At 34.6% G+C, this 144,179-nt stretch overlaps 5 protein-coding genes across 6 annotated transcripts; 1 reads left to right on the plus strand and 4 right to left on the minus strand.

Annotated features, from left to right (window-relative positions):
• The first annotated feature begins 3,440 nt into the window (after positions 1-3,440).
• Positions 3,441-92,986, plus strand: LOC123310232 (protein FAM135A). Of its 2 annotated transcripts, XM_044893689.1 has the most exons (14): positions 3,452-3,719; positions 7,485-7,598; positions 12,793-13,236; positions 27,500-27,529; positions 27,590-27,848; positions 42,266-42,528; positions 50,208-50,371; positions 50,428-51,282; positions 54,386-54,757; positions 63,170-63,388; positions 68,511-68,853; positions 80,816-81,027; positions 85,345-85,504; positions 92,671-92,986. In XM_044893689.1, exons 2-14 carry the CDS (start codon positions 7,522-7,524, stop codon positions 92,942-92,944), a joined length of 3,672 nt encoding a protein of 1,223 aa, XP_044749624.1. In that variant the 5' UTR covers positions 3,452-3,719; positions 7,485-7,521; the 3' UTR covers positions 92,945-92,986. The 2 variants fall into 2 exon arrangements, 1 of the variants encoding a protein (XP_044749624.1); XR_006537348.1 differs by lacking the exon at positions 80,816-81,027 and having other exon boundaries at positions 3,441-3,719; positions 92,671-92,808.
• LOC123310237 (E3 ubiquitin-protein ligase RNF25) lies at positions 92,978-94,921 on the minus strand. The gene is made up of 6 exons (XM_044893704.1): positions 94,761-94,921; positions 94,610-94,678; positions 94,321-94,561; positions 94,029-94,244; positions 93,242-93,487; positions 92,978-93,166 (listed from the first exon to the last, which is right to left on the minus strand). The coding sequence occupies exons 1-6, from the start codon at positions 94,778-94,780 to the stop codon at positions 93,077-93,079; spliced, it is 882 nt and encodes a 293-aa protein (XP_044749639.1). The 5' UTR covers positions 94,781-94,921; the 3' UTR covers positions 92,978-93,076.
• A 5,417-nt stretch (positions 94,922-100,338) lies between these two features.
• Positions 100,339-102,469, minus strand: LOC123310243 (solute carrier family 66 member 3). Its single transcript, XM_044893715.1, has 4 exons — positions 102,086-102,469; positions 101,710-101,929; positions 101,537-101,657; positions 100,339-100,954 (listed from the first exon to the last, which is right to left on the minus strand). The coding sequence occupies exons 1-4, from the start codon at positions 102,247-102,249 to the stop codon at positions 100,818-100,820; spliced, it is 642 nt and encodes a 213-aa protein (XP_044749650.1). The 5' UTR covers positions 102,250-102,469; the 3' UTR covers positions 100,339-100,817.
• Positions 102,470-116,269: 13,800 nt separating this feature from the next.
• Positions 116,270-120,152, minus strand: LOC123315275. Its single transcript, XM_044900918.1, has 5 exons — positions 119,993-120,152; positions 118,044-118,094; positions 117,931-117,987; positions 117,503-117,559; positions 116,270-116,673 (listed from the first exon to the last, which is right to left on the minus strand). Exons 1-5 carry the CDS (start codon positions 120,093-120,095, stop codon positions 116,552-116,554), a joined length of 390 nt encoding a protein of 129 aa, XP_044756853.1. The 5' UTR covers positions 120,096-120,152; the 3' UTR covers positions 116,270-116,551.
• A 40-nt stretch (positions 120,153-120,192) lies between these two features.
• On the minus strand, positions 120,193-121,515 carry LOC123306297. Its single transcript, XM_044888224.1, has 2 exons — positions 121,405-121,515; positions 120,193-121,338 (listed from the first exon to the last, which is right to left on the minus strand). The coding sequence occupies exons 1-2, from the start codon at positions 121,513-121,515 to the stop codon at positions 120,193-120,195; spliced, it is 1,257 nt and encodes a 418-aa protein (XP_044744159.1).
• Between the last annotated feature and the right edge of the window lie 22,664 nt (positions 121,516-144,179).

A 144,179-nucleotide genomic window follows, 5' to 3' on the forward strand; every position in this document is an offset into this window, starting at 1 on the left:
CACGGAGGTCTTACATACGGTTTGTTCTATAGGGCGTTCCAAAATTTCAGCTACGGAAAAATGAATCTTTAAATTTTTATGATAATTCTTCTAATTTTCAAAATTTCATCATGATGCCTTGGGTTCTGAATAACAAGATATCACAGATATCCAAACACCGCCCACCACGTTAAGTTTCGTTATACAGGCTGTTCCATGAAGCTGTATAAGTAATAGAATGTAACTTTGTTAGTGACTTTGGGACCACCCTGAGTTTTTCAAAATATGATACCATGATGTAGGGGAGACTAGGGAGCATTGATACATGGGGAGGCTTGATACAGGCTTATATCCGCGATCTGTAGCCGTTTTCAAAAGTTTTATACTAGTGAACACTATTCTTTGGCAGAGGGCATTGCGTGACGTTAATATGTAAGGCTAACAGTAGTTTGTTTGTGAAATATTCAACGAAGAGTGTTTCGAGGTGAGAAATTGTAAGTTTTTACTCAAGTTACCTAAGGGTTTTATGATCATGCATTAATTCTTCGGCATAAACAAACATTTCACTGGGAAATATGCATAAAACTACTCAATTTACAGTTTTATTCGCTTTTCGAAATATATGGGTATAAGATGAAAACATAAATCACTTTAAAAATTGCTTTCAGGGAGGTTTGAGACATTTGTCGTGGGGAGGCCTGATACATGTATAATCTTCAAAAAATATTCCGTAGCTAGTTGGATAGGCCTACATGAAGGCGTCTTCACCATCCAACATATCAAAGGGATTTTTAAAAACCGTACAATCCCCATGTATTCAAAGAGGCCGACTTTTCTTGTGTGGAAGTGACTAACTGACAATTTCCTGATTTTTCTACACCTATAGGACCAAAGCAAGCCAGTATCATTGCTGACCTACCTACTGAGCTGAATAATCCTCTCGATTACTCTCCCAGTACATCGTATCAATCCTCCCATATGTGGGGAGGCTTGAGACAGTTTGCATGTTTTTGTGTTCAACGTTCTGTACAGAATAAGATGTTTATGTTTTGCGACTTCTATATTTATTTTGTTGAACGATTAATTGAAGAATTATATAATATAAGAAAAGTCCTGCTTCTTCATATAATTCCGTTTCCAGAATAAAAATTCCAAAAAACGTATCAACCCTCCCCAGTTTCCCCTATGTCCACCTCTGTAGGAAGTTTCATTAATGTACAAAGAACAGTTGCAAAATTATTCAGGTTTAAATTCGGATTTCATACAATTTTTCTTTAAAACTTATCTGTAGTTGAGATTGCTATCAAGGAATATAGGTTTTCATTCATTATAATTATTATGATAGGTATTGACGGTCGGTCAAAAAGTGTTTTTATTCGGGAATGTACAGGGTGGACATTATTCGGTGTCACTAATCTCCTCATTTCGCTATCTCAAAATCTGTTTATATAGAAAAACAGTATTTCATTCCAGGTTGATACCATGATGTATGTACAAAGAACAGTTGTAAAATTATTCAGGTTTAAATTCGGATTTCATACAATTTTACTTCTAAACTTATCTGTAGTTGAGATTATTGTCGATTATTTGATTTTATATGAATTTTGTAGGCTGCTCTACGATCTTTCAAAGTGACGTTTGGTGTGATTGTTTAAACGGTTGGTTAGCTTTCCTTCTGTTAAGTAGTTTTCAGTTAGTTTTTTTTTTATCGTTGTGACCATTATTGGTATAGAGTTATAGAAAGTAAATGTGAAAAGACAGCAATGAATGCGCGAAATAGATATGCATGTTTCCTATGTGATCATGAGTTTCCATTAAATAACCTCAGACGAATAGATAGAGAAGATGATGTCGGTAAAAGAAATCTGGCTGTTTTGAAGCGTGAAGTATTAGAATTACATTTTTATGTAAATTGTTGATAATTATTATTTCAAGTAATGGTGTATATTGAACTAAAACCTGAATGATTTGGCAACAATCTTTTTTTTTAATTATTTATACACGAGTGAAATTTTTCACAAAGGTCGACATACTTTTATGGTATAATATTTAAAAAAATATGCATCCTTAGAGTGCTCATAGATACAAGAACCTGGAATGATAATACTGTTTTTCTATATAAACAGATTTTGAGATAGCGAAATGAGGAGATTAGTGACACCGAATAATGTCCATCCTGTAGATTCCTGAATAAAAACACCGTCAATACCTATCATAATAATTATAATGAATGGAAACCTATATTCCTTGACAGCAATCTCAACTACAGATAAGTTTTGAGGTAGAACAAACCGGATGTAAGACCTCCGTGAAAATCTAATATATTGTTCTTGAGGTTGATATAAATATAATATGTAAAAATGGGGAAAATTCACTGGACCCGCTTTTCATAAGTAAGTGTGCGGGGTCCTTTCTGCACCTTCCTCGAGTTTGAATGTACCATCTTCTATTTGGCCTCTCGTTATGTTCAGAAGTCGACATTTTTCCAGTCCAAACTTCATTTTGATATATTCCGAGAATCCTTCCACCATTTTCAGCATCCGTTGCATTTGGTTCTTAGGCTCGGTTGTTCAATTCAGGTTTAATCCGAGATTTAAGTTGATCCTGGATTAACGTGACAGATTTGAACGGGAGGGAGACCTCATATTTGCTTATAGAGCTATAGAGGGCCATTTCGGTGAAGACTTCAGGAACATATGTTCCGATTGAATTCCAACAACTTGAGGAGCCATAGTTTGAAACATTCAAAGGAACCTTAAAAGACGACACAACGCCAGAAATTTCTTCAGAATCAGATTTTCAACAATTGGAATGTTTAAATAACTGAATAAATGAATGAATATTTCGCCCGGGATTATACATAATAGACCAAGCATTATTAGTGTTTCGAGATCAGGTTGTTAAGAGACTTCAAAAAATATGGAATAAAAAGTTCCATTCGATAAAGAGGATGGACCTTGCTGAACTTGGGCCAATCACCCTGTATATTTGAAGCGCAACACTGAATTTAAAATTTGACGTGTCCGCCAGTGTTTCTTATGATTTTCTTATTTAAGGATTTGAAGTACTTTATTCCATGAGTGATTTCCTTTCTGTATGCAGATATATCAAATATGCTTTTCTTATCCGCCGGTTCTAAGGCATTTTCTTTGAGTTTTTCACTACATGTTCTATATTATCCTTATGTTATTATGTGAAATATAAAGCACTGATTCATTTGCATATTGAGGAGGTATAACTGTTTTTCCAATATTAACTGTAAGAATTTTACGCCGTCAAAATCAAAAGTTTTTTTCCTCTATTGAAAGAAGTAAACAAAAGGAGGCACCTACGTCACCCTCACGGAGCAATAGAACACTTTCCCGATAAAGGAAATTCTACTCTCATCCGTGACTTCTCCATCGTTGATTTGACAGATGCTCGAGGTAATTTCAGAAGATTTGGGATTATTTTTATCGTTCCTATCGTGAGCGCCAGTTGCAGCCATCCAAACATCCTAATGCTGAAATAGGACAGAGTGAAATATTGGTTTCCTGGCAGAGTTTCCCACCTCCATTCCTTCACTGAAATTTTATCCTTTTTATAAGAAACTAGTGCCTCAATCCATCATTCGAATTAGTATAATGAAAACATATATTTTTGTCGATGTAAAAATAAGTACGTTCATTCATGTTGTTTTGTGTATCGACGGTTGTTATTGAATTTCACTCGTTCGTTGTGAGGAAATCGAATACGAAAAGGTCAGTATATTTTTAGATTCAGTGTTAATGCTTCAGAGTCCCCCTATTCCTATTCAATCGGAGAGAAGTCATCAAATAGGTTACAGTTCAATGAAAATCGGTCCTTTTCGATAGATACGGTTGACCTACCTGTCAATTGAACTTCTCACCCTAAAAAAACCCTTTGCTTGGGGTTGCAAAATTGTAGCAATAACGGAGATATTCGGATTTGAATAATAAACGATAAAACGTTCTAGTATTTGAATGTTCTCCTCTTTATTTATTTTGTTAATTATGTCAGGATTGAGAAACTGATGATTCCCTCCTTGAATCTTAGAAGAAACTAATCGAATAATGTTTTCCCATGAAATTGATTTCATAATCCGATTTGTAACGAAAGTAGCATATTCATGTTAGCCTATTGTTTTGAGTTTTTCATTAGCATCATATTAATTTAGAATATGAAAGGATGATTCGTTGTGTGGTTTTATGATTGAGGAATGATTATTTTCCAATAGTTATTTGTCTTTCAATAAGAGAACTAAGTTGTAAGTAATTTGAGTATTTAACTTTTATTTACAAGGTCAATAGAACATTTTTTTTCTCTACCATTTCTTCCGAACCGGCTCGGTTTGAAAGATACAGGATATGTTATTTTCAGTTCTATCTCACAAACGGTTTTATCGAATGAAATGAATTTCGGAATACGGTTCTTCATTTATTTTATAAATCTTTTTGAACACAAGATATCACCCACGTCTTCCAGTTTTCTCTTTATTACGTACAGGGTGTCCGAGTTAAAGTGTCCTTATACCTTATTGTGTAAACTAAAGGAGCTAGAGGAAAAAGATAAATACAAAATCGATTGAAATTTTATAACCCACCTTAATACAGGGTACTCTGTTTTTTCACTGTTGGTATCAACTGTCTTATTTCAAATGAAACACCCTGTTTATTATTGCATTTTTGAATTCCTTGTCAAAATTTAAGGTAACTCTGATTTGACAACCATGGTCCTATAAAGCACCGATTCTGAGATATTCGACTTTTTCCTAAAATTTTGACAGCTGTAGGTGCTCACTAAAATAGCTTATACTAGTTTTCTAATGAATGTATCAAAACCAAATTTTGCCCAGCTCTTGTCAACATATTGGATCATACGTTACATCTCTATTTTTAGTAATCTGATATACAGGGTCTTCAAAAATTGTTGAAACGTTCAATCAAAACTGATTTTTTTCGAATGGCAACCTATATTTTTTCTTGTTCATCATGTAGAGCAGGTTAAAATGAACAAAAAATGTATTTACACTTTTTCTGTAATGTGAATAGTTTCAGAAATATGGAAGAGAAACTGCATTTTCCCGTAAGAACCAACGATAATTAATTAATTGAGCTGATAGAATATGGTAGCTATGGAAAAAGCACTTATCAAATGTTGTATTTTTGAGTTTTTTTTGTGTGGTCAAAAATGTATCTGTTAGTTGAGTCTCCCTTTAAAATTGAAATAATTTAATTTTATTGAGGGCGAGTACTGATTATGTTGTCTTCCATTAGTCAATCTAGTTAATTAAATTTATCGAAAAAATCAAAGCCAACTATATAGTAGAAACACTTATAAGTAATTATCGTTGGTTCTTACGGGAAAATGCACTTTTTCGTCCATATTTCTGAAACTATTATTATTATTACAGAAAGAAATTAAATGCTCATTTTAACCTGCTTTACATGACGCACGAGAAAAAAAATATAGGTTGCCATTTGAAAAAATTAAGTTCTGATTGAACTTCTATTTGAATTTTTAACTTTAATTTTTGAAGACCCTGTATATCAGATTGCTAAAGATAGAGATGTAACGTATGATCCAATATGTTGAAAAGAGCTGGGCAAAATTTGGTTTTGATACACACATTAGAAAACTAGTAACAGCTATTTTAGTGAGCACCTGCAGCTGTCAAAATTTTAGGAAAAAGTCGAATATCTCAGAATCGGTTCTATATAGGACCATGGTTGTCAAACCAAAGGTGCCTTATAATTTGACAAGGAATTTAAAAATGCAATTATATACAGGGTGTTTCATTTAAAATAAGAAAGTTGATACCAACAGGGAAAAAACGGAGCACCCTGTATTAAGGTGGGTTATAAAAACTAAAAGTTCAATCGATTACAGACCAGTTTTATATTTTTTTATAATACAAGGAATGTAGGAAGTAAAACTTCATCTTGAACGTGAATGAGGTTGGAAGAAATTTGCATTTCGTAGGATAAACAAACCATCTAAAAAAAACTAATTTTTTTTCTGTCTTTTCAAATTTGTGGATAAAATTTTTAAATATTGATATACTTACATCGTGTTGTTTCGCCTGGAAATCTAATTATTAATTTTTTTGAGGCCGTACCTGAAATACGACACTTCTCATTATGTCAAATATGACAGCACTCCGGACAAATAACGTATACTTCATTCACTTTTATTTTAGCAGTCGGTTGGCCATGGAAATTTGACACATTTCACTCTGTATAGTACGAAAATGTGGGGTTATGAAGCTTGTCAAAACATTTTTGGGTTTTAAATCAACGCTATGTTGCCCGTTCTACGTAAAAGTTTCTGTTATTACGTATTTTATCAGAATGTCGAATCTCTTCGGAAAATATGTGACGAACATAATTGAAGTTTATACAAACTGATTGAAGTCATACCAAATCTAGTTATTTGCGTGGAAAATACAAGAGATCAGTATAATATCATAATATGCACTAGCTTGAGGAGAGTTTATGTTCGTTATCTTCTTTGGCTTACATCATTTGTAGATTTCAAAAATATTAACTCGAAGATTAAATGGATATGATGCAGTGGTTTTGAATGGGTATTTCCTGGGGGAATTAACAGATAATTACAAGGAATGTTAAATTCTTCAACAAAAATCATCTTGCATCAATATTAGTAAAATGAATTGAAGGAAGTTTGAAGTTAAGATGAACTTCACCTTTGAACAAAAATTTCACATGAATAAACAACAGTGCAACTTGCGCGTATTTGTGGCTATTCATCTTTATACATTGATGTAATAATAATAATTATAGGTATTTATTAGTACCTTAAGAGATTTACATTGTATAGGACAAGTCAAATGAAAAATAGAAAAATCCATTTTAGGGAACTTATTCTCCGATGACATTTATCGAAAATCCAGTAGTAAGCTTTTCGCATTAATTCACTCAAACATAAAATTCTCAAATATCACCACTTTTTTGGGTCTCCCAATAGAAGAAAATTCTTTGTCATCCTCTTCATTCACAATCTTTCTGATTGTGACGTATTGTGGATTTTAGAATATCAGGGTATAACTATTTGAATGAGCGGACCTGAATTCTAAATAGCACTTTCTGAAACCCTGTCTCTTTTTTCAATCACTTTCGGCATTTTCGTAATAAAAATTGATGTTAGTTGTGGCAACGGCGTTATGACATTAACGACATTTCATGAGTGCCACCTAATTGAAATGATGAGAAAAACAATGAATCACCCTGTAACTTGGAGGAAAAGGACGATAGATCTATCGTCATGAATAATTGTAGTCCTTTTATGATTTATAAGCTATATCAGTGTAAAGTTTCATTGAAACTCATCCAGTAGTTTCTGCGTGAAAGACCAAACATCCACACATCACACATCCATACAAAAGTTCGCGTTTACAATATCCATTAGATTATCCCGTAGATATTACCTAATTATCATCCATTGAAACAAACAAATCTGTTACTTTATTATGGATTTTTTTCCAGAAATGTAGGCAACTACGTCCTTCATTGAAGAAATATTATGTGTGAACTTCAATCGACGATTGAATTCTCCGTGGAACTTCATAAATTTTACAATGTCGATTTATTTCAGAGAGGGTAAGTATGTTTTTCAATTAAACACATCTTTAATTAATAAATCAACCAAGGATTTGGAAAGTAGATTTGAACTGATTGCATAGAAAGTAGGTCTTTAAATTTTCAATATTTCTAATAAATGAGTGATGCTCATATATCTATTTTATTCTATATCTATAATAGTCCAGTAACTTTATACATCACAGCATGCGTGAATCAGGTAGTTCTGATTTTTTGCAGACTTGTTCATAATGTTGGCCTAATGAATGATCCAAGTTTGTGACCTCGAGCGCCGAACGCAACTTAGTCAAAAATCGAAAAAACCGCGAAAAAATTGTGTTTTTTTTTTAATTTTGGTGATTATCATCCTAAAGGACTAATTTTCGGAAAACCCCCTTTGGGACGTTTTTAAAGTTGACAAAATTTGCCACATTATGATACCAGAACTATCTTAGTAGACTCAATACTTTCCGAGATTAAGCCTTTCAAAGTTCATCATCTTTTTAGAATTTCGTTTTGAATGAATTTTGACCCTGATTATACTACTGGAGCCCTGTACTTTTATGATGGGATGTTGAAGAAAAAGAATGAGAAGTGTGAACCATGATGTTTGAGCTAAGCTACGAATAAAGAAGTGAAAAAGATAATTACAACAAAAATTGATAACTTTATTCGTTACGGAATAGATTTATGTCAAAAATCAAAAAAATTGATTAATTTAGCCCTCTCTGAGGGTCCCACTTGAGGTTCGTCCGTATCTAGATTGACGTATGATGGCATATCTCCATCAGGGGATGGTGATGAATGATCGACTTCTTGTGTCCACAAGTCATCCTACATTTCGACTTCGGACAGATCGTCGCCTTCTGGGATATCTGCTTCTGCAAAATCAGGTATATTGTCACAAGAGGCTCCGCTGCAGTGCTTGCAGACTGATAAGCATTTTAATCCTGCCTTCCTGCAGCTGCACGCGTTTCCACAACCCTTCGTGCAACCACAAGAAATCATCTGCAAGAGGTGTTGTGGGGCTGCATATCTGGTAATCATTTTGGGATTGAGACCTTGTGGCGTTCTCTTCCAGAAATGATTAAATCTCTTCCATGGTCTTATCAACAGAGGGATGTTGACGATTTCCTCTGGACCTTCCTGTTGGTGGTACCTGGTAGAGCTTTGTTTGGCAAAACCAAATATATCGGGCATCACGGGCTACCAAATCTGTGTACTCATATATACGCTCTTTTATTTCAAGAGCCCAATCATCACAACGTTGTTTCAGCTGCTTTCAAGAATGTTGCACTGAGAGAATGAGATTGTTCCGTTCTTCTGCCTTCTTCTCTTTTTCCTTTCTGCCACAAGGAACTCTTCGGTTATTTTGCCTCCACATAGACAACAGTGTTCTGAAATTGAACTGCTCAGAGACAGATCTCGTCGGCCTTGATGGCGTAATATTTGATTTTTCACTGCTAACAGCTGCTTCAATCAACTTCAGATTGTTGTTTTTTATCTGACAAACACTGTGCACATACATATAACTCATTCACACCCTTCAAGAACCGTCTATTTATTTTATATGAGAGAAACACTCAACTCAGAAAGGTTTTTACACCTCTTTCCCTCACTAGGTGCACTTCACCTTCATTCAAAGTCTCCTTACATAAAAAACATAAACCCACGCTAAGACTGGAGATTCTGGGATTAGACACATTATGTAGATTTTGAGTTCAAACGGCACTCACGCGATGGGCAGCAGACCAAATGAAATATTGACAGATCATGGAAACAGATATGAAATTTCTTCTTTTTAAATCCTCAAGTAAGTCAAATGTACTAAAAATTTAATAATTTTACAGCGTTGCCAATTGTCGGTGTCCCTAAGTTTCCATTAAGCGGTACCGCTTAAGCCCGTTTGCAACAGCCGAGAATTCTCTAGAGAATCTACTCGAATATTCATGCGCCGTGAATTCTTTACCGTTACATACGCACTTTCGGTAAAATTCTCTGTTCAGATGCATACAAAATAATCTCTGCCGTTTTCTTGCGAGAATTTTGTAGAGAATTCTCGGCTGTTGCAAACGGGCTATAAGTGTAAGTGGATCCTAGCAAAGAGGGCCTTAATCTCAAAAACTATTGCTTATGCAGAGACACTTCTGGTATCATATTCTATCAAATTTAGTCTACTTCAAAAACGTCCTGAAGAAGTTTTTTCGAAAACTAGTACTTCAGGGTGATAATCGCCAAAATTTGAGAAAAGCACGATTTTTTTCTCGGTTTCTTCGATTTTTGACAAGGTTGCGTTCGGCGTTCGAGGTCACAAACTTGGATTATTCATAAGAACAACATCATAAACAAGTCTGCAAAAAATCAGAACTACCGGATTTGACGCATACTACCCCATACTTTCAGGCGACAAAGTTACTGGACTATAATGAGGCTTCGAAAACTGAAGCCAGCCTATAGCTGGAATCGACTTCTGAGTATGTGCAGAAATATTGGGAAAAAAATGCCTGATAAGTTCTATCTCATTCTTATACATGGTTTTATGAACTGACAGGAATGAAATGATTTTTCTTTACAATCACTTTAATATTTTCAACCTTACCTAACAATATAGTGATATTGGTTTGAATCAGGTTGAAATCAGATTCACATTACGTTGATTTTTAATTATTAGAAGTCGAAATTCATGGAACTTCATCATATTGCAACACTAGGCGGTTGGATTCACAACACAAGTTGAATATTATATGTTTTCTACATAAAACCCACGGAAATGAACAGAAGCGATGTTGATTCAACCAAATTGTAGGTCTGTGAAAACAGTTGTCTTACTGTCATATATTATCCAAATAATATTCAGATAATAAGGCTGTTATTCTTTTGGAAGTCGATTGGCAGTGGAGGTTATAATGCTGTCTCAATTTGTGATTGTTTTTTCAGACCTAAATTTTCCTCGCTTATCACTTGGTGATCAGTGATCAGTTTTGATAATGGGATGAAACCCGAAACATGCATGTCAACCAAATTGCCTGAAATTTTAATTAAAACCTGTGAAACTAGTCAAGTGTTAATTTCCTTTGTTAGTATATCTATTAAATTCAACATAAACACAATGATTTTCACAATAACATAGTTTCTCGTCGAAAATCTCCTATTCTCTTTTTTGAAATTGTAGTTAGCAATATCCCAAATATAGAATGTATTTTCTATTCACGAAAGAAAATATGATCGAAACTAATTCAGATACATAATTTCCATTGATATAAAAATCACTCGGAGCATCAACAGACATTCCCTACCATTGAGGGAGAGTAGATGGTGATGATAGATGATGGTTTCCGTCTTATTTGACCAAAATCACCTCGATGAAAATTGAACGAATTTATGAACCCTTTATTTGAGCAAATGGACGATGAATTAGTAATAAACACTAGCGCCACCTGGCAAGACGGAGGTCCAACTCAAATCTCCTTCTCAACCTCCATGTGTTGCTGCTGACTTAGACCATGGTCAGCATCTATACTTCATCAATGGAATGGAGTTTCTTTTGGTGCTCCGAGAGATGGTGGTTAGATAGTTCCATTGATATCGTATTATTTGTGGAGGTTCATATTAATCGATGCTATGTAATTGAACTGATTTGGATTATTGTTGGACTTAATCTGAACGGTCCTTTATTTAATTCTCAAATCCATGCAACGGTTGTTGCGTAATAAACACGATTGGAGGGCTCCCTTTCGAGTGCAAGAAGAGTTGGAGCACATTGATGAGTGGTGCCATCTTCGCTCCGGGATTTAAGGAGGAGGATTGATTTGGACCTCTTCGATTAGAGATGTACTTGACACTAATATTCTCACTCATCCCTCATAGCTAGAGGTTGATTTTATACCACAACTTTTCACAGGCTTCTGATCTCAACATCAAAAATTATGTATTGAAAAGAGAATTTCATTCGAAAACTTAATTTCTTCCTGCGTTCTAATCGAAAAAATGTACATATTTAGGTAAAAAATAAAATATGTCCTTTGCTCTGTTTCTGAGCAACCAATCAAAAACCGCCATGATTATCTCTCGTTGCTTTAGGTATTTCGAATGTCAAGAACCATCATAGTAAACGATTAACTTGTGTGTGCTTGATTTGTTCACTTATTATGCCATTTCAATAATTTGAATTTCAAATAATAAATATACCGTTGTGTTGTTCAAAAACAGACCAAAGGATCTGATTTATTTTTTTACGAACACAGTTAAAAGGGAATAAGTTTTCAAAAAAAAATGGTCCTTCAAATACATATTTTTGGATGAACTTGGATGAAAATTTATGGTGGAAAATAAAACAGGGTGCCGATTTCATCCCATTTTAGCTTTGGGGGATCGGTGACATATTGAGTTCTAGGTGCATCTCTATTTGAAATATCACTGCAAAATTCTATTTGTTCGTCTCTGTCTATCGTTTGAAAGAATTGAATTAATCCATAATCATATCCTCATCTTTGAAACAACGAAACTCTTCAACGGAGCGTCTCCGCGCTTGAATCCATAGCAACTTTTCGTCTTATTTTGAGGTACTGACTGAATTTCTGAGCCGAAACAAAGCTTATAATATAGTATATTCAAGAGTGATTGACATCACGGGTGACTATGGAGAATCGAATTTGCGTTGGTAATAGGTCATAAGTTGAGATTTTGTTTTGCGGAAGTTGGTATTATGAATAAACAGTGATCTATAGACTTTTTATATGTGAATCAATGCACTGACCGAAGATAATTTGAATTTGGTACAGCTGTTTATATTCTCAACTTATTCGAACAAATTGGAAACATAATTGTATAAATTTTGAATGCTGATTGAAATGCTCTGAATTTCTTCGTTTGAAATACTTTCTTTGGTTATATTATATATTCCAGTTCTATGATTGAAACTAGAGAAATTTTTGAAGATCTCTTGTGACCAGATATTAAACTGTGTCTGAACTTTCAAGATCTACTGGGATGTTAATCGTTAATCATTCTTCAATGGACTATGGCTTTGTTTTTGTCTTAATTATAAAGTAATAATTAGAATGTTTTTTGTTTCTTATTATACGGCACATAACTTAGATACTATTCTTGCATTGTTCTAGGGATATGAAGTTCTATTGTGTAGTATTGTGAGGAATTTAGGCTTTAACTGATACATACTGCATTGAATTTTCTTATGTTTATTTATAATTTTCAGCATGTACCAAGTTCGATGTTCGCTACGTGTGACGTCAAAATTTACCTCAGAGATCGAGATATTAACGCCAGAAATCGCAACAAGCCTTGGTTCAGGAGTTATTATCGGAACTTATGGAGCTAGCAGACCATTTCAAATTTTATACAGGAACGAAGAAGTTACTTTGAAGGATGTTGTTATGTTTAGATGTCATATTCTCATTGACGGGAATAACTTGAAGGAATCTTTGGAGAAGGTCGAGTTTTCTCTAGCTGTAGAATTATGGTTCAGCGATTCTTCCCCAGTCACCATGGTTCTGGTGTCTTCGCGTTTACTTCAATTGAATTTTTCACCAATTGACGGCCTACATTACCACCTACCAGTGTTGTTCGACTATTTTCACTTATCTGCGATATCACTGACCATTCATGCAACATTGACGGCCTTACATCAACCATCATTGAAGTAAGTAGATATTCAATAATCAAAACTTAAAAGCTCACTTCCTCTTAACATCATGTAAGTGTACGTTAGTGGGAATTAGGAAGGTGAAAAAATCAGCAAATCTCAGCTAAAGCCAACGTTTCGCTACATATATTGTGGCTTCTTCAGGGCTAAAAAATACAGAATATCTTGAATAAAAACGAAAAACGACAACACACACAGAAGAACACAAATCAACATGAATATAATAAAATAGACAATTGCAGAGTCACGATCCGCACTGAGACACACATAGATAGTACAAGAAGAAACAGCAAACAGTGATACATTGAAAAACTTATTGTCTTGTAGGGTGTTCGACATCACTTCAACCGTCGAATGAAATTTGTCAACTGAAAGAGACAGAATTCAAATGAACATACACAGTGCCACCCACATATGTCCCACTATCAGATAACAGACCGAACCCCTTATCGTTTTCTGGTTTTGAAAACTTCCAAAACGTTCTCATATATGGAACTCAAATTCTGAGTGTCCACTCTATTATTAACTGTCCCGTTCAGCCTTATAAATATCATTTCGATAATATTGCGGTTTAACCAGTTGTCCTCAAAATCCAAAATATTGAAACTGTCGAAATCAAACTGATGCTGCTCCTGAAAATGATGATTGGCTAAAGCAGTTTTTGAGTTTTTATTTCTATTAGTCTCGTTGCAATCATCTCTGTGCTGTCTGATTCTGTTCTTTAAAAGTTGTTTAGTTTGACCAACATAACATTTAGGGCAATTCATGCATGTTATCCTGTAAACGAGATTACTACATTCAAAAACCGGCGTTCTATCCTTCAATATGTTATATGAAACTCGTTCCATACAATGTTCGTTTGTCGAGTTCTCTCTTCAGTAGGTTGAAGGATAGAACGCTGGTTTCTGAATGTAGCAATCTCTTTTACAGGATAACATGCATGAATTGCCCTAAATGTTATGTTGGTCAAACTAAACAACTTTTAAAGAACAGAATCAGACCGCACAGATATGATTGCAACGAGGCTAATAGAAATAAAGACTCAAAAACTGCTTTAGCAAGGAGAACTGGTTAAAGCGCAATATTAGCGAAATGATATTTAAGAGGCTGAACGAAACAGTTAATAATATAGTGGACACTCATAATTTGAGTTCCATACATGAGAAGGTTTTGGAAGTTTTCAAAACCAGAACCAGATGTCGAACGCGCTACACGACAATAAGTTTTTCAATGTATCACTGTTTGCTGTCTCTTCTTGTACCATCTATTTTTTGAAAGCATAATTTGGCTTTGGTAAGTGTGTCTCAGTGCGGATGGTGACTCTGCAATTGTCTATTTTATTATATTCATGTTGATTTGTGTTCTTCTGTATGTGTTGTCATTTTTATTCACGATAATCTGTATTTTTTGCCCTGAAGAAGCGACAATATATGTTGCGAAACGTTGGCATTAGCAAGATTTGCTGATTTTTTCACCTTCCTAATTCCCATTACCGTACACTTACATATTCAATAATAACCATCATACAAGTTGGTTCAAAATTATGTACGGTTTGTACAAGTCAATGTTGCCTCAAGATGAGCTTAAAATGATGTGAAAAATAAAAAAGCCGTGCATCGCGGCGCTGTCAATTTTTTTCTCAGGAGCATACCATTTTTATTATGACATTTCGTAAGCGATCACTAGATCAAATGGAAATTACTAGTCTGATGAAAATTCACAAGACATCAGGCCGATTCTGGTCATTTGATAGGGCCATAATTTTATGAAGGCTCACTAACTGGGGAAACATAGATTTCCTCCAAAACGTTTGAGATGATAGTTTAATGTCTAGAAATTACAGACATATTAATTGAAAATTAGGGGCATGCTTTTTTCAGAATTCAATAATTGTCTGCATGCCGCTAGTTTTCAATTTGTATTGTCGTTTCTTCAAATAATAAGCTTTAAACTGATTTCGATACTGATGTTGACACCTTGTGGAAAAAGTTCCAAGACACTTATAAACGAATTTTTGATGGTTCATTTCCAAATATATCAATTAGAAATAATAGCAAATTCAGAATTCTCATCTCACCCTGGGTTCAGGAGCACCGTAATAATTTAAATACCTTATTTGTTATTTCTGAACATAATCCGGATTATAGGAGTGTTTATAAAATGATGAAGTTTCGGTATGATAAGGAACTACAGAAAATGAATCGATTACTTCAGGAAACTGATTTCGGAAAGTAAAAATAAGTGCAAAACATCTTGGAATATACTCTGCAGGCTAACTGGTACAGATCGAAATAAGGGAGATGTCCTGAATCATGGTGGTGATCCAGAGGTCTTTGTAAATAACTTGAGATATTATTTCATAAGCATATATTCGGAAAATTCACAGAATTCCAATGTTTCGGAGGGTAAATATGATATTCGCAAAAATAAATATTTTTATTATTTTCCAGTAGACGAAAGAGAGTTGATGAATGTTGTCAAGAAAATGAAGAGTAAAAACTCCTGTGGTTATGATGACATACCTATAACAGTTATCAAAAAATCAATTCATATAATTGCTAAGCCTTTGTCACAAAGTATCAATAGTGCTTTTACCGAGGGTTCATTTCCATCGGCCCTCAAATTAGCCGTGATAAAACCTCTTCACAAAAAAGAAGATTCTATTGATTACCGCAATTATCGTCCTATCAGCTTGCCGACTTCATTCTCAAAAGTATTTGAAAAAATTTTGGTGAACCATTTGTTGAATTTCTTTCATAAATTCGGGGTATTTTCAAGAAATCAACATGGGTACTTGCGCGGTAAAAGCACCACCACGGCTCTCTATGAGTTGACATCAAGTATTGTTGAGACGCTTGAACAGGGTGAGGTGCCTAATGGACTTTTTCTGGATTTTGATTGCGTGAGTCACCAGAAATTGTTAAACAAATTGGAACTTTATGGCATTCGTGACAACCAACTTGAATTATTGCGTAGTTACCTGAGCAATAGAATGCAGAGAGTTTCAATTACCACTGGTGATGAGGTTCACACGTCCAAAGATGAGATTATTAATATGGGTGTTCCTCTGGAGAGTATTTGGGGCCCCTACTTTTTATTTTATAAATAAATGATTTACCTTCAGCACTTTATAGTGTTGTCCAAACATTGGTTAATATTCTTATGTTTGTGGATGACGCAAATGCACAAGGAAGACATAAAATCCTGCATTGAACAAACGCGGATAGTTTTTGATCTTATCAGTAATTGGTGTAGTCAAAACGGGCTCCTTCTCAATGTGGATAAAACTGGGTGCATTATGTTCAAGACTAATAGATCTAGGGAAAATTTTCCAGAAAATATCCATTTCAATAATACCATCGTTGAAATGGCACAATCCACCAAATTCTTGGGAGTTCATGTCGATAATAAATTGAATCGGTCCGAACATACACATCAGTTGAGTAAAAAACTAAATAGTGATAAGAGTATTATCCCGACGTGTAGACAGGCAACTTTTAAGATCCATCTATTTCTCAAGTTTCGATTCCATACTTAGATATGGAATAGTGATTTGGGGTAGTGGTTCTGATGGCTGTAAATTATTTGTTATTCAAAAATACGCTTGAAAATCTATGCTTGATCTAAAATATAGAGAAACTTGCAGAGGGAATTTCAGACAGAATGAAATCCTCACTTTTTATGGACTATACGTTCTGAAAAGCATACTTTTTTATGAAAAAAAATCCACATTATTTTGGGGATTCAAAAAATCATAATAATACAAGACGTACTGTACCCTTTTTCTTTCCAATACATTAAACACTATGTATATGTGTATAAAATTCTAAAATAGTGTACCTGAGAATATTTTGAATAAAGTTAATTGTACCAATTTTAAAAAAGAACTCACAAATTTAATTATAGATATCGAACCTTACTCGATTTCAGAATTTTTAAACTATTCCTATGTGAACACTATAGTATCATTTGTTTTGTTTTTTTTTTCTATTGTTGACGGTTTCTCATTTTTTTGTATATTTGTATTGAAAATTCTGGGAATATAATTGTTGTTGTTGTTATGTGGCCTCATATTTTGGCCAAAGTAATCTCATAATGAAATAAGGAAAATATATAGATTATGTGTGGATCTTAATGGTATAAAAATAAAGAACATATGATTCAAAATGTATCTTTGGTAATTAGAAAAATTGTTTATTTTCAAATACCAGAAGTAGGCTATGTATTATTGTTGAAGTCGGTCACATAGGTAACCTCACTTTCGGTAATGTTCAGGGGGTATTGATATTCAACTGTATTTTGATCTGAGAATTATCTATATTATGTAGAAATCCTGAAGAAGCTTCTCTTCTCATAGTTCCTATCCGTTTCAGATGTTGGCTACCATACATGCTATCTTAACCGTATTCACTGCTGCTCGGAACAACTCAGTTGTACTCATATCAAACCAGGTTCTAAGATTTTTCAGCCATGAGATTCGTCTTCTACCCACATTGCGTTTTCCTATTACTTTCCCCTACAAGATAGTCCGCAATAAGTGAGATCTGTTTTCATTCCTCATTATGTGTACCAAAGTATTGGAGCTTTCGTGCCTTCACAGTATTAATCACTTCCCTTTCCTTGTCCATTCTGCTAAGAACTTCTTCATTTGTTATGTGGTCCGTCCATGGTATTTTCAATATTCTACGGTATAACCACAACTCGAATACCTCCAATTTCTTCGTTGTGGCCTCAGTGAGCGTCCACGCTTCATATATCTATTATACCAATATTGATATCCACTTATACGCATGCGTGAATTAGAAGTTCGAAAATGACAATCAAGATATTGTTTATTTTTTTTTATATTTGACGTCGAATCATTGAATGATTTCGAATGATGATTTATTTCAAATTCTTGTACAAATTTTGAGAAGAATTTTATATGAGGCGAAAGTTAATGAATATTAATTTAATCGAGAATGTATTCGTTTTTTTCAACTTTCTCATGAATCAATGACAAGAGATGACATAATAACAAGTTCGTTTTATATTATTGTTTCATACCAGTTTGCGTGTATGTGTAAACATCACACTTATCTCACCTCCATGCTTCAATAGAAGCAATACAATAATCAATTTGGCAATAAGAATATTTAGAAGATGAGAAACTGGTAGATATTAGTAACTACAGTTGAGCTTTATTGATATAGATGTCGATTTAGATGTTTCATTATTTCAGTACTGAAAAAAACAATCATTAATTGAACTAGAATTATTACCTCAACTCTCAACTGAAATTCAAGACAATAACAGACTTATCTAGATACAATGCAGATAATATACGATAGTGAACAACCTAGAAAAATGTATTCACAGTCCTACAATTTTGTTGATTCAACATCTCTTTCATTTTATTTCGGATATCGCGCTATTTTAACAGATGGCAGACCTAACTTGCGGCCATTTTTTCACAGGCAGCCATATATCATCATATTCGAAAAAAAATTAACTTTAATTTGATATCAAAAACATCCGTGTACGTCATGAACGTAGAAATACATCGAAATGTTACCTGCTTACACCTGGCTGCGAGGTAGTTGCGGCCGAGTGTGCAACGGCAGCTATGGATTTTAGTATTCTTTACATGCATTGTTATGATGTGGATGATATTTTATTTCAAAACGGAGTGAACGAAATTTCTCTTGGAATATTTATTAACATTAATTCAATTAAAATTACTTTCGGCCACTTTTGACAGGCTGCGGTGTTATCAGTGTACTCTCCTATCCATAAACGTATGTGAAAATGTGTGTTTGTCTCTGTACGTAATGAACGTAGTAATTCTGCAGTGGGATCTTAGACTATAATGATTCTGTTTGTGCTGTTGTATGCGGTGTCATCGTCTTCATTTTTTCTTCGTTGTTCCATCAACTGCAGAATCTGGTCGATCATCCAGGGTTTCTTTTTCATTGTATTAGTCTGTAGCAAGTCATCTTTGATATTCTAGATTATCGTGCACTCAGTTAGTCATGGTTCGGGTCTGACAGGGATTTGATTTCGTTATTTAGATAAGTTTTTACTTGTTCGTTAATTCTTTAGTTTCCGCAGATCATGCTTACGTACGCTACTCTTCCTAAGTCTCTTCATCTTTATCTTGAATACACCGACAATGGGATTATGATCAGAGTGTATGTCAGCTCCTGGATAGGCTTTAACTGGCTTACAGCTATTTCGATACCTTTTGTTTACAAATATGAAGTCGATTTGATTTCTAACTACACAATCCGTTCTGTCGCGAGGTGACCTCCAGGTATACAGCCTCCGGCGGAGTGGGAGTTTGAACCATGTGTTTGTTATCATGAATTGCTTGCTCCTATGTGTGTGAAGCTGGCCCAGCACTTTTCGATTTTAGTGTTTTGAAAACTTGGCCCACACAGAAGAATTCCGAGGTCTTTCAGGCGGTGATTGAGATGGATGCCTATACTCATACTATGGTTATAAAGCGGGGAAAATTTTTGTGAATTTTGACGTTTGTGCCGTTTATGATGCAACTGAATTAATGATTTGTTACAAATATAGTGGCTTTAATCATGGTCAATCAAAATGTTCTAACACCATGACCTGCCCAAAATGTGCCGCTGTTCATTCCTTGAACAATTGTACAAGCACTGTTCTAAAATGTATAAATTTTTTTAATGCTAATTTGAGGAATTTCGATCATGCTGCCTGAGATGCCAGAAAATGTCCTGTAGTCCGAGAGCTGGCAGCGAAAACAACTACCTCATAAGTTACCAAAGGTTTGATTTGGCACTTTGGTTCAACTTTATTACCAAAACTTGAAACCGCTCGTCTGCCGGGCGTGAGTGGTCGCCTTATGGGATAAAAAAAATTGAAAAGATGAGAAAAAATCGATTGGAACTTCCTAATAGTTACCAAGATGAATGTTGTGTCAAAATGGTCTAGGATCTTAACTGAATTGAAATCGTAAGCGTCTGCCAACAGGGGTGGTCGCTATTTCGAAACAGACGCTGTCAAATACAGGGTTGTCCAGATCATAACCAAGAAATTTTAACCACGTATTCTACATCAAAAATAAGCCCTAGTTTGTCATATGAACATATGTCGAGAAATGTTTCCTCTCCGAGATACGGGGTGTTAAAATTATAGAAAAAAAAATGTTTTTTATTAATAACTTTCACACTGCTTGAAATATTTTTATGAAATTTGAGACATAGTTTTTGAGCGTCAAGGAGCACTTTTTGCATAATATCATTTCTTTTCTATTCTACCTATGGCCTCCGTATTGCAGCGAGACTGAATATTTTCAGATGAAAAAATGATACGCCACTGGTTTTTCCGACAATAAAAATTACTTCTCAAATCCTTATTCAATTTGGAGCAAATTCGGTCTCTTGACTTTTTGCTGTACGAGGCACCGTTTCCGGTTAAAAAAATAAAACACATTCTCATGCAGGAAGAAATCGCAAAAATTTGATATAGCAATAAAAAGCTTACTACGGTTTTGTAGCAATTTTCTAAGATTAGATAAATTCAACACACACCCAACTCCTATTTTTAGGTAGGATTAGAAAATTTAAATGACAGTTTTGGTTTCCAATTACTCGTTTCAATACAAGCATAACCATAAAAGACTGTAATTTCTTTATTGTGGAAAGCAAAGTGTGCCATGGAGGATACTTCGTGAATTTGATAGGAATCCAACAACAAGCAGTCGAATAGCAGCTCGCACAATTCGATTTTCTAAGTCAAAAATTCTTGCAACCCGTCCAAGGTTTACGAGAAGGTTATGAACAGCGAAGGTTATTTTTTTGCCAATGGATTCTTCGTTCAATTGAGCAGAATAGAGACTTTTTAAATACCATATTATGGACTGATGAATCGTGTTTCAGTCGTCGGGGCGTGGTAAACTTTCATAACCAGCATGTATGGGCCACGAAAATCCACATCCCATTCGACCAAGAATTTAGTGTTAATGTTTGACTTGGAGTTTATAATAATCACCTATTTGCACCCTATTTCTTACCAGAACGAGTTAGTGGTGAAAATTTTTTACAATTTCTAATGGCAGAGCTTGCGAATATGTGGGAAAATATTCCAGTAGAATCAAGATTAGCGGCTTGGTTTCAACTTGACGGTTGTCCAGCCCACTTTCATAGAAATGTGAGGAACTGGTTGGATAATAATTTTCCAGAAAGATGGATCGGACGTAATGGGCCAGTCAGTTGGCCTCAACGAAGCCCTGATATTACCCCTTTGGACTACTTCGTATGGGGGTTTTTGAAAGAAATCGTATATATGACTCCTGTGAACTCAAGGGAAAAACTTATTGGCCGTATTCAAAATGCTTGCGACGAATTGAGAAATTGAAATTTAGCTGCTGCTGTCGGATCTATTAGACGTCGATGTGAATTATGTGTTCAGCAAAATGGGTCATACTTCGAACATCTTCTTTAAGTTCGTTTCGACTGTGGTTGTTAATGCTAATTTTTTTTTAGTTACACGTTTCGTTCACAAAAATAGTCTTATTATTATAATATACCTACCATATCAAATTTTGGCGATTTCTTTATGCATGATAATGTGTTTTATTTTTTTAACCGGAAACGGTGCCTCGTACAGCAAAAAGTCAAGAGACCGAATTTGCTCCAAATTGAATAAGGATTTGAAAAGTAATTTTTATTGTCGGAAAAACCAGTGGCGTATCATTTTTTTATCTGAAAATATTCAGTCTCGCTGCAGTACGGACGCCACTGGTAGAATAGAAAAGAAATGATAATATGCAAAAAGTGCTCCTTGACGCTCAAAACCTATGTCTCAAATTTCATAAAAATATTCCAAGCAGTGTGAAAGTTATTAATAAAAAACTTTTTTTTTTCTATAATTTTAACACCCCGTATCTCGGAGAGGAAACATTTCTCGACATATGTTTATATGACAAACTAGGGCTTATTTTTGATGTAGAATACGTGGTTTAAATTTCTTGGTTACGATCTGGACCACCCTGTATTTGACAGCGTCTGTTTCAAAAGAGCGACCACCCCTGTTGGCAGACGCTTACGATTTCAATTCAGTTAAGATCCTAGACCATTTTAACACAACATTCATTATGGTAACTATTAGGAAGTTCCAATCGATTTTTTCTCATCTTTTCAATTTTTTTTATCCCATAAGGCGACCACTCACGCCCGGCAGACGAGCGGTTTCAAGTTTTGGTAATAAAAATGAACCAAAGTGCCAAACCAAACCTTTGGTAATTTATGAGGTAGTTGTTTTTGCTGCCAGCTCTCGGACTACTGTAATACTTGAAAAAGTTCAACAGTCTGAAATCCTCTTCTTCTTATAAATAACAATCAATGTCCGATGAGGTTTCTGATGATTTTTCAGCGTCTCAGTCAGGTGACATATATTTTTATCATCAAAATGTTAGAGGCTTAAGGTCGAAATTGCATTCTATTTATGATGGCATATCTCAATATGACTATCATATTATTTGTTTAACTGAGACTTGGCTCTCTTCGGATATTTCAGACCCAGAAGTCTGTAGTGATCATTATATTTTGTATAGAAAGGATCGTAACTTTGGCCTCACGTCCGCTGCGAGGGGTGGCGGTGTTGCTGTGCGCTCAGATTTATTGGTCACCTTTCTTGATCTCAGCTGTATTACCGATGTCTTCTATAACATTGATATTGTTGGTTCAAAGGTGGCAGGGCGAGGTTCTTGTTCTTGTTTTTATATTTTCACCATTTACATTTCTCCCTGTTCGGAACTTGTACAATATGATGGACTTTTCGAGGCTATTTCGGATTTGCCATATCCGCTTCTAGGCGATTGCGATGTCATTATCCTTGGGGATTTCAATATTCCAGAATATGTGGATTTTCAGTTACCATCTTCCCATGTTGTTGGCAGGATGGTGGCACTCCAAGTACTATTGGACTACATGGACTTAAGTCAAGTCAATAATGTTGTTAACGAAAACGGTAGGGTTTTGGATCTTATCTGTAGTCGACGTCATATGATCGTGACGAGGTCTGATTTCTATCTCCTACCGGTTAATTTACATCATCCTCCTCTGGAGTTTTGCATGACCTGGTCAACGGCTCATCCTAAGAATAATTCAATGAAGGAGGTTTCCAAGAGTTTCAATTTTAGGAGAGCTGACCTCTCATTGCTCTATGATTGCCTGCTGAGCACTAACTGGGATTTCTTGAGTGAGTATGTTGATGTTGAATTGGCATGTGCTGAGTTTCATGAGCATCTTAATGGTATTCTTGAGTCTTGTGTTCCTAAAACATCTGGTAGGAGGTCCCGATACCTACCTTGGTTTACTGGGGATATTATTATTGAGCTAAGGTTCAATGATGGTTATCGTCGTGCCTATAGGGAAACTGGTGATGTGTCATTTCTGGTCATTTTTGAGGAGCTTCGCAGAGAACTAAAGAGTGCGATCTCAATTGCTCGAGTCAGTTTCTGTCGGGAGGTTGAGAGAGAATTATCGAGGGATCCATCAAAATTTTGGGGTTATTTGAATAAAATTCGTGGGGGTTCCTCTGTTCCGGGGTCAATGAATTTTAATGGTTCCGTTTTATCGGCTCCTCAGGACATCGCCAATGCCTTTGCAACTTCCTTTGAGGCTGCATTCGTGAGCTCTTCGGGATTACAACAAAACCATGGAAGCCAGGACTGTCTTGAACAGGTTTTTCCTATTCCTTATATAAGCGAGGATTGTGTGTTGGGTTGTTTGAGGGATTGCAAGGGTCGCATGACTGCTGGCCCATATGATCCATCTTTTTTGTTGAGGAACTGCGCCATCATTTTCGCTAAGCCTCTGACTGCGCTTTTTAGTCACTTTCTAAGTTGTGCTTTCCAAGCATTTGGAAGGAGGGCAAGGTTTGCCCTGTTTTCAAGAAGGGCTTCAGAGAAAACATTGAAAATTATAGGCCTATCGTTATTCTGTGCAATTTCAGTAAAGTTTTCGAAAGAGTTTTATATGATATAATAATATATGAATATGATATAATATCATATAATTAATGATAGTCATCAGCACAGTTTCATTAAAGGTCGGTCTACTGTAACGAACTTGGCTTGTTTTAGCCAGTATGTCTCTGCTGCATTAGATGAGTCATCTCAGGTCGATGTTATATACACCGATTTTTCCAAGTCGTTTGACAGACTGGGCCATGGAGTTATTTTGAAAAAGTTGTCTTCGTTTGGCTTAACAATGGATTTTATCTTTTTTCTAAAGTCATATCTTGCAAATAGAAAACTTTTCGTTCAATGTCTTGGAGCCAGGTCATTCAAGGTTCTCCGCGTCTTCTGGTGTTCCACAGGGTTCCATTTTAGGTCCTTTGTTGTTTATGTTAATCATGAATGATTTGAATTTATTTCTGCTCTGTATGTTTCCTTTATATGTTGATGATTGTAAGTTGTTTCGCCGTATTGTTTCTGTCCAGGATTGCTGGAATCTTCAGGATGACATAGATAGACTGATTGATTGGTGTAGAGAAACCGGCTTCCATTGAATATAAAAAAGTGCAACGTGCCGCGAAAGATCTAAGGTTCAATTTCTGTATAACATTGAAGGTAGTGTATTGGATTTCCACGTCCCGAGGTTGCCTGTCCGAAATACATGTATAACAACGTTATATCTTCCGTTATATATTATCTTCCGTTTCCACGAACTAACGTGCTTCGGTTTTCGCCAATGTTCAGAGTATGCCATGATTTTTGCAATTTTCAACATACTCTAGATATTTTTAACAGTTCTCAATTAGATGTTAGAAGAGCTGTGTTAGGATCATAATTTCTTGTGAGAAACTGTCTTGACATTTATCTATTGTATATCTTATTTTCTTGATTTATTATGAAATTTTTTGGGTTATTTGTAATTTTGTTCTTTCCCAATCTGTAATTGGCTTAGGCTGTAGATTGGTGTAGTATTTAAATAGAAAAATAAAATAAATAAATGAGTCATTAAAAAATTATTATAAATATTGAAGACTCTGATAGCGCTTAAATTAAATATTTTCAAAAATATATTATTTAATGAATATAATAATAAAATAGTTTGTTAAAGTTTCCTTGATTTTAAGAAACAAAATTATGTATTTGTTTCCAAATTAAGGCATACTGTCACAATACAAATAATAGATACAAATAGAGATAACACTTAACTAGCTGCAGATTGCAGTTCAAATAGAAAAAAGGTATTTGGAATAGAACTTCAGAGTGAACTTACTTTTCCAATTTCATAAGACAAAAGGTATGTTCCTGGGGAAGAAATTTGACGGAGCCGCAACGCCTGCCGTCTTAATTTTTTTCACCGACTTTTACGTGCATCTCAAGTCAGCATTGGCTTGTACAAAACTCCGTTAACAAAATAAAAGAATATTCATCTCCGAGGAAAATTAGGTTACCAAGAAAAATGAATCTGAATCACCTTGTACATTGAGTTCTAGGACTGTTAGTGAGTCTAAGAATAATGATTTTTATTACAATCTTCATTATGAAATGTCGATTGAATTTGGAGGTATACAATGTGTTTCAAATTCAATGCCCCGTCCCAGAAGAGGATCCCAGAAACTGAAACAGGTGAAGCACGTTCCGAGTTCTTTTTCCGAGCCTTACGGGTTTGCTCACTTCAGAAAGCTCTTCCAAAAGGCTCATGAAATATCAATATTTTCAGGGCAGTACTCAGAATATCGTGATTTTTCATTCAAGCCCCAAAATCTATATTTTTACATCTCTTACAGAAATTTCGTCATTGCCATAAAAAACTGCATAATTTATTTTATGAAATGTTCATTTTGCATAGCACACTTGTCACAAGGGAATAGGAACCGGACGAATTCATATTTTATGTCATTTTTTCGGAATGCGATCCTGTTTTTACTCCTTCGATGACAGTTTTTATTGTCCTTTGCCGCGATTCTGAATAATTTCAAATTCTGTTCAACTCCTCTTCATTTTGAACCTCCATCACATACTGAGTGTTCGAAAAAAAAGTGTTTAAAAGTATGCAAAGTCGAGCTGTGAATTTTTTCGAAATAACATATTGAATTTAGATACAAATGCTGTGAACCACCGTGGAAAATATAATCCGTAATTGTATTCATAACAGACTTAAGTATCAAAATTTATTCTTCAACAATGAAAATGTACTATCATAAGAGATGTTCGAAATGGAGTTTTTCTATCTCGACACATTTCCTAGCGCTTGAAATCAGATTATTTTTTGCCCTCCTTATCATATCGGAATTTTGTTCAACTTCTGCACAGACTTCTTCTATTTTCTGCCGCAAATGCTCCCGTGAAGTCAGAAGTCTCTTGTCACTTTTTCAGGCACACTCAGTGAAAACTGAGTGTTTAAAATGAAAAAGAGTTGAACAGAATTTAAAAAAAAAAATTAAATTCTCGACCAAAGACAATGAATAATATCACAGAAGGAATGACATAAAACATGAATTCCTTGGGTTCCTTCATTGATATAAAAAAATACAATCGGGAAACATTTCAACAATTTCGGATGAAATTTTTTTTTCGCTGTAGATATATTGAAAAAAATTGTGTTCGATCTATGAAAAAATTTCTTCAAAGAAATTCTTCGAAAATTGTATTCATTCAGAAAATGAAATTCAATTTGGCAACCGGAAAAAAAATTACGAACACTGCAGGTTTTCCGCCATTTTGTAAAAAATTATTCGGAGTTCTTCATCTCTTCTGAATTGAGCACACAAAAATACTCAGATGTGACCAGAAACCGTTACTTTGAGGTTTATACATAACTCACCACACTCATTAGAATATTGCTCAAATACGACGTTGAACGGGGTATATGTCATAAGGCAAAAATGATTCTCCCGGTGTCACCTACCGACCATACATGTTTGTCCAGTTTATGATTAAACACCCTGTACAATAGTTATGGATATTGGCAGCCTCCAGTTTCGCTAACAACTCGAAAACGAAGGATTCTAAGAAGCTTCATATTCCACCAAAGTTTCTGAGATCCCCTCATGTGACATCGAATTTGGTACATCACATTCGTCCATAGAGGCCCTTAAAGAAGGCTGTGGGTACATCTTGTATATTAAAATTACTCTTATTTCGAGGCCGACAGAAAAAACGATTGAACACAAGTTCTACATGAAGTTTTTTGAAATTAATTAAGGTTTCCGGTTCTTTTGAAAAAAAATCTATCAGATATGATTCACCTATCCATGTCATATGTCTTACCGATTTTAATTTTTGCAGAAAAGGCATTCTGAGATATATGAAGAGCTGGTGAGTTTAAAAAAATCCATTCCTTTAAATTATTTTATACCCAAAGTTACTAATTTCAAGCGCACCTAAATCGACTAAGTCATGGGCAAGACCTCGTCCTATGCAATGCTCTTTACTAACTGATCCCGTCCTTCCTTTGAGTAGTAATAAGGTTAATACGAGAGTAAATGATTATTCACAAATACAGTTGGAGGCATATAACCTTTTGATAGATGCAAGCAATAATTTGAAAACCACTATTAAGGAGTATAGGATATTGTTGGTCCAGAGGGAAGAAGCAACAACGGAAATACCGAATTATATGTACAATTTGAAGAAAGTAAGTATTCACGTCGAATATCAATTTATGCGCACCTAATAATGTTGAATAAGCTTATACTATATTCACTTTTTTAAAAGCAGTCGGCTAGTCATGGCAATCTTGTATATTCCACACTGTATGGGACGAAAATGTGAGGTTATGATGGCTTGTCAAAACGTTTTTGAGATTTAAGACAACCCTATGTTTTCCTTTCTACATGAAGGTTTTATACATAGACCTATTAAACACATGGACGCGCCCTTCCAGTAAGTTTCAATAGCCACAAGTGCGGCCAACATAAGTAAAGAGAGAGATGGAGCTATTATGGGCAAGAAGACGTCCCTTAGAACGCTTTCGCGCTATGCGCATACGGTTTATTCCGATTTCTTCTGAATTAAGGGACTATTAGATGAAAGAATTACTTGAAAATACTCCAATAATTGATTATGGACTCAATTCTGAAAATTTTGATAATAATTCTCTACCTATGCAAAAGAATTTCTTATTGATTCACTCCGTGCTAAAAGCCCGTTGTTTGGTTGATTATAATACTATAACTGAAACAAAAAATGTGAGCGTATGAGATTAAGGAGAGTGAATTCCCCAATAAGTATTAATAAATGACACTTTTGTTGCCAATAACCATTTTCAATTCAACTTTGGATTCTTGAATCTTTTGGCTTTCACCCAATGGTTGAAATAATAATAAAAAATCGTAAGTATGAAATTCTTTTGCGTTATTGCTCTACTTGTCAGAATTAGTTTATTTATCTTTCTCGTGTTCTAAATATTGGGAGAGCAAAGCCATGAAACCTGACAACGTTCAACTCTAAAAAAAATTCTTTTAGAGTTCACTGCTTGAAATTGACACCTCAAAATTATCCTTCAATCAATATTACTTTTGATGATCAAAAGTCATTCAGCAGAAGAAATGTTTTCACTATAGAATATTCGTCACTTAAAATGATAAAACCAAAATCTATTGATTGCTTTACATTATACTAAAACTAGCTGACCCGGCAAACGTCGTTTTGCCATATAAATAATCTCCTAGTAATTTCTAGTAAAAAAATAGAAATTAAAAACTTTGTCTAAAAAATAAAAAAAAAATTTAGGGGTGGACTACCCCTAACATTTAGTTAGGTTTCTGGGTGAAAGTTCCATTGTCTGAAGTTGTGGTTGTTCTCTTCATCCCAATAATGACTGTTATGCCTATTGAAAGAACCATTCTTTGTGAATTTAGATTCATCTGTCCAAATTATACAGTCCAAAAAGTTTTCATTCTCTTGAAATCGAATCATCATAGCTTCGCAAAACTCTGTTCCCCTGACGAAATCAGTTTCCTTCAAATGCTGTACCCTATTGAATTCATATGGGTGCATTTTATGTTTTTTTAATATTCTCCAAACACTCGATTGAGATAATCCCAGATCAATCTCGGCATCTTTGAGAGAATTTTGAGGATTCACACGAAAATATGCAAGAACTGTAATTTCGTTGTTCTCATCTTCTACTACACTTTTTTCTCTGTGTATAGTTTTCTTAACGAAAGATCCGACATTTCTCAAGTTTGTCATGGTTCTGTTAATGGTATCTCTCGTTGGTCTGGGTCACTCAGGAAACCTCTCAATGAACAGTCGAATCGTTCTATCTACAACTTTATTACATTCTCCATGAAGTAGAATGAGATTTAAATGATCTTCATTGGTAAAATTAGGCATAGTGATCGATTTTATAACTTAATACGAATTATCACCAAATTAATAGTAAACACAAAATGCTACTGAATAAAGAGGAATTTGGCAGATATTATTAATGATATCTATCATTAAAAAAAAAGAATGTAAAACATGGTAAGTTTTTGCATATGGTTCATAAGGAATTATTTATTTATCACTGGAGAGAAAACCGATGGCCGATTAGTTGAAATAAAGAGGTTTCCGATACAAATTCGAATCAAAATTCGCCATCTATTTAGGAACAACCTGTAACTTTTTTCTCTTGCATATTAGGGTAGTAAAATCTAAAACATGGTTTAAGTAACAGTTCCTGAAAATTTTATCTTTTTGGCGTGAAGGGAAAAGAAATAGCTGAAAATACAAGACGAAAAACAGTTTTTTGTGAATAACTCAGAAAATATCCACTTTAGGGCAAGGGTGTGATGCATACACTCACATTATTTTTTAACGTAGATTCAATATCTGCCATAAAAAAATGGGGTTCCAATTTGAAAAAATTGATTTTTCACGATTTTGTCATCCCTAACTTTGAAAGCGATTTTTTCACCCCCTGTATCATGAATCGCGATTTCGATTTTTAAAGTGGATACATCAATCTTACATCTTGAAAAATACCAAAAATGAAAATTTTCCATCCAAAAACCTCGAAGTTATTCTTGTTTCAGCGGAGCTCTATTTTCGATTTTTTTTCGAATTTTCCCGCTCAGAGAGAATTTTCCAACCAAAACTGAAAAATGTTACATCAAAATTACTTGAAATTTTCTAAGGAATCTATTTCTGCAATAAAAAAATGGTGTTCTAATTTGAAAAACGGAAGTTGACGTCATTTCCGGAAAAACCGGAGGTGCTCATGCCTTGAAAATATTTTAGATTTCATCAGAATCGTGAAATACTTATAAGTGCTGAATTTCATGAAAATACGTTCAGTAGTTTCCCGTATAAATATGGGTGAGGTTCCTCGTGAAAGACCCTGTATAGTTTTCTTGATGACGCTGTTTGATATTTCATCTATTTCATAACTATGTTTATTCTTCATATGTTTTACAATCTTTTTAAGTTGTTCTTCATTTATTAATTGTATGTTGAATGATCTATCTAATTTTTTTTTCTGATTTAAAATTTTGGTTATCCCTTATGTTTGTTTTCGTCAAATTATATGCAGTTTTAGAGAAATAATTGTTAAAATCATGCGCCATTTTTTTTGTATTTGTTGTAGATGGATATGTGTTTCTTACAGGTTTTTGTTTCAATGAATTCACTACTGTCCATAAAGCTCTGTTCTTGTTGTCGGAGGTTTCTATTATTTTACAATATTTCTCTTTTTTCTGTTTTGTTAATTCCCTATCATATTTCATCTTAGTCTCTATATATTCATTTTTATATCTTGAATCTCTTTCACTCAGTATAAATAGTAAATCCAAACGGGTTTTTAATTGTTTCACAGTGTCATTATTCATTTCATTATTTCTGGGACGTGCATTCAAATTTACTTTTATGGAAATACATGCATAATTTAGATGTTTCAAAAAGATTTGTTGGAATGTGTTGAACTGTTCATCCACCTTATTTTCATCTATGGTGTAAACAGGAGACCAGTCTTGAGACTCTTAGTACTCTTTGAGCTTTTCAATATTTTTTTCAGAAAATATTCTTCTGTATGCAAAGTGTTGTGTCTTTTCCAATTCAAAAGTTATTTTCTGAGCGGAGTGATCTGAAATGTGTGTTTCGATGATGTTAGTTAAATATAAGTGATCCACTCTGGTGTATATTTCATCTAGGGATGTTGCTGAAGTTGCTGTTTTTCTAGTTGGCCCAAATATTGTTTGTTTAATGTTGTATTCTTACAGGAAACCCAGCCACTCTGATTTTTTCTTAAATTCCTTCAACATATCTATGTTGAAATTTCCCAAAATTACTACTTGGTGGTTTTCATCAGTTAGTTTATCCAATATTGGTGTAAGTGCTGATGTGATAACATCTGTGTTTCCACTGTTGTAAACCACTATACATATCCAATTTTTCTTTTCTTTCTTGAACTGAATCGCAGCACATTCAAATTCCCCTTTCCTTGAGATCTCACTATTTCCTTTAATTCCGTTGCCTGGAAACCGTCCCGAACATATATTGCCACTCCACCGTGCTGTTTACTGAGTCTATAAAACTTTGCTACAAGTTTGAAGTTTTTTATTGAATGGCATATAAGCTCCGACTCAGACTTCCAATGCTCTGATACACATAAAATTTGCGTATCTTTTTCGTCTGTTAGTAATTGTTCTATTTGTTCTGTGCTGTTACCAATAGATCTCAGGTTTTGGTGTAAAATGCTAAATGGTTCTTTTATTTTTTTTTATTTTTGTTGGGTAGAATTCGGTTGTTTTGTGTCTCTCAAAATTTTGGTAATTTCATTTATATTCTTTGAGTTCTTCAGTTTTTTGAAGCAGTATTGTCTAAAAACGTTTTTCCTCTGATAAAATTGAATCTAGCGTAAGAAACCCCACTTGGCCAGAATTCACTTGTATATACAGCTTCTTTTAGGTTTATTAGGACTCCTATCATGTAACTGCTATATTGTACTTCTGAGGTAATATTCAATCTTCTTACGGAAAGTTGTTCTTCTGGTGTGTTTGATTTTTCGCTAATATATTTGGTTATTTCGTCTTCTTTTACTGTTTGTTTTACTTTTGAGATAAAAAGCCATAGTTTCTTCTCGCTGGCTGGTTTAATAGATTGAAATCCTCCAATTTCATGAGATTCACCTCCAGTGCCCACGTTATGTTTTATTGATTTGATTTCACGCCCATATTCCTTACTTAAAGTGTTCGTGTCATTGTTTATGTTTATATATTTTCCTAAAAGTTGACGTTGTTTACGTCTTTCTACTAAAATGAAATCATTTTCATTTTGCTCAGTAGATTGTTCTGTCATATTTTTCATTCTATGCGCACCAACTTTCTCTTCTTCGGATTTTTGTCCTTTTGAAATATTTTCTGTGGTTTGTAATTTTTTGATCTTGTTTCTGTTAGGATTATTTCTTTCGCTTTGTTGGTGGACGTTGTCTTGATTGATGTTGGGAACACTGATTCTTTCTTGTTGATTTAGGTTTTTGTTTACTTCTCGGTTTCCACATGTATTTTCACCTAACATAACCTAACCTAACCTCCTTGAAGCTTTTTTTATCTCTTGATTGTAATGTTTGTATTCTTTCACTAAGCAGATCATTGATTTGTTGCAGAATTTTATTTTTGTCCTGAATTTCACGAATAAGTGCTTTCAGGTATTCATTCTCGATTTTTAGTACCTTAATTTCTTGATTGGATTCCACGGCTCTTGATCCGCCGTCAATATCCTTGGTTGGTTCCAGTTGATGTTTGCATATAGGCGATTTCTGGTTTGCTGATTGGTCAAAACATGAGGGATGAAAATTCCCCATACACTTCACGCATTTAACATATTCCACCACTTTTCTACCGCAGTGAAAACATTTTTTCTCGCTCAATTTCGCATCTTTTGTTGCTCGATCCGCCGGCACGTCTTTATCCGACGCCATCTTGAATGAATGCTTTCGGCTACCTGACAAATTTTAATAACATCTTTAGATGCCTTTGTGAGGCCACCCCTGTTTTTTTATACAGTAACCCGGAAGAACAAGAGTTAGATCTTATGCTATTCAAGCATACATCACAATTTATGTATTTGTTCAAGTTTTTACAACAAATCCTACGATATATTCAATAATATCACTTTAATAAAGGGAATTTTGAATGAATTTCAATTTTTTTAAGCTATCAAATTAAATTTCGGGAACATCATCAAAAAGTCAATCTATTATATTTACAGATTTGCTGTAAGTAGACGAGACATTCAAAATACTGTTTTCATCTTTGTCTATACAATTAGCAGTATCTAGTGATTTGATTTCCGTATGAATTAACAACCTTGTATAAGCTGTATAATCCTGTTTTTCTATTAGAATTAATTAGTAATAAACCTGTTTTGTCCCTCAAACTGGATAGATAATGAATTGATTCGGAAATGAATTTTTTTAAGAATTCTTTGTTATTTTTAGTAAGAGCTTTTTTATGAGGCACTTTTTCCAGTTCCTAATATTCGGGATGTCGAAGATATTATTTATATTCCTGCAAAACATTGATGTAGCACCACTGTTTCGAAATTCAGGAATATCCATATCTTCCAAATATTCCAGCGCATCTGCAACACTTGCACTCAAAGTTTGCACTTCGAGTTTAACTCTCATCTTCTCCTTGTGAAAATCCAAGTGTCTCTGAAGAATTTTGGTTGCAGGATGTAAACCAGATTCACTCTGGCAAATGACAAGTTCTTTGAGGTAATTTCACATCTCATCCCCATCCTTATTGTTGTATATACATTCCCAATCACCTATTGTGCTTCGGCAGAGTTTTATCATATGACAAGGATCAAGAATAATATGCACGTTATCATTAGGGGAAGGGTGAATAAAATATGGTTCGATATCTGGAAACTGCAATTTAGCTCCTAGAATATTGGCCATTGCCATATTAGATGCACAACCATCGAAAGTTAAACTTTTAAGTTTAATCCCTGTGTCAAATAAGAGATTAAAACAAATTTTCACCAAATTTGCTTTTTCTTCTGCATTTAAAGTTTCTATGAAGTAGCCAACAGGAATCTTCCATCTGGAATTTAGAGCCACCAACATGAAAAATAATACATTTTTAGATTTTGGCAAGCTGTCATTATTTCTCATTCCTGTTCCATAATTTACGTGGCCTATTTGAGAAGTGCCATTCCATTCAATAAATTCCCTAATGGCCATTTCATCCATTAGGAGACCACATACAAGGGATTTTCCTTTCTGCTTTTCCACTTACTTTTATCAGACACAGCACAAATAGCTTCACCTGTAAATCCTGGAGAGCCATCCACTGATTGATACCACTTTGTTAATGTTCGAGGATGTGGCAAGCAAACTTTCCCAAAAGTAGATCTAATATAATTGTAAGCAGAAGCAGAATAGAAGTGCACTGTTAAAGCAAATGTTCTCAATTCTCTCAACTCTCAATCAAAATGTTTTACCCATACTACCTAACTTCAATTGCCTCAAAATCAATTGCTTCTCAGGTTCAGGAATACTTTCCTATAAAAAAACCTATTGAAAGCATAGTTCAAAGAAACAAAATTGCCCCAACAACCCTAAAAAAAAAAGATTCATATTTTCCAATGCGATAAGGCATAAAAAGCAGTTACTTGTTAAATGAAATCTATGCACCGAAGACGAGCATTAGTGGATATTGTTAATCTATAACTTTGTATGCTTATTTTTCCACATATTGACACAGCAGATTGTTTTGTGAAAATTAAATTAAATTATATGAATGTCAAATGATAACTAATTTTTGAATATTGAACATACGTTTGATATTTGACTCCAGTAAATTTTAATAAAAAGCATATTTAATATCCACTCTATCCAGAATTAAAAACAGAATCATATAAGCTGAAAATTCATTTTACCTTTTCCCACCTGAAGATGCTACGTGATTTATATTGAACATTCATAATATTATTCGCACATCTAACGATAATTTATGAAGGTCCGTTCAATGATTCTCAATTGCTACTTCTTCTATATATTCAAAAACGAAAAGTATTCAGCAATTTCATTTTGAAAATCGAGTGACTGTCAAATCGTTGATCAGACAATCAAAGTTTTGTGATACTCGCTCTAACAAGCTATAGAGCTATGTCTTGATCATAACAACAAATATATCCACAAACAAATATATGTTTGTCCTTTTACGGAAAGAGAAATCTACATTACTGGTCCTGCAAGAAAATTTCTCATTTTGAACCATTCCAAGGAAAAAGCATGAGTTAGGGTGCTTCTCCACAATTCTTCAGTTCATTGAAAGAAGGATGTCTAGTAAACACAAAGTTCTCAGAGTTCTTAACTGAACATCATAGATGTCACTAAACGGGTATTACAAATATATGAGGACTTCTTGTACTTACACAACGTCAATAGTTTGATGGGATGGAAAATCCTTTTTCCCCTCCTTTGGAATAGGCTATATTCTTATGTGCTCTTTTAAGAGCTTGGAAAACTTTTTGCTTTTGATGTATGTAGCTTAAATACCTACCTGAAAAAATTCAGAATATTACCTTTTTCTTGACATTTCTATGCTGTTTGAAGTAGAAGCTATTATATCAGATTCAGCAGAATGTTCAGAGACAGCTTTGACTTGAGGCTCCTGGGGTACTTCAATTGTTCTTTGTATTGCAGAGTATGTTACATCTGGAATAATATAAATTGCTATAATAGGAATAAATTATAATTCCATATCTAGCTACCTGTAGTTTGATTTTTCCTCTGCAATGTTCTCCTTGTTGATTTCTTGACCATCAAATGCAGAGGAAAATTGAAAAGTGATAGTAGAGAATCTTTTTTCAGCACTAAATTCCCGTGAACATTGGTCTCATAATCTGTGCTAAGAAAATGTTTACCACATATCACTGCTGTTTCACTTGGAATGTGTCCTTTCTTCTTAAAGCGATAATCCACTTTTTCCGCGTGATCTCGTTTTTCGGAAATCTATATGAAATCAGAATTGAAATACATTAATTGAAATAACGTGAATATAATTTAAATCTGATAGGTCAAAGGATATATTCGTTGCTTTACCGGTGGAATTTGATTTTCTCTCCTTTCTTAACTGTTGTCGTACACCCTTCTCTCTCTCTACGCCGTGTCCATGGGTTTATAGGTCTATGGTCTTATGCCCGTGATACCATAGTGTATGAAACTAGATTTAGCTTTGATCAAGTTAAAGTTGCACATATGTTATGCACTGCTATATTTGGCAGATTTAAACTGGTTTGAAATTAACCTGGCAATATTGGTTTAAACTAGGCATGGGCAAACTACGGCCCGCGGGCCAAGTCCGGCGCACGTGATAGTCTTATCCGGCCCGCGTCATGATTTTTAATGAATGGCCCAATGTCCCGGAAGGGACATTGGGCCATAAATGTTTATTTTCATCTCAAAACGTTGTTCAGAGCGTGATCAGTGAAAAAATAACTTTTGATAAATAGGAATCCAGGAATATGTTATTTGAATTGCATGGAGTTATGGAAGAGGCGCAGCCAGTACTGCGTACGCATCTAGCAGCGGGTGATATTATTTCTTGTAACTGCGCGGTACATCCGGTACATCTACCTTGATAGTATTTACAGAACAAGTCGCCAAATCTTCATGAAATCAAGAAGTTGCAACGAATGCCTGGGTGCATATAATAACATAATAGCAGAATGGAAGTCTGAACGGAATAACACATAAAAACGTATTCATTTCTACGTAGCTAGAATCAATTGAAGGTTTCCTTTTTATTGAGTGTTAAGTACGGCATTAATTATAGCATCTTATATTAATTTGGTTTCCCAACGTCCATTTTCATAATCATATTTAAAGTCACTGCTTCCTTTAGTGTTAGTTTTAGTAGGGTTGAAAACGGAGGGACTTTGATTATGAAACTAGCCGTAAGTTTGCGTGCAACTTAACGGACCATCCGTACGCGTCCACAAACCAAGTGTTATATTTCCATTGAGGTTACGCGATGCGCCAAAGACCGACACCTTTCGGAGCGTGCAGGTGTCCGTTTCGCAATACATCCACATTGACAAACCAATGACGAATGTCGTAAAATTTTCTAGGAATTTATTGGCGTTGCTGGTTTTGCTCGCCAGTACGCGCCTTCATTCTTTCTGTTCGCGTTGATTAATAACGAATCAAGTACTACAATTTTGGTTTCGTCTGTTCTCAACGTTAGTGGAATTCAGTATTTTTGGCCTTTTGGTCGATCGTTACAATGGCAAGTAAAAAGCGTAAAATTGATTTAGAATGCCGTGTTTTTAAAGATGAGTGGACTTGGACATACTTTTTCATTCCTATTGAGGATAAGCCGGTGTGCCTCATTTGCAATGAAACTCTGGCCGTATTCAAAGAATTCAACCTCTCGCGATACTTCATGACAAAACATAACAACGCTACTTATGAAACTATGACTGAAGAGAAACTGAAGGAAAAACTTGGAGCTCTGAGTAAAACATTGTCAGGTCAGCAAAATTTTTTTACAAAACAAAGCAGTTCTCAAAAACTTGCAACACATGCAAGTTATATTGTAGCATACAATATTGCAGAAAGTAACAATGCAATTCAAGTGAATTCATGAAAACTTGCATGCTCCAAGTATGTGACCTTTTGTGTCCTGAAAAAACAAAGCTGTCAGTTTGTCTCGAAAAACGATCACTGCTAGAAAAGTGCTTTATAAACATTTTGTGTCGAAACTGGATTCGAAAATAAGCAAATTTAAATTCTGTTCTTTTGCGATGGATGAAAGTACAGATATAAGTGACACATCTCAGTTACTGATATTTATAAGAGGTATAAATGACAATTTTTCGGTTACTGAAGAATTGGCTGGTATGCGTTCACTGAGGGGAATAACAAAAGGAACTGACATTTTCCAAGAATTTAAAGAAACGATCACGTCTTTGAAAGTACCTTCAAACTATATTTGCAACATAACAACTGATGGAGCACCGAATATGACAGGGACAAAATCTGGTTTTGTAGGCATATTTAATGAAACATATCCAGGAAACGACGTTACATTACTTCATTGTGTCATACACCAAGAGGCTCTGTGTAAATCTGCTCTCAACATGAAACATGTGCTCGATATTGTTATAAAGATTGTTAATAGCATTCGTTCACGAGCAATCAATCATAGACAATTTCGAGAGTTTCTTGACTCCTTGGAGTCTGAATATTCTGATGTACTTTACTACTCTAAAGTAAGGTGGCTGAGCGCAGGACGGGTTTTTGAAAGAGTTTGGTATCTAAAAGACGAAATAATCTCTTTCATGGAAGGAAGAGGAATGGTGGAGTGTGAACCTTTAAAAGATATTGCATGGCTTTCGGACTTTGCATTTTTCACAGATCTTTTCAGTCACATCAATAAATTGAATCTTAAACTCCAGGGAAAAAATCAATTAATCGATGATATATGGGGTTATATCAAGGGTTTTAAAATGCAATTGGATTTATTTTCCAAGCAACTCATCAAAACAGAATTAACTCATTTTCCAAGACTTCAAACAATTGAAGTTAGAGAAGATCAATTGAGGAGCTATGAGAAGAGATTGAAATGTCTTCATGAAAAATTCGAACGAAGATTTCAAGACTTCAAAGTTATTGAACAGGACCTAGAAATGCCATTTAATGTGGATTATGAATCAGCCGAACCGGAATTGCAGCTTGAACTGATAGAGTTGCAATGTAGTTCGGAACTGAAGCAATTATTTCTCAGCGTTTCTGAAATTAAGTTCTATAAGTCTCTGCCAAAATCAAATTTCCCAAACCTGAGAACACATGCTCAGAAGATAATTGCGATGTTTGCATCTTCCTACATATGTGAACAGGTGTTTTCCACTATGAATCTTCGTAAAAGCAGCGTTTGAAACCGACTTAGTGACCAGCATTTAACATCACTGCTGCGAATCAGTTCATCCCAGTTTCTACCAGAGTATGAACAACTTTTAGAAAGTCATTCAGTTTCATTCTTCACATAATCCTTCATATCCGCTTGAAGAATGATTAATTCTTGTAACATTTTTTTTGCAGGATGTAGGTCGTTGTTAAAAATCAAAATAAAGTTAATCACTTTTAAAAATATATTTTTTTTGGCCCGCCCAGATAATTTTTCAGTTTATCTGGCCCTCCAATTAAAAAGTTTGCCCATGCCTGGTTTAAACGAAAATTTCTTACGTAATAGTATATAACATTACTAGCAAGGTAGGAGGGTTTTTACTGGGGAATGGAGGATATAACTGACGAGCCGCAGGCGAGTCAGTTACCTCCTTGAGCCAGTAAAACCCGTTACCTTGCGTGTATTGTTTTATATTTTATTTGTTTCTCATTTGTAAAAAGGTTAGATAAATTCCAAAAAAATCTCAATAATTTGTCGCAAATGTCGTAAGCTATGGAAGCGTTGCCATGAACATGTCTGTTTATTTTTCTTTACATTTGTTTTGGCGAAAGCGAAAATGAATGTACCAAAAGAAATTATTGAGACAGCCTGCAGTGTAGCTTCAAGTTTATTACCTGCAAAATCAGCTTCAAGGTACGAGCGAGAATACGACGACTTCAAAAAGTGGCAAAACAAAAATAGTGTGATTGGGGTAACTGAAGATGTTGGTCTACTTGAATCAACTATCAGCTAGATTCAGCCCTAATACTTTATGGGCAAAATGGTCTATGCTGAAAAGCTGCTTGGAAATGAAAGAAAATGCCTGGAGGATTGAGATCAAGTGGACTGTATTTATTTTTCAAGTTTTTAAAAATACCTTCAAATCCTTCCTTTTTTTCGGACTTAACCTTGGGTGTTGGATGAATCTTCGTAATTAGATGAAAACTCGTTCCACTCACGCTCTGGCCAGAGTTTCACTATATCTGGTTTGAATGCCGGAAAATCTTCCAGTTTGAAGTCATCGAACTTTGAAAATTTTGAAGAATGTAGAATATCGAAAATATATTGCACTGGAGCACAGGTGCTTCGCAGTTGACAATTTGAATTGAATTGTTTTTAACATGTGTCTTTAGAATTCCTCTCACACCGATGAAGGAGAAATTTGAAGGCATATACGGGGGAGGATTGAAAGATACTTAATATTAGGTGATTTTGACTTAAAAGAATTGAGAAGCTTTTGAAAATATTATAAGAGAATTGAATTTGAAAATGGAAAATATTTGAAAACAAAATTTATATAGAAAAAAAAACAAATCAATAATTGGAAGAATGAATCTTGCGTGGTCGCAACAATGCCCCTGTTCGCAGGTTTGTTTTCCTTAAAAAATGTATTGAAAAATATGACGTTTAGTTGTCATTTGCAGATTTCAAAAGGTAATAGCGTTTCTGAAACGAAAAAATGAGCGTTATACGCCAAAAAAGGCCAAGGTATTAAGTAAAGAAGAGGCTGAACAATTTCTTCTACATGCTCCTGATGTAAATAAATAAAATATTTATTCGCTTCATAATCGAGCAAATACTCGGAAGCCACCTCGTAGTATGTTGTTTTTTTGTTGTTTCTATAGGTGCGATTTGTTATATTTTCCACATTTGTTCTCGGTTTTTCGGAGTTGCTTCCTTCACCGTCATTTTCAGTAGGGTTAAAGGAAGCTTTAAAATTAAAGGGACTTTAGGTTTGATTATAAAACCCGCCGTTAAAATTCTATTTCTTTTAGATCTGATAGTGAGTTTACGCAGAGCCCCTAAGATCTGAAACCTAAGAAGTTGACCACTCACATTGTTATAAATACAGATCTCAGCCATTCTTCTGGTATTTCACCCGTGTTGTATACATCATTCAAAAGTTCAACTAAGATATCAATGTTTTTCTCGTTGATAACTTGAAGGAGTTCTACTCGGATGTCATCAGGTCCTCTTGCTTTTTTGTTTTTGCAGATTTTAAATTAAATAGGACTTTTAAGATTTCAGGTCCTTCGTTGTCGTCTACAACAGTCATCGTGGTCGGTCTATTGTCCCCGAATAGATCATCTATGTATTATCTCCATGCATTAAGAACTTCTTCCTCATCTATAATGGACCTGCTACCTCTCTGACCTTTTTGTATATATTAAAGGTATCATGTCTTCTCTCCAGATCCTCCATTTTCTTGCATTTGTCCGTCATCCACTTTTCCTTTGCATTCTTGATTTTGTTCTTTATTTCCTTTTGTTTGCTCTTATATTCCTCCGTGTTGTATTTGCATTTTCGTCTTTCTTCCAAGAGTTTTAGTATGTATCTCTTCAGTCATCCATCGTTGTTTTCTTGGTTTGATGTTGTTTGCTGTGTGCTTCCATTGTTTTAATGATGTGTTCTCGAAATATCTTCCACGTTTCGTTTACCGTATTGCTATTAATCCCTGTCATTGTGTCGAGGCTGTCGTTAAGTTCATTCCTCAGTTTATTGATGTCCACATCGCTTATGGAAAACTTTAGATTTTTGTTGTTTTTGTTCACTTTTTTAAGGTTAAATTTTATTTTGGCGACTAGTGGGTTATGGTCCGATCCTAGGTCTGCGCCCGGTTAATCCGCTTAATCTTGAAACAACCTGTGTTGTTGATTTTAAAGTACATACCATACTCTTAGGTAGGTACTATTGTAATGAACGGATCTCAATTCTAAATATCACTTCCTGAAACACTTGCCTCTTTAGCAAGCATTTTTTGCGGAGGTAACAACTAAGATCAATTTACTCATCACTGATTAGTTATGACACCACCGTTTTGACATTTAGGACATTTGAATGCCAACCTTACTCCGGTCTAGTTACAAAAACTCAAGAAAATTATTTCATGGCCAACCTACTGCTTTTATGAAAGTACAGAGGGTATAGAATTATCCCAAAAAATAAACTTAAAAGGTTCACTATAAATTTCTCAAAAAAATAAAGTCTATCTCAATCTATTCCATACCAAAAAAGCCAAAGGAAATTTCGTATCCTTTTTTTACTCATGACTGCTTGTACCGCGATCTTAGTGTCATTACTTCATCACAAACTAACAACATTATTATGGTTTGGTAATTGGGAAATTTATTATAGTAATAATTTTTAATCGATATTCTCTGATTTTCAGACCCCAAAAAGAAATGTTCCTTTCAGAGATAGTTCTCCACTAACCGAATTATGTGCCGAAAATATAAAATTATGGAATTATTTTTTACTGCATTATTCTTGTAAAACAGCTATTCAACAGAAGTTGAGCAAAAAACATCACAGCATGAGAGTGAGGAGATTTTCTGAATTTTTTTTCTTGGTTTACAATCCCCGAGGATCTGCCATAGGAAGCTTCGACACAAATTATCAGAAGTACCTAGTTATCGCAGAAATAGGAAGAAGGTGAGTGACATTAGATTCGGGATGTGTATGTCTGGATTTTCCAATGAGTGAAGTGAATTTTGAAGACTCGAACAGATTAAAGTATTTCTGTTTCTTAGTACATGCTCACAATTCACATTACGTATTTTCAATACAGTTCCTTTATTGCTTAAATATTGATGAAGTTGCCATAAAACTGTTAGCTCTATCCGTCCCGAATGTTCATCTGATTTGGCTCTGCCTCAATTTCCAAAAACAAAGAGTGATAGTCCAACAACACCGAATTCTTAGCTGTAGTTCTTGATTGTCCATACAGAAAACTGAATCACATATTCATTAAATTAATGTTGTACGACCTTTCTCGAAAGTAATACATTTTCACACACCAATAATCGCTTATAAATACAGCACATTCGCAAGTCATAGGAATGCATTCAAATTATTTTCAAATATCAATTGACAACTGTCAATTCCTAAACGCAGCGCTACCTACAGTGGGAAAAACGAAACTTATCTCTTATTTTCGAAGCGGGCAAAACAAAATCTAATCAGTGCATAAACCATGTTTTTAGACATCTTAGGTCCAACCAATCAAAAAGCGGACGCCTATTGTCGCCACTGTGGTATATGAAGTCACTGTACTGTCAATTCCTAAACGGCGCTACCTACAGTGGAAAAACGAAACTTATCTCTTATTTTCGAAGCGGGAAAAACAAAATCTAATCAGTGCATACACCATGTTTTTAGACATTTTTGGGAACTCTAACGATTTGTCAAAATCAGCTGACCGTTCGTTGCCGTGGGACACAGAAAGCTTTTTTTTGCGTTCGCGGTCGTTGCCATGGGGCATACAAGCTTTTCTCTACATTGATTCTTATGCTGTTTTGGTCGAGTTTTGTGTTTTGTGCATGTTTTTGGAAAAAATGTTTTTCCCGAAGATAGATTAGAGTGATTAGACTATAACTTTCTTAGAAATGCCTCTTTACAGTGATAATAAAAAGCTTTCTGTGTCCCACGGCAACGACAGTCAGCTGATTTTTGCAAATCGTTTGGGTACCCTATATTTTACGAGGATTTTGACAATTTTGACAATTGCGAGAAATAATTCTCGAACACATATTTGTCCAGGTTTCGCGGCATGAATAAAGAAAAAAAAAAGATTCCGTGAAGGAGATATCGAGGATGGGTAGTCCAATTTTTTTCATTAGTTACGCCACCCCTGCGTAACCAGGAAAGAAAAGCTAGTAAGAAATAAAATTACTAACCCAAATTCCGATGTCAATCATCAAGATATAATATTATTCTATGTCGATGATCTCAACGAATAATTCATAAGTATTTTTCAGAGAGACTCTTGGTTTTCACCGAAAACTCCGATTTATCATAACTTCTTCTGTACATTTTGTACCTATTCAATAACCACGGTGTAGGGTTTTTGTGGAACTCTTCTTTGATTGGGTTGAATGCAGCGAGAGAAGTTAAAGTGAACTTTTTACTCTCATTCACTTACACACCTTACACAGGGTGTAAATAAATAGTCGCGGAAAATTTTAGGTGTAATTCCTCCTCAAAAAATTGTGTGGTTCTCACTTTTTTTTAGCAGTCCCTGCTTAGATATGGCTTTATAAGGATAATACTCGAACAAATATTTTGTACGATGTACTCTCTCCAGTGAAAATTGCGAAAAAAAACAAACAAAAATGCAAAAATTCACAGGATTCTTGGTCCCCAAAGTTGAGCCCTGGCAGAAAATTGTCGCAAATTTCACTTTTTCCATATTTTAGATGTACTTCGTCTTTTGAAACCATTTCCAGCTTATCAGCTGGAAGCAGGTCTCTATCTCAACCTAATTTGCCTAAACAGAAAAAACGAAGCCACTTCTTAACACATTGACTGCGATATCGGTCCCCGGGGACCGACACGAATCTCTTTTCTGGTGCGATTAAGATGTCTAAAACTCTGGTGTATTCACTGATTCGATTTTGTTTTAATTTCGTGGGGATATCGGATCAGTTTCGTTTTTCCCACTGTAGGTAGCGCTGTTTAGAATTTGACAGAGCATTGTCAATTGATATTTGAAAATAATTTGAATTCTTTCCTACGACTAACGAATGTGTTGTATTTATAAGCGATTATTGGTGTGTGAAAATGTATTATATTAGTTTCGAGAAAGGGGTGTAGAACATTCATTTATTCAACATGTCATTCAGTAATTGATATAGTGAAAATTACCTTTCTATCAACTGAATATATTGGATATTTGACCAATCAATTGTGTTTTATTAAAATCATATTGAATTACCCCCCTCACGAATTCAAGTTGTAAAACGGAAATTATCTTGAAGAAGAACAGTAAATACTCCTTTGAACCCTAATTCGGTATTGTTGAAATGAAGCAACGACAAAATCGAAGGATTTCATATCCTATCCCAGTTTCCAAAAATCTATCGTGTCTGTCTTGGAAAATCGTTATGTAATAGTTATTCGCGGAAAGTGATACTTGCCTGCACGAAACTGCCGGGCAAGACACTGTCCGCCAGAGTTAGAAACAATATTTTTTCTACAAGCACTTGAAATATATAAATTTATCAATTTCACGAAACAGATCAAATTTGATTTGATCAATTCGTATATAATGACAGACGTAATTCTGCATGCCTTTACCATGGTAACGGTGGTTCGGTGCATAGAGACATACGACAGAATTTGATTTACTGTATACAGCCCGTTTGCAACAACCGAGAATTCTCTAGAGAATTTACTCGAAAATTCATGCGCCGTGAATTATTTACCGTTGCATACGATGTGTGTGAAGTTGGCCCAGCACTTTTCGATTTTCGAAAAAAAAATTTTTGTGCTGAATTGTGCTAGGTTTGTGCTGATTTGTGCCGTTAAAATTTTTGTTTCATTCCACACGGTTCTCAAAATATTTCACAAAATGTATAGAATGGGCTAGCCCAGCACTTATCGAAAAAATGAGTTTTTACGACTGAAACAGGTTGTGCTATGCATGTTCAGTACTGTGCCGTTCGAATTTTTACGAAAGTCCCTCTTATCTCCCGGAAAATCGAAAATGAAGAAAAAAGTTAGCCCAGCACTTTTGATTTTTCTTTCCAAAAATTGGTGGAAAAATTTGTGCTACATTTGTGCTGACTTGTGCCGTAAATATTTTCTCGAAAATTCGTCGGATTTTCCGGGAAATCGCGAAATTAAGAAAAAGGTCAGCCCAGCACTTTCTTGTTTTTGCAGTTTGATTTTTTTTATTAAGTTGTGCTACATTTGTGCTGATTTGTGCCGTTGAGATTTTCAGAAAAAACTTTCAACTTTTCCTTCAAATGGTGGATATCAGAAAAATCAGTAGATTGCCTGAAAATCAGTATAAATGGCAACAGGCCGAATACCGTTGAGGTTGGCAACCCTGCGAGCACAACCTACGACTTATCAAGTTTTGCATAGCGTCATAAATCATCAGAAGTGTATCACGATAACAATGTTGCCAGAATTCAGTTTTCAGGAGAGAAATCTCGTAAATTGAGCTTAATAAACACCAGCGTGGATAGCTAATGACTAAAGAAGATTACTATTGTTTATAACTTGTAGATAAAACTCTTGAAAAAATAATGTTAATGGTTGTTTACATGCTGTTAATTTTTCAGCTTAATTTCATACACGGACTGAAACGTATCTTCCATATACCTATATAAGATTTTGAGATTAACGGTAAACTATTTTCAGAGTCACGCATCTGCATCTGTATCAAGAAAATTGAGTTATAAACAATAGTAATCTTTTACAGTCATTGGCTATCCACGCTGGAGTTCATTAAGCTCAATTTACGAGTATTAGGCCTGTTGCCATTTATACTGATTTCAGGCAATCTACTGATTTTGTTGATATCCACCATTTGAAGGAAAAGTTGAAAGTTTTTTTTGGAAATCTCAACGGCACAAATCAGCACAAATGTAGCACAATTTAATAAAAAAAATTAAACTGCAAAAACACGAAAGTGCTGGGCTGACATTTTTCCAAAATCTAAATTTTTTGGAAAACTAGAAGGATTTTCGTGAAAATTTCAACGGCACAAGTTAGCACACGACTAGCACAATTTTTCACATAGTTTTCATTGAGAAAAAACGAAAGTGCTGGGCTAACTTTTTTTTCAATTTTGCGATTTCCCGGAAAATCCGACTAATTTTCGAGAAAATATTTACGGCACAAGTCAGCACAAATGTAGCACAAATTTTTCCACTAATTTTTGAGAAGAAAAATCGAAAGTGCTGGGCTAACTTTTTTCTTCATTTTCGATTTTCCGGGAGATAAGAGGGAATTTCGCAAAAATTCGAACGGCACAACACTGTACATGCATAGCACAACCTGTTTCAGTCGTCAAAACTCATTTTTTCGATAAGTGCTGGGCTAGCCCATTCTATACATTTTGTGAAATATTTTGAGAACCGTGTGGAATAAAACAAAAATTTCAACGGCACAAATCAGCACAAACCTAGCACAATTCAGCACAAAATTTTTTTTTTCGAAAATCAAAAAGTGCTGGGCCAACTTCACACACATTTGCATACGCACTTTCGGTAGAATTCTCTGATCAGTTGCATACAAAATAATCTCTGCCTTTTTCTTGCGAGAATTTTGTAGAGAATTCTCGGCTGTTGCAAACGGGCTTACCGGCTTACTACTTTGCGTGCCGGAAGAACCCCTGCTATGGTAGGCGTTTTTCCCGCACCTTTTGGGAAAGTTACTCATTGCAACTTGAGATGCGTGAGAGAAAAAGGTTGAACGCGCACGCTTGTAGATAATATAATATTTCAAATTAATTCAGCATCTGCTTTTCCTCTATGAAATAATGCTTCTGTTGATACTCCCTGGTGGTTGACTAGTTCGATATACATATAGTCCATTCAAGAATGATTGACATCTCGGATGGCTATGGAAAATCGAATTTAAGATGGTAATAGCCCGTAAGTTCAGATTTTGTGTTGCGGAATTCAGGTTGGTATTGTGAATAAACAGCGATCCACAGACCAATTATTGTGAATCTATGCACTGACCGAAGGTAATTTGAGTTTTGTAGAGCTGTTTACATTCTTAATTCAATCCAACAAATTGGAAAGATAATTATATCAATTTCGATTGCTGATTAATATGTTCTGAATTCGAATATTTCTTCTTTTCAAATACTCTTCTAGGTTATATTTAAATATTCCACTCTATGATTGAAACTACAGAAATCATTGAAGATCTTTTATGACGAGATTTAAACTGCGCCTGGACTTTCAAGTCCTACTGGGATTGATCATTCTTGAATGGACTATACAGGGTGATTTTTTTAAGTGTTTCATTAGAAGTTTTCGAGGAAGGAATTGTAATACAGATTCAAGATTTTGGATTTTCGTTTTAGAGAACATGAACTTTAATTGCAAAATATTTTCAAGCGGAATCTACTTCCGGTTTCACCGGAAACGAATGTAACTTCGTTATTTCAAATGCAACACCCTGTATATTTTTACATATTCGAATTCTTCGTTTAATTTTAAACTGATCTGATGTATGATATGTGCAACCACTCAAGCGGTTTTTGAATTATAACCTGATTATCAAATTTTTTGAAAAAAAGGTTGTCACAGATTAGTGTCCATATCTTCAAAATCCCTCATTATAAGAATTTCTTTTTGCGAAAGTAGAACAAAAGAAAGTACGCTGATACTGTTTCTTGTATAACTTATGAGGAAATATTATACAGGGTGTCTGAAAAAGGGCCCCAAACTGAGCCTCGATAAAACTATGAAATCTCACTTTTTTCAAATGGCAACCCTATAATTTTGTAATTCCGATCGATTGCCCGTCAAAAACTACTTAGAGTGTCCCCAACATTCAATGCCTCTAAAATCAGTAATTTCGCCGTAATTGAATAAAATTCGAATTTCGGGAATAAATCAAGGTTTCTTAGTCTAACCATAGATTTATTAGGATAGAAATTTTCAAGAAGGCTATGTCTGTTCATTTATAATGCATTTTTGAGAACTGTCATTTATACTTGTTTGATTAATCGGGCACTATGCGAAATCAGAATTACAGTAACAGTGATGTATTAAATATGTTCTTCATTTACGGTGAATGTAACAAAATATTAGAAAGGGCAGTCAGAACTTTCAACGAAAGAAACCCACATTTACCACCTTTAACAAAATCAAAGTTCTTCATTACCTGTTACTGTTTTTACACGATTCCGTTTTGGGTTAATGCTTCCACTACGGAGAAAATTGTTTTGATACCTCCTGAACTTTGATTTTGTTAAAGGTGGTAAATGTGGGTTTCTTTCGTTGAAAGTTCTGACTGCCCTTTCTAATATTTTGTTACATTCACCGTAAATGAAGAACATATTTAATACATCACTGTTACTGTAATTCTGATTTAGCATAGTGCCCGATTAATCAAACAAGTATAAATGACAGTTCTCAAAAATGCATTATAAATGAACAGACATAGCCTTCTTGAAAATTTCTATCCTAATAAATCTATGGTTAGACTAAGAAACCTTGATTTATTCCCGAAATTCGAATTTTATTCAATTACGGCGAAATTACTGATTTTAGAGGCATGGAATGTTGGGGACACTCTAAGTAGTTTTTGACGGGCAATCGATCGGAATTACAAAATTATAGAGTTGCCATTTGAAAAAAGTGAGATTTCATAGTTTTATCGAGGCTCAGTTTGGGGCCCTTTTTCAGACACCCTGTATAATATTTCCTCATAAGTTATACAAGAAACAGTATCAGCGTACTTTCTTTTGTTCTACTTTCGAAAAAAGAAATTCTTATAATGAGGGTTTTTTTTTAAAGTTCATGTTCTCTAAAACGAAAATCCAAAATCTTGAATCTGTATTACAATTCCTTCCTCGAAAACTTCTAATGAAACACTTAAAAAAATCACCCTGTATAGTTCATTCAAGAATGATTGACATCCCAATAGAACTTGAAAGTCCAGACGCAGCTTAAATCTGGTCATAAAAAATCTTCAATAATTTCCACGTCTGTGATTGAAACTACAGAAATCATTGAAGATCTTTTATGACCAGATTTAAACTGCGCCTGGACTTTCAAGTCGTACTGGGATTGATCATTCTTGAATGGACTATATAGCTCATTCAAGAATGATTGACATCCCAGTAGGACTTGAAAGTCCAGACGCAGCTTAAATCTGGTCATAAAAGAGCTTCAATAATTTCTGTAGTTTCAATCACAGACGTGGAATATTCAAATATAACCTAGAAGAGTATTTGAAAACAAGAAATATTCAAATTCAGAGCATATCAATCAGCAATCAAAATTGATATAATTATGTTTTCAATTTATTGGATTAAATTAAGAATGTAAACAGCTCCACAAAACTCAAATTACCTTCGGGGAGCGCATAGAATAATTGGTCTGTGGATCGCCGTTTATTCACAATACCAACCTGAATTCCGCAACACAAAATCTGAACTTACGGGCTATTACCAACTTAAATTCGATTTTCCATAGCCACCCGAGATGTCAATCATTCTTGAATGGACTATAGATATTAACATTGGTGGAGTTTCATATAAATAGATGTTGTGTGTCTAAATTACGATTTTTTATTTCGCCCTCTTCCTCTTTAAATTAACGTCCCAAAAGTGGAAAATTTTCACAAGCAATTTTTTTCAGATCTAAATATATGCAGACCTTGCCCTCCCTCCCTGTTCAGTGCACTGCCTTAGACGGAGAAAGTTCCACGATGCCAATAATCTTTGAGGATCAATATCAAGATTTCACAGAAGGTCTACAAGAGTCTGCACGGCATCTTCATCTGCAAACAGGAAACGAAAGAGGTTCGGAGCGAAAATTCTCGATAGGAATCCAATAACAAAGGTATTTTATGTTGCAGTTCCTACAACCAGAATTTGTTCACATGAAATATCATCTAAAAGAGATAAAAAATGTTCGAAAAAAAGACTGATTATCACAGATTCTTGTGATTTCGCCGTGAACACACAAAGAGCAAAAATTCCCACCATACATAGCAAATCTCTTGATCATTTACGGATAGAGAAAAGAAACTGGTTTCACCATTCCTGGAATGATTCATTACCTCCCCAAACCCATAACCGAGAAAACGATATTACCTTCCACCGAAACACTCACGAAAAAGTGTGTAAAAAAAGATGTAACATTGATGCAACGAACGGAAGGGTATATTCGGTTGAAAATTTGAATAGGGAAAAGAGATGCATATGTTCATCATCGATGAATCAGGATGCGAAATCAACAAAAGTGGGTTACAGTTCTTCTCTACAGAATTATGTGCACATGTTAGAAAAGGAAACCTGGATAACAAATGGAAAGGAACAAAATGGAATTACCGAGATTTCGACCGAGAAAAAGGATAAGAAATCTGGCCAAAAACTCATCAAATCGCTCAGCGAAACATCAAATGCTAATATAAAAAGTCTACCTTGCTCCAACTCAGTACCACATTTTACATCCAATAAATTTCTCGTGGACGGCGTGAATCACAGGGTGGATAAAACTAACAAAAACGCTATTATCAGAAGTTCTTCCACTAAAGGAATATCATCAATTAGACTGACAAATAAACATCATAGACAACGAGAAATCAAATATTCGAAGCACAAAACTAAATCAAAAAATGGAGCAAATATTAGTTCTAGCAGTTCGGTAGAAAGCTTGCCTTGTTTCAAAAAGATTAGTGGTTGGAATTTAGGTTTAGCGGATGATGCGAGTAAGTTATCAAAGTTCACATTCTGAATGTAGGATATAAAGGCGCTAAGTAACAAGCAAGGTGTTTTTGAAGATGAGCCTGCTTTTCAAGAGGTGGTTGATCTGATCCAGTCAGTCAAATTACCCATAAATTTTCAAGATGACGAAGTTTCGATACTTTTGAAATAAACAGCTCGAAAATTGAAGTGTATATTTGAGGAAAAACTTACTTTCAGCACCTGAATCAAATTTTCAGCATCTCTGTACATACCTACAGCTACAAAATATGGTCCTCATGATACTTAGTCCTAGTAGTACAGTTCAAGTTCAAGCTAATATTAACTTTGAGCCCAGATAAACTTTGACAATTCCGTAGAATTTTGACAGGTTCAATGTTGAACTCGGCTTAAATTTTAACTCTGAAACAGGACCTCAGCGCTAAAAAGTTACAAGAAACTCATCTGGATGCATGCATCTTTTAACAGAATTACGAAGTTAACAAAATAACAACGCCCAGAAGCCCCATACGCTCGATCCATAGGGAAATGAAAAAACATCATTTAACTGGTTTCTGCATCAGGTTTTATGGGGCCGTGTATTGGTCTCCTAGCTGTCGAGACTCGACGCCACTATACCTTTTCAAGTTCAAATTGGCGCATATCAGGATCAAAATTACATTTATTAGTCAAAATGAAGTTGGCAACATCAATTTTAAACTGACATCAATCAGAAGCAAATTGGCAATAATCAATTACAAATTGACGATAAACAAAATAAAAGTGCAACTGTAAAAATCGAATATCAAAGTTCGAATCGAACTGAATCAGTTGATTACACAGATCAACACACCTTACCAGCACTTCTTGTCTTTTTTTCGTTCAAAAGTAATGAGTTTCTCTGATTGCAACACTTCGAAAGTATAACTAATGAATGATTTCGGAGTCTCTCAAATCTTCGAATAGTTTGCGAAATGAAATAATTAATATCCAAATTATAGAGAAAAGTATACCTAATGAGCGTTGATTCTGAAACACAATAAGGGTGTGATATCGTCTCTTTTTATGATAATTCGTTGAAAAAACGCAGGATCCATTGTGACTATCTTCCGTCTCTGTTTTATAAATTAAACGAAATGGTAGAATCAAGAATTTCCAGAGATTAGAAAATATCCTTCATACAAATATTGGCAAGGTAACGGTTGTATTTTGTGCAAAGTTCGTCCCTCATTTCCAAAGATTCCTACCTTCTGCATTGGATATGCAAGATGAAATTTTTCGAGAAAATTCGTTATTCTCAAATGCTTTCAATTGATTCCCACGATATTTACTATGTATATATATCATTCAATAATTTTTTTTCATTAAAAACATTTTATTTCAATGGAGGATTCAAATTCATAATTCCCAATTGGATTATGTTTATTGCCAATTTGCTTCTGATTAATGCCAGTGTGAAATTGATGTTGTCAGTTTGATTTTGACCTATGTCATTTTGATTCTGATTAGTGCCAATTTGAACTTGAAAAGGTATATAATTTTATGTTGGGGGTAGATCGCTTATTTATGATGTATCTCTACGAAGAAGAAAGGTATTGATAAACTTCAGACTCAAACTTTAAGAAAACTAGAAATATTAACGAATAGGTTTCACTAAATTACGTGCCCTTCGGAAATACACTATTTGATTTGGTTTGAAAAACACGAATTTACTACTACCAATTTTTTTTTCTCTCCAATCCATAAAAATTTAGTGTGAATAATAACGTGAAAGTAGATACGAATCCCTTTAAGTTGGTAGAGCTTGAAATAGACTCAAAAATTTTAATCCAGTAACTTTGTAGCCTGAAAGTATGGGGTAGTATGCGTCAAATCCGGTAGTTCTGATTTTTTGCAGACTTGTTTATGATGTTGGTCTTATGAATAATCCAAGTTTGTCACCTCGAGCGCCGAACGCAACTCTTTCAAAAATCGAAAAATTCGTTATTTTTTCACATTTTGGCCATTATAATCCTGAAGGACAAGTTTTCGAAAAGACAATTGCTCAGACGTTTTTGAATTATACTTAATTCACTACAATATAATATTAGAATAGTTTTTGTAGACCCAATAGTTTCCGAGATTGACGCCAGATTGCACCGCATACCCTTAAATGTCCCTCTTTGCTAGGTTCCACTTATATACTAAGCCCGTTTGAAACAGCCGAGAATTCTCTGGAGAATCCTTTACAAAATTTTGGCAAAAGAACAGCAGAGGATATTTTGTATGTAACTGCAGAGAATTCACGGCGATGAATTTACGAGTAAAATCTCTAGAGAATTCTCGGCTGTTGCAAACGGGCTTCAGACTTAAGTTCGACTCAAAAATCTTCTCATTTGCACCGGTAGATACCGCTTCGGAAACGCTGTAAGATTATTAAATTGTTGGTTCACTCGACCTACAAGTCCATTTCTATGATTTATCAATATTTCAATTGGCCTGCTGTCCATCATGTGAGTGCCGTTTAACTGAAAATCTACATAATGTGTGATCCCAGTCCCAGCGTGGGCTTGTGTTTTATATGTAAGGAGACTTCAAGTGAATTTGAAGTGCGCCTAGTGAAGGAAAGAGTTGTAAAACCCTTCTTGCGTCGAGTATTTCCCTTAAGAACATAAAGATTTTTGACAGAGTTGCGTTCGGCGCTCGAGGTCACAAACTTGGATTATTCATTAGGCCAACATCATAAAAAAAATCGGAACTACCGTATTTGACGCATGCTGTGACGTATTTACTGGACTTTTTTGAGTCTCTGCAAACGCCTTGAATATAATAAGGTATATTCAGGGTATGGCAGATAAACTTGCTGATTTGCATTATGAATGGGATGGGATTCATTCGAAAAAGGTGATACTGAATTTTGTCACTCATCATTATCAAGTCAGTTGTCGTCACCTTCAAAAACACTCTGTTTGAAGTTTGAATATGATAATTGTCTAAAGTTATCTGGAAACTTAGGAAAACTGTCAAAATTTTGGTCAGTTTTTGATTATTATAAGCGGTAATAAATAAAAATTTTATTATTGGATTATTATTGCATTGTTGAGAAAAATAATTCCACGCTAATATTATTACAATTATTTCAAATTTCAGAAACCATCAGGAAATCAAAGAGTACCTCAGATTTAGATAAAGAGACAGTTCCTCCATTCGTGTTACATTCAGAATCACTGCCTTATTTATTCCCGAAATTGAATAGTAGATTATCATACTCAAACGTAAAATATCTGAGTTCCTCATCAAGTGAGCAGAGTGGCTGGTTAAGTTCCAGAAGTAGCTCATCAAGTTTGGACATACGTATCAGAAATGACGTTGGCGATTATCGAGAGGAAGAACATAATAATATATGCCAACCGACAAGTTCAAGAGACGGGTCATCCTCGGCTGGGGTTGCCGAAGATAGAAGGTTTAATAATGTACCTAATAATCATGTGGAACTTTTTTCCGAGGTTCTCCCAAATAAAGGTGAGTGATTTTCTGACTCAATCGGAAAAACAACTGAAATATTCCATTATTCTGAATCATATTCATATGCATAATACTCGTCTACATGAAAAAATCAATATTTTATTCTTCTCAATGCAATTTAGTACATTACACAATAACTTAGACGGATGTTACCTGAGCAGGAAGAATAGATTATAAATCAACACCAATATCAACAAATAAACTGCTCCTCAATGTTTTTCGAAAGGCGCGTATACATCTGAGCAAAATTGCCGAATGAGCACGCCGCACCGAATGAGCGTTTATGCGGACAATTTTTCTTTCCGACGCACGGAACAGCATGAGCATGTGTTCGGAGCCGCTCCAACGGATGTGTCAGTTCAGTGCTTACGAACTGAAAACTTAGAAAAAAGGAATCATTCTATGTTCTAAGGATGAAAAACTTGTGCACTTGTGTTGATGCACACTTGTGTGTGTTGTGCTAGTGCCTCTTTCATAATTCTGTACGAGTTGCTAAAGAAGAAGAGGCGACGGCGTACTAGATGGTCTTCACAATTATATCTATAAAGAAGTCGAGACCGTAGCCTCAACAGCACATTTTTTTTGCACGACATTCAGAGTAAGGCGACAAAATGGGGCGGTTTTCATACTATTTTATTAAATTCAAACACGTTTCTTGCGAGAAATTCATATTTAAATGTGCTCGTTCGGTTCGAGGAAACATGTCAACTAAACCCGTCCACACCGAGCACGAATTTTCTTTGATGGACCGACAAATTGCGGATCGGCACCGCGCAACATGAGCGCGTTCGGTGCGGTGTGTTTGGTCCGTCCACATCTGAATGCTCATTCGGCGCGATGTGCTCATTCGGCTGTTTTGCTCAGATGTGTACGCGGCTGAAGACGCATATTTTCCATATCATCCTAATATTCTTTTCAAATCTCAAAAACTTTTTGATATTATAGAAATGCCATGGTTCAGCATGATGTTTTCTTCATGTTTTATTATTTTTCGTCCATGTGTGCCTGAAACGCTAATTTTAATGATTTTAAGATCCAATGATCTACGCAATTAAAAATCGGATTTTCATTATGCGACGACAAGGTTTATTCCAGAGCGATGCCCAGGCAACTTTGGGTTTTGGTTCCTAAAAACTGCTAATAATATGAAAATGGATTCAAACGACGGAGGTCATCTCAAATATCAGTTTGCGACAATTTTCTCTCAAGGCTTAACTTTTTGGGACCAAGAAACCTCGGAATTTCTGCACTGTGTTTTTTTCACTGAGGAGAGTGCATCGGTCAAAAAATTTGTTCCTACTTCTTTTGTAGATGAGAAAACAAAGTTATCAATGATATCAAAATTATTCAAATCTTCGAAGTGGATCAACCACAATCGATCGCCAAAATTAGGTTATTTTTCCTAACTCAGCTTGAAGAATGAAAAATTGACTTGCGACTTCTATATCATGTGTATTCAACGATATATACTTTTTTACAATAAACGATTTTAGGAGCATGTCTGCTTTTAGGTGCCCCAGTTGAATAAAGCAAAAATTACCCATTCTCTCTAATCGGTGTTAGGTTGAAGGTTATGCCTCAGTGCCTCATATGAAAATAAAGAAACCGTTAACTCATTCAAATCAAAAAGTAGGCACAATAATACAAATAGAGGTGCATGCTTGCACGTTTCGTAGCAGTGGACTCAGATGTGCATGGACAAGAAAAAGATCTTTATTGTCCTCGCGCTCCTCGTCAGATTGGTATATCAAATTTTTTCTAGAATATCGAATTCTTCGTAATCTGAAACCTCTTGGTCTTCGAGAATAGAATTGGGGCATGTATGAACCTTACAATATGAACATATCGCTGAATATTTTAAGGCAGCTCTTTTGAGACCAGTTTTTATTGTATACCAGCCCCAGTTTTTTTAGATCTGATATTTTCGACTTATACATCAGCACAAAGAGATATAGCATCATAGTTGGGGAGCCCTAGAGAGAAATTCGGGAGTTACTCGAGCGTGTCAGATCAATATTATAAGGGGATATACCTTGAACCCTGTCGAGTAGTGTAGAGTATCTCTACCAAAAATGAGACCTGTAAATAGGGGAAATTGTCTAGGACAGCCTGTCAGAATAGTAAAAAAAAACGATCATTGTATATACTCGAGCGTGTCATTAGACTGGTATTCTACTTTGACCTCGGCCTTTCACATGTGTAGCTAAGCTCCTCGCCCTTATCGTCCTCTAACTCTAACTAGAAAATTGTTAAGAGTATGTAAAATTGCATCAGACAAAAGTTGTATAGAATTTTATAATCTACAACTTTCATAATAAAAACAGAAACGATTAGAGGTAAAGGAAAGGAGATATTTCCAAAAAAGCCTTTTCATCTTCAAACTGTGAGATTAAGAAAACCCCCCCTTATTAGTGTCAGATTAATGGGTCAATACGTCTGCAACATCTATATCACAGAACATAAACATCAAGAGAATGGTAACTCCCGTGCTAATCTTCTTGACCGTGTTTTTTGTCTGCGACACTAGCGCTGAAACAGCGTACTGTGGAACTACGTTCTTTTTGCCCGTGCGGCTTCCGCTTCCTCCCGTCCGGACCTTACTAGCAGGAGGCGAGAGATTCAAATCGACGAGGACGCATTGAAAGAGCGCCGAATCAGAGAAATAATGAAAAATTCGAGAAAAATTTTGAGTTTTATAGGAAAATAAAGGATGAAAATAAACTTTTATGATTTCTTGTATTTCTTTTCCTGATGGTACTCAGAAAAAGTAATGAAATTAGGAACAGGAAGGTTTTTCTTCTTTTATTCTCCCTTTTCAACTTAAAATTTCTCTCGAATTTTTCATTATTTCTCTAATTCGGCCATCCTTCAATGCGTGCCCGTAATTTGAAACAGCACCTCGAGTTATTTTGCAGGGGTGAAAAAATGGCTAATGCTAGTACATATTGCAAGTCAAAACAAGTTTTGTTTCTTATGTTTTCTCTTATCTCACGTTGTCCAACAAAGTATTATAATTATTATTTGGAGAAGTTTTATTGGGATTATTGTCTGGGTTTCTGAATAGAAATATTGATTCCGAAAAAACTATTTTTCTTCGCGAGAGTTTTCTGCTAAGTTCAATTGACGATTTAGAATTACAACTTCATAATTTTTATACTTCCAAATGAATGCTTTTTTTTCATCTGCAGAACTTGTTCCATGAGCTGAAACATATTTATGTCTCTTGAGATTTCAGTATGAGGAATACCTATATCATAACATGGAATTGAAATATTTTAAATAGAAACTTTGAAACACTTAAACGCTTTACTTATCAAGATGTTTAGCTTCTACCTCCTTCACAAAGTTACTATTTGCTACCTCAACATTATAACCCAGGTTTACTTCAAGAAAGAATCTGTGAAAAAATAGGATTTTGTGTCTAGGTACAATGGATCACCAATATCATCGCTCGATTTTATTCCACAATTCATCCCTTTTAAATGAAGTATTTCCAAAGAATGCTTATCTTTCTTTACGAAACTAAATCAGTCAATTCACTTCCGATAAATTCGATAAATATCTTGATTTACTAGAAAAACTCTGTTAGGCCGTATAATCTCGAAAAGAGTACTGACAAACGTCAAAGTTTGTTTACATTTCGAATTTTATGGTTAAGGATTTGCCGATTGCGTATTTCTGTGTTGCCAAGGAAAGCGACACTAGCGCTCTAACAGCGTACGCTTGCAACTCGTGGTCCAAAATTATCTGAATGAGTTGCCACCGCCTGATCTATATTAACCATCTGCACAGCCCTCTATAGAGAAAGCCTGGAACACAATCTGACAACGCAGCAGATTGGCCAAGTTGGTGGGCCGACTTTAGATTTGTACGTAGCGCTGTATGCTTGAGTTTCCGAATCCTATAAACGTTATTGAATGGTTATTGAAATGTTTTTTGATGGAATACTTGAAAGAATATAGAATGATGCCCTACTTAGTCAATAAATTGAATACATAGTGGGAATAATAGTTTGCAAAAGAATTGAATCCTTAAAACATTCTTAAAATAATTTGCAAATCAAATGAAAGAATTTTCATTTCATTATAAGCAAATGATATTTGTTCTTCAATTTATTGTTCAGCAAGAACCACGTGAAGGTGTAGGGGTTTCTCTTGCCATAAAATTGTGTAAATGAAGATATAAAACCGATCATGAAATAGGAAATAGGTACTTGAAGGAGCGAGTGAAAGGGACATGTATATAAGAATATGAACATATTGCAGAAAGGAATCGGATATTCGGTTTAACAAGTTCAGTTACACATTTTTCACAATCAACTCAATACTCTATCTACTTTGAATGAACAAAATATACAAACATAACATAATTTTTAAATATAATATACAACATACTCAAACAAACATATTCTATTCTTAATTAAACATAACATTATATTCTCATAACATAACATGAAATAATTCTCAATGATAACAAAAATAAAACCAACTAATGAAAATTTTGACATTATCCTTCATATCAAAGTTTCTAATTTTCTGTTTCTACTGAAGGACGGTCCGCAATTCTGTACCCGATTTTTCCGTTTCTTCTCACGTTGCTCACAAATGATTTCATTATTACGATTCTTAACATAATTATTGATTAATAAATTCGCGAAAATTGAGCAAAGTGAATCCAAGATGAATTTTGAATTGCGACCACAAGGACAAGTTTCTAAAAATTCTGAATAATAAAAGTCCAATTCAATGCTACAAACTGTCAGTTTACATAAAGTAGATTTTTGATTCGCGCTTTTTAAAAATTTCGATAAAACTAATTCATCATTTAGAATATACTCTATCGATAAACCGTTTCTCTGAAGATTATCAAAATATACGTCATTATTAACCTTAGTACCTTTTTCGGCCCGAATTGAAGTCGTTGCATGAAAGTTTTTTAGCAATTGAATGCGCGGCATAACCAGACACATAAATTTTGGCAGAATTATCTATATCACATTTCTGAAGATAATCGGTCTCTAAAATGGACATGAAGTCTCTGATGTTTTGGTCGTTTTCTAAACAATTTTCTTCTGAAGTTAAGTCATCCGCAACAAAATTCTCTTTAATTTCTTTCAAGTATACCTTAAAAAATTTTGTCCGCACGTTTGAAAATTTTTTTGAATTCTAATTTTTTTTCGGCTCCTAAAATATCGTTAAAAGATACGTTATAATTACATCCCGAGAGAGATCGATACAATCCGAATCTTTTCTCTAATTTGTCCGTACTGAATTTTTCAGCTAATATATATTTTAAATCATCATAAATTTTGAAAGAATAATTGATTATTTCGATGACGTATAGCCTGATAAGCTTCAGTAGAAAGTTCTCCATTAAATCCCGATAATTGATGCCATCTATCCAGCCAAATAATAAATTTATTCAAGAATTGCAATTTAACATCATTTTCCAAATTATTTCTTTCGAACGGAGCGGAGAACTCATTCCTTTTTATTATCCCTTCAATTGAAGAATTGGTATTGAAAATATCCCACCATTTTCTAATAATTTCGATAAACTGAGCAGTATCGTTCATTGAATTGGACTTTAGCGCGGATATCGCTGATACATGGAAAATATTACCTGCCAAAATTACTTTTTGCCTATCGAATACAGAAGGATAAAGAATAATTGATTTTGAACGCTTCTTTCACCGAAGAATTTTGTTCTTTTTCATAAATATCTATCGAATTTGGAAATTTAGCATATCAAACGGTGTGTAAATCGTCCCAATCGTCGGAATTTAACCAATTTTTCCATATATTTTTGAAAATATGAACCGAATCGAATGTAAGAAATATGCACTTTTGCTCATCTTTCGGATTAGGAATTTTGAAAGAATTCGAAATTTTTTTAAACATCACTCTATCGATCGAATGATTATCTGTTATTATAGCCAGTACTTCAAAGCCACAATTCTGAATGAAGAAAATTATTTGGTTGGTAATGTCTATCATTTCTGAGCCCTTTATATTCTGAACCGGTAATAATTTTACAATTTCTTTTAAATTTCCGAATGCCGAACAAATCATATAGGAAAGTACTGTTTTTGCCAAATCATTAGACGAATTGATAGCGGAACCGATTATATTGTTTGATCTATAATCAAGACGAGAATTGATATAAATTTCATCAATTAATAAAACTACAATTCATTTTAAAGCGGGTAAAGCATGGGATATATTTGAAAGGTAGATCTTATTCCGATTGTCAGAATTCGCGAAAACTTGTAGGGAAGATGAAATTGATCGCAAATATCTTTTAGTCGGCAATACGAAATAATTCCTTAATAATTCATAACACGACGCCGATTGGGAATACAGCATAAAAGACATAATGATTGTGCATGTCGAGTATTTGATTTTTTTGTTGACGATTTGCCGTAATTGATCAGTCACGATTTTCAACTGTCGGAATTTCTCAAAATTTTCATTCGTTGCATCTGATAAATAGGTCCCTACTGAAGTCAAAGATTCATTCAGGAGATTTCCAGAATGTGTGCCTTCAATATCTACATTCTTATAGCGAGAAAGTAAATTTGAAAATTGAGACCATCTGCTAAGGGTGAGATCAAAAGGAAGAATCCATTTCAAATCATTGTACGACAATTGAAAATTTTTTTAAAAAAATTTCACTTGAAGATTTTTCCCGATTCTTATCGAAACATTCACGGACAATAATTTTTCGAAATTGAGTATATAAAAATAAATAGTGTCCTCAAGCTTTTTAATTTTCCATCCTGATGAATCAATTTCACTTGAAAAGTTATTAATTAGATCATCGAAGTCTTTAATGATATCGGAATTTAAAAAAGCCTCGATTTCATCATTGTTCCTACTTAAAATTGTATTCCTTCTAGACTGTGGATCTGTTCTTTTTTTATTAACTGGTTTTGAAAGATAAGCTGGACAATTTGGAAAAATTTTTGGAACCGCGTTTTCTGTTAATTTTGGATATCTTAATGATATGAGTTTAAATGAACCATCCGGCTGTAAATGTTTATCATGTCTGATTATATCGGACTCTTCAAAATGTTTTTCACTAACCCCACTATGAACGGTGGGAACGAAATTTTTTCTAGGAATATATTTAAGCCATAAAAGCTTCCTTTCTTCATTTTTGGGGAAACCAAAACAACTCACATATCCGCCTTTCCGGGTTGAGAAATAATTACTCTTACAAGAAGGTACACAACATTTCTTGACCATGATTGAAAATGGCTTCTTCACGGAAGTTCAAAAGGCTATGTACTTACGTTTAACAAAGTAATCCAACACAAAATGCACTATAACACTGTTTACACTCTTCACTATAATGTATCACAAAACGAAAAAACTAAAAAGCCACAAGATTTCACAAGTTTTACACTACTTGTTTTAAAAACTTCACGCCGACGCGGTAATTCACCAACTAAACTTACGAATTACAAGCGCAGAGACAAACCTCTCTAGTCTATGGTTAGCGTATCAAGGACATGATAGCATCGGCCCTACTGCGACGTTGCATTTTAATCGTGAACCAGGCTCTCCTTAAAGACGGCTGTGGTAAGAGTAACGATGTTTTTGCATTATCAAAGGCCCGCTATGACCTTGCGTCACGTCCGAATTGTCAGCTCCTTGAACAATAGCTTCCTTCGGGCCCAATTAACATATCCTCTAAAAATCTGACACACTCGAAAAACATTTTTTTCAACTCTTCCGTACGGCCGGCCCCACCACGAAAACTGTCAGATTAACAAGAATTTATGCATTATATTCATTATTATCAGGGACACGTAGGGCCAGGGCTGTCTCTGCGTAGGGCATATACAGTATCCTGAACTGACATGCTCGAGCATGTACACCCGATGATTTTTTTTACATATTTGAGAACCTGCAGACGCTTTCCCCACAGCTGAAAAAGCATACATCATAAAACCATTTTTTCTTTCTACCATCTAATTTTCAAAACCCACTAAGTCGCCACGGCGCTCGAGGAAATCCCGATTTAGCATCGTCGGCTCCCCAACTATCAATAATGGTTATTAAATTACAATTTGAATCTAGAAAGGATTGAAGATAACAAGTGATCAACCTGCCCGTGTGTGTGTCCGTAGGGAATACTTTTCCGCGGCTGCTTTTGTGGCATACTTGTCAGGTTGAAGTTGGCTTTCGGAAGTTGCAGCCGAATGTCGTTCAGTCTTTTGTTGCTGACTTCTGGTGGTCACCAGAGTTCGAAGCATCAGGGTACTTGCCACCCGAGAAAAATAAACTTTCGCCATTACAAATGTTCTTTCTTTATTTCTCTATTGAAGAATCCCATTGATTCATTAAGATATGTATAAAATATGTTTACCTGCAATTCCTCTAATTATGTAACTACGCTTTTCAGGCTGTGATATATATAATCAAAGTAATATATACGATGGTATTGCTTTGCTACCTCCAAAACAATTCAGGGACCTAGAATCTATCAGTAGTCCTATCGCAAACGGCACTAACAATGGGGATGAACTGACTGGATTCGATAACCCTGTATATCATTTAATTCCTTCTCTTTTTGAGAGAAAACCAAATCCCTATACTTATAAGAAGAGCTTACAGACTGAAGGTGAGTTGTTTTTTTTTTCGTCAATATTATTGGATATTGTGAACAGAAAGCATAGTTGGTAGCTGAGAATACTTGAATTATTGAAAATCGATCGGCCGAAACTGCTATATGCATGGAATGTAAGATGCAGGGTCATTATTTATGATTTCAGCATCCTTATGGGCGACAATTCAAGATTTCTATATTATTTACTTCAAAACTCTGAAAAAAATTTCTAAAATATCGCCATAGAAATTTACAAAATTTCATGATTTCAGAGAAAATAAAGATACCTATTCGGGAAAAATATCCTATTTAGACATGAGACACACTCACTGATTCGTTTCGGTCTCATTAAACCTCATCAGTGTAAGAGGGTGTCTCAAAACACAGAACCTTTTCGCCGGGATTATGTGCACATAGTGGAACTCTGTTTAGCGTGTCTGAGCCTTTAAGCCTGCATAGCTCAACGAAGGAACATTTCCTCATATAGGAATCTACAGTGTCCTCTAGTAGAGTACACCTATTTATAAAAGAGGTCATAATCAATCATAATGAATAAGTTCTTGTCCACGCTTGGTGATATTGCACTTTACTATGTGGTCATGAATATGTCATGATGTTATAGTGAAACTATCGTATTTTTAATGCCGCTCGGAAACGATCTCACGAAGACGTAGAAGGGCCACATAATATTGAAATAGTTATTTAATCAACTAGGTTATTAATGAAAACGATTAATGATTGAGATATTTTAACGTGCGAGCGAAACGAAAAGCGAAGCGAAGCGTAGCGAAGCGTAGCGAAAAGTTTATAAAAGAACTCGAAAACGGCTGGATCGATACAGACCAAAATCAATAAGTATACTTATTCCAGATCACAGAACACACATAATATGATGCTTACCAATGTGCGAAATTCCATATCGAAAGATTCAAAATTGCTAACTATATAGATTTTTTTTTATAACTCAAAAACTGTTTTTCCGTTTTCCACCAAAATCGATATGCTTCTTAACACCCGGCATACTAGTTATCCTGCCGAAATTGAGCTCGATAGCTTCAAAATTGTAACTTGTAACATATTCACAACAAAGCATTACACAAACACACACAAAAGAGAGAACATTTTTCACAGTTTTCCAATCTACGTCCTCCGAAACTAATTCAGTGATAATTTTTTTCAAACCAAAAACTTTTCTAAATATATGAAGGCGTAAAACAAACGGCAGTAGGCTTCCCAGGAGCTGGTGCTTGTTTACAAGATCCTACGAAATATGCAGGGTGTCCCATTCAAATTAAAAGAAGTTGTAACAAAAATTATCGCGTAATGGTAAGTATCCACCTGAGATAACATAACATAACATAACATACTTACATGTCAATTACATATTCATTAGTTTCCTTTGACTAGTTATTCAGATCAGGAGTTCGGAAAAATATTCATTGACTGAATAGAAACATTTCGACGTTAGAATAATCTTAACCTCCCTCTCGAACTGAGCTACGTTCAAGGATTTTATAGACGATGGCAAATGGTTATATAATCTAATGCTTTGATACATTGGAGAACATTCGAATTTATGTGTTCTGTGTTTTGGAATAAGAAGAAGATCAGAGTTTCTTGTTTCATACTCGTGACAACTTCAAACAGATTTCCAATTTGCCACATGTTCTTTATAGCTGGAGAGCTAGTGAACCCTGGGAGTAACGGTCTCCCTGTAAGGTTAGAAATTTGTATACTTACGATTTATGACATGCTAAGAGCAATAGCCATGACCTGGCAGGCGTCAGCCCTGCACGTCATCAGCCCCTTTATTTTTTGGACTGTTAAGTAAATTGAGTTTCAAAACTTGTTTCTGTAAATTTGAAAATTTAATAGGATAAAGTTTATTTATTGTACATCTTAAAAAAAAATTGACAGGCGATTACAATAAGCAGAAGTATATGACAGATCAATTAGAAAACGTACAGTTGATGAGGTAAAATAAACTTTATCCTGTATACTTAAAATTTTTATATGTTTTCAAGTAAACGTCTCAGAGTAAATATGTACAATGCCAGGCGGTTTTGAACAACATAAGACCTTGACAGGCGAGGGGACAGCTGCTAAGGGCGTGCAAATAAGAAATGTTACATGAACGCATACAGTAAATGCAATGTATTTTATTGGGTTTTATGTAATCTACATTATTTTTAACATTCATTTTCTTCAGCATCATACGAAATTTCGCTATCACTGTTTTCATCATCATCTAATTCTTCAACAATGTTTTCCTCATCTGAAAATATTAAAAAAACTGCGTATTAAATGTTACGGAATAAAATAGTTGTATGTTACCTGAAATGCATTCCTCAGTTTCAGTCGATTGTGCTGTGGCAGTATCAGCAGGTCCTTGTAAAAGTATGTCGTATATAGAAGATGGAACCGTATTCCCCTCAAACCAGTTAAATTCGTAACGACTATCAATTAAGTTCCAACCGTTATTTTCAGGTGTAAGAATTGTTGGTTCTTTTAAATTACAATTTCGCCATATATTTGTAATGTAGGCAGTTCTCAATAATTGTTGACGTAGTTCACGTTTGCAGGGTGGTAAATTCGATGAATCATAGCTTACTACTTTTTTCATAAACACTATAGGATTATTTGTGTTGTACGTAGCAAGGAACTTTTCATAACGTGCATTATTTAACTTTGAACATTTCAAACCATACATTTGGCATACAAATTTCTCTAGTATCGGGAAAATTTTTTCTTTCTTCTGTACTATTTCTGCGTTTCCTAATTCTTTGAATGCCTTCTGATATACACTCGATTTCTGCAATATTTGCACGTTATGCACGTTATGAGAAGTTCCTTGCTACGTACAACACAAATAATCCTAAAGTGTTTATGAAAAAAGTAGTAAGCTATGATTCATCTAATTTACCACCCTGCAAACGTGAACTACATCAACAATTATTGAGAACTGCCTACATTACAAATATATGTTGAAATTGTAATTTAAAAGGACCAACAATTCTTACACCTGAAAATAACGGTTGGAACTTAATTGATAGTTGTTACGAATTTAATTGGTTTGAGGGGAATACGGTTCCATCTTCTATATACGACATACTTTTACAAGGACCTGCTGATACTGCCACAGCACAATCGTCTGAAACTGAGGAATGCATTTCAGATAACATACAACTATTTTATTCCGTAACATTTAATACGCAGTCCTATGTAATTGAGCTTGATATTTAATTCTTAACAACCTTATTGATTCATTAAAATAATTTTTTTTAATTATTTCAGATGAGGAAAACATTGTTGAAGAATCAGATGATGATGAAAACAGTGATAGCGAAATTTCGTATGATGCTGAAGAAAATGAATGTTAAAAATAATGTAGATTACATAAAACCCAATAAAATACATTGCATTTACTGTATGCGTTCATGTAACATTTCTTATTTGCACGCCCTTAGCAGCTGTCCCCTCGCCTGTCAAGGTCTTATGTTGTTCAAAACCGCCTGGCATTGTATATATTTACTCTGAGACGTTTACTTGAAAACATATAAAAATTTTAAGTATACAGGATAAAGTTTATTTTACCTATACGTCTACTGTACGTTTTCTAATTGATCTGTCATATACTTCTGCTTATTGTAATCGCCTGTCAATTTTTTTTAAGATGTACAATAAATAAACTTTATCCTATTAAATTTTCAAATTTACAGTAACAAGTTTTGAAACTAAATTTACTTAACAGTCCAAAAAATAAAGGGGCTGATGACGTGCAGGGCTGACGCCTGCCAGGTCATGGCTATTGCTCTTAGCATGTCATAAATCGTAAGTATACAAATTTCTAACCTTACAGGGAGACCGTTACTCCCAGGGTTCACTAGCTCTTGGACTATTAGCATAAATGAGGCATTTCAAAATATAGATAGATGGCAGTGGTAAAATTTTGTTTGCTACAAATACTGGTCTGCATGAGGAACGTGGTGTTAAGTTGAAAATCAACCTTATAATTATTTTCTGAGCGACGAACACTCTGGAAACCGAAGTGCTGTTTCCCCAGAGCAAGATATATAAGATGTCTATAGACCAGACTATAATATACATCAATGAGTGAACTACGAGGCAGAATGGTTTTGAGCCTATTTAAAGCAAAGAAGGATGAGTTGATTTTCTTGCATACATATATTGTCAACATTAGATGACCAACCAAGATTTCTGTCGATATGCACGCCAAGAAATTTGGTGCAATCAGCTGATAAAATCTCGAGAGAAGGTTTCGAGATTAATCTCAGGGCGTTGTTCATCTAAGCACTTGAGACACGTTCAGTCTCGGAGACTAGTATTGACTTGTGTCGGAGAGTGCTTGAGACTGCCCTCGATACTATTTTGTCGCAGGTGGACAGGTACCATAAGATGCGTTACAGTCCGAGAGCTGGCGACGAAAATCGGCAAGAGTTCTGTAATAGCTCATATTTAAATATTAGTTAGGTTTGGTGGTATACATGAGTCAGCACCCATTTTCAAGATCAGGTACTGGAACAACTGGCAGCGACGCTCTTTGATTTATGTAAAATTATAATATCCGTACTTTGAGTGACTGCTGACTGCTCTGCTCTATTGATATGTGGTCTGACTATTTTATTCTCAAATAATATATGATATTCGAGCAATAAATGAATTTTCGGCCATTACAAATCCCTTGAAACGACATCGTTAAGGCAGTAATACTGTGGGGTACTGGGCCACCGCGTTTCACTAAAATAAGGTCTGACCACTTTCTCAAGTTTTCTGTTCTATAAACAAGCTGAGTGAGTATTTTCAATCATTACAAAATACTTGTAGAGTATGTTGTAATTTTATATACTTACATCAAAGCACGTCGCCGCTAGATGTTCCACTACCTGACCTTGAGAGTGGGTGCTGACTAATGTACACCCTCAATACTAAATCATATTTAATTATGAGCCATTACAAAACTCTTGCCGATATTCGTTGCCAGCTCTCGGGTTATTATGTATCAGTGTTCCTAGGAGCCTGTTTTGAAAACATCGTCAAATTGGTTTTGATATTTACTCGATTCCATAAATTATATCAACCCTGTATGTAATAATTAATTTTCTTTTTATTTTCACAGAAATCAGTTTCTATAAGGGCACTAATGTGGAAAATGAAAATGCGTTCAGAAAGGCCAAATCGGAATTCAGAAATCAACTGAATTTTCCTGGAATATTGTATTCTGATTTGAACATGTTCGCCTCGACCGTTCCTTATTTCCATGTCAGTGACGAGTTCAGAATATTCTCACCAGAAGGGATGCATCTGATTGTATGTGTTCATGGCTTGGATGGAAATTCAGCCGACCTTAGATTAGTGAAGACTTACCTAGAGTTAGGTTTACCAGGTGCATATCTAGATTTCCTTATGTCTGAAAGAAATCAAGGTGACACTTTCAGCGATTTTGATACCATGACTGATCGGTAAGTTCAGTGTTTTTTCACTACTATTGTAAACAGGGTGGTGGCAAATTCAGAGCTCACTACTACTATCTTCCAAACCGAATAGAAATTGAGTTATGTAAATCCATATATTTTGCAAACATATGTGAACAATTGATCGAGGTTAAAATTGGGAATTTGTACGTTGGAGAATTTCAAACAATTTTCTTTTCCTTTGCGGTATAATTAGGGGAAAGTCAGGTAGTACCGGACATAATACGAAAAAAATAGTAAAACATAAATTTATTCTCGAATTTTTCCAAAAAAGTTAGTTTGAAATGATTATTCCGCATAATATAGTTCACATGTCCTGAAAAGATACAAACATACACTTTATAAAATGAACATACATCGTTCAAAGAAAATAAAGTGAACATTTTGACGTTTCATCAGGTCGCGTCGCGTGTTAATAATGTGTTTCCGCCTTTATTCTGTCCATGTGTCAATCACAAAAAATCACAATTTAACGTTTATTTCCTAAACGGCTAAAAATATCTAGGTCAACTGAAGATATGTTTGTGCTTGCATAGAATCAATTCGTTTGGCCATTCAAAGGAGGGAGTAAAATGATAAATCCAAGAAAACGATTGATGTCCGGTGATACCCGCTGTCCGGTGCTATCCGAATTTCCCCTAATGCTGAGTTGAAACCGCATCCATTAAAGACTTGAAATCCTGGCAATGAAGAGAACAAATTTGGACCAAATGATGGAAACAATTTGGTGACATCAATGAATCACATCACATTCTTGTCCAAAGAGAGGCAAGACTAGCAACTCACATGCTCCACCACCTTAGCGTAAATAAGCCTGACAAACTCATTTTCGTGCCCAGTCGACTTGTAGCCCATTTGGAGGCAGACGAGGTGATGGGCATGAGAACTGATCAGATAATCACAAGAACCAGCACGGTTGGAACCTTCAGTTCTCTGATTCCAAGCAGAGACGAATGGCTCCGTCACAAGGAATTCTATCTACACGGACCTTGTTGGTTTACTGATGGCTCCAGAACCAGTCAGGGATCTGGAGCCGGAGTCTACAGTCGTAGATCGCTGACTGAACTTAGTACTAGTCTGGGCAAGTCGGCCACAGCATTTCAAGCGAAAATCTTCTCCATTGATTTATGCGCCAACCATTTGCTTGACATGGGTTGGACGGGTAGGTCAATAAAAATCCTAACGGGTAGAGAAGCTGCCATTAAATTTCTCGCAGCAGACAAATGCAATTCGGCACAGGTATTTGAATGCAGATCTAAAATTTTCAAATTGGAAAGTTTGAACAGAATGCAAATGATTTGGGAAACTGGACACTCGGGCTTCAGAGGCAACAAAGTATCGGATGCTCTAGCCACAGAAAGCACAATATCAGAGCTTATTGGCCCTGAACCAAGTTTAGGAATTTCCAATTCGTTAATCAGGGAACGGAGCATCAGCTGGATGAGGCAAAATGTCCTGGAATACTTGCGCAACCGCCCTGAACTGCGTCACTCACACAGGGCTATCTCAGTGCCTCCCAGCCCATGCACCAGTTGTTGGCTAGGATTTTCTAGAATCAATCTGAAATCTATAATGGCGGTTTTCACAGGACATTGTAGACTCAGAACCCATCTAAAAAAACTCGGCATCGTCAATGACTTGCTCTGCAGATTCTGCTTAGAGGAGGACGAAACGATTGAGCACATCCTTTGTGACTGCCGGGCGGCAGACAGGGTCAGACTTAGAGTCTTTAGTTCTCCGAAGATAAGCCTAGAGGAACTCAAGAATTACTCCCCCTTCGATATCATCTCCTTTTTGAGAAGGATGGAACTGGAGGGAGAGGTCTAGCTCTATGAGCTTGCCTGTGTGCTACAATAGACCGCTTGGTCGCAGTGGCAAGTTTGGTTTGTCCGTTGAACACAACCAGCAATCAGTATTCGGTAGGTTTACCAGGTGTATATCTGGATTTCGTTATGTCTGAAAGAAATCAAGGTGACAGTTTCAGCGATTTTGATGCCATGACTGATCGGTAAGTTCAATGTTTTTTCACAACTATTGTAAACAGGGTAGTGGCAAATACGGTACCCACTACTACTATCTTCCAAACTATACCGGATAGAAATACAGTTATGTATATCCATATATTTTGCAAACATATGTGAACAATTGATCGAGGTTAAAATTAGGAATTTGTACGTTGGAGACTACCGGAGAATTTAAAACGGTTTTTTTTTTCCTTTGCGGTAAAATGCTGAGTTGAAACCGCATCCACAGAAGGCATGAAATTCTGGCAATGAAGAGAACAAATTTGGACCCAATTGTGGAAACAATTTGGTGGCATCAATGAATGTTTGATTATTGCCGGTCCCAATATGCAACGAGATTTGGACGTTCTTCTTGATGAAATTATTTTTTCTTCTCGATGAAATTATTTTTTCTATTTTTCTGTACAGATACTTCTCAGACACCCAACAAATACAACCTTTAGTCTTTTTCTAGAAAGTATCTGTTTTGAAAAATAGACCATCCTTTCTTCGGATCCTTTTTTTGGTCACTGTATATACAGGGTGAGTCGGAAGGAGCGGATCAAGCTCCAGGTGTATATTATACAATTAAAAATAATTTCAAGAAACCCATATGTTCTTGAACGATTCTCATTTGTCCTTTTTCGTCTATTTCGCCAGCTGCATATGCGCACCAACGATACAAATAAGCACTTCGATATAACCAATACAACGAAGTTGGTGCACGCATGTGTATCTGTCGAAATAGGGGATATTTTATCTACGGACGGGCAAAAGAATTACTGTGTGCGTGTATTTCTCAGTTCACGAGTCCTTGTCATCGTAGCTGCTCAGACTAAAAATTTAATATTATATACAATAAGTTTAATGTTAGCATGAATTATAGTGTTTATAAAAAGATAAATTGATTAGCCATGAAAGAATTCCAAATCACCGAAAATCACTTACGGCTTAGAAAGAAACAAAACGTAGATTACTAAGTAGAACGGGAAATGATGTAGCATTAGAAGCGAATATTCAGCTCGAAAAAGAACGGGGGCGAAATATATTGCAAAGAATATTATCTTGCATGAGGTACCTATTTAATTATGCAAAATCTTCCCCTACGTGGCCATGTTGAAAAACTAGCACTTCAAAAAGGTACAAAAACTGTCTCATATTTGTCAACGTAGATTCAAAATGAATTCATTCATCTTCTGGCATCTACAGTTCGAAATCAACTAATAAACGATATCAAAAGAAATGAATATTATGGACTTTTGTTCTGTTTATCTCCTGATATCTCTCATCGAGAACAAATGTCCCAAGTCGTTCGGTATGTAGATGTTGATTCTATCCATAAAAAAGTTTCCATCAGAGAATCATTTTTGGGTTTTATTGAAATACATTCTAAAGATGCAGCCTCGATTGAAAATACCATTTTAGAGAAATTAAATTCCGATGGAATTTCATTAAACAACTGCAGATCACAATGTTACGATCATGTTTCCGTGATGGCAGGTCACACATCTTGCGTTCAACAAAGAATAATGGAAAAAATATATAAATCATTATTTGTAAATTGTGTTAACCATTCATTGAATTCAGTAGGAGTTACTGCCGCTAAACAAGATCGTTATCACATGTTTTGGAATAATTGATAACATATATCTGTTTTTCTCACGTTCAACGTTACGATGGGAATTATTAAAAAATGCTTTAACAAAAACTGTCAAACGTGAATCTGAAACACGATGGAGCTCCAGAATATAAGCGGTTAGGATTATCGTCGATGAGCTGGAGAATATAGTAGAACTATTAGAAAAACTAACAGAAGATACTACCCCTACAAGTTACACCAGAAGTGGAGCTATTACAAAATAAACTTAGTTTTAATTTCATAACTTCAGTTCATTTCTGGTATGAAATCTTAAGGAGAATTGATCGTGTGCAGCTCAGATTACAAGATCCTAGAACGAATTTCAGAGAAGCATTGCATGATCCTGAATCATTAGCGACTGAACTAGCCGAAATTCGGGACAAGCTCTGTGGAGTAATTGAAGAAGCAAAAAGTCACTCTGTGGATAATGGAATATTGATAGAACAATACGTGTGAGAAGACGCCGCAAAATGCCCGGAGAATCGGCTAGAGATGTTGGTCTTTCGCTAGAAAGTGTTCCTGATCGTCTCCAACGAGAAATATGTTCACGATTAAGTGACCTTAATTTCAGGATTTTTACTAGATATTGAAAATTTATTAAACAAGAATAATGAAAAAAACTGTAAAATTTGGGTGAATTTTATAATACTGATTTCAATGGAATAGAACTCTTCAACGAATTATGTGACTGCAAAATGTTACTCCGCAGTAGAAAAGAAATTGAACCTAAAACTCCATTGCAATTTCCCAATTTTGTAATATCGTATGGAGATGGAAAATACTTCTGACTATCTCAGTTTCGATTGCTAGCTGCGAACGATCATTCATCAAATTAAAATTAATTGTGACATATCATATCATCATATTGACAAAACCATTAACGCATATAATTAATTTAATATTTAAAACTGGGAAATATCCTTAAAGAAGCTTGGAACAAACCAATACATAAGAAGGGAGATATTAACAATTATGATAATTACCGACCAATATCTATTGTCTCTAATGTGGATAAAATTTCTGAGAAAATAATTTTTGATAAAATAATAAACTTTCTTTAGGCAGAAAATATTTTGGTAGAACAACAATGTTTTTACAGACGGGGAAGATCAACAATATATGCATTGTATCAAGCTTTAAATTCAACCATAAAATCTCTCAACAAAAATCAAAAAACAGCGGAACTCTGTTTGGACCTATCAAAAGCCTTCGATACAGTAAATCATGTTATATTGCTGAAAAAGATGGAAAAATATGGAATAAGAGGCACTACGTTAGAGCTATTTAAATCATACTTGAAAAATAGAATACAAAGGACAGTAGAGAGAGGAAAAGATGGAAAACGAATAATCTCTGACGCCATTCAAATAGAGAGAGGTGTCCCTCAGGGCTTGATACTAGGCCCACTACTATATATAATCTACACCACCGCTTTAATACAAGTCACAACAAATAATACTATAATGTTTGTTGATTATGATTTATTCAGGTGTCACTACTATTGTATAATGAATGTAAAGCTCGTTTGGAGGAGGACTTAAAAAACGTGGATGAATGGTTTAGAAACAATGACCTTAAAATGAACATCAACAAAACAAAGTTGATTTTATTCAGAGATGGGAGGCAACAGGATGTTTTGAATGTCACTTATAACAATGAATGTTTTGCAGCTGAAGAGTCCATATCATTCCTAGGAGTGCACATTGATCAGAATCTAAATTGGAGATCACAAATTGAACACTTGGCAACAGGCCTGGCCAGATATTGCTATGCTTTGAGAGGTCTGTCGAGAAGTATTGGTATTGATGCGGCACTGACAGAATACCATGCCCATGTGCAGTCCAGGCAGGTATGGAATTATATTCTGGGCGAATTCGGTTGAAGCTGACAGAATCTTCATTCTTCAAAAAAGAAGTGTTTTTGGATTGAGACCTGATGAGTCATGTGAAGGTGTTTTTTTACGTATAAAACACTATCTTTATACAGTTTATACATACATATATGAATGTGTAATGTATATAATCAATAATTACGATGATTTTGAATGTTTTCTATCAAGACATGAATATAATACTAGAGGCAAGACCTATTTGAGTGCTGAAAAAACAAATCTCACATATATACAGAAAAATGTTACTCATTTCATTCTAACAATGTGGAATAAACTACCTCAGAGTTTTAAAAGTAGGCATATTGTGAGACAAAATAAATCGTTGAAAAGTTATTATAGTGTAGAAGAGTTCATAAATGATGGAGATTTAAACGAAATTTAAAGTAATTGATAGATAAATATAATTTTATATAATTTATTCACTCTATTTCAGTACATTCACTATAAATTTTTACATTCTTTACAATTAGACAATAATAACAACAACTTTTTCCCTTTGATCACCTAGGTGTGTTACACCTGTATGTGCTGTATAAATCGATCATAGACACATTTATCTGTATCATACACAAACAGAACAAAGCTTTTTTCGTGCGAAATCAGCGAAATCCCTTTACCATCGATCCTGCCCATCAGAAAAATGTCATATATTTGGAGTTATTTATATATATATATTTCTTTCTTAATTAAAACTCTAAAACGCTTCAAATTAGTGCAGTTTCGGATATCAATTGGTAATAAGTTGTACAGTTTTGGACCAAAATAATTTATATACCTTAAGTTGAGGTTTGTTTCATTAATTGGAAGTTATTTTTAGTTCTTGTTTCATACGAATGATCCACAAAAGGTCTCAGATCATCTCGAGAGTGCACAAAAGAGCATACCGCCAGAACATACAGCGTTCGTACATTATGTACATATTCATCAAATAGCAAATGTGAGGGATATAATCTGTTCTTCCTATAAATTATTTTTATTATGTTTTTTTGAACAGTATTAAGCCTATATAAGTGGTTGTTATAAAGACCACCCCACACCAATATTCCATATCTTAGGATTGACTCAACAAGAGCTTTATAAACCAGTACAAGCGTTTTTTTATCTAAAATTTTTCTTAACAAATAGAATTTATGAATCAGTTTTCGGATTCTATGTGATAAACACTCAACGTGAGGTTACCACCTCAGAAATTGGTCGATCACAATACCGAGATATTTTATTGAGGATGTTTCTTCTATATCTTGATTGTCTACTCTCATTGAACTGTACCTTGGTCGATTTGCCTTATTGAGAGAGAAAGTCATATACGTCGTCTTCGATACGTTCAATGTTAGTTTATGAAATTGAAGCCACAATTTAATACTCCTCAAACACTCAATCGTTCGCTCCCTCACACTATCCCATGTGTCCCCAGAAATCACTAAAACGGTGTTATCCGCATATGATACCGTCAAACCACCAATATTCAACCTCAGTAGTGAATTCACATACAACACGAATAGTATCGGCCCCAGAACCGTTCCCTGAGGTATTTTTAAGTGTGAAAAGACAAAAATTTGAAATGATAAACTTTGATGATATTATCGATAAAATTGATTCATCAAAAGCAAGGAAAATTTATACATAGTAATGAGTTATATTAATGTACCATGTTCTATTCATATTATTACTAAATTTTTCCTTGAAGATAACAAATATTAACTTCTTTATCGTTTAAAAACTGCATTTCTTTCGATATTTATGTATTTATCACCGAATAAACACAAGTTACAATGTTATAAAATGTGTAGCTCACAGAGGTAATCAAGTTACCTGTTCGTGAGGTCGGCGCAGAAAATCAAACTCATCCACAAACAAAACTAACAAAGTGTGGAGACCCCAAAAGCAACAAAATATGAATAAACTCAGACCCCATCATAACAATCTACAACCATGATTTGACAGTAACAATGTGAACAGTAATAATTACGACAATAATAAGAAATCTAATTTGAACAATAATAGCAATAATATGAATAGCAACAATAACAATTCTATAAAAATCCGAATAAATATCACAAATTTGATGTCACCCATTTTCTCAATTTATTCTTCCTGGAATTCTGACTGTTCAAAATCTTCAGTTCATTAGGGAGTAAGTTAAAGACACTAATTGCCCTCACCCAACTACTCTTACCACTGATTGTCTTGAATCTTAAAGGCAATTGAATCTTTGATTTCATAAATTCATTTTTTTGTTCTTCATATTGGTATGAACTGTGACTCAAGTGAAAAGAGTAAAGAGTTGTTCCATTGTCAAAACATTGCCACAAACAACTTCATTTTTATCAACTATTTTTAAAATCCTCCTTTGATGACTTTTCAACAGATTCAGACAGTTAGAGTAAACTCCACCCTACGCAACAATTCCATAACTGATAACACCATGAAACAGTACATAATAAAGAATCCGAAGAACAACACCAGGCATTATCTTGGCTAGTTTGTGGAAAATATATATAACCATGAATTTAGTTTTTTTCAGTAAATATTCGATATGCTTTTCCCATCTCATATTACTATCAAAGATTATTCCCAAGTACCGGATTGTGTCCTCCCTTGTTATTAGTTTATCATTTATACTAATATTTAAAAACTCCGGAACGCTATTGCAGTAATTCCCAAATGCTATATAGGCCGATAAGACGGCCTATATATAGCAGAGTTTGTTCGATGACAACCAAGCACCTATTTCTTTAAGATATTTATTCATATTGTCTTCAACCTCCCTTCAGCTATTACCAGTCGACACAACAGCGGTGTCGTCAGCAAAAGAAATTACCGAATCATCAGGTACAGTGTCAAGCAAATCATTTAAATATAAAAGAAACAATAATGGCCCTAAAACGGTGCCCTGGGGAATGCATGTACTTACCTCGCAATAATCGCCTACAACGTTGTCAAACTCGACCCGATGGCATCTTTTTTCCAAATATGAGCTGAGAAGCTGATGAGCTTTACCTCTAATTCCATGTTTGTTCAGTTTTTCTAACAAAATTTTGTGATTGACCGTATCAAAGTCCTTTGCCAAATCTAAAAAAGTTACGGCTACTGGCGCACTTCTATCAAGTCTTTGATATTTTCATAAATGAATAAAATGAATGATAAGTACTTGATTCAATTGATTCTAGTTGATAATATACGAGGATGTATTGATATCTAGTTAGCCTAGACCAGTTCCATGCATAAAAAAATTTTTCGTTACCATAGCAACGAACAATAACTCATTAGAAGTTTCAGTTTGAAGTTTGAGGTCAAAAAAGGTAAAGCAGAGTTACGCAATAAATTAAAAGAAAGAAGATGTTCACCGAAATTTTGAAAATAGAAAAATTGGACTAATTGGAGTATCGAGCCATCATTATGTTACTGTATTTAAAGGGTTAAGAGGTATGCAGATTTACGAAGATATACTTGATATCCTTGGTGATCAATGTCCTTCGTATGCGACCGTGAAAAATTGGACTGCAAGCTTCAAAAGAGGTAAATTTTCCATTGAAGATGATGACCGATCGGGAAGGCCAGTTTCTGTGTCAGTCCCCGAAAATATCGATACAGTTCATGACATGATTTTATCAGACCGTCAAATTGGGCTAAAACGTATATCTGAAGCACTAAATATTTCATACGAACTCGTTCATCACATGGTTCACGTCAATTTGGACATGAGAAAAATTGCTGCAAAATGGACCCCCAAATGTTTGAATGTTGACCAAAAGCGTGCAAGGGTAGAAGCATCGTGTTCGATCTGTGCTCGATTTGAAAACGATGTAGACTTCTTACCAAATTGCTGCTAGGGATGAGACATGGGTACATTTCTACGGCCCAGAAACAAAGCAACAATCGATGGAATGGCGACACTCTGGTTCTTCAAGACCAAAGAAGTTTCGTGTCCAAAAATCTGCTGGAAAAGTTCTTGCTTCAGTTTTTTGTGATTGCCATGGAGTAATCATGATTTATTTTTTTGGATAAGGGTAGAACAATAACAGGAGATTACTATTCGACATTACTGACCACTCCACGGGAAAAAATTAAAGAGAAAAGACGCGGCAAGCTATCCAAAGGTGTTTTCTTTTTTCAGGACAACGCCCCTTCACACAAATCTCATGTTGCCATGCAGAAAATTCGTGATTTAGGGTTTGAATTACTAGAACACCCCCCTCATTCACCAGCTAAAAAGGTTTTGTGCTCCGTGAGCGAGTTGAGCTCGCTACGCCACTGAGCAAATCGTCCCAGGTGACACAAAACTAGTGGGACTGGGACATGCTAAAACTTTATCGATATTTAGAGTTTGTTTCAAGGAAAGTGAAAATAGTTGGCCAAATAAATCACATTGCATTTGAATTGCGTGGAATATTCCAGCTACTAACATTTTTTCCTTCAGTACTGCGGAAATTCAGGATCTTATTTCTCTTGATAACTTTCTCAAATCTTTCCTGATCTGATATAAATTATTTCCGTTGTTCATTCCCAAGTGTATCTACATTCAGGAAAAAAATTTCGATGTCCTTTGTGACTGCTTGCCCTGTTGAAATATTATGTAATGAATTCATTATATTCATATTTTTTGTTTTATATGATTAATAGAGATGTCCAACTGCAAGGAATGTCTCTTTATTCTGCTTTCCTCAAGTTCAACCATTATGTCTTGGTCAGGTCGGGCGTCGGTTTCTTCCATAACTTGGGCAATAATTTTTGAACGTATGCTGTGGCTTTTACACCATCGCGCATCGCTGACGAGCCTTTATCGAATTGGTAGAGTGACTGATTCCTGTTAATTTATTCACAGAATCCAGAATCTGCATTAATGGTTTGTTCCAGTGTCTAGTCTATGGGCTCTAGAGAGAGAATGGTTTATCACTGAATCCTAAGATGTCTAAAATACTGGTGTGTGCACTTGTCACTATTTGCAAGCATCAACATCCAGAAAATCGGGGATATGGGATCAGTTTCGTGGCGGCGCCACCATGTCATTTGCTTCGTTCTATCCTTGTTCTACCAGAGGAAGTAGAATGATACTCTCTCGTTTTATTTTGTTTTGCGTTGATATCAAACATCGATCAACGAGTTCAAAATATGAACTGGCCCATTTTGACAGCTGTTAAGGAATATTTGTGATTTACAGTTTAATTTTCGTTGTAAAAACAAATCTGTCAATATTTCAACACTATCGAATAAGGGTTCGAAGGAGTATTTACTATTCTTCTTCAAGTTAATTACTGTTTGACAAATTGTATTCATGAGGAGGGTAATTCAATTTGATTTTAATAAAACACAGTTGATTGGTCAAATATCCAATATATTCAGTTGACGGAAATAGAATTTTCACTACATCTACTCAGGAAGAATATTTAAAGAACAGACTCGAATAGAGATATGTATTTCTGATTCTCAATACATGCTCACAATTTGCATTACGTATTTCCAATACAGTTTCTTTGAAATATTGCTGAAGTTGCCATAAAACTTAGCTATATCCTTCTCGAATGTTCGTTCATCTGATTTGGTTCTGCCTCAAATTCCAACAACACCGAATTCTTAGCTATAATAGTTCTTGATTGTCCATACAGTAAACTGAACTTACTGAACGACATGTTGAATAAATGAATGTTCTACACCCTTTCTCGAAACTAATACATTTTCATACACCAATAATCGCTTATAAATACAATACAATACAAGTGCACTTCGGCACGAAATTAACCATTCGCAATAATCTTGGAACCAAATACTCAAATGAATCAAAAATGTAACTGATCAAAACATAAGCATCAGCATCATCTATAGCCGGCACGAAATTCCTTGCCGAAGTGATAGTTTGCAACTTGCAAGAAATTTTGTCTTGAATTTCATTGTGAATGGTAACGGAGAACGCCATCTGCTAAGCTTCCGTGCCGAAGTGCACTTCGGCCCGTGAATTGATTGTGAATGCAGCTTTAGTCGTAGGAAAGTATTCAAATTATTTTCGAATATCAATTGACAATGCTCTGTCAAATTCGAAACAGCGCTACCTACAGTGAAAAAAACGAAACTGATCCCATATCCCCACGAAATTAAAAACAAAATCGAATCAGTGAATACACCAGAGTTTTAGACATCTTAGTGAATCCCTTATACACGCTTGAGCCAGTTGCTCAAACTGATAGTATTTGCAAGCCGAATTGAACGTGTGAACGCATGCTTGGAGACGATAATTTGGCTATATGAGTAAAAACTGTCGCGAACGTAAAATCGGAAATATGTTTGCATGATCGCCTGAAAGATATTGAAGCCTCAGCTCAAGTTTTGGGCATGCGCATCGATAAAGTAAAAAAAAATTGTGATTAAAGTATAGCATCTCCTATAAGATATCCATAAAAATCTATATTAATGTTGTTTCAGTTTGGTCAACGAGATTATAACCTATATAGATTCTAATAGTATTCGTCCAACAAGGGTGAGTTTTGTGGGCCACTCTCTCGGAAATATCATCATCAGATCAGCACTAACAAGACCAAAATTGAGGTTCCTATTACCAAGACTGCACACTTTCTTATCACTTTCTGGTCCACATCTGGGAACCTTGTACAATTCGAGTGGATTAGTGAATATGGGTAAGTGAAAATTGGTCGAAAATTACCACACAAAAATTAAAATAAAACCACACCAAGGAAATCATGGAATTCATTCAGGGATTAATTCAGTAGGAATTTATAAATACTTTTGATGAAACTCTATGCTTCTCTCGATAAAAGGTTGTACAGGGTGGGCAAATGTCGATGTTTTAGCACTACAGCTTTTAAACCAGAGACAAAATATGATACCCCATTCTCTTTCTCTCTTTCTGAGAAACTAACAATAGTGGTAGTCATTTTTTGGACACCTTCTTTTGTTTTCGAGTTATAAACGAAAATTGGAAAAATGGAGATATCGAAATAAATTTATATCTCCGCTAATACGGAAGGGCTCCGAAATTAAAACTTTTTTACGTATAATCCAGTGGCGTGCTCGCCTTTTTAGCAGGAGTTGAGTTTTTTTAAATGGGAACATACAGATTTCCGTGCAATATTTTAAAAGCTTAATTTTTACTGATTTAAAAATATACAACATCATATGGTTTGTATCAATATAAATACTTAGTCAAAAACCTTTTTTCTCAATATTTCTATGGTTTGAATTTTTATGAGCACAGAAAAATAGGGCTTCCTATACCAAAAGCAGTCTCCTTTCTATATGCTTTTTACCAATTTTCACAAATTTTGAATCTTGGAGAAATTGAGTAAGAAGTACAGAAATGAAAGGAATAATAGAAGGAGACTGTGGTAATAATACGATGCTACATTTTTCCATGCTCATCAAAAGTTGAAACCATAGAAATATTGAGAAAGAAGGTTTTTGACCATTTTCTATTATTTATATTGAACAGAAATCTAGTGTTCTCAGTTAGAAAACATAACTTTGGGTCATAGCTTCGTAATTAAAAATCCTGCTAAGAAGGCGAGCACGCCACTGGTTTCTACGTAAAAAAGTGCCTGTAATGTTTTAATTTCGGAGCTTTATCATCAGTATTAGCGGAGATATAAATTTATTTCGATATCGCCATTTTTCCAATTTTCGCTTATATCTCGAAAACAAAAGAAAGTGGCCAAGAATGACTACTAATCTTGTAAGTCTCTCAGAAAAAGAGAACAAGAATGTGTATCAGATTTGATCTATACCCTCGCCTGGTTTAAAAGCTGTAGTGCTAAAACATCGAAATTTGCCCACCCTGTACAATATATTCATCAACACAAAGCGATCAAAACGGCAATTAACAAGCCTGGCGATGTTGCAGCCCAAAAGAGTCTTACAAACATAAAACGCGAGGTCCGTCAAGAAATAAGAAAAATCAAGGATAGCTGGTGGAAAGAAAAAGCTAGGGAAATACAAGCATACGCCGATAACCATGATTACAGGCGTTTTTTCGAAGCTATTAAAACTGCTTATGGTCCAAGCAGAAAAGCTAACTTTCCTATAAGAGATGCTCATGGAGCTATACTAACTGATGATAGAAAAATTCTCGAAAGATGGAAGGTGCATTACTCGCAAGTCTTGAATCAAAATAACGACTCGGATTTATCCATTTTAGACCTGCTCCCCGCGTAGTCCGATGACATCGCTTGATGACGAAATCATAAGTGCGGTAAAAATTATGAAAAATGATAAGTCACCAGGTCTAGACGGCATTCCAGCGGAGGTATTCAAAACCCTGTCAATATAACCTTGTCAATAATCTCCTATCACTATTCCGCAAGATCTGGGAACAAGGAGATGTGCCTCAAGACTTCAGAGACGCTTTAGTTATCAACCTTTATAAGAACAAAGGCGATACGTCAAATTGCAACAATTACAGGGGCATATCGTTGCTTAGCGTGGCCGGCAAAATTCTCTCGAAGATTATGGCTAATCGTCTGATTCCACTCTTAGAAAAGATTTTACCTGAATCCCAGTGCGGCTTTCGACCAAATCGAGGTACGGTGGACCTAATTTTCACACTGCGACAGCTGCAAGAGAAGGCCCGTGAACAACAATCAAGGATCTATAGAGCCTACATCGATTTAAGTAAGGCCTTCGACTCGGTGAATCGGAGAGCGCTATGGAAAATCATGGCCCGCCTTGGAGTACCCGAAAAATTCTTAGCAGTGTGTAAAAGCCTTCATACCAACAACACCGCTAGAATACAGCATAATGGCTCTACAACCGACCATTTCTTAACCAACTCTGGAATAAAACAAGGCTGCGTGTTAGCGCATTTACTGTTCAATATTTTCGCCATAGCTGTCTCGATAATTGCTGACATGAGTATGCCTGTAAGAGGTGTTGGAATAACTTTCAGATTTGATGGAGGCCTATTTAACCTGAAGCGCCTCAGAGCAAAAACCCGTTCAAAGGTTATCACGGAACTTCAATATGCAGACGACTGCGCACTTATCGCCAGCAGCCCAGAGGATCTACAGATAATGCTGGACACCTATAAACATATATACGAAGCTTTAGGCCTTAGACTCAATATCGACAAAACCAAAATCCTGGTAAGTCCCCCAGAAAGCCTTCAAACACATATCAGCCTGGAGAATGAAACCCTAGAACAGGTCGAGCAGTTCAAGTACTTGGGAAGCTTCATAAATACTAGGGCTAACCTAGACACGGAAATACACAACCGTATCAATTCGGCATCACGGGCATTCTGGAAGCTAAAGGTCAGAGTGTTTTAAAATCACGACCTCAATCTGAAGACCAAGACAGCTGTTTACAAAGCAGTCGTCCTTCCAACGCTCCTTTACGGAAGCGAAAGCTGTACGCCCTACAGGCGACATATTAAACAACTTGAACAAACGCAACAACGTCATCTAAGACAGATAATGCACATGGTTCCACAAAGTTTCGAATGCAGAAGTCTTGCAACGCGCGAGTTGTACAACAATTGAGACTCGAGTAACGAGGTCCCGACTCAGATGGAGCGGCCACATTCTGAGACACAAGACTCCCCAAAATAGCTCTGTATGGCGAATTGGCAGAGGGAGCCCGGAAACCAGGAGGCCAGTATAAGCGGTTTAAGGATATACTATATCAATCCCTAAAATCAATTAATGCCAATCATAACTGGGAACAACTAGCGTTAGAAAGGTCACAGTGGAGATCTATGGTTATAACGGACACTCGAGAAGAATTCAGCGGCGGCCAGATCTGGTTGGTGACTACCCATGCCCGGAGTGTGGAAGGATCTGTAGGTCACGGTTGGGTCTCTTCAGTCACAGGAGGGCACACAGTCGCAATTAGCCCCAAGAAACCATAGGTCTGTTCTTTCTTTATGTTTTTTTGTAAATTAATTCCCGGTAACGGGATGCAGCAATGAATGAATAAATTCATCAATGTTTAAAGAGACGATCGTACCTCTCCTTCCATATAAACCAGAAAACAAAGTACCCAAAGATTATAGAGTTTATACTAATTCTATAATATTTGCAAAGTACCTATATTTTATAGGCTGTCCGTGCTAAAATGCACCCCACGGATGCTAGGGCCACTTCAACATGGCCTGCAAAATCCAGTGTGATAGCTTTGTCACAGTTTGGCGGCGATGAAAAAATTGACTGATTGGCGGAAATAATAGGGGAGCTTCCATAAAATTAATTCTAATTTTCGAATGAGTGATCAAATTGAAATTTCAATAAAAGAATTAGACTCCTAAATTCTTCGTACAGAAAAAGTATACTTAGTTGAAAGCGCTACGAAGCGTCATTCTCGAGAAAAAACTGATTGTGTACAGATATGCATTATAATGGAGCTTATCTTGACGAACATAATGAGCGTTGGTTACTTTGACATTCGTCAGCAATAACGTCATATTTTACCATATAGTCCATTCATTTTTATGAAAGCAGTCGGTTCGCCATGGACACATTCCACACTATACAGAGAAAAAATGAATTGTGAGGTTATGACGATTGTCAAAATATTTTTGGGATTTGAATCATATTGTCCGTTCTACGTAAAAGTCTCAGTAATAACCTATTTTATCACACTGTGAATTTGTACATTATATGTATATGTAACTATGAAACATACGGCCACAATTATTTTGTTATCACCATTGATTATTAAACTTAATACTCAATGTTATCATCTAATGCCACCCACAGACTTCGTTCTTTTCCATCCGTTCGAATCGCCGCGATTCGAACCGTCGTTCCAAAAACGCCAAAAACCGATGTGTATGGTGAAAAACCGTCGTTCCGAATCGTCAGTTTTTCACCACACACATCGGTTTTTGGCGTTTTTGGAACGACGGTTCGAATCGCGGCGATTCGAACGGATGGAAAAGAACGAAGTCTGTGGGAGGCATAATATTCAAGTCTATTGGCGCTACTAAATCATATTCATATTTCCAGGTATGTGGTTCATGCAAAAATGGAAAAAATCAGGTTCACTCCTACAATTATGCCTCAAGGATACTACTGATTGGAGAAGATCTTTTTTGTATACGTTGAGTCAAAAAAGTACAATACACCATTTCAAGAACATTCTGCTCTGTGGATCAGGACAAGATAGGTAAATCATTTCCTAAGTTCCAAACATTACCCATCCCACAATAAAACTCGAAAGTTTCAAACAGAGATGCAGTAAATTAAATTTTTAGTACCTACATCGTAATCCTGCAACAGTGACGTGGTGTTCCGTATCTTGTTTTTTCGTTCGTCTTCTTCAACTATCAGTATTCTGACGTTATATTATGTTGAATTATTGCAAGAAATCGATAAAATATAGGTACTTGGCAATTACCAACATTGGTTCCACAAATGAGGGCCGATATTTTCATAACTTTTTTCGATTCTACCTCTGAATGGAATATTTCTTTCGAATATTTACTGATTTTCGAGATATTTCGCATAGGGAAAAGGCACCTAATATGGGATACGTACCTAATTTGGAATACAATCGATTTCCAGTAACGACATGCATCTACATATACAGGGTCTTTCACGAGGAACCTCACCCATATTTATACGGGAAACTACTGAACGTATTTTCATGAAATTCAGCACTTATAAGTATTTCACGATGCTGATGAAATCTAAAATATTTTCAAGGCATGAGCACCTCCGGTTTTTCCGGAAATGACGTCAACTTCCGTTTTTAAAATTAGAACACCATTTTTTTATTGCAGAAATAGATTCCTTAGAAAATTTCAAGTTATTTTGATGTAACATTTTTCAGTTTTGGTTGGAAAATTCTCTGAGTGGGAAAATTCGAAAAAAAAATCGAAAATAGAGCTCCGCTGAAACAAGAATAACTTCGAGGTTTTTGGATGGAAAATTTTCATTTTTGGGATTTTTCAAGATGTAAGATTGATGTATCCACTTTAAAAATCGAAATCGCGATTCATGATACAGGGGGTGAAAAAATCGCTTTCAAAGTTAGGGATGACAAAATCGTGAAAAATCAATTTTTTCAAATTAGAACCCCATTTTTTTATGGCAGATATTGAATCTACGTTAAAAAATAATGTGAGTGTATGCATCACACCCTTGCCCTAAAATGGATATATTCTGAGTTATTCACAGAAAACTGTTTTTCGTCTTGAATTTTCAGCTATTTCTTTTCCCTTCACGCCAAAAAGATGAAATTTTCAGGAACTGTTATTTGAACCATGCTGTAGATTTTTCACCCCTTCTTGAAACCGACTTCAAGTTACTATTAGGAGAACCATGGCAAACTCTCGCAGTTATAACTAGAGAAGATGCTCAAAGTTTTGACCGTTAATTTCTAGACATTTATTTATACGTCTCATGAATACTTCGTGCGTTGCTCTTCTTATTTCATCGGGAGGAAGAGATCTGCAAAAGTGTTTAAAAACCAAATTGAGTTTCAAAACTATGAATCTAAAAATCTAAACAAACCTGAACGCATTTCTGACTCGTTCTATGCAGTCCTCTTTAATCAGTCAGGGGAGTTGAGTAGACAAAATTTTTTATCCTACCCCAAACATAATAGTCTAAAGGAGTTAAATCGGGAGAACGTGGTGGCCAAAGATGTGGACCATTGTTCGCCAACCATCGATCTTCAAATAGCCTGTAGAGGATATTTGACACATTGAAATCGAATCATCTGAATCATCATAGCTTCGCAAAACTCTGTTCTCCTGACGAAATCAGTTTCCTTCAAATGCTGTACCCTATTGAATTTATATGGGTGCATTTTATGTTTTTTTAATATTCTCCAAACACTCGATTGAGATAATCCCAGATCAATCTCGGCATCTTTGAGAGAATTTTGAGGATTCACACGAAAATATGCAAGAACTGTAATTTCGTTGTTCTCACCTTCTACTACACTTTTTTCTCTGTGTATAGTTTTCTTAACGAAAGATCCGACATTTCTCAAGTTTGTCATGGTTCTGTTAATGGTATCTCTCATTGGTCTGGGTCGGTCAGGAAACCTCTCAATGAACAGTCGAATCGTTCTATCTACAACTTTATTACATTCTCCATGAAGTAGAATGAGATTTAAATGATCTTCATTGGTAAAATTAGGCATAGTGATCGATTTTATAACTTAATACGAATTATCACCAAATTAATAGTAAACACAAAATGCTACTGAATAAAGAGGAATTTGGCAGATGTAATTAATGATATCTATCATTAAATAAAAAAGAATGTAAAACATGGTAAGTTTTTGCATATGGTTCATAAGGAATTATTTATTTATCACTGGAGAGAAAACCGATGACCGATTAGTTGAAATAAAGAGGTTTCCGATACAAATTCGAATCAAAATTCGCCATCTATTTAGGAACAACCTGTAACTTTTTTCTCTTGCATATGGTTTGAGTAACAGTTCCTGAAAATTTCATCTTTTTGGCGTGAATAGAAAAGAAATAGCTGAAAATTCAAGACGAAAAACAGTTTTTTGTGAATAACTCAGAATATATCCATTTTAGGGCAAGGGTGTGATGCATACACTCACATTATTTTTTAACGTAGATTCAATATCTGCCATAAAAAATGGGGTTCTAATTTGAAAAAATTGATTTTTCACGATTTTGTCATCACTAACTTTGAAAGCGATTTTTTCACCCCCTGTATCATGAATCGCGATTTCGATTTTTAAAGTGGATACATCAATCTTACATCTTGAAAAACCCCAAAAATGAAAATTTTCCATCCAAAAACCTCAAAGTTATTCTTGTTTCAGCGGAGCTCTATTTTCGATTTTTTTTTCGAATTTTCCCGCTCAGAGAGAATTTTCCAACCAAAACTGAAAAATGTTACATCAAAATAACTTGAAATTTTCTAAGGAATCTATTTCTGCAATAAAAAAATGGTGTTCTAATTTGAAAAACGGAAGTTGACGTCATTTCCGGAAAAACCGGAGGTGCCTTGAAAATATTTTAGATTTCATCAGCATCGTGAAATACTTATAAGTGCTGAATTTCATGAAAATACGTTCAGTAGTTTCCCGTATAAATATGGGTGAGGTTCCTCGTGAAAGACCCTGTATAGTTCGCACTGCGAAACATACCTACAACAGATCACTTTTCACTTCATACTGTTACCGCCGTGTCGGCCTTCAGTGTTCTTGTTTAAGGGTCAAAATGGAATAGATTAGAATAGAATAAAATTGTGATACCGTCCGATTCACTCCGTGAATTCACTTGCAAGTATTATTTGGATTTAATGCCTAGGAGAACTTCCTTAGTTGTGTAAAGTAGACTGTTTTTATTCCACCCATTGTGTTGCGCTTTTCACTCGACAGATTTTACAATAGTCCTGTTGTGTTCCTTATTGCAATGTATAAAGTTTGTAAACTTTTATTTTGACTTTTACTAGTTGTCGCTAACACCCCAGATAACACGGAAGCTCGTCTTCGACTCAGAGCCACAAAGGTAGTTTTGGTATTTTCCCCTTCAAAGAATAGCTGACTCTCGAGATAATCGAGGAAACGTCCTTATAATTTTCACTCGTTAGTCGCTCACTACTATGTTGCAAGTTGCAAGTAGGTATCTTCCACTGTATCTAATGATTAACTTGGATTCTCCTCGTCGCGAATTTATATCCATAGAGGCCCTCTTTCCGAGTATTGCAGATCACGTTTCCATAATCAGAGACAAGGCAGTTTGTCTCTGCCATAATATTCTGGAATTCGGCCCGCGCATCACATTTTACGCTCGACAGATCCGGCCTAGGTTCGTTACAGTATAGAGGGTGTTCTCAAAATTGAGGCTTATTGTTTTTAACAGAAAGTAGAAGTCATTAAAATAAATCATTTCACCAAAAACTGCCCGAATAAAATATTCAACGTGGCGAAGTTATAACCCCCGGAATTTCAACAAACTTTCTTTAAATTTCAAGCCGACTCCAGTATCGGAAATATGAAATAAAACATAAATATATGGCTGGACTAACATTCTTTACAATGAGATAAATTCGGCAATCCATTTTCATCCCTACGTAAAAAACGACTAGGTCAATATCCTTATCGAAACCTTATGGTTGATTCAGCCTACACTTTCCGTTGCTTTCCGATGATTCAGATCACAAATGATCTATACTAGAGTCATACTATAATAGAATTTATTTCTGTAATTATTTCAAGTTTTTTCTTCAACATCATCATTTTGAATGTTTTGTATAGGTGATTTTTGGTGAGACGCTGTATTATGAACACCTTTGCATACACTCTGTATATGCCGCAGTCTACAAATATACGATTTTGCACTCCATCGTTTAAAAAACTGAAAATCTGTCTGTTGTAGGCGGTTTACAAACTGACTAAAAAGTCCGATTGTAAAACTATCTGTATCTTGAAAGCATTATAGAAAACATTCGTCGTTTACAAACTGACTATAGTTATTCCACAAACAGACGGATTCAAGTATCCGACTGCAACATATACAAATTAAGCACAATTATTTGGGAAAGACATATTTAAATCACCAGTACGAATAAAAATCATTTTGACAACTTATCACACCTTTATATGTTCATACATATTTTTGGAACAAAAAAAAATAAAGAATTATAATGGAAATGGACTAGTAGAAAATCTAAATTGTGAGATGTGAACTGCATGGAACGTGCCGCCATCAATTGAAAGAGTAGCAAGTAGACCGGTTACTGGCTTATTTGCCGTCATCGATGATGACGACCAAAATCAAATGTAGAACTTATATTCAATGTCAGAAATAACATCTGAGATATAACGAAACAGATGTGACATCTGGCGCAGAAATGTCTACACTTTTTACCAACAGTTCCTTCAAAAAATAGATCTCTACGTACATTACTTTTTTCCTCGATGTTTCGCAACGACTCGGTTTTGAGTCTATTTTTTGAAGGAACAGTTGGTAAGAAGTGTACACATTTCTCCGCCAGATGTCACATCTGTTTTTTGATATCTCAGATCAAGGAGATATATCTCCTTGTCTCAGATGTTATTTCTGGCATTGAATATAAGTTTTTCATTTCATTTTGGTCGTCATCATCGAATTGAGTTATGGGGTACTGATGACGGCAAATAAGCCAGAAACCGGTCTACCTACTACTCTTTCGATTGATGGCGGCACGTTCCATATAGTTCACTTCTCAATTTAGATTTCCTACTAGTCCATTTCCATTATTATAGTAGTACCTACTTTTGTCCTTCTCTCATCAGGACGCTAGACTTCCATTAATAAAGAATTATTAATCACAGTAGGGACAATGAAAAGCAATAATACAGAATATCAAAGTGAAAAATATATCATTATGAAGCTCAAGGAAAGGTTATATATTGCACGTTCATATCACTTTTTTTGATTATTCAGTTCAATTAGTTCACTCGGAGTCCGCATCAGTTTCTCCTTGTCAATATAGATATACGTACAGGATGTATAAAGCTGATGCTTTGTTTAACAGAAGATAGAGCTGTTCAAATGTTCAAAATAAAGCATTCTTTCAAAAATCAGGGGTGTTTCCAAATAAGACGTGAACCTTGGAGGAGGTGTTAGTATAACTCCTTTGCTGTCGTTTGAGCCATATTTATTGATAACCAAAAATCAACAGTTTCTGAGATATTTGAGTTATTCTGTTTCTCGAAAAATTTCTCACATTACTTCATTTTTCGTCAATTTTTTCCACGTTGACCAAGTTTAATTATAATTTTGGATTATTTTTATCAGAAAAAGATATGATTCGTATGAAAAAAGCAAAACGATCCTGTATTATTAGATGTTGCAGGCAAATTGATATTAGAAATTGTTTTCTCTTTTTTTCACATATCAAATTTCAAATCATACTAATTCTTTTTCAACATCTAATAAAGGATAGTGATAGTTTTTTGCTTTTTTCATACGTATCATATCTTTTTCTGATGAAAATAATCCAAAATTATAATTGATCTTGGTCAACGTAGAAAAAATTGACGAAAAATGAAGTAAGATGAGAAGTTTTTTGAAAAACACAAGAACTCAAATATCTCGGAAACTGTTAATTTTTGGTTATTAATAAATATGGCTCAAACGACAGCAAATGAGTGATACTAACAGTACTAACACCTCCTCCAAGGTTCACGTCTAATTTGGACACACCCTGTATATAAATTTAAAATGACGAAGTTGAAATAAAAAAATTTTTTTCTGAAATAGATCCTAAAACGACCCTAAAATCATTTGTAAATTATGGCAAAGCATCGGAAAAATCGGTATGTCGCCGTGACAGAATCAACCATATATATGGTTTCGTTTAGGATATTTTCCAGTTCGATTTTAAGTGGGAAAGAAAATGGAACCTTTATTATTGCCAAATTTGTCTCACTGTAAAGAACGTTGGTCCAGCCATGTTTCGTTTCGTGAAGGTAAGGTAATTTACCTTATTCACCTCTATTTTTGTCAAATCATATAATCCATTTTCAGTGGCTCGAAACTATATTTTGAAGAAATTCACAACGAAAGTTTGAAAAAGGTTTTAATAATTTTGAGTGGGGAGGAGCTACGCAATTCTGCAATTATAAAAATTTTCTGAGTCATAAAGAAAACTTTTCAGATAAAAATAAAAGAAGAACTGTCAGCGTTTGGTATAAATTCGTCTTGGGAATCAGACAGCACAATTAAAAATTCACTAAAATAAAGGATACAACTTACAGATATAATTCACGACATTCCGTAATTCCTTGGAGTACCGCCTTCTGAATTAAGAATGTGTTTAAAGAAAGGAAAATTAATCAAATGACATTAACCTCATAGTTTGTCAGGCTGTCAGGGGGTTGGAGGATCATGGGAAATAATTTGATAACTTTTCTGAATGAACCAGTATTGCATTATGCTTTTAGAATATGTATGGAGGAAAATTGAATCGAACGACGATTGGTTTCTCCTATAAGAATACAAGTGTAACAGATAAATAAACAAAATCCACAAATAAGGAGAAATTTATATGTAATCCCTAAGAATTGTTTAGCACTGTATTAGTAAAGTTACCATTAACTTCAATAATTGTAACCCACACACAAATGAAACATACATGGATGCCAATAACCTATCCATTAAGTTAATTTATTAGAAATATTCGAATATGATATATTGTTTGTTTATGAATAAACATTATTAGTCTTTTCTATACACAGAAAATAAAGATTGATAGTATCCTACTCCAATTCTATAATCATCAAGTATGGTTAAAATGGTATAAATGATGCCCATTAAGCTCCATTATTAGTATCGTATAATTTCATTACAGGTATGTACCTCTTCATTCTGCAAGAATAGAACTGTGCAAGGAAGCCATAAAAGACACGTCTCAACAAGGAGCTATTTTCCGAGAAATGGTACACAACATAATGTCGCCAATAATTTCAAAAAAAGATGTTAATCTCCTCAGATATGATATCCATCATGCCTTACCAAATACGGCGAACGCATTAATTGGTAGAGCAGCGCATATTGCTGTTCTAGACTCAGAACTCTTCATTGAAAAATTTATGGCAGTTGTAGGAATTAAATATTTTCGTTGACTTTACTTACTATTTGTGGAATAAAATTCATGGTAAACCTAATTTTGTTTTATTCATACAGAACATCTAGTAACTATTATGTTACAAATAAATATCTAAAAACATAATCAAAAATTTAGTTAATGGTCTGGGTCACCTGGAAGATGTATTTCTTTTAGTTTTTCGATCAACTGGATTCGTCTTTACAGTATTATCAACTTGTCCAAAACTAGGTCCAGGATCCTGAAAATATCAGCTTGTGATAGTCGAATTGAAATGAACCTACTTTGAATAGGTATACCCATAATATCAACTTACGTCACATTGTGAGGAATCTTCGGAAGAATTAGTTATGAGAAGTAGTTTATTTTCTTCTTCCTGTATATTGATTATACCGCCTCTGCTCTTTTGGTAGGAGAATAGTTCTCGCATTTTTGCTTGAAGTATTCTCAATTCATTGCTAACAGAAAAATTTTGAGCGTCTTCCAACTGCTTTGGGGCAGCAGCTTTTTTGAGATCATCAACATCACAGTTTATTGCTTCACGGCATACAGGACAAACAGCCTTGAATGAAAACGAAATAAGAACTCGTTGAAGGTACATTAGACATTAGGGTTTTTGAAAACTATAACAATGAAAAATTAAATTGTGGCACCCTGGTAAAGGCAACATACCCAGGGTCATTTTTATGTTAACCTCACCCAAAATTATAGAGAAATACAAAAGATATATTTGTGACATTTATTTTCAATTGAAAATGATAACCTATTGGTTATCTGGGATGATGAAGGTATTGGTCACTTCGGGTTATGCTGTCAGTAGTTTTATTTTTCGAATGACATGCCCATACTCATTTGGATTCCACATTGAATTTTAATTTGATTTTAATCATGACAACACTGATATTCCGAAGAAAAATTAATTTGAAAGCTATTTCTGTTACAACTAGAAGTGATATAAATCTGAAATATTTGAGATTTTTTAATTGTCTGGATGGTATACTGAAAATGAATTCTACTTTTTATAATTTTTAATAAGGTTAAGAAAGAATATCCCTGTATAATTCTCAAACTGATTGAAAATTCAAAGTTATATATATGCATACCTGAAATCCCTTATCAGTTCTCTGCCAAGATGGTAGTTTATCTTGTTCCTCTTTAAAATGCTTCTCTGTTATTGATAAATGTTCAGCAAGACAAAAAGAGTGGAAGTAATGAAAGCATTGAGTTTTTGTGAAATCATCACCATCACAAAATCCATACAAGCAAACAGCACATTGGCATGTAGGTACGTTACTTTCAGTTAAATTCTCCCTAACCAGCTAAAAAATAAACATATTCTTGTCAGCAACTGTCATGATATAATATTACACGAAATTTCTAGATCCACTAACTCACCTCAATTAGTTCATAAATAACTGGTTGACCAGAGTATTCCAAGCATTTTGCCTTCAAAGCACTATGTATATTATCAAAAACTGAGTCATCAAGTCCCCTGGGGTTTTTAAGCATAATTTTAGGTTCACAGTCAGGATATGATTCTGGTAGTGAAACCTCTAGAGTTACACAAACATATTGTTTTTCGGTGTCATTAGCTGTCGAAGGAAATATTGTCATTTTGATTCCATCTGGTACTCCCCTAAAATGAGTGAAATTAGTGAATGCAGGTCCTTCTTTTCAATCATACTTTTCATCATAATTTATGGAAATATCATCCATAAAAATTGCTTCTAATGCTTCAATTTCTTCTCTAACCCTGTAAAAAGAAGTACAAATGAGAAATTAATAACACCATCAGAATAAAAACTATGGAATGATAAACTCAAATACAATAATACCTTTCAATGTTTGCTGCCATTTTTGAACAGAACAATTTTTGACTTAGTAAATGTTGGTGAATAGGAAAACCAAAGATTCCTCTTTGGCAAGACCCTCTTTAATTTTAATCATAACATAGGGAGTAACTTCAAAACAACTTTACCCAAGAACCCAACCTTCTTTCCCAATCAAATCAATAACAGAGAGAAACAGAGACAAGTTTGTCACTACATAGAGCCGCAGGTTTTTCTTCTTTGTTGTTTCTTTGGTGTAGAATTTAAAAAAATATTATTTTATAATTATAAATCATTACTTTATTTTTTCCGTCTACTGCTCTAGAATATCTTTACCATCGCTCAGGAGAAAGTAAATTTGGAATTTTCGATATTTCACTAATCGCGAATCCAAAAATCTAAACGCTGCCTAGCGGCCAAATCACTAACCTAGTATGTGAGTAATAAATATCGTTTCACTTGTTAGATATTTTCAATACATATATATGCGGTTAACAGTAAACTATATTCAGAAATTTTTTTGGAGGTCTGACTAGAAAAATAGGTATTAAAAAAATTGAGTGAGTATTGATATCAGTGTCATTCAATTTTACTAATTTTACAGTGTCATTCAGTTGAGAAACTATTTACCTATTTCACTATAATTTTTAATATCTTTGTTCAAGATGAATTTTCTGGTGTTGGACGATTAAGAAAGGCAATGCGAATATTCATTTCCACGATTTTGATAGTGCCGGGAAACCTGAGCAAAAGAAAGTATTAAATTAAATTTGTGACATAACTGAAGTCTGAAGTTATACATGCATCACTGGACTCGCAATCTTCAAGAAATGATATGGTGGGAGCATTTTAAATAAAAAGTGGTGATTTGACTTGGAATTTTGACACTCATTAGGTTTGTTCGTAGAGTGGTTTGCAACGGTTGTGAACTGTACAGAGCAAGCGCAATTCCATTTTAGGGTAGCGAAAATCCATTTGCGCTTGTTGTGTACAGTTCACAACCGTTGTGAACCACTCTACGAACAAGCCTAATTAATTCAATAATTAAACTGTTTGACAAGAATTTCATCATTTCGCTATTGTTAATGAAATTAAAACTGTAAAACCAATTTTCAGGCGGTCTTGTTGGGTTGGTTGTAATTTCTGGAAAATAATTTCTGTTGGCATTTTGAAATAATATGTTTTCATCAAAATAAATTATCTCAAATATCTACATTCATTTATTTCCACAAATCATATTAATCATATAAGTGAATTGATAAAATAATGAAATTTTCTGGATATAAGCATAGAACTATAAAGATAGGCAAAGAACTATGTGGATATAAGTTCTTGAAAAATCTTCATCAAACGACACTAACATGTTCAGGAAAGTTTAAGAGGAACTTGAGCACAATCAAAAATCACATAATTATTCACTACCTTCACAAATATCGCGATAATCGAAGATAATCTACGATAACATTGCTATCACAATGAATTACTCATTTGACGCCATGCTTGTTTACAGGTCGCGGCGCCCTCATCGGTAGTTGGATTCTCCAAATGCCAAGACAAATTATTTCTCCGAGATATGACAAGGAATATGAACAGGTTCATTACCTTTGGAGGTATGGAAGGTACCCTCCCAGGAATTATATACCGGGTGGCCCACCCCAGACGCGGCGCTGATTTTGAGGGAGTAAATGAAGATATTTTGAAAATCTTTTCTTGTGGTGTGTGTAGGATGTCCCAAAGCACAATTTATAAAATTATTTTCATATATATAGGGTGTTTGAAAACAAAGATATAGACCAAAGTTGCACTTTTTTTAAATGTAACACACCCTATATTTGACCTCAAAAATGGAATGGCAAGCTCAAGTTATGATGAGTTTCGTCAGATTACTTTATAGCTCAGAAGCACCCTTTACGAGGTAATGGCGAAAAATCGGAAATATGGAGTTTTTTAAATAAATATTAATGAAGAAACTAGTTACGCCAGCGATACAGACAGAATTTTTTCGAGTAGACAAGTTAGCTACTTCAACATATAAAAGAAAATTTCAACTCTGGAATATACAGAGTGATCATAATTAATTCACAAATATCAACTACAAATAATCGTCGAAAACTTTCTTATTTCAAATGGTACACCCGGTATTTCTATATTTCGTTGAACGTAAAAATTAATTTCGAAACTATCTTCAAAAAATTTTTCTACATTTAAATCTGATATCAGATTTAAAAGTTTTGGTAATGAAAGGAGTCTTCAGTTATTGCAATATCAAGTGAAATTGAGAATTTCTTATTTGCAGAATCGATATTCAGTTTATCTAGGGAAACTTCTGTACACAGAATATTGTTTCGCAATAGTTACTGCACAATGACTGCTGCACACAAAGTGCAGCTTGCCGTACATCTACTGCTACATTTAAAGTGCAGCTTGCTGTACAGTTTGAGCACAGTGACTACTGGATATAAAATACGGCTTGCTGTACAGTTTTTGCACAGTGACTACTGCATTTAAAGTGTAGCTTACTGTACAGTTTTTGCATAGTGACTACTGAATTTAAAGTACAGCTTGCTGTACATTTTAAGCACGTAACTGCTGCATTTGAAGTGCAGCTTGCTGTACAGTAATTGCAATACCATCGCTGTTTTTGAAGTGCAGCTGTGGGTGTATGTCAAATGCAGTTTGTACTGTACACTAACTGCACAGTCCACCGGGACATATACGATCCTTTTTGGCGCAGTTACTGCATTACAATCACTGCAGTCAAGTGAAGCAACGATTTACAGTTTTTGTACAGTGACTGAATTTCAGTGTTTGCTGGGATAGTTTCTGCGCAATTTTCGATTTTTAATTCAAAACTAATAAACCATTTTCGCCATTATCTCGTAAATAGTCCTTCTAAGGTATAAAGTGATCTGAAGAAAATCATTATAATTTGAGCTTGCCATTCCATTTTTGAGTTCAAATACAGAGTGTTACATTTGAAAAAGTTTAACTTTGGTCTATTTCTTTGTTTTCGAAGACCCTGTATGTATGTACCCCTGTATATGACAATAATTTTAAATTGTGCTTTTGAACACCCTACACACACCACAAGAAAAGATTTTCTAAATATCTTTATTTACTCCCTCAAAATGAGCGCCGCGTCTGGAGTGGGCCACCCGGTATAATCTATATATATACAAACCTTAGAAGATTACTACAGGCTTGTTCCAGAGACTCTGGTTTGTTCCTTGTTAGTAGAGTGGTTCACAACGGTTGTGAATTGTATAGACAAAGAGAGAGACCTCTTTGGTATAGAGCAAGGTACTGTACACTGTACAGTACACAACTCTCTATAACCCAGAGTATCAACTTGATACTCTTGGCATTATACTAACAAACCTTAAATTATGGAGAGTAGAGAGAAGGAGAACGATCGCTGCTTTGAGACCACAGATTTTTTGTCCCCTAAAATATGTACCAATATGGTAGTTCATGCTTTTGCCAACAGGCGCGCTGGCCATCACGAGAGTGCGAAATTTTGATTCAAATAAATTGTAGTTAGCTGAGTGAACTGTTTCCCTGGTGACGGATGATAGGAATATTATTATTTTCGATTTTTGATAAGAGAACAACATATGACCATGGTGAAATGTTGAAACGTGCTCTAGTATAAGAGTGTTTTGGCATCGGAAAGAAAAGGAGAAGAGATAAAATTTCCGAGAGCATTTTTGAGAGAAAATTGAAAAAAACCTTATCTCAAGAATCGACTCCGAATCAATTTGTGTGTCAAGAGCACTTTTGCGATGAAGATATCAAAAAGATGATGGATTCATTATAAACGAATTCGAAATTGTCATCCCTCGTGAGAAGTTGACTCTTCTGAATAAGAATATCTAACCAATAAAACTACATGGTTCAGAAGAGAATATTCTTGAAGAATTTTGTTGGCATAACATAATATATGGTTTATATCGTTCTCAGCTGAGTATTGGCAACAGAATCTACTCCAATACCTAAGTGATAAATCTGAGACTGTTACCTTTTGTTGTCTTGATGTGTACTACGCCTCACTTCGGATTTATATAATTTTGACGATTACGGTAAACCAACTAACATAGCTGCTTTCAATAAACAATGATAAACAAAAGTAGGTACAATTTTTTTGATCAGTGATTTCTTTTGAATTTCATTGATTTCGACTTTCATTTTATTGCATATAATTCAGAGAACTCATATTAAATATAGATTTGAAGAAAGGTATTTGAAAAATCATCAGAAAAACCACGATGACACATAACCTAAAATAAAATGAAGTCTGTTCATTTCGAAATTTCGAATTGACGCTTGAATCCCCAACCTTTATCGACACCCGTTGTAATCGCAGCGACACCTATCCTACGTTTCCTGTTTTCGGGGACACATTTTTAGTACGTCGATCGTTCTCCTTCTCTCTACTCCTTAAATATTCTTGCTCATTAGCACAGAACACATATAATAAGCTCATTAGCGGCGATTAGATCAGGCCAAGGGGGGCGAATGCCTCCTCAATTTCTGAGGAATGTCATTGAGTATTGAATACTCAAAGGGAATATGAAATTTATTCACGAACGTTGAACTCGGCTCGAATTTGAACATACAGCCGGGCCTATAACTGCTTAACAAAATTGCAATGTAACTAGAACTTCGCAAACCGACATCTGACGACAGTTCGCAAACCCAGTGACAACTTGCGAAAAAATTTAAGGTCAAAAATGAGTGTGGGTCTTTCTTTTTGAGCAACGTTTGCTTAAATACAGCTCCCTAAAGATGAAAAAATCAACCTGAGAAGCAATTTCTTCCCTAGAAACCAGAAAACTAACAAAAAGGAAATTTAGCAGACATTCTAATGGAAGCGAAAAGGCAATCAGGAAAATGTTGGTGGTGTAACTAGTGTTTCCCTTTTGTAGAAAAAACTACCCCTACAATTTGTTTCAGAAGAATTCTTATTCATACTATACCGTTCAATATTTTTTCTTGCTTCTGAGAAAAAATTCATCAACAGGTATTTAGCGTGAGTAGTAAAGGTTGGAATTATCTTCGAACATAAACTTACCTGGTAGGCGGATATCATGCTGCCATTCTAGGAGAACAGCTCAACAGACTTTTTTTTGCATTTTCGCTCCCAAAGAATTTCCCCTCAGGTGTCATCTCAAGGGTCAGTATCAAAGCAGGGTCTGCTCAAAAAACTATTATATGGAAGAGCAACATTGCTTATAGACTAGGAATTATCCGTTTAATTTTTTACAACTATTCAATCATTTAATTTTCATCAAGGAAATTTCTATGAAGTGAATACAAATCGGGATAAAGCAACAACACCTTAATTCCTGTTGACGGAGTCAAACATACGAATTTGTTTAGAACCTTGTGTTCTCCAAATAATTTTATCGTCATATTATAACAAATTTACATTAATATTAACACAATATACATTCAAAGCATCATCATGAATCATTCTGTCTGAAAACTGCCTGGAAATCTGTTAAGATAGATTCACGCTGAGGTGGACTTTGGTTTTATGTGTACACGACAAATAACTGATAATTTTGAAATCAAAAAGCTGAAGCAATATTGTAAAAATATTTTATTCTTCAATTATAATAAAAGTATTTGTAAAAAATCCGACAAAACATTCCTTGGCAATTAAAATATAACTCTATTGAGCAGTCTAAAAAAGCACGGTGTCATGAAGCAGAAAAATCAAGAAATAAAATGTTTTCTTGAATTTGAAACTTATATCTTTTCACAATGAGATCGACTGAATTCTTCAGTTCATATGCTTAAAATTCCAGGGAAATATTCCCATATACATGCACTAGTTGAACTGAGATTATTATATTTACAATATTCACTTATTAATTTGGAAAACACAAATTATAGCATAGCTCAAAAATTTGGACAGAAAGTTCTCACGAATCAAAGTTTGGACAGTGATTATTAGAGATTCTACTATCTTAGAAAATTTAATATGTGACGAATTGAAAACACTGTCTTCATAAAAACAATTTGAACAGGTATTAATTTCTGCAGTTTTAAAAATTAAAATTATTTTTCCTTCTTAATCTTGGATGGCTTGAAGATATATGCTGCTAAAAATACTGACGTGCTGAGAAAAACATTGATGGAGAAATTTAATAGAAGAGCTGCATCAGCAGAATCTACAAAAATTGTGAATATCCTTGCTGAAAAAAAAATCTATGGTTACAAGCACAAAATGTAGAAATCCTGATATTAAATTTACTTTCACACTGTGGACTGTTCAAAAAATATTGATCAAACAATGATCACCTAAATGAGTTAATCATGTCGACCAAATGATTTCATTTTTAGGCCTGTTCGTAGAGTGGTTCACAACGGTTGTGAACTGTACAGAGCAAGCGCAAATGGATTTTCGCTACCCTAAAATGGAATTGCGCTTGCTCTGTACAGTTCACAACCGTTTCAAACCACTCTACGAACAAACCTATTGAGACACTTCCTATCTCCCCAACAGTGAAATCATTTGGGTTGATTTAAATGACGCTTCATTTGATCCATTCAATTATTTTTATGCAAATTTGTCTGAGCCCTAAACAAAATATTAAAAATTTTTGATTTAATTTTTTTTGCAGAATCTGACCATCAACATGATCACAAATATTGAACATGTCGCTACCTGTTCACACAATTTCTGAATAATTAAAAAGATGCATAAAAATGTGTGAAAAAGTGAATGAATATTATGTTTAGACTCAGTAGTTATAAACCAAACAAACAGTACTTACTGAAGTTGGTGAATGCTGAAATAAACCAAGTGAGGAGACTGACTGATTCTGAATTTTTTGTTCTGATTATTTCAATTAACTGGATGACTTTGGATGATGCTCCAACTGGTGTACATAGTGGCTGAAATATTCATTTTCAGTGCATTCAAATAAGTCACTATGAATATTCTTACCACAAGGTAAGTGAGAACTCCTTTAGGAACAATTGATAATAAACCTATAGTGCAAGTGAAATAACACATGGAGCCAATTAAGCCATATATATTGTAACATTTCTTATAATGCATTACACAGATAATGAGTATCAGCTCTTGTATAAGAATTATTGGATATTCCATATAGGATAATATGGCATAACCATTTCGGAAGTTATACGACATCATAACTGTATAGCTAGAAATAATATCAATTATGTATGAGGAAATCTAAAATAACCTTCACAATTCATAGATCTGAAGGACAGGGGAAAGTAGTCCTTGATTTTGAAACTTGTGATAATCTCAGCAATATGGAAAAAATATTCACATAACAGTAGTTTGAAGTATTTACCTTGAAAGTTCCATCAATAGACCTATGAGGCTTACGCCAATTGCATTCTTCATTTTTAGGATGCGTAATATTTGGGGAATTTTCAGAATAAAACATGTTAAAATTGTTATAACACTTAAGGTATCAGATATCAGTTGTAAGTACGATACTTCATTCCTGACCATGGTGATTTATAATATTAATACAGAACCCCTTCACTTGGTAGTTTTACCTTTTCACAGCCCAATTTTTCTATCAATGAGCCTCCAAAGTATTGTACAATTGACTTATTTTTGTGCTAGAGACAAAGTTCAGTAATTTAAATAATCTTATACCTATCCATTATCCTTATCCTGCATATATATCACCTGTTATTGGTTGTGTACACAGAAAACTAATTAGCAGGTTAGGTAAGGTTAGGTCATAGACTAACCAAAGTAGAGGTGTGTAGTTCGTGAACGAACTAGTTCAATTGAACTATTCCGTGTAAGGAACGAAAGGAACTAGTTCACGAATAGTTCGAAGTATAGTTCACTCGTTCCCTGAATGACAGAAACGATCGATGAGTTCGCAACGTTTTCGTATCTCCCTCACCCAGAGATATATATCTCTGCCCTCACCCTAAAAAGTACATCGAATCTCACTGTATTTTTTATTTTATAACTATTGACCTCAATATATTTCGTTTTATTGATCTTTTCTTTTTATTCTCGAAACAAATCCCAGAACTCAGCAAAAAGCATAAGGCTTGAAATAATGTACACTTCCACTTGTTTTCTCGTGAAACCCGTTAACCCGTATCAGAGTTCAGTTTCAATTCAACGTTAGTCCAGTTCCAGACATGAAAGAACGACTGCATATCACTAATTCATAGCATTCCAATAACCGTCAATCGTTCCATGATTCATAATGGAAGTGAACGATTGTGAACTAGTGAACGATTCATGTGAACTATTCACCATCGTGAACGAGAACTAGTGAACTATATCCTCTGAGTGAACTAGAACTCCCACCTCTAAACCAAAGATATTACAAAGATATAATTTACGCTTTCTTTTTGACCGTTTGAGCAGCTCCTGGGCAGCTCCGGTGCATCTCACTCGAGCACCGACGCGTTCTTTTTGATTGGGGCGTGAAGCACCGGAGCAGCTCGCGTTCTTCTATCTATCTATCTTTGAGACTAACCGTCTGTTCCTGAACAGTACTGTCAGTATTTCAGAGACGATGCCTATTGGCCCACATTGAACTATAGTTCAATGTTGGCCCAGTCGTTCGAGTTCTATTGTTATTCATAGCTAAGATGTCTAAAACACTGGTGTGAGCACTTGTCACTTTTTGCAAGCATCAACATTTCAGAAAATCGGGGATATGGGATCAGTTTCGTGGCGGCGCCACCATGTCATTTGCTTCGTTCTATCCTTGTTCTATCAAAGGAAGTCCAAGATACTCTCTCGTTTTATTTTGTTTAGCGTTGATATCGAATATCGATCAACGAGTGCAAAATATGAACTGGCCCATTTTGTCAGCTGTTAAGGAATATTTGTTATTTACAGTTCAATTTTCGTTGTAAAAACAAATTTGTCAACATTTCAACACTACCGAATAAGGGTTCAAAGGAGTATTTACTGTTCTTCTTCAAGATAATTTCCGTTTGACAACTTGAATTCGTGAGGGGGGTAATTCAATATGATTTTAATAAAACACAATTGATTGGTCAAATATCCAATATATTCAGTTGATAGAAAGGTAATTTTCACTATATCTATTCAGGAAGAATATTTGAAGAACAAACTCGAATTGATTTATCAATTTCTGATTCTCAATACATGCTCACAATTCACATTACGTATTTCCAATACAGTTTCTTTGAAATATTTCTGAAGTTGCCATAAAACTTAGCTATATCCTTCCCGAATGTTTGTTCATCTGATTTTTTCTGCTTCAAATTCCAACAACACCGAATTATTAGCTGTAGTTCTTCATTGTCCATACAGAAACCTGAACTTACTGAACGACATGTTGAATAAATGAATGTTCTACACCCCTTTCTCGAAACTAATACATTTTCACACACAAATAATCGCTTATGAATACAACATATTCGTTAGTCGTAGGAAAGTATTCAAATTATTTTCAAATATCAATTGACAATGCTCTATCAAATTCTAAACAGCGCTACCTACAGTGGGAAAAACGAAACTGGTCCGATATCCCCACGAAATTAAAAACAATATCGAATCAGTGAATACACCAGAGTTTTAGACATCTTATTCATAGCCTACTACTAACTCTAGTAGGCTATGTGTTATTCGATTGCGGGCCAGTAAAACCAGCAATATCGGAACAGGCCCCTAATAATACATGGACAGGCATTGAACTCTATGGGAACCCCCGTTCACCGCATCGAGGAATACCCACGAGAGAGAGGGGGGTGGTAGAAAAGAGAGATAACAGCAGTCCCTGGCATTGAACTAAAGAAAGAAGTTTTTTTTAGTTTTTAGTTCAATGCACAGAACACGAATATACAAGAAATGCAATGTCCCTACTAATCCACAGAAACACGGATGACACTTGTTTGGCCGCCATTTGCGTGGGCACGAAGAGTGGGGAGGAAGAAAATTTAGGCGGGATTTATGAATTCGGAATATGAAGTATTAAGTTCGAAAAATACACTCCGTCGCCTTTCTCTGCTACTATTTTTCTTTTTATCGAGTTTAGTGGAAAAGATTCGATTAAAAGAACGATAGGAGTAGAGAGAGGCGATGGAGTGTATTTTTCGAACTTAGGTAAGATAGCCTCTATAGAGCTCAGGTTTGAAAAATGTTGGGAATATTAGAAGGAAAAAACAAATTTCAATTAATAAATTAATATATTGAACTTTTTTCAAATTAACAAAGAATCCATTCATGACAATGAAAACTAATGATGTTAAAAATGAGTATCCCAGAAAAATACTTCTATATATGACTAATGTTTAGAATTATCTTGGCAGAAATGACTACATAATACATAGATATTTATTAAAATAGAATTATTGTCTTACACATATTACTATGAATGTGTAAATTTGCTGTTGGTTGTTAATTCAAAGAATAAACTTATTGTCATTTACTTCAATGAATTTGAACCCCTAGAGGAAAAAAAGTAGAGACAATTGTGGAACCTGACTAGCAATGATGCAAATCTTACTCATAATGTGCTTAGCAATCACAAAATATAACTGGAATGGAGAAATCTTAATTTATTAATATTTAAAATATGTAGTCAAATTCCACACCTACGAAATAGTCACCATTATTTACATTGGGCCATATTACATTTTCAAAGAATATTTACAATTTATATAATCATGACAAGGAAACAACAAATCAAAATATACCCATAGAGAAAACAAAACAGTCAAAAGTTAAACCTAATAAACATATCTATTTAGCAGTAAAATAAAAATATCAAACTCAAAATAAATAAATATCCAAAGTAACAAAAAAAGAAACAAAAACTTTATAACTAATCACATTTGTGATGATGAAATAAACAAATATCTCAGAACAAATTAAAGGGGGGTGGGGCAATAAACTAATATCACAAATGTTCATTTGTACCAAGCTTGAAAAAAGTCTTTGGTAATGGTATCACATTTCGGTATCAGTATCACAGGCCAGAATCAGTTAAATCTTCAAATTGTCAAAAATCAGTCTTCTTCAAGCAGTCAAAATCAGTCTTTTTCAAGTAGTTGAAATCAGGTTTCATCCAGCTGAGACAATCATGAGGATTTTGTGAACATGAAACAAACAAAAAATAAGGCAGTATCATCTCAATCATGAAAAGTGAATTGTTTAATTCAGTCTTAGAATGTGAGAACTAATCCATTTGTTGATAGTTAGGTAGTTAATTTCAACTTCTTTGATATATATATATATATATATATATATATATATATATATATATATATATATATATATATATATATATATATATATATGTATGTAAATCGTCAAGTTTGGGGACATTTTTAAGGTGGCATTTTTTTTGTATACATTACTATACATTCGTATATATGACCTATTGGACCGGAGAAAACCAGAAAAAAACATTTTTTCAAGTTTGGGGTCATCCTTATATTTGATTTTTTTTCTGATATTCTGATATACATATGTGTTATTCCGTGAATGGAGTCAGAAAAATCACAAACAATGAAAAATCAATCGTTATTTTACACGTTTGTTTTCAATATTTGCTTAAATTCGGTTGATTCATTATTTCAGGATCTTCACGTTCCGTTTGCACAAAGTGTTCAATTCACTCGTGTAATGATATGTGTTCACTTTATTGAAATGGAAATTTCATAGATTTTTTTGTATCTGAAAACACTCAGGTGAGTAATAAACAGACTCTATTGAGTCTGATTGTATGGGCTATTGCATATATACAGGTTGAATGTATGTTATGAATTTTCATTGAACTGATTTGAACCGAGAATGATATGGAATAGTCATTTCAATTATTACTGAAAAAAAAAATAACTGAACATATTTTTTTGGGAATTTTCTAATGGAATCAATGAATCTGTGGAAATTATATAAAGCATCAAAAAGTTTAGACGCAGAATATTCAAAATATCACATGATATTTCATTTCGCCGAATTACTCAAAATACAAGATGATAGTTGGTCAGTGGGCGTGCCTTATCTACTGAGTAAAGAACAGTAAATCCGGGATAGCATGCTTACCAACGGATTACTGCACTTCAACTTATCTATCTACTATGACTGAAATCTATGGCAGAAATATTGATTAAGATCATTTCAATTCGTGACAATTTGAATATTCGAACCGACAAACTGGTTATTATATGCAGCAAGTTGAATTAATATTTCAGTAGTTCATTGCTGAAAAAAGTCCATAGTACAAATGCTGCATCTATAAAAAATGATTGAAAGGGAAAGAAACCAACATCTGTAATATCAACACACAATGAGTCCACAATAATCTATTCAAGTTAAGAAGTTATATGGTTTCCTCGAATTACAATATAACTCATACTTACAAACTGACCTGTCAAGTATATTGAAAAACATGAATTGAACAATGAAATCACAGTATCAATATGTCAAATCATAAACACTAATAATAGAAAACTTCTAATGATAATATCAATTGAGGCTGATTGATTAATATTTTTCATCCTTCAGTAGTAATAGAAGACTGCAGCAAAACGAAAGCAAAAGAACCGGGTTCTCGATAGAGCTTCTCGCTGCGATACCTAATAATTTCTGAAAAGTTCCTGTCGAAAAACCTCCCCTCGGGCTAATTATGAGAAACCGAAGTATCAAATTATTCAATAAAATTTACTGCAGCCAATCGTTCTGTTGTTGAAATACTGTATTTTTACAAGTGACAATATTTTTATTGTTACCATAACCAAAAGTTTTCAAAACATTACGATTCTCATAAGTAGGTATGAATATGTTATTAATATAGGAAGATTGAAGTGCCGCCACTGCCGTCCGATATAAATTAATTCATGTTGGACGGAATATATCAAATGAGTCGATAAAATTCGTTGTAACCTTTTTTTCCATCGTTCAGGAACACTTGGAATATAACTGACTCCAAACTTACCATACCATAACAAAAAGGTTCCAAACTTTACGATTTTTATGAGTATAAATAATGCATGTTATGAATTTTCATTGAACTGATTCAAACCAAGAACGATATGGAATAGTCATTTCAATTATTACTGAAAAAAAATAACTGAAGATATTTTTTTAGAGAATTTTCTAATGGAATCAATGAATCTGTGAAAATTATATAAAGCATCAAAAAGTTTGGACGCAGAATATTCAAAATATCACATGATATTACATTTCGCCGAATTACTCAAAATAAAAGATGATAGTTGGTTAGTGGGCGTACCTTATCTACTGAGTAAAGAACAGTAAATCCGGGATAGCATGCTCGCCACCAGATTACAGCACTTCAACTTATCTATCTACTATGACTGAAATCCATGGCAGAAATATTGATTGAGATCTTTTCAATTCGTGAGAATTTGAATATTCGAATCGACAAACTGGTTATTATATGCAGCAAGTTAAATGAATATTTCAGTATTTCATTGCTGAAAAAAGTCCATGGTACAAATGCTGCATCTATAAAAAAAGATTGAAAGGGAAAGAAACCAACATCTGTAATATCAACACACAATGAGTCCACAATAATCTATTCAAGTTAGGAAGTTATATCGTTTCTTCAAATTACAATATAACTCATACTCACAAACTGACCTGTCAAGTGTCAAGTATTTTGGAAAACATGAATTGAACAATGAAATCACGGTATCAATATGTCAAATCATAAACACTAATAATAGAGAACTTCTAATAATAATATCAATTCGATTCTGATTTTTAATTTTTCATTCTTCAGTAGTTATAGAAGACTGTCGGAAAACCTCCCGTCGGGCTAATTGAGGGAAACTGAAATATCAAATTATTCAATAAAATTTACTGCAGCCAATCGTTCTGTTGTTGAAATACTGTATTTTGACAGGTGACAATATTTTTATTGTTACCATAACAAAAAGTTTTCAAAACATTACGATTCTCATAAGTAGGTAGGAATATGTTATAAATATAGGAAGATTGAAGGGCCTCCACTGCCGCCCGATATAAATTAATTCATGTTGGACGAAATATATCAAATGAGTCGATAAAATTCGTTGTAACCGTTTTTTCCATCGTTGAGGAACACTTGGAATATTACTGACCCCAAACTTACCATACCATAACAAAAAGGTTCCAAACTTCATGATTTTCATGAGTATAAATATCTAATGTGAAGATCATGGACGTTAGATATAAATTTTTTATATTCAACTGCTTATAGGCAGGAAGTCCAAATTGAACCTTCAAAATAAGTAACTTATTTACAAGGCAATCATCAAGCCAATATGGACGTACGGCATCCAATTCGGGGGTTGAGTTAAAACCATCAAATGTTCAAATCATCCAAAGACTCCAATCTAAAATACTACGTTCAGTGGTTAATGCCCCTTGGTATGTCTCCAACCACACCATCCATGAGGATTTAACAGTTCCATATGTCGCCACAGAAATAGGAAATTACTCGAGAAAATATCATCAGAAGCTGGAAAGACATGCTAACCAACTGATCGACCAACTGACAGAAGATCCGTTCAACTCACGGAGGTTGAAAAGAACCTGGCCGAACGGCCTAACTGGATAATCTTAACTATGAATTGATGTTCAATACTTTTTCTTGGTCTCTACATACAACACATTTACTTAATACTTTTGAAAGTAGATTGTAAATCTTTCTAAATTCAATAAAAAAAATTATATGGACATAATTCAATAAAACTCATTGAATCCACCCGTTCTATTATTGAGATACCTACTCTGAAGATAATATTGTCCTCATGATCATCATACTATAACATAAAGCATAAAGGTTCCAAACTTTACGAGGTGCATACGTAAATAACATTAACAACGATATATTTAACTGGCAGAATCATCGAAATATTCTACTTCTCCTCCACCGGTTGGAAAAGTGTTGCTACGTAAAAGATCTCAACCGTAATTAGCCATTTTTTTTCATTAATTACGTGTTTCAAACGATTGAATATAAATCCAATCCATGCGGTGCGATATCCATCCATCTAAAGCGATCAGGAATTTTTGATGACAATTATTGACTCAATAGGTATTACCAGATTGCGGAAAGGATGTAGAATATTTGTGAGAGAAAACTTCTGAAATCAGAATTTCCGTACATAACTGAATACAGACAAAGTATTCCCCCGTTTTCATGAATTGACCCCGAACTGAACAAATTTCGGATATACAAGCTCATCAACTCCTGAAAATTCTAGAATATTCTTCCCCGTTCGCTGGTGTCTATGAAATTAACGAATGAAATATATCCACATAGCAACAGCCGTAGGAATTCCCTGATGACGAAATTCGCTAACTTTTACCTATTAAAAATATCCTAATATTGAGCAGGAAATCTTCTATAACAATGATATGAAACTCAAATGAGACTTTCAAACTCAATAGCAAGAAAGGAATATTTCTTACTTTTGATATTCTTATAGACGCAAAACTTCGGTGGATATATGCAGGGTGATTTCTGACCAATGACCCATTGAAAGGGGATAATAGAGGACAATATGAGGAGTCAGAAATGGACACTCAATCATATTTTATGCCTACTAGTTTCTGAGATACTGGGTGTTTCCTGAAAATCATTATATTGAAATCCCGACAGTTTCGAAACTGCGAAACAATAAAAAAACAGGACCGTACAAGATTATAAACTTTTTACGTTCTAGTAGTAAAACATCCCTCAGTATATGAGTCAAAAAATTTTAATTATCAATTTCGTAGACATGAAAAAATGCTATGGAAATCAATGATCAATCTGAATAGCACAAATTTTTTGTTTATGGTAGAACCATCTGAAAAACAAAATATCTGGATTTTTTTTTACAAATCTCGAAATAATCGACTGATTTCAATAATATTTAAAGCTATGTTTGAGAGAGAAGCAGGTGTTAAAAATGTATTTCGATATTAAAGACTGATTTAGTGCCCTAGTTTTGATGATCAGATATCAAAAACACCACTCCGTATGATTCACATTTTAATCATCCACATATTCGGAAAAGGGGAAAAAATATTTCTGAAAGAATTATTTCTCATCATTCAGAGTATCCAAATCGCAGGATAAGTGGGAGAAGTCTTAGAAGAAGGCCAGCTCCATCTCCTGATTTTATCCCTTTGGATGATTTTTATAGGGTCATTAGAAAAAATTAGTCTATCCGGAAAATTTCAATACTAGAGCTGAATTATTTCAGAGATTTGATGAAGTATGTGTTGATCTTCGGTATAACCCTCGAATGTTACGAAAATCAGTTTTATATGTATAGAAAAAAGCTGAAAAATGCATAGTCATTCAAAGCAGCTTACTGATGAAATTTCATAAATAAGTTATCATATTTCCTATGTGTTCGTTAGAAGTTCAATTCAAATATGAATTGTTCGTCTATGAATGAATTTTCCGAAACCTGTGTCTAATCAATTAAAAAAAATGTGCTAATTGAATACATTGTTGCCGAATCATTTCTTCTCGTCTTCATGAATATGTTAGTTTTGAATTCATCATTGATTTCTATAGCATTTTTTCTTGTCTTCACGAAACTGACAGAAAAAAATTCTTCGCGTACAGATTTATGTTTTGATACATTGGCGTAAAATGTTTATAATAGAGTACGGTCCTTCTTTAAAGAATTTTGGCAAGAAAATTGCAGAAAGTATGCAACTGAACAGTGAATTCTACTGAAAGTACGTATGTAACTGCAGAGAATTCACGGTGCATGAATTCACTAGTAATTATCTAGAGAATTTTCGACTGTTGTAAACGGGCTTTAAAGACAGAAATATTCAATAGTTTGGAAATTATAGAGGTTTGAATATACTGTGATGTTCGGAAAACACCAAGTATCTCAGAAATTGGATGTTTGAGTGCCCATATCTGACTTCTCATATGATCCCCTATTACCACCTGCCCGATGGGTCATTGGTCAGAAATTACCCTGTATACTTAGATACATTGGATCGTTTCACATTTTATACAGAAAGGTTAAAAAGATTCAACTTCTTTTCCGAAATATTTGTGTCGACTTGAGTCTTTCGATCGTACAGGAAATGTATATCAAATGAAGTCTGAAAAAAACTGTTTTTAATTCTTTTCATAACTGATCCATGAAAAGTGATTGAAAACATAAATCGTTCAGATTTTTCGGAAATAAATTTGGAAATTCAATGACTGGTAATACAGCAGGGAAGTGATTGCTCTATATTTTTGGGGACACCTTCGGCGAATGAAAAATCTTGTCAAAGGTCTACAACAGAAGGAAAATTTTAGACTCAAGTATTTACTATAAATGAACCATTTTCGGGTAGAATACATTTATTGTTGATAACTGACGAATCAGCAAAATGTTAAGAAAAAAGTGAATTTTTGTTATGGTAATATCAAGTTAACCATGTAAACCATCATAATATGAATTTCTTGAAGTGGATATAGGATAAATCTCTTCACGAACCCTATCAATCTGATTTCGTACATTATTATTGATCATTAAATCATTATTGGTCATTGAACTTTACTGAACTTCATAACTTTTTCTGTTGTGAAAATTGTGAGGTTTGAGCTTGTTTGTAGTTATCTTATGAACAGTTTGGGAATAAAAATATTTCGAAGACTCTTTCAGTTTGGTCGTTAAAAAAAGTCATTTAACCGTACAAAATTGTTCAACAGATTCACTTTGTCAGGTCTCCAAACTAACCAAATCCCAGGAGAAAAGTTTGAGGGCCGACCCCAAAGTTGACAAATGACTCCAAACTGACCATTTAGCGACTGAAAAGTACCCCAGACTTGACGATTTACATACATATATATATATATATATATATATATATATATATATATATATATATATATATATATATATATATATATATATATATATATATTGATAACTAGTACGAAGTGACCTCAAAATCGGAAACAAAAGTAACGCTTTGACTTCATATATAACGTTGTTACCTCCGATTCCGGAGGTCATAACGTATCGCCTTGTTTTTTAGCTTAACAGACTGAGGCGACTTCAGGGATCAACATATCAAAAAAAAATTTTTGCGTCACAAAGATCGTATATATCCGTAAATTTGTCTTTTAGTTCGACCGTCTCCCGTTGGCGTTAGCGTCGCACCTATATACAGTTTAATTTTCGACGTAACCAGGCAGTACAACATCAGGTACCGTGTGACCTCCAAAAATGGCAACATTGCATTCGAAAGGTCGGCTTCTATCAGAGGAAAGTGAAGTGGCTAACGAACAATAAAAACGTCCTTCTTTTGAATAAATTATCTTTTGTATCCAACTCTTTTTCACGTGACGCCAACAGTATATTTCCGATGGAATTCTCCACGGAGAACAGGGAAAGCATTTTCCCAATTTTTGTTTTCTTTCTTTCTATACAGGTAGTATTGCAACCAATGCAATGCAAATACTTTCTAAATCATGTAATTAATTCTCAATCCAATTTCTTTCCGAAAAACGATTTTTCAGCCACAACTCCCTCGTCAATATTCGATAGTTTTTCCGTTAGCATATTTGGATCGCCCGCAAAAATTTGTATCATATATTGATGCTTCACTCATTAATTCCGCCCAATGTATAGTATGTTTCAAAATCCAGTTACCTACCCGCTTACGTGAAACACACTAGGTACCAAGTATGGCAGCTTTTCTCGGAGACATTCTACATGCTTTATATACTTCTCATAATTTTCAGGTCATAGTTTTCGGAATATTCTCGATTCAGATAGGAAGCTTACAATAGCACTAGCTTAGTAGGTAGCTTTAAATAATTTATGTCGATTGAAAGAAGAAACTTCAAAATACCTATCATTATCATTATTAAATGAAACACTTCCGCTTTGCAAGGTATACAAGGTGTACACAAAAAGGCTGCTAACTTGACGAACTTAAAGTCAAGGCATATATTTTTTTCCATTGTTTCAATCATTAATCAATACACAATGTTTATAAAAGATGCATATTCCTAACTGAAAAAATGCATTTCAGTCCCGAATACGCATAATATTAATTTGCGAAAAAAGAAGTGAATTCATTAGTGATTGAAATGATAAACAAAAATATAGGCATTGCATTCGAAAAAACGAATTTAAATCCATTTAAAGTTGGCCATTTTGTAGACACCTTATATAGCGCCAGTGTTTCATTTCAACTGATACTTTGAAGAAAGTAAAGGTTTGGATTTTTCTTTCAATCGAAATAAAATATTTACCGCTAACAAAATTTTACTTGAGAAATCATCTTATAATAGGAATTGAATTGATGTGGTCGGTACTTGATGAAAATCAAATCCATAATTGAACTCAAAACAGATTTCAAGCGGGTGGAGCTGTACATAAGTTTAACTTCGCCAACCTGAAGATGCTATTATGATAGCGAAAATCGTATAAACTGTTTTAATATTATCCAATAACAAAGCCACTGCTAGTATAAATTTCGATTCGAAAACTGTTGAACGAAAAAGTATCTAGAAGTATACGAAAACAACCGAGATAGAGAGAATTAAAATTAGAAAAAATGCCAATTTTTGTACTGCTTCAATTATTACATCAATACAAATAAAAGAGAATCGATGTATATTATTTGAATGCATCACGTTTGAACGACTGCACCAAATTGGATAATTCTTTTTTTTTGTTGTATTCGTTATTGTCACAACAAGGTTCAGAATGTTCAGAAAAAGTCGAAGGAAAAGAAAAAAGGGCTTTCCTCTCTTCCTTCGACAGATCGAGCTATCATAGAATATATCCTAATTGTCAAATAACAATTTTTGACAATTTCGAGAACTAATTCTCGAACACAATATGTCTGTCCCGAAGTAATATCTTTGGTCTGTCCAGCGGTGGTACCACGGTCGATCGACAACTTATCAATGTTGGATGCGATAAGGCGTTATCGTCAATCTAATTGCACCCGATAGTTTTCGTGTTAACAAGATGTTCATGCAGCGGAAAACGATCATCTGCGGTACAAATTTCCACCTACTCAACTTGACGATTGGGGTTTCAAATGTAGATTGCAGCGACATGTTGATGACAGTTCGAACTGAAATGTTAATGGAGTCATTGTCAGTTTTGAACGGGATTTTGAGATTTTCGTCGAATAAATCCTTTTTTCTCAGTTTATAGTTATTTTTTCTCAATTTAAAAGAATGGTTTTCCAAACTGGATTCGTGTGTTAATTATTATCAATTATAGGTCAATGAATGTATTAGTATTAATATTTATAGCCCGTTTGCCACAGCCGAGAATTCTCTAGAAAATTTACTAGAGAATTCTTTACCGTTACATACGCACTTTCTGTAGAATTCTCTGTTCAGTTGCATACAAAATAATCTCTGCCGTTTCCTTACCAAAATTTGGTAGAGAATTCTCCATAGAATTCTCGGCTGCTACAAACGAGATTATGAAGAAAATTCCGACCATGTTCTGAATCTAATAAAACAGAGTAATATTTTTTGTGTCCGAATTTCTAGGCTTTTTACACGATAATAATTGAAGGAAATTGATTATATGGAGTGCCACAACTACGCCTTCTTCATTATATACGATACCTAAAATTGCAACATTGATGTTAAGAAAACCTGTCCGAGTTAAACTGGAAATCAGAAATAATTTTCTTAATGAATTTTGTGTGAATTTTATCGAAATTTATATGTATATCAACTTCATAGATGGAGAAAGTCGTCTCTGGGGAAAACAGATCGGGTATGGGTTGTCAAATTTTTTTTCATTAGTTCCGCCACCCGTGAGAATCCAGGAAGGGAAGCTAGTATCTTATAAATGTGATGTATTGAAGATGAAACATAATGCTCAATTCCGATATTTGATTTACTTATATGTGTACTTAAGAACTTATCGTGTACATGTTTATTTTCGTGATTGTAAACTTCATTTCAGTAAACTCATGAATTAATTACCTATGAGGAAGGATAGCTTTCAATCACACATCAAGAGCATCAATCACTCTCGAAGTAACCCCTAAATTCATACAAAAAAAACAATATGAATTTAATTAGTAGAAATATTCCATTCCTATTTGAGGAAAGTTATTCAAAACTCTTATCAATAATCAAATCACCCCCAGCATCAAAAGGTCTATCCATATGTGGCACCAAAAGTTGAGTTTATTTTGAAAAAAAATCTACTACCTTATGCACCCCTCTGAGACTATGCGTGACAAATTCCCCAATTATTAGGCTTGAAAATTTTGCTCAATCAAAATTGAATTTGACCTTGTCCAAGAATTTTCCCACAAAATAGTTAATTCTTTTTTAGATATTAATTTTGGGTGTTATTTGTAACACATTATATTAACCTGGAAAATATTCTATTCTATGTTTTTTGAACCAGTCAAATTTCACTTCCCCCTTGACCGTATTCCCTCTAAACAGATATCAATTATCTGAAGATAAATTACATGAATAGACCTTTGGCAAATTTGATTTTGTGGGTAGTGTTTGTTAATTTCGTTGAGGATTTTGAGGATTAATACATTATTCATGAAAAAAATTGTTTCAAATATTTATTGCAGAAATAACATAAATCCTGTCATATTCTTGACCTATGGATACAAGGAGTAATTAATAAACTTTGTTGCTCAATTTAATTAGATGTTGAATTTTGGATTTGATTATTTTTACGCTTCTGTTCAGTCGCCATTTTTCCATAAATTCTTTTATTTCTGCCCCTGATGGATATATATTTTTCTTGATATAGTCACCAAATTCTCGTTTGAGTACTTCAATTTCCTCATCTGTCCAAGCTGAAATATTCGAACGAATGTCAAAACCTTAAATTTTATGAATTTCAAAAAGACGAAACTGATAATTGAAATAATTAGAAGTCAAGAAATGAGCACCTTTCCTGCAAGCCGTACTCCTTAACTCTCCATCATGACTCTTCTCTACATCTCCTATAAATAAAAATAATAAGAATAATAGAATTTTACATTCAATTCAATGTTTCGAAATGAGTATGAATCAAACAGGCTGACATCTCTAAGTCCATAAATATAAATAAAACAAACGAAATTGGACTGGCAGAAATCTTCATTTCAAAGTAAACCACAGAGAACGTGTCACCATCGAAGAAGGAAGAAGAGTAGCGATAGCTCTTATTATAGCTCCTCAGTACCACATACATTGGTCGATGACGACCAAATGAAGCAAGAGACCTTTTGTGAGAGGTCCAATTTTGTTTGTAGACTAGATACTTTCCAACCTGCTTTATGTAATCTGGTATTCATTGAAATCAAATGAAGTAAAGGGCAATTTTGTTCTGAATTAAATACTCCAATAATGCATAATTTTGAAAACATTTTTTGATTATTAAAAAAAGGTATTAGCAAGTCAACTTTGCGAGGTAGTTATATGCTGTCGCGGACTTTTTTGTACAGCTAGCAAAGAGCTACATTTCGGTCATACATTGTATCAGGTTTCTGCAGCGCACGTGAGAAAATATCCAATTATGGCTAATTTTTGTACTTTAATGAAGTTCGAGTAGGTATCTTCAATTGTTTCTAGTGAGAACTATATCCTAAGTCACTCGGGGATAATATAGAATCGTGAGGGTGAAAGAATTTCTCAAATCGGTCCAGTAGTTTCTGAGTTGATTCGTTTCGAACTTACAAATCTGTCCTTTTTATATTATATTAGTATGGATTAACCATCACATTATCCTGAATAATATTTCAGTGATACGTCGAATGATGTCTCCAAGAGTATATTTCAAATAATTCATACCTTTCTTATGTTCACTTCGTTTCAATATTATACCGTCTTCCTCCATCTTATCAACTCCTGAAAATGGGAAGCATGAATAAAAAATAGGTGAATTTTGTGGACAGCAATAAAATCAAATGTCATGATTTGAATGCTTTGCTTTAATGGTGAAAATGTACCTATACTTAGAAAGTGCCCAAGAAATAATGAATCTACAGTTTTTCAACTCATTCTTATACGATCTGTATGCAATATTTTCTATTAATTTGTTATCGACTTATTGGCGCTGATACTTGATGCAAATCCATAACTGAAAGTAACTGAATTATAGGATTTTTATGAATACGAGTCTTCTACCACTAGTGTTTCACATAAAATTGCTTCAGTGGGAATTATATAAATCAGTTTTTTCAGTTCTATATTTCTGATTTGTTTATTATCATACTCACCATCATCACTGTGATTTTTGTTCGTCTTCATTGTTTCTTGTGATTGATTTTTGAAACCTTAAAGAAAAAGGATTAAAGTGGAACACTTTTGATTGAACAAATGAACAACTTACCTCCGCGAAAAGCTGAAGATACCGAAGCATATTTCGTGGTTGAATCAAGCTCTGTGGGTTGACAATTCATTAGAAAATTAATTTTTGGACCTTACATATCGCAGGCTTAAATGACAAAATGCTCAACTCCGGTTCCAAGGCATAGAAGGACTGTTAAAGGTATTTTTTAATACAGGATGATTAACCGCGATGTCCTATTGACTTTTAAAAAAAACTAATCACAATTTTTCACTGAAATTTGTACGTTGGGGTTTTCGACGAAGAACTTTCTCCCCTAAATGTTTTTAGACCTCTCCAGCTTCCAGTTATATCAGAAACATCCTGCTATTTTCTTATACATGGTGTCTGTAAACAAATACGAAGGACTTAGGAAGATGGTTCCTCGATGAAAATAAGCAGGATAGTTCCTATAAATTTTTTTCGAAATCGAACTCCCTTCCAAGATACAGCCTTTGGAAGGCGATCCCGAGTTGACAGTTTTAATTTACGGGTTCTAAAAAACACTTGGTCCTAAAACTATACATAATATGAAGCACTAAGTAGATGTTAGTCACACAATTTTTTTATATCATTATTGGGGGTTGAAAATTGAAACCCCTTATGATTTTCTTCAAAAATTTTCGTGAGATAGATTTTCGAAAAATAAAATTTCCTTATGGTTTCCCATTCAAAAAAAGTCTGCTGCAAATTTTCGATAATGTCGATACTTTTCTCGGAATAAATAAAAACTTACAAGCAGTTTTGATCACTGTTCATTTCATTTCATCGTATAAGTGTTCCATAGCATAGAATGACTACCTAACGCTAAAATACATCTTGTTATTTTAAACCCCTAATAATAAAGTTATGAGATCTAAAAAAATTGTGTAAGTAACATCTATTTAGCCCTTCATATTATATATATATATATATATATATATATATTTTTTTTTAGAACCCTTTAAAAAAATTAAAAACTCTCAATTCGCCATCGCCTTCCAAAGGCTGTATCTTGAAAGGGAGGTCGACTTCGAAAAAACTTATTGGAACTACCCCTCCTTATTTTCATCAAGGAATTATCTCCCTTCGCATTTGTTTACAGACACCCTGTATACCCAGTATATTATTAAATCATATGATAAGACGATTTGATCTAGACATTGCCATACAAGTTATTGGGATTCTCACTGAAGAAACAATCAAGATAATGGACACGCACTTTTTCGAATATTTCTGTCTATGAGGTTTTTGTCAAAAAAATCTCCAACATTTTCGAGTTGCGAATAAGTTGTATCATAATATTGTTTGCTCTTTAAACCGAAAATGTACAGAGTGTTCATAATGAGATCATCAAGTTGGAGGAATCAAATGGATCAAAATTGCATTCGAAATGCAACCTTTTTTATTTTTCATTCCTTCAGACGATTCTACTTAAAAAAATGGAAGTTACCCAAGAGAACCCTATCATTAAAATGAAAACTTCAAAGTTATCAAGGAATAACTTGAAATAAGGCAATTTCAAACTGCTGGACTTCTGGAAACCACAGAAAGAATTTTTAGATAGAGGTTTTTCTCAGCCTCGCTCTCTAAGGTGTTAATTATGATTAACATATGCCTGTTTTCACCGACAAACTTAAGGCAGACTCAACGTTAAGAAATACTTATTTCTCAATTTCACTTCGAAGTTGCCATATAGAAATCACTTAAATAAGAATAAATTCACATATAGCCTGCCTTATATTAGCCGATGCAAACAGGAAATAAACGTCAGATAGGGCATCGCATCGGGGTAAATTACCCTGAATGATATAATTAATGTCATTTTTATGTAAACTGAGTATCTAGTGAGAAAATGCTGATTGAATCTGCATGATATTTATGATTTTTAGAGGAACTAAAATATTGTGAAGAATTCATCGATTAGTATATAGAAAAAATGCATTTCGTCAACTGCAACAATCATATCAGACCTTCAACCTCGTTCTCCTCAACTAGTTCTGCATCAACATTCAAGTTTATTTCAGACAGGGACTTTCCTTTATACTCTGCTGGAAGAGTACCCTTATCCATCATTAACAGTATTTTAGATACTTTTGCTGTTTGATATATATCCACAGGTAGTCTGGAAAAATTTTGTTTATAGGTTTGGCCTTCAATTAAGCGAATATACTCACTCATAAAATTCTTCGTGGGTTTTCTCGGTGTGTCCCATGAAATTTGAAAATTGTTTTTTCTCGTGTTTGGATAGGTTGAGGATCTGCATCACAGTAGCAATATGTTTTCTCAATCGGTTGCTACCAATAGCCTCTGGATGCTTCAAATTCATTTTTTTGGTCAAAGTCCTAAAAGCGACATCTCCTTTGCCCCATTTCACTGTACTGCCAGGTAAAGCAAACACATAATCATTATCAGGAGAAATGTATTTGACCCGACGTTCGAGTAGGAGGTTGATGAATGTTTGAATAATTTGAGGTACTAGTATCACAACTGCTCTTGAACCTTTTCCGCAATTCACTACCCTTTTATATTCTTTGGTCAAGAGTTTTTCTGATTCTGTTAAGAGATTCTTAAAATCAATTGATTCAGTTTTTCGATCGATCCTGTAATCATTTATCTTTAGAAATTGAACATCGCCTATTCTTCTCCTGTTGAATAAAATGAGCAGAGCCAAAGTACAGTGTACTAACGTCTTATAGGTTTGTGCATTATCAGTGTTTTGGTTGAAAGTTAACACACATTCCTCGGCAAGTTTTAAAGTCTCATCCTTGAATATCATAATATCGTCTACCAAGGGGATTAACAATGGCTTATTCCATTTTTTTTCCTGCAAGTCCTTGTTGGCTAACGAGGCTAATTCGATAGTCCAACGAGTCTCAATCAATTTGGTGAAATTCCTTATATCTTCTATCCACTCTTTAGTGGAAATACCCGATGGACATCTGAAACCCTCAGACTCTTGCAGTACTAATTGCCGTAATTCATTGCACACGTGTTTTAAAGATGTCCCCAAGTGCATGGCAAGGCTAGGAGTTTTAAATGTTTTTTTAACGGGATCGTATCCTGCGATCTCTCGAACAACACTGAGAGCTGTACCGAATTTCCTCGGCGTCAGTATTTCTTTCAGTGATACATCTTTGTCCCCGGAAATTCTTCGGAAAACGATGAGAAAACGTGATAGTTCTCTCATTCGGCTGCTGCATGCGTATACCATTCGTTCTCTTCTATGTTTTTTCAGATATGATTCCCCAAAATGCACTATAAGGAGGTCCTTCTTTGCGACGAGAGAAATATCATCAGCCCTCATGAGATCGAATACCTGAAAATATGGTAGGAATAAGCTTTGATTTTCACGAATATGTTAATCATAATGATCTCCGTTTACCTGATGTTTAACATTCAATTTTGAAATGACATTAGTTACATCGACAGCACAAGCAGTTAGTGTTTGGGATGCAGAAGCGTGATGAACTTTTTTGTTCCCTCTTTCAACCATGCAAATCTTCGCATGTCGTCTCAAATATTGTTTAACGAATAAGCCTTTACAATAAGCACAAGGGTAATATGTTTCACTCAAAGCCGGTAGGTTACCTCTCTGCCGCTTCGGTCTTGTAGTACCACTTATATAAAGATTGAAGTTGGTTTCATTTCTGAGTAGCATAAAAGCTTGTCTCCTTTTCTTACTACCTTTCGGGAGGGTCAATATTTTGACTACCTCGGATTCAGAATTATGTTTTCTTACAACATGCCGGGAAAAATTTTTTGTTTGCATATCCTCTTCACAAAACTTGCATCGTATATATTTTGTTGTTCTAGTTTTTTTATCCTGAAATGACAAATTGGTAATGCAAATGTAGCAAATAATATTTAATGAATTACGATGCTCTAATTAATTTATTGATAAACTCCATATTTCTGAAACTTTTGGACAAAATTCGTGGAAAGTAATCGATTAATTCATTTCAGCAAATTATCCTGATGTTTCTATCAAACATACGAACTTGTTTCCATGAAGATAAAGAAGAAATAATTTATTCAATATAGCAACATCATTTTGGTTCAGGATTAACTCAGTCACATAAAACCTGTGAATGTTAATCTTGACCAATTGCTATCTGTTTCGAACTAACCACCCATCATCATTAGGGTACCTATAGAAAAACCGTTCCAACGAAAGTAGAGTAGATGCTATAACCATAGTTCTTATTTGACCTCATCATAGCAATATAACTCTCACTTCCTTGAAAAAGTCATAAAACTAATGAAACATATTACTGCTAGCACGCGATAGTTAGATTCAATAATCCTTCCAGCGCCTAGGCAAGCAACGAGCTATCTAATTTCCCCTACCAAAATCCCTAGAACAAACATTTGGCCAAAGATTATAGAGTTTAGGTTAGGTCTATGATCTCTGCATGTAGCTGTATCCAAGCATTCAATAATAGAGTCCTTCAGTTATTTTATTGGGATGAAAGTTGTATTGTTGTGCTGAGGTCTAATAAGGCGGAAATCATGGGCAGTACCTACTGTTTTACGATGGAATTGCCTTTCCGTAGTTACTTTTCACGCGATAGTTTTTGGTGAGTTTTATTCAGATCCTCATATTTGTGTACAGGGTGGGCAAAATTCGTTGTCCACTGAGGGGATCTCGAGAACTATAGCAGCTAGAAGAAAACGGACGACACATTCTCGAGCTCTTTTTTCTTGACTAATCCAAAACTGAAAACAGATCCAGCCTAACGTTCATAGATTTTGAGTTATGAACGAAAATTGAGAAATTGTCATTTTCAATGAAGCTGAATAACTCGTTTATTTGAACTCGTATTCGAAATCCGCTGTTACATTCTACAGGCACTTTTTTATGAAGAATTCAAATATGATATCATCAAATTTTTTCATCCAGTTATTTTCGAGATACAACAGGGATTTCCGATTTTTCAAATGTAAACTATAGTTGAAAGTTCTCTCATTCTTCTGCAATTTTTTTGCTGATTTCAAAAATGTATCATATGTTGCTATTCACATTAATATAACATAAGAAAAAAATTCAATACTTTTTCCTGCTTTTCGATTCACTGTTGAATTTTTAGTAGGCTGGCGTAACCATAGCAACCGTTGAATATGCATTATATTTTGTGAACCTGAGCCTCTATGATTGAAATCACCGATTGCTGAATAAATATTTCGATGATTAATTTGCCATCGTTTGTTCTCGCGATGTTTGGCATGCTTATCTTACGATGGTTTACAATTCGAATACTACCGTGGACAGACGTACCTATTTTTCATCATCTTACTTCTGTAAAAATCATAATTATAGACAGCTTTCGTATTTTATTTATATTACTGACTCTTTAAGTTTCCTTCATGAATTGAAAAACGATAATTGAATAAATTTTCTTCTTTAATAATCAGACGAAAGTCTTTTACTCTCTTTTAAAGGATATCGATCTCGATATATAAAAGAAATAATTATTCGACAGTCTTTGATTCCTATCACACAAGGTTGAGTTCACATAGGATTATGTGGAGTTCACAAACCATAATGCCTACTAAAAATTCAACAGTGAATCGAAAAGCAGGATAAAGTATTGAATTTTTTTGTTATATTCATGTGAATAGCGACATATGATACATTTTTGAAATCAGCAAAAAAATTGCAGCATAATGAAAGGACTTTCAACTATAGTTTACATTTGAAAAATCAGAAATCCCTGTCGTATTTCGAAAATGACTGGATCAAAAAATTTGACAATATCATATTCGAATTCCTCATAAAAAAGTGCCTGTAGAATGTAACAACGGATTTCGAATACGAGTTCAAATAAGCGCGTTATTCAGCTTCATTGAAAATGACAATTTCTCAATTTTCGTTCATAACTCAAAATCTATGAACTGGATCTCTTTTCAGTTTTGGATTTATCAAGAAAAAAGAGCTCGAGAATGTGTCGTCCGTTTTCTTCTAGCTGCTATAGTTCTCGAGATCCCTTCAGTAGACAACGAATTTTGCCCACCCTGTACAGGGTGTCCGGGGAATAACTGTACATGCTCTCACCAGAGATAGAGTTGGACTAGCTGGTTACAGATTGACCATTAAAAATAAATTTCTGGATTTCCATAGAAAGCTACAGGGTGATTTTCCAACTTCATGGAAATACTTAGACCATCATAAAATCCAAACTTATTGACGGATATTATTGAAACTCGGGAGGTTATTGACACATGCTAAGGTCAAGTCAGAAATATATCAATTATTTCATTATTCCAGGGCCGGACTCATTAATCTTCATTTAAAGTGTTCAGGGTAAAAAAAAAACACTTTGTATTCCGAATTACAAATGATTGACTCGCTTTTTAGGAAGAAGCTAAATTATGCTTCAATTTTTGGTATCACTCAAAGTTGTCACATCAACAATTATTTTTTTATGAATTTTTGAATTTGAATAAAGTTCGAAAAATTGAATTTTTCACCATGAAGAGAACTGAAAATCTCATGTTTGAATATAAAATGCGAAAGTATTAGTAGAAAATTTACAAAAAAGTTCAGAGCTTTAATAAGCACTGCATTTCTCTGCATTTTTGAGCTTGATCTTTGAATCTAGTTAGATATTTTGTAACATTCTCCCAAACTGAAAATCCTGAAACTCATGATTATTTGAACTTGTCATACCAATTTTGAATTCATATAGAGGTTTTAACATTGGAAGAAGTGTAACTTTGGTCTATATCATTGTTGTCGAACACCCGGTATACATAAGAATAATTTTGAAATATGCTTCTGTATACCCTATACACATCACCAATTGTTTTTCTTCAAAATACCTTCATTTACTCCCTAAAAGTGAAATCCGCGTCTGGGGTGGCCACCAGGCCAGTATATCAACAAATTTTTATAATCTTCTTCACCTTCAGTGACTTTTTTAAGAAAATTAATTATTTATTTTCGACCTGCACAAGATGACTATGTCCTGTTCAGGTAAATAAATTGCAATTTTCGAACTTTATCCAAATTAAGAAATTCATAAAAAAATAATTGTTGATGTGACAACTTTGAGCGATACCAAAAATTGAAGCATAATTTAGCTTCTTTCTAAAAAGCGAATCAATCATTTGTAATTCGAAATACAAAGTGTTTTTTTCACCCTGAATACTTTAAATGAAGATTAATGAGTCCGGAACTGGAATAATGGAATAATTGATATCTTTCTAACTCCACCTTAGCATGTGTCAATAACCTCCTAAGTTTCAATAATATCCGTCAATAAGTTTGGATTTTATGATGGTCTAAATATTTCCATGAAGTTGGAAAATCACCCTGTAACTTTCTAGGTAAATCCAGAAATTAATTTTTTATAGTCAATCCGTAATCAGCTAGTCCAACTCTATCTCTGGTATGAGTATGTACAGTTACTCCCCGGACACCCTGTATAGTTATATCGAGAGGTCACTAAATTCATTCATTTTTAAATTATTTATTGCTAACCTGAGATGTTATTTCATGTATTATTATCGCTTATTTACTGATACGGCTAAAACTTACTTTCAACTTTGCAGCTAATGAAGGGAGAATTTCATCATCGTCAATTTCGGATTGAACGGAATCGTTTAATTCACTCGAAGAATTAATAACAAAATCTGGATCCTGAACATTTTCTTCATCGAGGTTGTCGTGAAATGATGGAACTTCTTGAAATAATTTTTTTCGGACGGTTATGATTTCAGGTGCAATTGTTGGTTTCTGAAATATGGATGTATTTTTATTTATTTGTTGTGGATCTCTCTAAAATCTCAGAATTTTCGATAATTTGACTAAGTCCAAACATGGAAAACGAAAAAGTTGAAAAATAGAGTTGGGAACTATCGATCAAAGTGCCAATGAAATTGATGAAACAACTCACTCGATTTTCTCTCGGTGAAGTTTTGCTGATATCATGAACAATAGGGAATTCTTCATCTGTTATTTCATCTTGTGTTATTTCCATATCTACTTCATTATATGAGCAATAGGAATCTGGTTCAGATATCACTGGGGACACTTCGGTATAATTTTTTTTTTCTTCCGAATTCAGGAACTGCTTGTCATTTTCGTCTAAGGTATAATGAGGTTCAACACATTTAATTTTATTGAAATTGTTCAGAGGCACTTCACTTCCAGTGTCAGTTTTTGAGTAGAAGACGTTAGCCGGAGAAATGTCTTCCGACTTACTATTGAAATACTCATTATCATCGACCCAATCCTGAAACAAATTCTCTTTCTTCAAAAATTCAAACACATACCTATATCCTAAATCCTTTACATATATAGCAAGTCGGTGGTCATCAATTTTTCTTTTACGGTTTTCCGTAACTTCATCATTTTCAGTTCGCTCCTCAGCTGCAAAAAATAAAATATTCCCAATAACTCTGATATCTTACACCTTCTAATAATTCATCTTTTACATTATTATTGCAATTTATTTTAGGGAGTTTCTATACTCCCGGAAATTTTCAGTTAAAAAAAATTTTGATCCATGTCATGTAACTATCGCTTCTGGAAATTTGGAGGACTTTTACTGAACTACTGTTTCCTCACCTTCTTGCAGTTTTCTTTGAATTAGGACTTTACCGTTAAAAAAATGTTTCTAATATTTTGCGCCATGATAGAAGTGCTGAAGGACGTTGAAAATTTGTAGAAATATAGGTAAGGGGTTATCCATTTGCAATATCAGCTATTTGTTGAATAATACTTATTCAGAAAATAATGTCCTGGGGAATGATAGTACAAGGGCCTGATATCTCATGAAATTTATAAAATATTTGGTTCGGCAGAACTAATTTTTCAACGATTTTGAATTATTTCTACGCCAAATTGTAGATAAATTTTTTGGTATTGAAACAAACTCCAGAAAAGTTTTTCAAAAATGTTGATAGGTTAATTATACAGGGGGAAAAAATTTCGGGAGATTTGTAGAGTTTAAGCTGTGTTAATTACAAAAAACATCCTTTTTGCCATCTTTCAGTTTTTATTTCACCTTGATATCTTGATTTGCTTTGATGATACACGTATTCAAATAAAAGCCTGGAATTTTTCCAAGGAAAGAATTTAATTTCCAGTATTATAATATTGAACAGGATTTTCAAATAAAAAAAAAACATAATTGGCATTGTTCAATATTTCGTATGCCCACCTCTAGCGGAAATAACGGCGCGGAATCGCAGAGCCATCGAGTTGATATCGAGCTGCGTTTTGCATTCAAGTGTTTCGGGTAGTATAGGACGAAATCGAATGTTTTTTTTCTATCATCCCAGTGATGTTCAATCGGATTCAGATCCGGACTATATGCATACCATTCTAACCGTTAGATATCAACCTCATCCAAATATTGGTTAACAATATTTTTCACATGCGCACATAGCTTCTCTTGCAGCACAGAGTACACCGTGGTCAACGGTTGCGTTTTAAGGGTAACACCGGGTTTACTTTAGCTGTATTCGGGTTCGAATTTCGGCAGTCCGAGAATTGTTCTAGAACTGCGCAGAACTGTTGCGCCCTAGTATCGAATCCTCTGCGCAGTTCTAGAACCATTCTCGTACTGTCCGAAATTCGAACCCGAATACAGCCTTTGAAGAACAAGAGATTTCAGGTACCAGCTATAACCTTGAGGGTTTCAATGATGAAAGCACTAAACAGCTCTATCGATCCAGATTGGACAGCAAACTCACAAAGAAACACTTTGACACCACCGAACAACTTTATAGCCATATAAAAGAAAGCCTGAAGGAAGCAGCGTTAGAAGCTTTGGGGGAGCGAGAGAAGTGCCGAAGAAGAACACCATACTGGTGGGATGGGGAAATTGAAGAAATAATTAAATGGAAAAAAGAAAAATATACCAAGTATCTAAATACACAAACGGATCAGAGTAAAAGAGAATATAAACAAGCCCAAAAAAGAGTTCATAAGGCAATCAAAGAAAAGAAAAATGAAAGCTGGGAAAGGACATGTACTCGAATAAATACATACATTGGAGGGACAAGGAGCACTGAAAGCTGGAAAACCATAAAATCCCTACGGCACCAAAATAAGAAAGATATCATTTCACCGATATCTCTCAAGAAGTGGGATAACTATTTCAGCGAACTCCTGACAGAAAAAAGGCCAGAATACGAACAACGAAATACCAACGATCAAATTTCAATTGTGGCATCACCTATCAAAGTAACCAAAGAACAGGTCAGAAAATTATGCCATGAACTCAAAAACAGGAAATCACCAGGACCGGGACACATTCCTCCCGAACTGCTAAAATACGGAACTGAAAAACTGTTCCAACTTCTGGCTGATCTGTTTCAACGGTGTCTTAGTGGACAGGGCATACCCCAAGAATGGAGGACCTCTTACATAACCACTATTCATAAGAAGGGAAGTAGAGAATGTTGTGACAATTTTCGAGGCATAGCAGTACTCAGCACAATTTCTAGAGTCTATGGAAAACTATTGAAAGAGAAGATTGAATACGAATATCGGGATATGGAAGCCGAAGAACAGGCGGGCTTCAGAGCGGGTAGATCAACCATTGATCACCTGTTCACTCTGACACAGGTGATTGAGAAGAAAAGAGCTGTCAATCAGGAAACACATCTTCTCTTCGTAGATCTGAAGAAGGCTTATGATAGTGTACCCCAACAAAAACTGTGGGACGCCCTAGAGAAAACTAATATAAGCGTAAATCTTATCAGGGCCATACAAGATGTATATGGAGAAAATTGGTGTCAAGTGAAGGAGGGACGAAGGTTGTCGAGAGGGTTCAGAGTGAACAAAGGTCTGAAACAGGGCTGTTGCCTGTCACCCACCTTGTTTAAAATATATCTGGAGCAAGCTCTTAAAACATGGAAGAAGAAATGCCGAGGTATGGGCATACCATTAAACGAAACCATCCTGTACACATGTTTCGCCGACGATCAGGTGGTTCTGGCGCAGGATTACGAAGACCTGGTATACATGACACGCAAACTCATAGAGGAATACAGGAATTGGGGCCTAGAGGTTAATATTAGCAAAACAGAGTATATGTGCATCAGAGGACAGCAACAAGATCTGGTACTAGAACAACAGGTCGTGAAAATATGCATTAAATACAAGTATCCTGGAGTACACATCACAAATGACGGAAATATGGACGAGGAAATAAAACACCGAAATAACCTGGGAAGAATGGCAATAAGACAACTGAACGGTATTCTATGGGATAAGACGATCACGAAGGAAAATAAACACAGAGTCTTTGATTCCATAATAAAGAGCATCACAACCTACGGCAGTGAAATATGGCCTCTAAAACAAAAGTCGTTAAGATTGCTTGACGCCACAGAGTTGGATTTCTGGCGACGAGCTGCAGGAAAACCAAGATTAGACAGAGTGAGAAATGAGAACATCCTAGACATAATGAGAGTAAGTCATCGAATGACCGAAGATATAAGAGAAAAGCAGCTCCGTTGGTACGGACATGTCCAAAGGATGGAGGATGATAGGCTACCGCAACAGATATTCCAGTGGACACCGCATGGAAGAAGAAGAAGGGGGAGACCCAGACTAAGCTGGAGAGAAGGAGTAATGAATGATATGCGATCAAAGGGCATTGAAAGTGACCTCTGGAAGGACAGAGAAAAATGGAGGCTGGAAATCAGAAGACGTCGGAGAACGTTGTAGACTGATTCGTATATATATATATACAGCCTTTGTTTCGTTATTTTTGACATCGAGCGTCAAATCAATGAACTACACTACATGCCGTCCTGACACACGAGCGATGTATACAGTGGCGGATTTACCATAGAGGCTAAGTAGGCTGCAGCCTAGGGCGGCAGATTTCAGGGGGCGGCAAATTTTGGGACAATTTTGCTTGCACTAATTATAGAAACTGAAATAGTTTCATTTCATAGATATTTTAATATCTATCTACATCTGATTTTTCCTAATTATAAAAAAAACTGACCAAGTAGTGCATCATTACTATTTTCCTGTTCCACTCTTATTTCGGCCGCTTTGGACTCTATACTGAAATTTCGTGAGGTTGAAAAATTTTGGTGTAACCAGATTCTGAATCGTTGGGATGTATTTTTTCGGTTCCTACGAAAACACAATTCAAGAAATGTTTGTCCAGAAGTTCGTATCTATGGCTATTGCCTCTATTTACAAGGTGAGCAAAATTCGTTGTCTACTGAGGGGATCTCGAGAACTATTAGGGCAAGAAGAAAACGGATGACACATTATTGAGCTCTTTTCTCATGACCAATCCAATTCTGAAAAGAGAATCGGCCTATCATTTCTAGATTTTGAGTTATAATCAAAAATTGGGATTTTGACGAATTCGAAAAGTTCTCATAGCTTTTTTGTGTTTGAAGTTACATATCTGAAACTTACTTTCTTAGTCACTTTTATACGTAGATTCTACTGATAGAATCTTCTTTCACAATTCAAAAATTACAAATTCAATTAAAAAAAACGAAAGTTCGCCTAATGTTTCGAAATGAAAAAATATTTGGTGCTCGTCAGTGGATTCTACGTAAAAGAGGGTTCAAGTTTCAGATCTGTAACTTCAAAGACAAAAAAAGTTATGAGAACTTTTCGAAATCGTCAAAATTTCATTTTTTGCTAATAACTCAAAATCGGTTTTCACCATTCTTTGTTTTTCTGAGCTCGAAAATGTGTCATCCGTTTTCTTTCAGCTGCCATAGTTCTCGAGTTTCCCTCGGTAGATAAAGAATTTTGCCCACCATCGACTTATTGTTCGGGTGAGAGAAGCATTTTTTGCTTGAAAAAGGTGAAAAGTTAGGTACCTAAGAACCACATTGAGCCAAGAAAAGCTGAACGCTTTGGCTCTTTCGTGTATAAAGTCATAACTAAACAAAATTTCGTATGACGACATCGCAGAAAGATATTTTAACAGCGGGTTTCATAAAACTTTGATTGTGCGATCAACGCTTGATTTCTAAAACGAAATCACTGAAACTTTTTCATTGCTGAATATATTGAACAAGTAGCAATTGAGAATAATTTAATGGACGTATGAACATATTTTGATACGAGAATGATATTATAAATGATCATGACTGAATTATCGATTGACAAATTGACGTCTTCTGTTGATCAATCAAGCGTTGATTCCCTGATCAAGCTTTATGAAACCCGAAGTCAGACTTTTATGACTCACGTTCCTATTTTATTGTCATCGTCAGTTAGATTGTGGCGATATAATACATATAATAATATGAATAGTAGGGAAGGTCTTTTCTTTTTTGTGTCCCTGCTTAGTAACAGCCCCCTGAAGATGGCGTCCGAAAAGCAGTTTTTATTTTTTTTTTATTGAAACTCAATGAACTTTCCTGTATTAAATCAAGCAGATATTTTATACGGACCTGAAGGCATCAAAAAAAATTTGGTTCTGTTCGTCTATGATAGAAAGGGGTAGAAAAATCCAATTCTGATCCTTGCTTCGCAAGAAACTTTTTCGATATTCATATCTTATAATAAAAAATTAATTTTGGATAACTTAATCCATTCTAAAAAAATCATCTCGAGATTTTTGTCACATATACTCATCAAGATGATTGTGTGCACAAACGCAGAAATATTCGATATGCACTTTGTTCACGGTCTTTTTTTTCCGTGAATTTTCCCAAGAAACTACAAGAGACCTTATTTATTAGGAATGGATCAAGCTATCCAAAATCAATCTTTTATTTTGAAATACGGATATGGAAAAAAGTTTCTTGCGGAACAATGTTTAGGGGTAGCTTTTTCTAGCACTTTCAATCATAGAGGAACAGCACCGAGATTTTCTACCCCGCATAAAATATCTGCTTGATTTCGTTATTGTCAGTTTTTCGATTCGCAAGAAAAAAATTCAAAACTGCTTTTCGGGCTGTAACTAAGCAGGAGGACTCAGAAAAGAAAATTGCGTATTAAAGGTCCACCCTATTTTCTGACGAAGAATCACCCCCTTAATTTTTTTGCAACTATTCCTATGGACCATGTAACCATGTATATATGCTGTGCCATACTTAATGATAATAAATTTCTTCTTTTCGTTTGATATAGAATTTATCTATTCTATTTTGAACTGTGTGACTAACATCAATGAATATATCCATTACTTCACCTTATTAGAAGTCTATGACTAAATTTTCTTTCATTCAGAAATAAACGTTCTATTTCTTGTGAAATCTCAACTTAATCGTTGCGTTGTAAAAATGATCTGGAAACTCGGACACATCGATTCCCTAGCTCACAATAATTATGAGTTTTTATTAGGACCAACGTGTACAAATCCCAAAGTTACATTTTCACTGACACAAAAATTGTCATTAATATTTTGAACTAAATAATTATGGTAAGGGCGGCAAAATTTGAATAGCCTACTGGCGGCAAATATGTAAATCCGCCACTGGATGTATAGGTCTTGCATTGAGATGAAATCATCTCCAACAAATAGGGAATAAAAGCTTCCTGAAAACTACCTCTTGATATAGGTACAGGCCCATACCGTAACAGAACCCCCTTGATATTGTTGTTCCTTGAGCTTGACGTGTATACAGGGTGGCCATTTGAAAACGAAACAGACGAGATTACAGACGAAATAAAATTTTTCGATAGAAATGCTCGGACAGGTCGATTTCTGTTTCGAGGGGGACAACTTAAGATGTAGGTTACGGACGCATAGCGCTTCAACCCTTGCTACTACAACCCTCACCCCCAATTTTTGAATAGGGAAGATGGGGTGAGTGATACCTCATTTGAAAGGTATTTTTATACTGATTTCAGCATAGTAATTGTTTTTCATTTTATGCATTAGTTCTCGAAATATTCTTAACTGAGTATTTGAAAATGAAGTGGTGTTTTCATGGCACTTGTAGTGTTTTTTTGTGGAAAATAGACATTTTGAGCTTCAAAACAACCCTGACTGTGGCTTCCTTCCTAGAATCCACTGACATAGAAATCTTTAATCAAGATGTCGAACAAACAAAGCGTATTACGAAGGAGCTCAATCTTGCTGAAACTCAATCTGAATTATTTTCGATATAATTTGCAGTATTTCCAATAACATGCGGTAACACTTGATCGATAGAAATCTCCAAAAAGTCCAAATACGTACATATCTCTAATCAGATCACCAGGTAAGAAAATCAAATCATTAATGATGCCACAGAAATATTCCAGTCCCAATTCGTGAAACGATTTCCGACTTAATCAACAAAATGAAAACATTATTGAAGCCAACTGAGAAAACACTTCATAATTAAGTCGGAAATCGTTTCACGAATTGGGACTGGAATATTTCTATGGCATCATTAATGATTTGATTTTCTTATGGTAATCTGATTAGAGATATATACGTATTTGGACTTTTGGAGATTTTTATCGATCAAGTGTTACCGCATGTTATTGGAAATACTGCAAATTATATCGAAGATAATTTAGATTGAGTTTCAGCAAGATTGAGCTCCTTCGCAATACGCTTTATTTGTTCGACATCTTGATTAAAGATTTCTATGTCAGTGCATTGGAGGAAGGAAGCCACAGTCATGGTTGTTTTGAAGCTCAAAATGTCGATTTTTCACAAAAAAACACTACAAGTGCCATGGAAACACCACTTCATTTTCAAATACTGAGTTGGGAATATTTCGAGAACTAATGCATAAAACGAAAAAAACAATTACTGTGCTGAAATCAGTATAAAAATACCTTTCAAATGAGGTATCACTCACCCCATCTTCCCTATTCAAAAATTGGGGGTGAGGGTTGTAGTAGCGAGGGTTGAAGCGCTATGCCTCCGTAACCTACATCTTAAGGTGTCCCCCTCGAAACAGAAATCGACCTGTCCGAGCATTTCTATCGAAAAAATTTATTTCGTCTGTAATCTCGTCTGTTTCGTTTTCAAATGACCACCCTGTATAAAATCCAAGGCTTTTATTTGAATACATGTATCTTCAAAAGAAATCAAGATATCAAGGTACAATTAAAACTTAAACATGATGAAAACGATGGTGTTTATGAGAAACTGAGCGTAAAGTCTACAAATTTTCCGCACTCTTTCACAGGGTGTTAAGAAATTGGACTACAGATAATTTTTTTTCACCCTATATCAATAAGCTATCAACATTCTTAGAGAAATTTTCTGGAATTTATCTACAATTTGGCGTGGAAACAATTGAAACCGATGGAAAATTAAGAAAGTTCTTGGAAAGCTAACTTCAACAAAATTTTTGTGGCCCAGTTTTTAGCCGGTGAGTGGTGGGCAAAATTCGTTGTCTACTGAAGAGATCTCGAGAACTATAGCAGCTAGAAGAAAACGGACGATATATTTTCGGGCTTTTTTTTCTTGACTAATCCAAAACTGAAAACAGATCCAGCCTAACGTTCATAGATTTTAAGTTATGAACGAAAATTGAGAAATGGTCATTTTCAATGAAGCTGAATAGCTCGCTTGATTGAACTCTTATACGAAATCTGTTGTCACATTCTACAGGACCTTTTTTATGATGAATTCGAATATGATATTTTTGAATTTTTGGATCTACACATTTTCGAGATACGACAGGGATTTCTCATTCTTCAACTGTAAACTACAGTTCAAAGTTCTTACATCTTTCTGAATTTTTTTTTTGCTGATCTAAAAAATGTATAATATGTCACTATTCACATGAATATAAGATAAGGAAAAAAAATTAATACTTTTTCCTGCTTTTCGATTCAGTGTTGAATTTTCGGTAGGCTGGCGTAACCATACCGACCGTTGAAAATGCATTATAGTTCGTGAACTCCACATCCTATGTGAACTCAACTTTCTGTGATAGGATTCACCGACTATCGAATAATTATTTCTTTTATATATCGATATTGAGATCGATATACTTTAAGAGGGTAAAAGACTTTCGTCTGATTATTAAAGAAAAAAATTAATTCAATTATTGTTTTCTATTCACGAAAGAAACTTAAAGAGTCATGAAATACCATAGACACCTATGATTATAATCTTTACAAAAGTAAGATGAAGTAAGGTGATGAAAAATAGGTTCTTCTGTCAATGGTAGTGTTCGAATTGTAAACCATCGTTAGATAAGCATGCCAAACATCGCGAGAACAAACGATGACAAAATAATCATCGAAATATTTATTTAGCAATCCGTGATTCCAATCATAGAGGCTCATGTTCACAAAAGATAATGCATATTCAACAGTCGCTATGGTAAGCCAGCCTACTTATAATTCAACAGAGAATCGAAAAGCAGGAAAAAGTATTAAATTTTCTTCTCGTGTAACATATGATAAATTTTTTAAATCAGCAAAAAAATGCAGCAAGATAAAAGAACTTTCAACTATAGTTTACATTTGAAAAATGAGAAATCCTTTTCGTATCTCGAAAATGACTGGATCGAGAAACTTTTTAATATCATATTCGAATTCCTCCTAAGAAAGTGCCTGTAGAATGTAACAACGGATTTCGAATACGAGTTGAAACAAGCGAGTAATTCAGCTTCATTAAAAATGGAAATTTCTCAATTTTCGTTCAAACTCAAAATCTACGAACGTTATGCTGGATCTGTTTCCAGATTTGGAATAGTCAGGAAAAAAGAACACGAGAATGTGTCGTCCGTTTTTTTCTAGCTGCTATAGTTCTCGAGATTCTTTCAGTAGGCAACGAATTTTGCCCACCCTATACATTCCCTTCTGAAACATTTTGGATCTTTCACTTCCAGTCTCTGGAACAAAAAACCCTAAAAACTTAAAGAAGATGCAGAATCCCCCCAGATTAAATTTCAATGGATATCTGTACAGGGTGGGCAAAATTGGTGATACCTGAATTACAACTTTTTCAACCTAACGAGATAGAGGAAAATGCATGGCACATTACGGTCGTCTTTTTTCGAGAAACTTATAATGCCATCAACTGCATTACACTATCTTCTTTTGTTTTCGAGTTATAGGATAAAATCAAAATTTCAACTTTGGTCATTATCTCCGTTTCTGTTTAAGCTAGGATGTTGAAATGAAATCATTATACAGACACTTTTTTGATAGCAATCGAGTGGCGCACTATGATTTTTTCCAACAGGTATATTTGCTGAGCTATAACATAAAGATGTATTTTTCTTATGAAAACAGTAGTTTAAAATGACTTCAGAAGACTGAGGGTGATGTATAATATATTTCTGAAACGGTAAAAAAAATGACGATTCTTTCTAAGTCATTTTAAACTACTTTTTCCATAAAAAAAAACACAACTTTATGTTATAGCTCAGCAAATAAACCTGTAGGAAAAAATCATAATACGCCACTGGATTGCTATCAAAAAAGTGTCTGTATTGTGTCTTCATTTCAACATCCTAGCACAAACAGAAACGGAGATAACGACCAAAGTTGAAATCGCCCAATTTTAAATTTTGGCCTATAAAGCCCGTTTGCAACAGCCGAGAATTCTCTAGAAAACTTACTCGAGATTTCATGCGCCGTGAATTATTTAGGTACTGTTACATACGCACTTTCGGTAGAATTCTCTGTTCACTCGCATACAAAATAATCTCTGCCGTTTTCTTGCGAGAATTTTGTAGGGAATTCTCGGCTGTTGCAAACGGGCTTAAATCGAAAACAAAAGAAGATAGAAGAATGTAGTTGATGGCATTATTACTTTCTCGAAAAAAGACGACATGAATGGTACATTCATTTTTCTCTATCTCGTTGGGTTAAAAAGTTGTAGTTCAGGTATCGCCAATTTTGCCCACCCTGTACAGGCTGTCCGAATTAAAGAGTCGCTATACCTTATTGTGGAAACTAACATCTTTTGCTCATTTTAACCTGCTCCACATGATCAACAAGAAAAAAATATAGGTTGCCATTTGAAAGAATTAAGTTTTGATTGCACTTCTATTTAAATTTTTAACTTGAAGTTTTGAAGATCACGTTGCTAAAAATAGAGACGCAGCGTATGATCCAATATGTTGATAATAGCTGGGCAAAATTTGGTTTTGATACATTCATTAGAAAACTTGTATCAGCTATTTTAGTGAGCACCAGGATATTTCATTTAAAATGAGAAAGTTGATACGAACAAGGAAAAAACAGAGCACTCTGTATTAATGTGAGTTATGAAAAATAAAAGTTCAATCGATTTCAGACAAGTTTTGTATTCAACTTTTCCTTCTAGCTCTTTCAGTTACCACAATAAGGTATAGGGACATTTTAACTCTGACACCCTGTACATTCCCGTACCATAGGGATAAAGTTTGATTTTATATATTCTACTTACCTATGCTTTTGGCCATTTCTACCATTCTGCGACTCCTAGAAGCCATTTTCCACACTTTTTATCACTAAGTTAACACAAAGTTCAGTGCGCATACTCCGCTTCACGTACGAACTGTATCTGAAGAATTCAGGACGAAATATGATGTCGAGGAATATAATGGACGATGTGCCGTCGTAAAGAGGAAGACACAACGACTAAACGTATCAGGTAATGTATATAAATATAATATATGGATATTTGTTCGATTACGAATATTTGGACTCTATGTACTCAGCAGAAATTTGAGAAAAAAAAACAATCAGAAATATTTTTTGAACAATGTTGCCTAACAAATAATATTGAAACAACGGTAATCAACAAACTTTACGTTTTAGAGTCTAATCGGACTCCTTACAAGAATTTAGAATTGAGAATTTTTGTCTGTTTTCCATGATATTTTTTATTCGGAAGTTTTGTTGTCATAATAATAATGATTCCATTTAATCCTTCTAGACTACTTGTTGTATGGGACAAGTTAGTCTGAAAACTAAGTAACTGAGCCACTAAGGAGTCAGCCAAATATTCTTGAACAGAGTAAAAACCTTTATTTAAAAGAAGGCTTCTGATTTTTTTTGAACATTTTAGAATTCAAGTTCAATACAGAAAATGATTTTCTGATTGGATAATTCTATATATACAAAGGATGCCATTCGAATCTGTAGGTTCTAAGCTTTGGAAGGAAAACGTCTGAGCTCCTTATGTCGTGATCATGATGATCAGATAGCTTCTTCCACTTACACTCATTTCTCTTAGCATATAGCAAACATTTGAAAATGTATATAGGTATACATGGTGAAGTTAAAATTTCTCTTTCAATGAATACAGGCTCACAAGAATCCAGTGGATGGAGGTTGAATATTGCACGTATGACTCGCTTTTATGCTACGAATAACCTTAAGAAATCAGATTAACATCCCCAGAGCAAGATGTTATAAGATAGTTGGCTATAATATACAGAATGTGCAAAATTCGTTGTCTACTGAAGGGATCTCGAGAATTATAGCAACTAGAAGAAAACGGCCGAACGGTCATAGATTTTGAATTATGAACGAAAATTGAAAAATTTCAATGAAGGGACGTTTTTATCAGGAATTCGAATATGATATAAAGAAATTTCCCGATCCAGTCATTTTCGAGATACGAACGGGATTTCTGATTTTTCAAATGTAAACTATAGGTGAAAGTTCTTTCATCTTGCTGCAATGTTTTCGCTGATTTAAAAAATATATCATATGATACATTTTTTCACATGAATGTTACACGAAAAAAAATTCAATACTTTTTCATGCTTTTCGATTCTCTGTTGATTATAAGTAATAATCTCGGTAATAATAATAATATTTATTTATTTATTAGTGTAACTACACTAAAAGCGTACACTACAAATATTTTCCGTCAAAATGATTGCAAGGTTTGTCAAAAGAAATAAAAGCCAATAATACAATCACGATCACAATATCACGACAAAACAGAGACATAGTACAGTTAAGTAGGCTGGGTTACCATAGCAACCGTTGAATATGCATTATATTTTGTGAACCTGAGCCTCTATGATTGAAATCACGAATTTCTGAATAAATATTTCGATGATTACTCTGCCATCGTTTGCTCTCGTGATGTTTGGCATGCTTATCTTACGATGGTTCACAATTCGACAGAAGTACCTATTTTTCATTATAATTATAATTATAGATAGCTATCGTAATTTATTTATAACATTACTGACTCTTAAAGTTCCTTTCATAAATAGAAAAACGATTATTGAATAAATTTTCTTCTTTAATAATCAGACGAAAGTCTTTTACTTCCTTTAAAAGGATATCGATCTCGATATCGATATACAGGGTGTGGCGTACTGAATGGATAATATTGTGCCTGCGGGAAGAGAACCTTATGGCGGTTCAGAAAATTATATTTTATGTTTAGTAAAAGTCCCTTGGTTTTCGAGATATTGGAGATTTTCGAAAATTCGCCACTCGTTTTGCAGGCAAGACTACAAATGAAAGAATCTTTTCAAACTGTTTTTTGGATAGTATTCCTGGATAGATGCGCTATCGGTTAAATATTATTTTTTGGGCGCATAAATAATTCTTCATAAATAAAAGATCGAATTCAAATTTTCCGGTTTGCTTATTTTTTTTTCCTAAGTTCAATCCAGCGTGGTGTAAAAAATAATATGGTTACCTGAGTGCCAAAGCAAGAGGAAACATGTCTGTTTCACTGAGATTCTGAAATGGTATAACTCACTCCATTTTCAGCATTAAATACAAAATGAATTTCTGTTACAATGAGTCAAGGCAGAGTTTGATCGTTCCTTTAATTTTTAGCAACTGAAATGAAAATTGCAAGCAGAATAAAGCAGTTATTCCTAAGAAGTTATGAGGCATCTAGTAGAGCTCCTGATGTCCACTTTGAACACTTTTTGTAAAACTCGATTCAATTAAACGATATTTAAAAATTGGTTTTTTCTCTCGTATTCCTTCATTATAAAGCCCTATAGTTATAAAGTTAATAGTTTTTAAGCGAATTTCAAATAACGAAGTGGATTTTAGCACTTTTGTAACTAAGAAAAAAAGCTAAAAATTATTAATTTCTATTACATTTAGTCAAGACCTTCGTTTTAAAAATGATGAAATTTAATTCATAACTTGAAATTAACTTGAAAATATTGATTTCACAACGTTGGGGTTCAATAATAAAAGAAAACGAGAAAAAATAACAATTTTGAAATATCGTTTCATTGAATGAAGTTTCACAAATGATGTTTAAATTGGCCACCATGAGTTCTGATACATGCTCTATATCTATATTTTCTAATGAATCGTAGCTTTATTGCATATCAACAATTTTAAAATGAGTATCGTTTCATTGAATTAAATTTCACAAAAGATGCTCTAAGAGGGCACCATGAGCTTCAGCTCATGCTCACTTCGTATAGATGATTGCTTGATTCAAGCAAGGCTATTCAGCCTGCATTTTTCATTTTAGCTGCTAAAAATTTTAGAAACAGTGTTTACATTAAAGTAGGCCTCAACTTATTGCAATAGGAATTTATTTTGCATTAAATGCTGAAAATACAGAGAGTTATACAATTTCAGAATCTCAATGAAACGAGCATTTTTTTTTGCATTGGCTCTCAGGTAACCATATTATATTTTACACCGCGCTAGTTTGAACTTATGAAAAAAAATAAACAAAACAGAAGAGCTGGATCTCTTTTCATGAAGAACTATTCATGCGCCTCAAAAATAATGAAAAACATTCGATAGATCATCTATACTATCCCAAAAACAGTTTGAAGAAATTCCTTCATTTGGAGTCTTGCCTGAAAAACGAGTGGCGAAGGGTGTAATTCTCTTGAATTTTCGAAAATCTCCAATATCTCGAAAACCAAGGCACTTTTACTAAACGTAAAATATTTTTTTTTTGAACCGCCATAGAGTCCTCTACCCGCAGGCTCCATATTAACCATTTATTACGCCACACCCTGTGTAAAAGAAATAATTATTCTTCAGTCGGTGATTCCTATCGCAGAAGGTTCAATTCACTTGGGATTATGTGGAGTTCCACGAACCATAATGCATTTTCAACGGTCGCTATGGTTACGCCAGCCTACTGAAAATTCAACAGTGAATCGAAAAGCAGGAAAAAGTATGGAATTTTTTTTCTTACGTTATATTCATGTGAATAGCGATATATGATACATTTTTGAAATCAGCAAAAAAATTGCAGAAAGATGAAAGAACTTTCAACTATAGTTTACATCTGAAAAATCAGAAATCCCTGTCGTATCTCGAAAATGACTGGATGAAATTTTTTATTGATATCATATTCCAATTCCTCACAAAAAAGTGCCTGTATAATATAACAACAGATTTCGAATACGAGTTCAAATAAGCGAGTGATTCAGCTTCTTTAAAAATGACAATTTCTCAATTTTCGTTCATAACTCAAAATATGTGAACGTTAGGCTGGATATATTTTCAGCAAGTATGAATTCAAAGGATAGTGAATCGAAGGCTGAAAATAGATCAAAAAAGAGACCAGCTACGAGTAGATTCCTATCTAAACATTCATACACGGATTCGAAAAGCTTCACTGCTGCTGATTGAGTTGATTGGCCGCTTCAGAAACCATGTTGTGCAGAAGCTATAATGTTGAATCTGTTGAGATAACTCATCATTTTATTCGAAAAATTTTTGTTAATACCATGGCAAACACAGTCAGAATGGATATCTATAGGGCGGTAATTCGTTATTTCATATAGGTCGCCATTCTTGAATACAGGAATGACTACTGACTATTGACTTCTTCAGGACATTCGGAAACTTTGTTGGTGTGACATAAACATCAATCAAATGTGCAACTGAACTTGCTTGCCCGAACTCTGCTACGCATTCTTCAGAGAACGGCAGTTTCGTTCGGGCAAGTACCACTTTCCGCACTTGTTTGGAAAATATCTATTTCAGTAGCTACACTATCGATACGGGGTCTGTATTTTGAAGACTCCAATTTTTCAGAATATCATTTCCCTAATGATGTTTGCTTTTTTGAATTTTTGCCGTCTGCTTCACCCCCAGTAAGATGTTCAATATGGAGAAAAATACCTTTTTTCGGCAACCGTCCGGGATGAACGCACTTCCCGGAAAGTAGCATTTCTCGGCGTAGTCCGGGAAGTACGTAGTTTCCAAACTAGGCCCAGAAGAATCACGTCATTGTTATGTCATTGCAAATATGAAAATCTTGGTAAGAATGATTTTGATTATTGCAGTTGATCATTACCATAGTAACGAAATAACGGTTGACAGTTCATATGAAATTAGTTGACAAAAGTTTGCAAGTTTTTCATTTCAATTCGCAATAAAATATGAAAGGCAGCAGCGATTTGTTATTTTACACGGTTGCCAAAAAAATATTGTACGCAGCACGGCCGAAAATAGTTTTTTCGGACCCACAGACTTCCAGGACTGACCTACGGCTCGTGATAGAATTTTGTCTATTCGTTCAAAAAACTCTATTTTACGTTTTTCAATCATGAATAATCGAACATCAAATTCTCTAAATGAATTACGTTCTTAAAGTGGCATTTCCAAATATCCGATCAATTCAATATTTGAGATCAAGGGGTTCAAAAATTATAGTCAACATAGCGTTTCAACGCTTCCCTGCCATTCATTAATGGACGTTCATGTCATTAATGAATGGTCGTTAGAATGACTGTCTTGAATTGAAAGAAAAACAAATTATTTTCAATGGTTCCCAAGCAATTTCTCAGAATATGGGAATATCTCTGCTATACAGTGGGTTGAAAAATAGTCAGAAACCTTCTCTCATAAATCTTCTTTGAAAAGTAAAAAAATTGATTGTATCTGAAAAATTCTCGAATCCTTTTCTCTAGAAAAGTGTCTTTTCCGTAACATGAATTTTACGTTCAATGCGAGGAAGGATCTGTTATTTCGTGTCCTGATCAGTAATCAGCAATATATCTCATTTAAACCCGTTTGCACCGACTTATTTGAGACATGATTAAAGTTAATTCGGTTATTGCTACGGTAACTGCTATAGAAATCAGAGAAATAATCAAGTATTAACGTTAATCTCGCCTTAAATAAGTCGGTGCACACGGCTGTTAAGTGCATAGTGATATTTCAATATCTTCACACATATCGAATCAAGTTTTAAGGGTGGCGGAAAATTGTGCTGAAATTCAATATTACTGATGTTGAAAAATAATTTTCTTGAGTGGGATTTTCATTCTTGTTCGAGTTTGGAAGCAATTTCTCAGAAAAATTTTGGAATTTTCTTCTCAGTACTCTTCTTTTTGTCAACAAGGGTTGATAATGATAGTAGCCTAGATGGTAGATTTGAATAGAACTGACCATAGTTTTATAATACAAAGGCTTTCATTTTGAATATATGAGGATGATGAGATGCAAGATTTGAATCACGAGGAAGCACTGATGAAGAGTCGTGGCATTTTGCTAGCTTGTTCAAATTGATAACAAAAGTGGTAGCCCATCTAGATAAAAGAACCACTTGGGGTTAGTAGGTCTTAGGGTAGACCTTTACTAAAGTAAGAATGCTCAGTTTTCATGAAAAAAAGCCAGAATGAAGTGGGGAGGGGAATTTCTTCTATGACATAATTTCTGTTATAGGACTTCTTGATTACAGAAGAAATATAGAAAATCTAACAACCTCATCTTGAGAAAAATATGGTAAAAAAAGAGAATGTCTAGCAGTGTCGAACGAGTTCAGAACCTGGATGTTGAACGACCAACGACCCCGTTATGATTTCGAACAAGCAGATAAGCTTGATCTAACGACAGTATTCTTCTCATTTCGGTCACCTTATTTTTGAATGGAAATTTTTGCCAGTAGTATGTTTTGAAAACAGTTCTGTCAATCAGCTGAACTCAATCGATTGATTTCTGTCTATATACCCATTTCATTTGCTTTGGCTATGATAACAAAATATCTATTCAGTTTTAAGCCCTTCCTCTGCCTTCATCTTAGAAGCGATAAAGCGGATGAGATATGTGCAAAAAATATATTTTGATTTTATGTTTCGAAAAGCACTGATGTGAGTCAGGAACTTCTATCTTTTTTTTTAATTCTTCATCAAAGAGGTATAATATTGAAATGATGAGGCTGAGACTTGATGAAAATCCATAGTTGAAATATAGATTGGATTATGTGATTTCCACAACGTTAAGCTGGCTTATCTTCATCCACCTGATGATGCTATAATCAAAGCGAAGCAAGTGTAATGTTTAAAAAATTCAAAATAGTGAAAATCATACAGTACTTCTGATGATTCCAAATATTCCAAACTCGACCC

Source organism: Coccinella septempunctata, chromosome 1, assembly GCF_907165205.1.
Source record: "Coccinella septempunctata chromosome 1, icCocSept1.1, whole genome shotgun sequence".
Lineage (NCBI taxonomy): Eukaryota > Metazoa > Arthropoda > Insecta > Coleoptera > Coccinellidae > Coccinella > Coccinella septempunctata.

Coding starts and splice junctions, on each gene's coding strand:
- LOC123310232 (XM_044893689.1), top strand. CDS start 7,522: ATGTGTGAACTTCAATCGACGATTGAATTCTCCGTGGAACTTCATAAA. Junction 27,530..27,589: donor CTGAGATATATGAAGAGCTG/GTGAGTTTAAAA, acceptor ACTAATTTCAAG/CGCACCTAAATCGACTAAGT. Junction 54,758..63,169: donor CGAGGTTCTCCCAAATAAAG/GTGAGTGATTTT, acceptor TACGCTTTTCAG/GCTGTGATATATATAATCAA.
- LOC123310237 (XM_044893704.1), bottom strand. CDS start 94,780: ATGGCAGCAAACATTGAAAG. Junction 94,562..94,609: donor TCCATAAATTATGATGAAAA/GTATGATTGAAA, acceptor CACTCATTTTAG/GGGAGTACCAGATGGAATCA. Junction 94,245..94,320: donor TTATTTATGAACTAATTGAG/GTGAGTTAGTGG, acceptor TTTATTTTTTAG/CTGGTTAGGGAGAATTTAAC.
- LOC123310243 (XM_044893715.1), bottom strand. CDS start 102,249: ATGGTCAGGAATGAAGTATCGTACTTACAACTGATATCTGATACCTTA. Junction 101,930..102,085: donor CTATTGATGGAACTTTCAAG/GTAAATACTTCA, acceptor TATTATTTCTAG/CTATACAGTTATGATGTCGT. Junction 101,658..101,709: donor GAGTTCTCACTTACCTTGTG/GTAAGAATATTC, acceptor TGAATATTTCAG/CCACTATGTACACCAGTTGG.
- LOC123315275 (XM_044900918.1), bottom strand. CDS start 120,095: ATGATGGATAAGGGTACTCTTCCAGCAGAGTATAAAGGAAAGTCCCTG. Junction 117,988..118,043: donor ATCTTCAGCTTTTCGCGGAG/GTAAGTTGTTCA, acceptor TTTTTCTTTAAG/GTTTCAAAAATCAATCACAA. Junction 117,560..117,930: donor CAAAAATCACAGTGATGATG/GTGAGTATGATA, acceptor TCCCATTTTCAG/GAGTTGATAAGATGGAGGAA.
- LOC123306297 (XM_044888224.1), bottom strand. CDS start 121,515: ATGGTTGAAAGAGGGAACAAAAAAGTTCATCACGCTTCTGCATCCCAA. Junction 121,339..121,404: donor AATTGAATGTTAAACATCAG/GTAAACGGAGAT, acceptor CCATATTTTCAG/GTATTCGATCTCATGAGGGC.